Source organism: Vitis riparia, chromosome 14 (assembly GCF_004353265.1).
Source record: "Vitis riparia cultivar Riparia Gloire de Montpellier isolate 1030 chromosome 14, EGFV_Vit.rip_1.0, whole genome shotgun sequence".
Lineage (NCBI taxonomy): Eukaryota > Viridiplantae > Streptophyta > Magnoliopsida > Vitales > Vitaceae > Vitis > Vitis riparia.
Window position 1 is genome coordinate 11231080 of NC_048444.1, and position 144179 is coordinate 11375258.

At 36.2% G+C, this 144179-nt stretch overlaps 3 protein-coding genes across 13 annotated transcripts in view; all 3 read right to left on the reverse strand.

The window, feature by feature from the left end:
* LOC117929724 (histone chaperone ASF1B-like) overlaps positions 1-2202 on the reverse strand; it is a 5924-nt gene extending 3722 nt beyond the window's left edge. The window contains exon 1 of the mRNA XM_034850110.1: positions 1852-2202. Within this exon, the coding sequence (XP_034706001.1) occupies positions 1852-1960 (109 nt within the window). The 5' untranslated portion in view covers positions 1961-2202. The remainder of the gene's footprint in view (positions 1-1851) is intronic.
* Positions 2203-24283: 22081 nt separating this feature from the next.
* LOC117930410 (DNA ligase 6) lies at positions 24284-82561 on the reverse strand. Of its 11 annotated transcripts, none has more exons than XM_034851056.1 (19): positions 80106-82561; positions 79871-79988; positions 79638-79719; positions 75460-75553; positions 75252-75348; positions 74397-74499; positions 55032-55160; positions 54692-54739; positions 49409-49506; positions 49246-49311; positions 40967-41126; positions 35213-35320; positions 29444-29493; positions 26657-26691; positions 26512-26573; positions 26282-26440; positions 26094-26182; positions 25506-25605; positions 24284-24821 (listed from the first exon to the last, which is right to left on the reverse strand). In XM_034851056.1, exons 1-19 carry the CDS (start codon positions 82447-82449, stop codon positions 24513-24515), a joined length of 4251 nt encoding a protein of 1416 aa, XP_034706947.1. In that variant the 5' UTR covers positions 82450-82561; the 3' UTR covers positions 24284-24512. The 11 variants fall into 11 exon arrangements, 10 of the variants coding, with proteins under 10 accessions (XP_034706947.1, XP_034706946.1, XP_034706948.1 ...); XM_034851055.1 differs by having other exon boundaries at positions 75451-75553; XM_034851057.1 differs by lacking the exon at positions 24284-24821 and adding an exon at positions 25032-25351 and having other exon boundaries at positions 75451-75553.
* A 31425-nt stretch (positions 82562-113986) lies between these two features.
* LOC117929731 (loganic acid O-methyltransferase-like) lies at positions 113987-117770 on the reverse strand. Its single transcript, XM_034850118.1, has 5 exons — positions 117504-117770; positions 117241-117356; positions 115563-115705; positions 114783-115448; positions 113987-114667 (listed from the first exon to the last, which is right to left on the reverse strand). The coding sequence occupies exons 3-5, from the start codon at positions 115650-115652 to the stop codon at positions 114302-114304; spliced, it is 1122 nt and encodes a 373-aa protein (XP_034706009.1). The 5' UTR covers positions 115653-115705; positions 117241-117356; positions 117504-117770; the 3' UTR covers positions 113987-114301.
* Between the last annotated feature and the right edge of the window lie 26409 nt (positions 117771-144179).

The following is a 144179-nucleotide window of genomic DNA, read 5'->3' on the forward strand; positions in this document are numbered from 1 at the left end:
GCAGAGGGTCCAAGCTCTCTATACTCCTCTTCTCCACCATTTCCGCTCCAACATTACCATTTTTTCCACCACCCATCACCCGAATAGATCAATATTGGCATAATCTTGGAGTAGTCTCAAAGTTTCTGTGTGATTCGCTTCAAGATGGCTGATTTATCTTCAATTCAAGCAAGTCTATTTGCAAGTCAACCAAATATTGAACTCGGGTATCAGTCCGATACTGGCCATGGCTGAGGTGGATATGACTCAGCCAAGATTTTGAGCCCTACATTGAGTGCATTAACTTCACATGCCTACACAATCCAGAAAGAAGTCGCAATCACTTGAGATTCTTTGCAGCATGTTCTTGATCCAAACTCAAACTTTGTTTTATTCAATCACAGTAGAGTACCAAATCCTAGTGCATGAAGGGCTCTTATGTCTTCAAATACTACAACTCATCACTTTTTATTGTTAGATACCTTTAGTTTAAATATAGAACTCCCCTTTTTCATTAAGATTTCTCCTTAAGGCTTTGTTTGGAAAGAATTGGACAAATGCTTAAGTAATACCAATTTTAAGCATTTTTCTTTTTTTTCCTCTCATTTCTTCCCCAATAACTAAGAGTAAGGCGCCCTTTGACATTTGGGAAATAGATCTTGAAAATCATATCACAGTAGAGTAGCAAATCCTAGTGCAGGGCTCTCCTGTTTTCAAATACTAAAACTCATTACTTTTTACTGTAAGGTACCTTCACTTTGAATATAGTAACTCCCCTTCTTTATCAAGATTTTCCCTTGAGGCTTTCTCTCTTTCTTGGAAAGAATGAGACAAATGCTCAAAGAGTACCAGTTTTAAGCATTTGTCTGCTCTTTCATCTCAGTTTTTCCCCAAGAATTTGACATTTGGGAAAGAGATCTTAGAAATCATACAGAGAAACTCCTACTTTTGTTTATAACAATCATTAATTTCTGCCAATTTCCAGGGAATTGGCAGCTCCATCCAGCTCATTTGATGTAAATTCTTCAATATCATAGCTCACTGTCCCATGATCTCAATGAAGAGCAGCTAACCCAAGCATAGTCTATTTTTTGTTTCATACATTCTCTGCATCAACTAATCCATCCTTTTAATCCTCAAAAGTTTTTTCCTCTACCCCCAAAGTAGAAGACCCCCATAACATAGAGATATGGTTTTCTTTGTTTACGGGCATAGAGGACCCCCATAACATAGAGATATAGTTTTCTCTGTTTACGGTCCATTCACTTGATCTCTTTATTATCCATAGAAGAATCAACCCTATAATGGACATTAATATATCAACAATCTAAACACTTAAAAGGTATTCTCCTCTGTGGCTAATTTTCTTTCCTAAGATTAGCTTAAACCGTTCCAGACCATGTTCAGCCAAAATTCCTTCAAAATGATCTAAATCTCAAAATCTACTCATGCAATAAAACAATATTGATTAAATATATCCTATCATCTCAACAACAATCTTGCGCGCCTCCATTTCCATTCAGAAGACGATCACAACACTACAAACCCTACCGGCTGCCCGGCGTAACAATTTTGATCATAATGCGCTGTTTGCTTGGCAAGAAAATGCAAGCAACCGATTTGACATTCTTTACCTTCTGAAAAAAGATATTTAAAGTACCACTATAAAACCTAAAATCTCATCTACCCAGCGTAATACAACTAGAAGACCTAATTGAGCCAAATTATGCAATCTTCCACAAAGTTCCCGTGTTTTTTTTTCCTCAACAAACAAATAGACCACAAATTAAACCCAACCCAAAGAAACGCACCCGAAAATAAAAAACAATAAAAGAAAAGGGAAAGAGATAGAAGGAGAGAGAGAGGAACTACCGTCTGCGAGAGGAGTCAAACACTCGTAAGTGATTTCGAACTGAAAGGGTTTCAAGAAGGAGGCGGGATTGTCCAAAACGGCGACGTTTGTGATGTTCACAGCACTCATTCTGCCAAGATCCAAACCCTAGCTTCCACAACCTTCATCGAAGCACCTGATGGCGTTGACGCCTCTAGTGTCGCTGCTCCACCGTTTTATATTGGGACAGCCTACTGGGAGAGGGTGACTGGTCACCGGAGCTAGCCGGTTTGCACAGCCAATCCAAATTTTGGCGGGAGAATTGGGAGTTTAAAAACGGTTGAGCCGGTTGACTGCAGCTACCCTGTGGCGGGAAGGCTTTTGTGGTTTAGGGCTCAATGGGGAAAGTGGAGAAAGCTAGCCTGCAGGGGAGACCACGTGCCACCCACGTGTCCTTAGCTTCCATTTGCCCTTCCTTTTTCTTTTTCATTTTAAATGAATACCTTTTTTTTTTTTCTTTTTGTGAATGATTTTTTTTTTTTTTTTTTTTTTTAGTGTTTTATTATATTACCATAATTTATCAATTTTGAAAAAAAAAAATGGCAGAAGTAATTTTATGTAAAAAGCATGAAAAGGAAATTTATGAAATTTAAAGATTTGATTTAATGGATTCATGTTCGAATAGGTGGGTTAATAAGCATTATAAAAGATTAACATTTATTTTTCTAAATATTTTATGAATTAACTTATATTTAATAAAGTTATACTTTCAATATATTATTAATTTTATATTAAAAAAGTTTATTTATTTTATTAATTTGAATTTATGATTTTTAATATTAAATTAAAATTTTTATAATCATTATAAATTGACATAACCACAAAGAAAAAAAAAATCATGCCACAACAAAAGAAAGAGTACACTAAACAAATCTATGCGTACATAAGTAGCTTTATTAGAAAGTGATAACATGAAAATAGTTTTTTTCAAGTATTATGCAAAAACTCTCAACCTACTTAGATGATATCCATGTTTTTTTTTCTTAAAATAAAATAGGGAAAATTACTTGACATCCCTTGAGATATCTAATAATTATGTTTTATTTCTTCAAATTTCTAAAATTATATTGGGATTATTTGACAACCTTTGTCAATGATTATAGTGAAATCTCCTAAATACTGGCAATACTTTACATTAGGAGAGCTTTAAATGCAACATTTTGACCACAAAATATTTTTTTAAAAATGGGACAAACATGAAGTCCCAATGTAAAACATCACATTTTGAGGAAAAAATAATAATCTAATTTTGCTATTGTAACATCTCATCCCTAACATGAATTGTCAAATCCAATTGCTTGGGATCAAAACTTTACAATTGCAACATAGGGTGTACGAATACCAAAATCTGAAGCTCAAAATTAAGTTATCCTAAGTCAGAATTGCATTAGAAGGGGTTGTTATTTGTAGAATTGCAATGCAAAACCTTTCAAAAATCGATTTGTGAGTGCATACAAAGTTTTAAAATTAAGGTTTTGTTTCCCTTTTGCAGATAGATGGTTAGTAATTTCTTTAGTGTTTTTGTTGTATAGGTGAAAATGAGATACTACGACTTCATTTTCCATCACCATGGAAAGTGACATCAACTATATTGTTGGGAAAACCACTAGTTCACACACATCCTCTCTAAGATCCTAGGGATACTAGATCTAATTGGAGTAGAAGCATACAAATTTGCAATGAATGCAGTAGAAGCATACAAACATGCAATAAATCTTAGATCTAGGTGCTAAAAACTTTTACCTTTGTTTTGAATGTTCCTAGATTAGATTCTAGTTGATATAACGAATCCCAACAACTTATGATTTTCCACCTAATCAGTCCTTTTTTAGTCTTTGGCATTTGTGTAGAGTGGCTACACACCTTGAGAGGGAGAGAGATAGAGGTTAGGGTTTTCTAGAAGACCATAACACACTTTGTTGTGGGTTGAAGTGATTTTGGCCAAACTTGGACTTGGATCATTTAATCTATCTCACTAGTTTTAATTAGTTAATTAGGTCAATCCAGAAAAACTCAAAATAGTTAATTATAAATTCCTATGTTACCTTATGCTTTTATCAAAATATCCACATGCACATAAATGATTAATTATCTATAAATCCTCAAAACTTTGTGCCAACAAAGAATATGAATTCGTGTGCGGACCACTAAGACCTATAGATAATACTAACTCCCTTAGAATCTAATTTTGAAGTTGACTCAATAATTTATTAAAGAAAGTTGATTGCATTCCAATATTTTATATAATTGTATTGAGATGATAATTGATTAAATCTATTTTAATCAATTTCTCAAGCCCATGACTTACCATCCACTGAATGTAGGCTCCCCATGAATTGGCATTTGTAATCTTATGAGGTAAATGTTATCAACCTCTTAAGATTACCTTTATGATATTTGAGTTTCATATTCTCTTAGTTTATGACCAATGAACATATTTTTATCTGCAAAGAACATATGTTAAGTTCCACTTAAGGAATTACTACGACCACAAATTACTAGTTCATTCATCTTTGGTTTAATATCAAAATCTAAAAAGAAATTCAGCAATGAAGTTTTACAAAAATTAAACTAGATTAGTCATTGAGACTCTTAGTTCTTGAACCAAAAATAAAAAGAACTAACAGTTGTATAATAGTTAGGTCTTCTCTATAGGAAAAATTAGGTTAACTGTGCTAAAGGTATGAGGTTTTGTGGTGTGAGTGTTGGTTGAAAGAGAAAAAAAATGATTTTTAAATTGAAGAGAGGGAAAGATCCTAGAAATTGAAAGGAAAACTAACAAAAAAAGAAAAAAGAAAAAAAAAGTCCAAGAGTAGAAATTAACTTTAATTCATTTTCTCAAGCTCCACTCACTAACAAGGCTTTGAGCCTATGTTGACCTTAGGATTAGGCCTAGGGTTTATATTAAATGGGTTCTAGTTGACATGGGTAATGATCACTTCAACAAAGCTTAGCTCTGTCTAATTGCTTGTTTATGGGTTCTCGTAATAAGATGGTTTAAGTGGATTCCTCCCCCTATCAAAAGGACTATGTTTGGTTTATAAGACCATTAACCCTGGTTATTCCTTTTGGTCCTCATAACCATTGACCTAAGTTACCGATCCCTTATTTCGATCCTTGAAACCACTAAGGTCTCTTTTAACCATCCACAACTAAACCAATGGTGAACCAAATTAAGATATGGAGACCTTACCCCCTTTTACCCACTTGGAGTAGGAAAACACAAATAGAAAAATACACAATTAAAAAAAAAAAACGCAAACATTAGAACATAAAACCGAAATGAAAAATTTATTGAACTACAAAAAAAAAAAAAAAAAAAAAAAATTACATAAAGAAAAAACTAAAGACAATCTAACTTATTTCCCTATTGATCCTCTTTCTTCATTTTGTTTATTTATAGTTCTCGTATTTATATGCAAAAAATTCTCTCATTCCCTATTGCTTCGAATCTATCCCTAGTTAGATATGCCTTTTACTCATGCTAGTAGTCTAAGTGTGTCAGCACAATCATCAGTCATGGGATATCAAAATGGAGTGGGTGGCTACACATTTTTTTTTTTCAATTTGTTAGCATGGTGATGTGGATGGATCAATCAACTCTCCAGGAACACTAAGTGTTATGCATCCTTGAGTGTGCAATAATTGGAAGGTGTGGCATGAGTACAAGGTGGAGCGATCAAGGCAATGCACTAAAATGAAAGCTATTTGGGATGTGCTTTATAAATCGAGAAGAGAATAGTCCACTTATGACTTTGGGGACATGTGTTGCATTATTGAAGGAAAATTGTGCACTAAGGATTGTAGAGATGACCTTGACTTATTGATGAAATAGTGCACTTATGGCTGTTAGGATGCGATTTGTATGTGTAGGTTGGGGAAGTCAGGTGGCTTCCTTCTTAGCTCACTTCAAGAACACACCATTGTTGGAGCGCCTAAATGGAGTGTGCTATTCACCAAAGTGCACAATGTAGTTTAGGTCCCTTAAGTGTGCAATCAAAATCACTACTTAAAGGTGGGCCACTTCAAGTTCACAATTTAGATTATTGCTCCTAAGGTGTGCTACAATGGGCTCTACTTAGTGTGTAATTTGGGGATCATGTTCAATGCACTATTAGTGATCTTGTCCCTTATTTAGGTACTCTTTTGTCCATGAAGTGCTAAGAATGTACCAAACAAACCTTAATTCTACAAAAATATCACAAAACACATTAAAATGATTTTTTTTCCTAAGGCATTAACATAAAATTGAACAATTGAGGTTGTTATGAGTGCCTCAAACACACTAAAATGAGTTTTTTAAAGTCATCAAAGTGTATAATTTGAGTTTTAATCAATTACATGATCATAAGTCTTTAGGATCACCTAAGGAGACATAGTGTCTCAATTATATGAAATATCATGGTGTCTATCTTGAGAATGCCTGTTGCCACCTATCTTAATCAATAGTGACCCAATTTGTAGGGAATATATGACCACTTCAGGGTCTTACCCATAAGTTAAAGCCATTGAAGATCTCAACACTATCTCAACATTATCTCTAGTTTTAGAGCCCATGTAACATAGTGGCTTGGTGAAATCATGACTATTTGACAGCCAATGTCATAACTCACTATAAGTCCTATCTAATGTGTAAACTATACATACTCGTATACTTACCATGGAAATTGATCACAATGACTAAGATAAATTATTTCTCCAATTAGGAAGTGATACACTACAACCTTAGATAGATTACCTAATTATATGAATCGACTATGAACTACTTATCATCTTGCAAGCAATATATGAATTGGACCTTATGTGCAACTCCTAATGCACCCACTTCATGTACAATGAAAGTGATACTTGCATGAACGCTAAGATAAATAATAATGTAATCATGGATAGAAAAGTGGGAACATAAATCATAATATATAAATAAAATAATGAAAACTTATTTTGTTACATCATTTCATGCTTTTAAGGGCTATATCCTAACATACACAATATAAATCTAGATTGTTAATATATTATTGACATCTTCGAAGATTTGTTTGCTACTATTTTTAGTGATTTAGGAGAAAGTGGTGTTGTATTAATTATAACCTATTACTTGTTGGGTTGAAGTTAACATCTTGATGTGAACGTTGATGAAGTATTGTTACAAACATTTTGAGTTTATGAATGACAAAGAACAATTCACTTGATGGTGTTATGTAGAATAGCTATGTCAGTTGAGGCTATTGTCCCCACATAATCTTCCCAAAATTATGGAAAGTCACATGTGATAGAAGTTAAGCTTAATCAAGGTAGATTTGAAGATTAGGTTTGACCTTTAATGAAGCCTATTAGACATGGGTCTGTCGATGGTGGAGGCCTAAATACCATGGGTGAGACTAACCTAAGAGTTGAAAATGACATAGATTTTAAAGAAATATTAGAGGTTGGTTATGACAAATAGGAGTGTTAAAGAGGAGACGTAAATCGCAATTGAAGGGGAGAAGAATAATTTGCAAACGGGTTAATTATTTGAGAATGTGCAAACCATGCATGCTCTAACATAAATTGAATACTGATGTAAATATATATTAGAAAAATATTCAACACGAGCATCTTCTCCTTAAACCCTACCATAGGAATTAGACAAAAAGTTAAGAAAATGATTTCTACCAAAAAAGTATTTGAAGTATCAAAGAACAAAGATTAAGCAATAGATAGCAAAAACATTACACCTAAGCTCTAATACTATAATGAAGACACTAAGAAACCAACACCAACAATGTAAACTACCTCCAAGGACTTTAAGACAAAATAAGGCTTGGAATAGACAAAATAAAAAGAGTTGTAACTTACGAAATAAGAGAAGGTAAAAAATATTTGAACTTGAGAAGGATTAAACTAGAGAACTAGGGCACCAATGGGAAAAGCGATGAGATAAAGGTCTTTCAATAATTAGAAATGATAGGGGACGAATGAATTGTAACTGTACTTTAGAGATGACAATTAAATAACCTTTGAGACACTAAGGATGATGATAAGTGGAGTTATGATGCTATGATGGAGAGTAAAGGGAAGAGTTAGGTGTTGGGAATGAAATTTGTGGCTTAAAATTATTTAGGGTTGTTTGAAAAAAGATTAAGACTTTTTTAGTTATTTTTTTCTAAAAAAGATTTTATGATAAGTTCCATCAATTGGGAATGATTGATAACTAATTTGATAAAAGAAAATTAGCTCTTGGTTTTCTCAAGTATAGTCAATTAATACAATTGATCAATTAGCATTTTGATTGGACAAGATTAATCTTTGGTTTTGCTTGAAAAAAAAATTGATTGATATAGTTGAGCAAACATCATTTTGATCATATAAAATTGGTTCTTGGTTTTGCTTTAAAAGTAGTTGACCGAAATAGTCAATCAATCACCATTTTGCTCACATATTATTAGCTCTTAGTTTTGCTTTAAAAAATAGGTGATCAATACATTTGATTAATCGATTTTGATCAATTGGGCTATGCCAAAAATCAATAGAAATGAGGTAAAAATCTATACAACCTTTTGAAAGAATAGATGAGATGATAAAAAAAATTGATATGGGCTTAAAAAAAATGAAATAAAAAAAATGAGGTACACACTTTGAATCACTTAGTTTTTAGTTATCTAGATGGATAATGATTGAAAATTACTATAAAGAGACTACTTATTGCGAAAAATTAGAGCATTGAACATAAGAAACTTATTAATTTATCATATGCAAAGTAAGATATTATTAATTCTTTATGAAACAACTTCTAGCTAAAAAGAGCTCACTCATAAGTCCATAAATAACCAACAATGATAGATAACCTCCACTTATAAGATTATAGTTATCTTGAAGTAAAAATCATTTTCAAGATCACATTCACCCTAAGAGTAGCTCAAGCTTATTTCACTTAAAGTCAATTTTTACCTCTCTTGATTGGATTTTTGTTTAATATGACCATTTCACTTCTCTTCACATATACAACTTTTGAATTTTATTAATTCTTTTTTACATATTAACACACTTAGAATTTGATTACGACTTTAAGTTCACTAAGGTTGTTGCTTTAAAAAATAAGGATGTCCCATTTTTGCAATTGGGGGATTTTATCTAGGCTTTAAGAATCATTCACCAAATTTTATGAAAACAAATGACAATTTTTCAAGCTATAGTCCCTCAAAAGATACATTATTAACATCTTGCAACTTATCCAATCAAATCAAATTTGTAAGCAACTCATAAATAAGTGAGCATTAAACATAAGAAGATTTTCATATCTTAGAGCATTTTAAGATTATTATGAAACAAAATAACAATTGAAAGAAGGAAAAGAGAAACATCCTCATAGACATATTAGCCATGAATAAAATAGAGAAAGAAGGATAAGAGAAGATACTAATGAATAAAACAAAAATAAGAATCAAGATAAATAAAGAAAGCAAAACACTTCTTGAGGAAGACATCTAGGACTTAGGGATATTTGTGAAAAAGTTTTGAAGATAATTAGTTGAGAACACAATAAGCTATGTAGCTCATAAGTGGCTTAAACATAAAAAATGTTGGGAAACCTCAGATTGCTCCGTTCCTAAGCCCTAGATTCTATTCTAGGCTCTCTAAATCTATCATACAATGGAATCATAGCAATTAAAAACCAAAATAATACCATAGATTTAAAGATTAGTGCCACACCTGTGATCCAGATGTTCTCAAATTGATTATTGTCGGTGTAGAAAGCTCCAAAACTGAAGAAGATCTAGTAAACACCATGATCTTCTACTTTATAACTCTTATTTAAGCTTAGACATTGAGATAATGGATATTTCAGGGCTTGAGGTTAAGGTTCTCTCCTTGGACTATAGAAAGAGAAAGAAAAGACTAAACTTGAGAAATCCTAACCCCTAAGGAGCTTACTTATAGGCTTTCTACGAGGCTTAAGTGACTTGAGCTCACCATGGGCCTTGGTCAAGGTTGTTAATTGATTAGTTAACCCAATTAGGGTTCCAATTAATCAATTAGCCTAGTCTATAAACACTGTTCACTTACCCCTATGCAACTTTGATTAATTACCAAAATGCTTTCATACACATAAGTGAACCAAAAACCTATCCAACCCTCATAAACCATGCCATAAAGGAATATGAGCTCGAGTAGGGACTATTGAGACCCATAGGATAGTATCGACTCCCTCAAAATCCAATTTTAAAGTTAACACAACATCTCACTATAGAGAGTCAATTACACTTTAGTACCCTATGTATATTACAACGGGACACCAAGTGATTGGGTCCTTGACTTACTATCCACTACATACAATCTCCAGATAATTTGGTCATCTGTAATCTAAAAAGGTAAAAGTTATCAACCTTTCAAGACTACCTTTATAATCCCTGAGTTATAGATCCTTGTATTATTTGATTAAATGACATACTCTAGCTCACTAAGAATATATGTCAAATTCCATTAAAGGAATTATTATAGGGCTATAAATTTCATGATTACACATCCTTAGGATTACCCAATAGGACACACTATCTCGAAGCCTATGAGCTATCATGGTGCCTTTATTGATAATAACTGTTGATATCGGTTTCCATCAACAATGACCTAATCCATAGGGAATATATGATTAGCTTACAATCTCATCTGTAGGTCAAAGTCATTACTAACTTTTGCACAAATTCAATATTCTCTCAAGGTTGAGAGACAATATAGTATAACAACTTGGTGAATTCATGACTATTCGATAACTTTATATCATGACCCACCATAGGTCTTCTCTAATGTCTAATTGTACACACTAGTGTACTGACCATGGGAACCCCATCTTGATGGCCAAGACCAAGCATCCCTTCAATTAGGAGGTGGTGTACTATGACCTCAAATGGATTGTCTAATCCCATGAACCAACTGTGAACAAATTATTGACTTATAAGGAACTTATGACTTAGATTTTTCATGCAACTCCTAATGCACCCAAGTCATATACAATGCAAGAGATTTATGTCAGAATGTTAATAAAGTATAATGCATGGAATAAGGATAGATAAAAGTGAAATTATAATATCATTAAATGAATAATGAGTTCCAAATCTGTTACACCATGCCATGCTTTTAAGGGCTTTGTCCTAACATTATTCTAACATTCTCTTGGTCACTAGCTCTTAAAGCATTATGCTATTAGTGCATACTATATACTAATATGAAACCTATTCTATCTCTGTGACCAATAAAGACTCTTTTGGTTAATGTCTCGGTGAAGGGATTTGATAGGTTCTCCATAAAATGTACTTATCCAACTGTCACATCACCTCTTTAAACCATCTCAATACTCTAGAACACAAGCACATAATCCCTTGTTGTCCTACGATACTTAAGTATATGTTTGACAACTATCTAGTGTTCTTGATCTAAACTTGAGTGATATTTACTCACAATGCCTACAATAAAGAAAATATTTGGTCTAAAACATAGCATTTCATACAAGCTACCTATTGCAAAGGCATAGGGTACCGTCTTACACAATCTTTCTCATAAGATGTATAAAGACATCAATCTCAAGAAATGGTAACTCTAAACCTAAAGGGTAGCAAACCCTTCTTGTAGTTCTATATCATACACTTGACCAAATTCTTATCAATGTAGGTAACATAACACAGTTTCCTATTCTTATAGTCCTTAAGGACTTTAAACCTAAGAATATATTGCACTCCCTTTTAGATTTCCATTTAAAATTGAGTAGATGAATTGATCTTAATTGATGATAATATCTCTACATCATTCCTAATGAGTAGATTGTCATCTACCTATAAGATCTTAGAGTACTACCATGCTTCCTTATGCCTTTTTGTAAACACAAGGCTTTTTACTATGAAAAAGTCTGGTTGCATCATATAGATGCTAATATCAAGATAATCTTTAAAAAACACTATCTTGACATCCTATTGTCATATCTCATAAATGAGATATACTTTAATGGATAGGGGTACTCTGATGGATTTGAGTATGGCTACTAGTGAAAAGGTTTCCTATAGTCGAAGCAATGTTTCGAACTATAACCTTTAGTTAAACCTAGTCATATAAATCTCAACCCTTCCATCTACTTTTTTTTCTTCTCTTGTAGACCAACTTATTGTTGGGAACCCTGGATTACTCTATTCACATGCCTTGGATCATGTAGGGTGTATGCAAATCTATCCTAAACTCTCTAAATCTATCGCAATAGATAAACATGTATTCAAAAACAATATGGATACCATAGAAAACATAAATATAGATAATAAAGCCACACACCTTTGATCCGAATGTTCTCAGATCAATTCCAATCGATGTAGATAACTTCAAAGTCATAATAGATCTCGTAAACACCATGATCTTTCACCCAATGACTCTTCCTTGTGTTTAGGCATTGAGATAGTGGAGACCTCAAGAATGGTGGCTAGGGTTCTCTCTCTAGAATGAAGAAGAGAATGATAAAACTTAGAAACCCTAACCCTTAAAGGGACATTTATAAGCTTCCTAGTAGGTTGAAGTGACTTAAGCCCACAATGGGCTTGGGTCACCTAATCTAACCCAAAAATGTTGCTAATTGATGAATTAACCATATAAGGCCAAATTAATCAATTAGCCTAGTCTAGAGATACCACTCACTTATCCCTATGCAAGCTTGCGTAATTAGTAAAATGCTCTTATGCACAAAAGTGAACTAAAAACTTATTCAACCCTCATAAGCCATGACAATAAGGAATATGAGTTCAGAGTAAGGACCACTAGGACCCATAGAAGTACTAGCTTCCTAAAAAATCTATCTACTGGATTACCCAAATCCATGAACCAATTGTGGACAACTTATCTACTTATAAGGAACCCATAACTTGTATCATTTGTGCAACTCTTAATGCATCTAAGTCATGTACAAAGTAGGATACATGGGCTGAATGCTCAAATCAATATCAATACACCAAAGGGATAGCAAGGGGATAGTTAAGTCTAACTTTCTTACATCATGTCTTGCTTTTGGGGGCTTAATCCTAACATTTACACCTATGGGTTTTATTCTTTGAAGTGCTTCCATAAGAACCCAAACTACATTAGATCATAATGATTCTAACTATCCTTTCATAGCTCCTTGCCAAGTTATAGGCACTAACATGCTTATTGCTTTATCATAATATGTTGAATAGAAACCTCCTACGATGATGAAACATTGATGTACTAGAAGTAATAGGAATGATGTCTCTATATCTTTAGATCCATAGTATCTTATGTAAAAGTAAGACTATTTTTCTTATTTATTTTTTTTTGTTCTCCAATTTATATCACTTTTTTATCTTATTACTTATCATATAATTTTTATAAAAAACATGGTATTTGTACCAACAAACACCTTTAGATTATGTGAACTATAAATTAATAACCCAAAAGTCCTCCTAGATGTTCTATAAATTGGTGTCCCCTCTTATTTTGCTTCCAACTAGTCTACTTTTGTGTTTAGCATGAGTTAGACACTCCAATATGTGAATATATTGTAAACTAAATTTACAATGTGTTCACATCTCTCTGGAAGTTAAAGGTATTGACTTAGTAATGGAAGTAAGATACAATTTCCAAGGAATATCCTAAATGGATGTGGGAAGTGATGAGAAACCAATCATCAATGTCACTATGTCCATAAAAGTTCGATTTCTTCTTTCTATTATTCCATTTTGATATGGAATCCCCGATGCACACAACTAGGATATAATCTCATAATCCTATGGAAAGAAACGAACTTACTAGACATGCCACCTCGATCTAATCGAAGTATATTGATATGTTTACCTAATAGGTTATCCGAGCATCAACTTTTTTAAAAAAAAACTAACACATCAACTAGAGTGTTATTGTCCAAATAACTCCAAATTCAAATAATTTAAACGAAAAAAAATAAATTTTAACATCTAAACAATGTCCAAAATAAAGTTTGAACCAAAATCCTAATAAAGAAAAATTTCCCCAGCTTAGCCATCACTCATCGCCCGAACTGAGAGTACTTAAAAAATTATCAACGAAGGGGCATGAGCTTAAAGCTCAATAAGGAACATCAATGTAGTTTCATGGATCAAACATTTTCAATCATGTTTGCAAATAGGAGATATAACATATACTTATTTTCATAAAAAATACTTTTGAGTTCGAAATACTAATATATTCAAACTTTTCAACAAACTTTCTCATATATATTTCGAAACAATTTCTCATCAAAACCAAATCAAATGCATTCAAAATATCTTACTCTGGTTATCAAATAACAAATGGTGCCTAATTAGGTGGGACTTCACAATTGAGTGACTAGTTTCAAATTTGTTCTATTTAAGGCGAACTAAACCAAAAGTCAACAATTATAACCCGTTAACTAGGGCCATAAGGTCAACTATTATAACCCGTTGACTAGGGCCATAAGATCAACTATTATAACCTGTTGATTAGGGCCATATAATATCAACTATTATAACCCGTTGATTAGGGCCATAGAAATGTCAACAATTATAACCCGTTAACTAAGGCCATAAGTACAACCAAAGTCAAACACTTTATTTCATTAATTCAAACTTGCAAAACAAAATATCATATCTCCAATTTTTTTCACTTTTCATAAATAAAGAAAGAAGATTCTCAAATATACTTTCCATACAAAACACATATTTGATCCATGCAAAAAGATAAAAATAATATTTTTACACTTTTCAAAATACAATATAAAAAGGAAATTATTTTCTTTTATAAAAATCTGCATTAATTTCCCTTACTTTGAAGAAGAGCTCAAAAACTTGAAGTATTTAATTATTTTTACCCTTATTAAATTACTTTAATTAATTGATAATTCTAAATTATGATTTTACCCCTAAATTGGGTTTGGGGCATTACATTCACACATGCCAACATGCACTAACTCCAAAAATTTATTGGTTCTATGTCCTTTAGAAATAAAGGGATCTCCTAGTTATTTTACCATCTATACAAGATTTGTAGACTAAAAGATTCTCTGGAATAAAAAAAAAAAAAAAATCTAGACTTAACCGGTCATTGGGTCTTATTAGATTAACATGACCTAGGCATTAGAAACCAAATATTTGATTAGTGCTAGGCTTATTCTTGAGATCTAATTATTCTAATTTCTTAGCAAAGTGATAATGGAGTTAACATAAATAAATAAAAAAAAGAGTAAAACCTCCCACTCGCTTGCACAACTAACCTTGTAACTAAAGTTAAGGTAAGTACAATCTCATAATGTAACATTCTCACTTGTTGAAAACTTTGTAGAGAACTACAAATAGTGGACTTGGAATCAATTTGCCACTATTTATTCAACAACGAGAACATGATGTGTACTTTTTTTTTCCTTAGATAAATTGAACATTCCTTTTTAGGATCCTAAAAGATTACAATGGAATCACCTATTGTGGACCTGCGTTTTTCACATGTGTTTCCACTCGACGGCACGACTCGCTTTTTATTTGGTGAAAAAAATGATTTTTTGAAAAAGACTCGAAGTCACCACTTATTTTTGTTTTATTTTTTAAAGGGAAAACAAAATAAGAAATAACCCTATGTGACTCCTTATTTGGAAAAGATATGTTTGCAAAAATCAAGTTTAGATTCAGTGATCAGGTTACCTATTGGGAAAATACAATGGTGAGTCATAGCATCCCTCTAAGCCTGTATACTTATGGTCTCTACTAAACGAATTGAGGTAATTGTAGCAATTTACTAATTAATCATGGAAATGAAGATTAAAGGAACAAATCAATATATGCAAAAATGATGATACAATTTGATTACAAGAATGCACAAAATAAATGACAAGAGAATTATGCAAAATGATTTATTGAACTAAGTAAAACAATATTTCAAAAGAATTAGTTTTCAAGAAATTTCAAAGGATTTTGTTAAAAACAAATTTGAATTAATAATTTTAAATTATTTATTTACAAAAAGAGTCAATTTATTTCCTTCAAGTGATTTGATTCAATTTCAATTCTATTCAATTATCAAAAAAAATTATTTACACTTATTATATCCAACGGATTTATTAAAAAAAATTTCAATTTGGCAACAAAAATTATTTTTACTTGCTTTTACTAGAAATTAATGAATTTGTATAATTTTATTTAAAAAATGATTTCAATTTATTTTCATTTAAGAAAAATGATTTATACAAATTATTTTAAAAAATATAACTTTATTTGCAAAAGAATTTTTAATAATAATAAAAAAGACTTTTATAGCTTTATTTACAAAAATGTTAAAATTCAATCTAATTTTGTTAAGAAAATGATTTCTACAACTTTAATTTGCAAAAATAACTTTCATCCTATTCTCATTAAAAAAAAAATTAAATCCTCTATTCCTAAAAATTACTTTTAATATCATTTTAATTAAGGAAAAGAATTTATTTAAAAAATAAATTTGGAGACAACTTAATTTACAAAACAATTTTTGGACAATTATTATTATTTTGAATTTTATTAAAAACGGTTTTCTAGATTTTCCTAAAAATAATTTTCTAAATTTTTATTAAGAAAACTTACTTTTATGAAAAAGAATATTTTTTGAACCATTATTTTTATTAAACACATGTTTATTAAATTGTTCCTCTTATTGAAACAAAATTTCTGGTTTGTTCGATATTCAATTTTGTACACAATCAAATATATACAAAGAAATATTTACAAAAATCAATAAAAATAAAACCAAATAGTAGTAGGAAATAAAAACGTGTACATAAACAAGCTTACAACAAGTTCAATGCTCCCTTTGCAGTCTTCCCGAGCCTCATTTCCTTCCATGAAATTCCATTCTCCACATGTGATAAACTCGTACTCAACCAATAGAATTCCAATGCGAGTAATGGAATGGGTCCATGCAAAAACAAAAATAGTCAAATGTAAATATCTAGAAATGTACAAAATTTCAAAGAAATATTTAAACTCAAATTCAAATTTCAAATTAGTTCAATAAATTTCATCAATCAAAATTGGTCCAAATTAACATATATAACCAAACAAAAATATCTCACATGTCATAGGCCCTAATCCAAAATTTTGAAATTAATAACCAAAATATAATTTTAATTAATTAAACCGAAAACATGATAAATTAATATAAATTCCATTAGGCCTAAACTTAATATCCCATCACTCAAGCCCAATTTAATAAGCAAACTTAAATCGATAACCAAAATCAAGCTCAATTTAATTTGAAAACCCACATCCCAAATATACTGTAATTGTCTCATGTCAAATTAAATAATTAAAATGGGTAAAATCCAGATCAATTATTAATTCATCCAAAAAAATTTCCCAACAACAAATGAGCTCAAATTCCATATTAATTAACAAATCCAAAATATGATGAATCAAAATAAATTCAATTAGGCTTAAATTCAATATCTCATAATTCAAGCCTAATTTAATACATAAACATAAATTTACAACTAAAATCAAGCCAAATTTAATATGTAGAGCCCAAATATAACAAAAAAAAAAAAAAAAAAAAACCAATAAATTTAATTAAGCTCAACTAGATATCCAATATGCATACCCAAATCTCATAATGCAAAGCCCAAACACAAGGCCCACAAACAAACATAAATGCACAAGCCCCATTTCAACAACAATTACTATTAAAATCAAAGAAAGAAAAATAAATAAATAAATAAACTTACATAATTTTAAATCTTTGGAAAAATGAAAGAGCGGCATTAAAGATGCTTGGGAATGTGAGAATGGAAAATGAGAATAAAATGAAAGAAAAATAAAATAAAATAAAATGGGTGAGGTGAGAAAGAGAGAGAAAGTGAGAGAAATGGAAGAATGAAAGAGTGGAAGAGAGAGTTGTCGGTCGGCAGTGGCTCGCTGATGACTACTAGCCGATGGTCTTGCCGATGGCAATGATAGGTGATAATTTTTTGGGAAACCAAAAAAAAAAAAGGAAAAAAAAAAAGAAAGAATAACAAAAGAAATAAGAAATTGGAGCAAGAAAATGAGAGAAGAGGGAAAGGAGAGAAAGGGTCATCATGGTGTCCCTCTATGGGTTTTTCTTGGGTCCCTTGGGTAGCTCTAGAAGAGAAGGAAGTAAAGAAAAATAATAATAATAATAATAATAATAATAATAATAATAATAATAATAATAATAATAAAGTAAAAAGAGAAATTGGAAGGAGGTATGAGGAATGGGTTAGCTGTGTAGAAAAATGGAATGGGTAAGAGGGTTTGGTGGAGTGGGTAAGATGGGAAGAAAGAGAAGAGAGGAAAATGAGGGAAAATAGAAAGAAAAGAAAAAAAGAAGAAAAATGTAATAATAATAATAATAATAAATAAATAAATAAATAAATAAATAAATAAAAAGAAATTTGGACAAATTTTGGGGTTTACACCTGCCCATGAGCTTACTCTCTTATTTCGTTTCTTGAAATTTCTTTTTTTGGTGTTTTTTTTTTTTTGGCTAAAAGAGCTTGAAAAACCTTTGATTTCCTTATGAACACCATTCCAATATTTGAGAATCTTCTTACCTATTCCAAAAGAATTTGGTAAGATCTCTAAGATCACATGAATCTTGGTATTCATAATAGTCCTAAGGGCAACTTATTTAGTTGATTTGCCCTTATTGTCAAATAATCCTTACGATTTTAAAGAGAATATCATAAACCACGACAATAGACATGCATTATCCAAAGGCCCAATTAGTATGAGACATTTGGTTTTTTTATTTGTCTTATGCCACCTTTGATATGCTTCTCTTTCATTTTTTCTAGGTTTGTTGAAAGGAAATAACAAACTCTACTTAAAATAGCTTCTATGTAACTTGTACTATATCCAGATTAAATTTTAGTCTATAATTAGGTCCAATTTAAACATGAGATAAGAGGTGATTATGTTAAAAACATGATATCTATAACAAATAAAATAATTTCATGCATTAATAAACAAAAACGAGCATTCAAGGCAAGTTGGTAATTAGTTTAACAAAAATGTAGTCCTCTCAAACTACACGTTCTTTTGCAAGATATCCTAGCATCATAAGGATTAAACCTACTTCAAGTAGATCATGAGTCTTATTACTAGGCTAGAGACCATTTCTAATTAATAAACCGGTAAATAATATCTTTTGAAATTTTATTTTCAAGAAAATTTATTTCCAGTAAGAGTTACTAAAAATTTTCATTTTCATGAAAGACAAACAATATATAAAAGTTATATATTTAAGGCATAAACATGGAAAATGAAATTAACAAAATTTCTCATGACCTTATGGATCCTATTTTGGTAAATCAAAATTTACCAAAGTATCTTTATGACTAAAAATAGGGTTAGAAAGTTGAAAAAACCCTAAATTTGTTGATCTTCCACTACCAAAAGTGCTCAAGTATTCAAGAGGCCTAGCAAACCGCTTAAACCATCTTGGAGCACTTGAGCGTCCTGTTCAAGTGTTTGATGAGCACTTGAGTGCTACAGACCATTGAAGTGCTATTCTCGATGCTTGAGCATTGTTGCTTACAATTATGCACCTAATAGGTTTTCCTCCACTTTTTTTTTTTTTGGCTATTTTTCCATGAGAAAACATATCTTAGAGGACTAGTTTTTCTCCATGAACTTCCCTGAATATCTTAGAATATTGATCGATCTCCACTCTTAGGTTACAAAGATGAACAAAAATAGATTTTTTTTACATTCAAGAAAAAACCTATACTCCTCCAAAATGGACTTTACAACTTATCTAAGAATAAAACAAAGATTTTTACAATGAAGTATACAAATCTTACACTTGCTATGGAGTTTACAACCAAATCTTGAAAGTAAAAATCAAACCATTCACACATTTAAGAAATAAACACTCAACCATTATCCCTTAAGGCCATGGGATGAAAAAAAAAAACACCTTGCAAAATCATATGAGCACATTCTAGAAAGGCTCTAACATGTCTTTCCCTAACCTAGGACTCTAATACTAGTCATAGGAATATCTAGATTAATACATTCCAATCCTTGGATTATGAGGTGCAAGCTACTAATATCCTAGGGATAACTAGATCCAAGCAACAAAAGTAGTTTTTAACAAAACATTAGATCTATGTGCTTAGAAAACAATACTTGTGATTTGGATGTTTCGAGATTGATTCCAGTTGGTGAAGATGGTGATGTAAAATCTCGAAACCTGGCGATCTTCCACTTGATCGCTCATTCCTTGATCCATGACACTTGTGTAGAGTGACTACACACTTTGAGAGAAGGGAAAGGAAAGGCTAAGTATATGGAAGACTAATAGTTTGAAATGTTAAAAAGTCTAAACCTAGAACCTATGATGTTTATGTAAACTTTCTTGTGGCCTTAAATCACTTTGACTTAACTTGAGCTTAGGTCACTTAATCTAACCCACTAGGTCTTAATTAATTAATTAGATTTGGTAGGCTCCAATTAATTAATTAGTTCAATCCAAATAAACAAAAATAATTAATTATAAAATATAGTGCAACCTTGCGCTTTTACCAAAATGTCCTTATCTACATAAATAATTAATTCTTCATAAATCCTTAAACCTTTATGCCAACAAAGAATATGAGCTCGAGTAGGGGCCATTGGACCCATAAGAAAATACTAGTTATCTTAAAACCCAATTTTGAAGTTGATTCAATATTTCACTAAAAAGAGTAAACTACACTCAAGTTGATTTAATTCCATGTAATTAATTCCTTTAGTCCGTTGTTTACTATCCACTACATGCAGACTTCCCATGATCTAGCATCTATAATTTAATAAGGTAAATGTTATTAACTTCTCAAGATTGTCTCTTCAATCTTTGAGTCTTAGATCTTCTTATTATGTGATCAATTAACAAACTTTAGTTCATCAAAAGTATACGTCAAATTCTACCAAAGGAATTATTGCAACACCACAAATTTCATAATCACAAGTTCTTAGGATCATCCAAGGGGATACACTATTTCAAACCTATGAGATATCATAGTGCTTATCTTGAGAATACCCATTGTCATATGCCTTGATCAATAGTGACCTAATTTGTAGGGAATGTATTACCACCTTAGGGTTCTCACAATAAATAAAAGCTAGTGAAGACCTCAACACTAGCTCAATGTTCTCTCAAGGTTGAGAGTCCCTGCAAAATAGGTGTTTGGTGAATCATGACTACTCGATGATCAATGTCATGATTCACTATAAATCCTATCAAGTGTGTAACCATACACATTACAACACTTACCATGATAAATTTATCCCAATGACTAAGACAAGTCATCTCCCCAATTAGAAGGTGGTGTACTACAATCTCATATGGATTGCTTGAGTCTATGAATTTATTAACTTGCAAGGAATTCATAACTTGGGATCTTCTTTGCAACTCCTAATGTACCCCAGCTATGTACAATACAAGTAATGTATGCCCGAATGCTAATAATTCTAAATGCAATTAATGGTTAGAGTAGTGGAAATTTACATCTAACTTTATTACATCATGCCTTTCTTTTGAGGGCCTTGCCCCAACAATATTCCCTCACCCTATCACTCCAAAATTTTATAATGGTATACCCTTTCTCAATTTGAATCAATTTAGGATGCTAAAAGTCAATAAATTCAATTTTAAAACTTTGAGACACAAGAGAAGAGGATGAGCAAGAGTTTTGACAAACATCACACTTGTCAAAAGCTCTCAAATCTAATTATCAGACGTGGATCATTCAAGTCAAACGTCTTAGACAAATTTTATGAAAATTGGACATTGAACTCATTCTCATATGTTTAACTTATGCTTATTAAATTAGTCTTTAAACCTTTCATGATATAACCTCTTCAAGATTAGGAATGCTTGAGGCATAAATGGTGCCTATGCCTTTCATTCTAGCCACATTACCATCACCATGTGTCGTATTTTCTCCATCAAATTCCATGAATTTAGTGAAAAATGATTTTTTAGTAGTCATATGATGTGAGTAACCACTATAAAAAATATCATGAATGTGATTTACTTGCTTTAAGAGCTATATGAACAACTAAATATTTAAGATCAACTTTTTTCATCTAGATTTGTTTGACATTCGAAACATATATTTTCACATTAGAAGTGTTCTCATTCAACTCACTAAAAATGAGGGATCTTTAATCCATCCTTGGATACTCTCTTTTTACCATTCAACAACTTATTTTTCAATATATAACATTCATTTGTTAGGTTGATCAACTTGATCAACTTCCTTTTAAAAATATTAAACAATCTTGAATAAAATCAATAAAAAAAGCATCCCATTTTTCCACAATGACTAGAGTGAAATTTCAGTTTAGACCAAGTTTCTTAGAAGGTTAAGGTTCTTCATCACACGACTTGATGAAAACTATTTTACCACTAGTAGAGTAGTATTTTCATCCATAAATGTCAAGCCTATTTTATTCAAAGATCTACATTTTGAATTAATCAAATCATTAAGTCTTTTAGAGCTAGGATGTGACTTTTCATTTTTAAGACTTATTCTTAAACATTTGATTTTCAAATTTTAGCTCATTACTATTTTTCTTCATTACTCATTCTTAATCATTAGAAGCAATGTTGTGAAACAAAGATTTCTTCTCCCATAAAAACATCGATCACATTGATTGAACTCTTTTTAGAGGCATTCCATTTGACTTGTTTTTTCTTTTTAAGACTTCAACACTTATTGTACAAAATCTCAGAAGTTGTGTTGAAACGCATCTCAACCATGTAATTCATTAGACTCACTTGAAACTTCTTTTAAGAGAAGTTCTTCATTGACACTCGCTACAAAGGTGGTGAAGAGTTGATGCATTCATCACTTCCATTCGACTCATTTTCATTTGATTGACATGATTTTTCCATGTTGCTTATATGACCTTCTTACTCTTTTCTTTGAGGGACATTTAATTGCAATATGCCCCTTTCCCCCACACTCGAAGTAGTCAATCTCAAATTCCTTTTCAACACATTTTTTCCCCCAATTTTCTCTCTTCTAATTGAGTTTCTTCATTCATTTTAATGTCTTTTGATTTTTTCTCATATTTCCTAAATTTCATGTATGTCAATTTTCTAGAAAACTTAGTAAGCTTTCCACTTGACATATTTTCATCATCCTCAATTTGGGAACTTAAGGACTCTTCTTTAATAGCATTTAAAGCAACTTCTTCCCATTTCCTAGGTGATTCAAGGGTTATCTCAAATGTTTAGAAAGAGGCAACAAGTTCCTCTATTTTTAGAAAAGCCACATCCTTGGACTCCTTGTTAGTAGTACTTTTTTTATGCTAAATCTCTTGCCAAGGATAGGTTCACCAAGATTAAAGCTAGAATTAACTTTGTTCATTAACTTAGCATGAAATTTTCCTAAAGTCTCGTGTTCATTCATCCTAATGATCTCGAATGTAAAGGTTAACATTGAAAGCTGTGACACTTTAATAACATTAGTTCCCTCATAGTAATTTGAAGGACATCCTAAGCTTCCTAAGCAAAATTATGTAAAGAAATTCTTCAAAACTCTTCCATGCTAAATGCATTAAAGATGGAATACATAGCTCTAGCATTACACTTAGTAGCTTTAAGGACATCATAAAAATTTCAAAGAGTTACCATAAATATAATCTTCTCCTATTTATTTCTCAAATTTTCAACTAACACATAAGCTACATGCAAATGAAATAAACATATTCTCAACCAACATAGGAAACAAGGACTTATTTACAAATATGAAACCCATGCTCTAACCGAATTAAAACAAAAATTTAAAGGAGATTAGAGAGAGAGACAATAATATAACATGAAAAATCTCTAAATAGATAAAAACTATTTGTTAATCAGCCGCAAAATTTTCTATGAGACAAAAATTTGAGTATAAAGTTTTACCTATCCCAAGATCTCTACTCCTCTCCCAGATTACTTGTATAGGATCTTAGGAAACTCAGGTTCCTACCATCTTCTTCGGAATCCCTTCAAACACGATATCAACACAAGAAGACATTTGAGTTTTACTGCAATTGATGAAGAATAAGAATAGGGATGTACATGAAAATGAACCAGCGCTTCTTGTTGGAATTTTTTTACTCAAATATGATGTCCAACTCAAATACCCAGAAATTTTTCTCAGAAACAAACACTCCTCAATATGGGAAAAATCTCTAAAAGGTACACCCCAACTCTCTTTTTCCATTAATCCATAATCTAAAAATGAGTTTAAATGATAGAGATTCAACCCTAAAACAATGACTCAGAATGAATAAAATAAAAAAAGAAATTTAATACTATTTGACTGGAAAATGATCGATCCAATCAAAGTGGATGAAATTCATTTGGTGGTCAAAAGGTAATGGCCACAACTGAAAAATCTTTGAGATTCTTTGAAATTCTTTTCATCTGCCAAACAAAAAAAAGCAACTGAAGTAGAATTTCTTCTCTTCCATTTTCATTAACAGTTCCTTTCCTGTTGAAAGCCCGTACAGAATGTATACAACTTTACACTAAATCCATCACTACATCTGTACAGGTTTACACACAAGTGAAGAAGCAAAAGGGCTAATTAAATAACCTTTGCATTGCACTACAAAAAAAATGAAACAAAAAGTTGCATCTTAAGTACAGTGCAGGAAAACCATATTCAATTATGGTGTGTTACATCCATCTTTCTGGTCTGAGAATGAAACATATCAGCTATATCTGCAGCTGTGCTACATTCCTCTGGTCTTCTATCCATTATAGGTCGAATGAACCTTGGAAATCGTACTGAGATGCCACGGGATGGATGAACTAAACCTATGGCTGCCTGATGAACTGGTGACACAGTGAAGTCTGCCCCTCTTATTTCCCAAATAAGTTCTGGAGTAAACCACATATCGGGTAGCTCAGCTGTCTGATAATAAGGTGGCTTTTTGGATAATATCTTGTCTTCATTAAAGAACTCTTTCATCTGCAAGTCAATTTAGAAACCCCCAGTTATTCTACTGATGTGTTGCCCTGCTAGAATGATACAAACTTGTCACCAGGAAAAAAAAAGGGGGAAAAGCCCAAACAGAGAAGAAAATGTGTGAAGTCATTGTCATTATCTTTGTCGAGGTTCCATTTGTTAACAAGAAAATAGTTGCAGCAGGAGTACAATAATGTTGGGTGAGACATGTAATTACTATTGTGATGTCAGTTCAATCATTTTATTAAAATATTTGCCACAAGTGCCAAGCAGATGGCAACATAATTCCCAGAAGGTGGCCTCTCCATTAGTTAAGGGAAGGTTCATCCAATCTCCCTAGAGGATCATTCTTTTTCAGTAGGCAAATAGATAGGCTTAGAAAATGCCAAAGAGAAGGGTCCAATCCTGTACATGAGGCCAACGAACCTGAAGGATCATAAATCTCATTATAACTTACAACCAACACAAGCTTTTTGTGCCACCAATACAAAATCTAAAAAATTTTCTGGGATCGATTCTTCAATTATGTTTTCCTATAATCCAGAGAAAATGGCATTAGTGAAAACATCATGACATAACAATTGCATGCATCTTTACCCAAACTTAAAATCAAGTCGGTATACCCCTACACGCTCACATGACATGCACTTCTACACTACTGTAAATATCAGCAAGAACCGCTTTTACCTCTTTGTAGAAATTATCTGAGAACCCTGACATGACACGACATACACTTTGGAATTCCTCTGTGTCAGGGTTGTAACAAGCCATGAGGAATGGACTATACCTGAAACATGAAAGATCACATATCAAAACATGCCTAACAGCAGTACTTCAAAACAGAGGATTTCACACGGGAAACATTTGGAAGCACCTCAAATTAAAAGGACTTAATATTTCTCTAACAGAATTCAATATAAATAAAAATAATTCTATTAAACATTCACATACTTTCTGGACATAGTTTTTATGATTTTCATTTAGACATTACATCATGAAAGATACGCATCACACCAATCTAAGTGCTGGCTTGAACTTTTAACTACTGGCTCCAGGGAATTCCAGGACACCCTCTAAAGCCCAATCAAGATACAGCTCATTGGTTACCAATATATATAGATATATATATTTTGGCTACAGCACTTCTTTTTTGTAATGACTGCATAATAATGCGAGTCCATGCCTTTCCAAGTTATGGAAAACAAAATGAAAAAAATTTCAATTTCATGCAGTTTCTGAATGCACAAAGAGGAGATGAATCTGAGGTTATTCTACCAGCCTGCTTTTCTCCCATTGCCATGCCAAGCACCGATTGGGACTAAATCAAGTGAGTCATTCAATCCTTCCACATAATCTCGCTTGACCTGCAATAGAAATGTGATTCCTAATCAGAAATTTATAGTTTTATTTATTTTTGATGTATTATCATATCAAAATATCAATACTCCTGCATCATATAAAACCTTTAACCATGTGTCAGTACGCTTAGATGGAGAATATCCAGCATCAATATCTAGAGATTTAATCATAATTCCTTCACATGAGGAGCGAAATGCTTCTTCAAGAAACAAATTTATTTTAGTCAATGTGGCTTCATTGGTTGAAGCATCATCTGCTTCCACCTACAAAACAGAAAATTGTATAAGCAACCAAATATATAATGATCAATTATGGGAATATGCGATGTACTTACTGTTGTTTCCTCTGCATATTCAAAGTAACCCAATTTCTGGTCGTTAAACAAATCCTTCAAATCTGACATACAATGCTTCAAGAGTAAAGGAGCATCTTCCCAGTAAAAGAAAAAATGATTATGTTACCAGAGGAGAAATGCATACATTTTCTTCTTTGACGCAGAGGAATATCCAAAAGCCTGTAACAGAGGATTTATTACAGTAACCTATTTAAGGATTTAAAAACATGATGAATCCAGAAAACTAGAACTCTTCCACCACTGATGCCAACTAATAGCAATTATTTAACCTAACACAGAAACAAATGAGGACAAAATCCTCACTCAAAATCATAACTGATTCTTTTGCAAATTGAGACCATTAACTGACTCTTTACATTCTTAAAAAAGAACAGTGGATTTGAGAAAATTTTGGAAACTGCAATTAACTTTTAATACAAGTAGGATGAAGAATGATGCATGACTAAAATATCAGTCCTATTATCAGTTAGTAAAATAAATGTTGGCATGTGGCAAAACCGTTTTATATATCTTGATTGATCAACTGACAAATACATGTATATTTTCTGCACACATTGATAGCTGAATTTGAAAATACTTTGGATTGTGCTAGTAATGTCACTATATAAAAAGGAAGAATCTCAAGATTAATTAGGTCTCCATAAGCCATAAAACTCCACTGCATGTGACAGACTAGCCTTCATGTTTAGCTTCCGGTCACAGTTTTCTGTTAAATTTTCATTGGTATTTGACCCCACACAAGCAAAACATTACAAGAAGGAAAGTAAAGACTGAGAAAATACAGAAGCAGCAGAAGCTGATCATCACAGTCAACCAGAGGCGAGGCCAGAGGTTGTAGCAGCCTGATGATCATTAGGGAATTTCAGGATTGGGAATGAAAGATGGTCTAGTCCATGGAGAGAAATTATGGAGTTCAGGCTGATTGGGTTGGGAAGGCTGGATTCAAATGGGAGGCTTACAAAGAGGAGGATGTTTCAGCAAAAACTTCTCATGATATAATATCAGAAGAAGAATTCACCAAGTCAGAATTTGAAATTTTGCTGCTACTCCAAAGATGGCCTTTGTTTTTTGGATAGCAGCTCGGGAAGGTGTTGAGTATATTGGTGTTGCATGAGTACAATGAGTGAGGACTCAGTGAAACATCCCTTGAATCATTTCATGTTGATTGGGATTTGTGGGCTCATAGCCTTGTTGCTTGCACTTGTGGACAATGGTTTTGCACTGTTTTGGGCATTACTTGAATGCTTCTAATAACAACAACAGAGACATGTCAACTCCATTTGGATAGATATGAGGAAGGGTGGGAGGTGATATTTTTCTTATCTTTGTTCCTGTGGAACAGAGTGGAATAGGAGAAGTTTTGAGGGAATGAGACTTAGGAAAGTAAGCATAAAAAGATTGTATTAAGATCTGTTGCATGCTTAGGAGGAAGATGTTTTAATTAGGAGAAATAATTCCATTGAATTCCTCAATACCTCGGGTTGTACAAGGGGTTACAAGCTTCTGATTTTTCTTTTTGTACTCATTCCATCATTTCTATTATGTTTTGCCTTTTTTCTTAATTCCTTGTGTGTGGTCCATGAATAATTGCACAGAAATGAGAGAAAAATTTGGACACATCTATGGATTAAATGTAAGTTATACCTAACAAAAAACAAACTGCAGGCACAGCAGAAATGTGACAGTTATCCCAAAACATAACATCACAAAAAAAATATATCTACATAAAAAAACAAAAAAATCAACACAAAATTCCTCTGTTCCCCAATATGGCAGCTACGGAAGGTTTTCAATTAAGTCAAGTTCTAGAATCTAATGACCTGCAGAAGGAGCATAGCTATTTTTTCTCATTAAAAAACTATGATTTGCAGTAAAGCTTCATGGCTTGTGCAATCCTAATTAATCTTGAGATCTTCTTTGCTTTTATATCATGATACTTCAAGAATAACCAAAAATAGTTCAGATTCAGCTGAGCAAAAATAGAGAAAATATACAGAGGCTGTCAGTTGATCAGGGGAATTATCCAAATAGTTGATCTTACCAAACTTCCCTCATCATAGAAGTTCCCTGGAATGTTAAGCTGCAGCATATGGTACCATAAACTGTTTTAATAGACAAACTACTACTGAATTACTAAGGGGTTGTTTGTCTTTTTTAACTTTAAGTCTTAAAGCAAGTTGCTTTAAAATTTAAGCTAAAAGTGAAATTTTTTTACTTTCTCATTAAGACAGAATTGTATTAGAAAAAGTAGTAAGGTAAAAACAAACAATTTTAAAAATGAATTAAAGCATTAATGCAAGTTGCTTATTTGATGATTCATTTAGATTTAAGTACTATTTAAATTTAAGTTAAATTAAGGTCTATTTAGATTTAAGGCAAAAATAAAAATGCCACCTTACTGATTCATCCTCACCAATTAAGGAAGAACCATGGAGCACTGAGGCAATGTTGGAGCCTGGGAAGCTTTACACTACTAATCTGAACATTTCAAGCAGTTTATATTTAGATTTCCAGCAGCTTAAATTTACTTAACACAACAGAGAGCAGATCAGCAGTCCTGAGTTTACTCATGGTACTGGATAGGAGTATGTTAAATCCATCAGAAGCTTTTCTCTGTCACTCACTCAGTTATTCACACTCTCAGAGGTTTCATGATAGAATCCATACCTTAGTCATTCATTGTTCTCCACACTACTTTTGTACAAGATTGGTCACTATAGCTCCATTATCCCTTTTCAAATATGCCAATAACAGAGATTTATTTTCAAATACACTATTCTTTTCTGAGAATGTAAAGAGTGAAGTGATGTTTTTGATCAAAACACTTCCATTGTTCAGTTGCCTTTATTTGTCATCATATATACATTACAAAAGAAAAAATGATTTCAAGAGAAGGGTTCTAGATTCTTACTGTTTTCCATTAGCAAACATGATATCAAAGACAAAGACACAAATGTCAACCTGCAAGGACAGAAGATTTTAAAAGATAAATCTAAAAGCAGATAGAGCAGAGTTAACAGAAAGAAAACAAAAGGATTGAAAATATAATTAAAAAAGACACCAGACATCATTCGGAAATAAATAAATGCAACGCTAGCAATGGAAACAAATTTTTTTTTTTTTTAAAAAAAGCCAACTAGAGAAAATTTTGAGTGAAAGGAGCAGGTGAATATACTCAACCTATTAGAAATCAGCACAATTCCTTAATTCTAGGGATATGACTGATTGTTGTTTTGTTACCTCGTATGGTCCTAGTAATTAGCTGTTAAGAGTGGTAAGCTATTATTCATCATAGTGCAGCTGTATTATAGCTAGAAATAATTGTAAAATCATGGCCTTAGTAATAACACTGTACATCCCCAGAAATAGTTGTAGACTTGTAGTCAACTATATGTACTATTCTTATTGAAATGGGAATAATGCAGGATTAGTTCTGACCAATATGGTATCTGAGCACCATTAAGTTGATGGGCTCTCTATTCTTTTTGTGTCTTTTGCAAAACCTCTTTCACATCTTGGTCTTCATCTTCTTCCTTTTTTTTTTTTTTTTTTTTTCTCTCTATTTTTTCTTAAAATCTGTTGTATTTACATTTGGCAAATAGGGCTAATAAATCCCTTCTCAAAATTCCTCAAATTCCATTAATCTGGGAAGAGCTCAACCAACCCTTCAAATCACTATAGAAAAACTTTTTGTATAGAAGGGGAATAAGTGCTATAATACTATCTTTGAAATTTTTTTTGTTAGTATGGATGTCACATTCTTTCAAAACCAACCCTACTTTACCGAAAATACTCTTTAAGGGGAGAATAATGAGGGGAAGACCAATTTTGGAAAGTGTTGGCTTCTTTACCTTTACCTACCTCTTCTTCACTGAATCCCTCTTTGTACGATCCTAATTCTATGGGTTCGGATATTATAGAATATGAAAAATCATGGGAGAAACCTATCGAGAAAACCTTAAAGTGAACCCGGTGTTTACTCTAGAAGGAAGAATGATCAAGATAAAGAGTATCAAATGACTAAACCATGCCAAGAAACTTCTCTAGAAGAAGGCAACTCAAATAATCCAGTATTTCGGTCCCTAATTCTGCTTTGATTCCCAAGTCTAGTAGTGAGAGAATTTCCTTTGATCTTGATATTCCAATTGCACTTATGAAAGGCGCTTGTTCTTGCACAATGCATCCTATTGCAAAACATGTGTCATATCAAAGGCTATCACCTGCATGTAGACTTTTACCACTAATCTCTCTAGTGTTTCTTTTCCTAGAACCGTACAGGAAGCCTTGAACCATACTGAGTGGAAGACACTAGTTTTGGAAGAGATGTGGGCTCTTGAAAAAAAACAAAATATGAGATGGTTGATTTACCTCAAGAAAAAAAGGCCAATGGGGTGCAAATGGATGTTTACAATCAAGTATAAGTCGAATCAGAATATTTAGAGATAGAAAGAAAAACTTGTCACTAAGGGGTTCATACAGACGTATGGAATAGATTATCAAGAGACCTTTGCTCTTGTGGCAAAGATGAATTCCTTATGAGTTCTCCTTTCACTTGCTGCAAATTTGAACTAGTCATTGTAACAATTAGATGTAAAAAAGGCTTTTTTGAATGGCGATCTGAAGGAAGAAGTTTTTATAGACTTGCCATTGGGGTTTGAAGAATTTTATGAAACTAGATATATCTGCATACTGAATTGAGCACTCTATGGGCTGAAATAGTCACCTAAAGCATAGCTTAACCAATTTACAAGAGCTGTTAAAGGCCAAAGATGTCTCCAAAGCTAGATTGATCATACAATGTTTTTCAAACACTCGACTAATGGAAAGATAGTCATTCTCATTGTGTATGTAGATGACATTATCTTAACTGGAGAAGATGTGAATGAGTTGAACAAATTGAAGTCATTTCTCACACAAGAATTGGAAATTAAAGATCTCGGGCTTTGAAGTACTTCTTAGGAATAGAATTTGCAAAATCCAAGGAAGGAATATTTGTCACACAAAGGAAATATTTGTTAGACCTACCATCAAAAACTGGTTTACTTGGCTGCAAACCAGTGGAGACTCCAATGGAACCAAATGTGAAACTACAATAAAAAAGAACAGAAAGAATTGGAAATCGAGAGCAGTACCAAAGGCTAGTTGGAAATCTAATTTATCTTCCGCATGCTTGACTAGACATAACTTTTGCAGTTGGTGTAGTCAGTTAATTCATGCACTCACCAGGAGATGAACATTTTGAAGTAGTCCAACTGATTCTCAAATATCTAAAAGGGACATCGAGGAGAGGATTACTGTTTGAGAATCATGACCATTTGTAGATTGAAAGCCTACACTGATGTTAACTGGGCAAGTAGTGGAACGGATAAAAGATCCAATTTAGGGTACTGCACTTTTGTTAGAGGTAACTTAGTTAGAGAAGTAAAAAACAAATGGTGATAACAAAGGGTAGTTCTGAATCGGTGTTTCAAGTTGTTGCTCATGGGATTTGTGACATACTTTGGTTGAAAAACTACTTAAAGACTTGAAAATTCCCAGTCCATTGCCTATGAAGCTCTACCATGACAATAAAGCAGCTATCAATATCAATATAACTCATAATCCAGTTCAACACGATAAAACTAAATGTGTGGAGATTGATCAACATTTGATTAAAGAGAAATTGGAAAATGGACTGATTTGCATGCCTTACATTCTAACTGAAGAACAACTGGTCGATGTTCTTACTAAGGATTGCTGCAAGGGTGATTTGATAATCTTACATGCAATCGGGAATGCAAGATATTTTCGAGCCAGCTTGAGAAGTGCAAATCTTGTGTGGTAAATTAGGTGATTAGTTATGCAGATTAGGAGCAACAGATTAGGATAGATTGCAATAGATTAGGAGAGATTTTGGAAATTATCCCCTATAATTTTTAAATATAGCAGTTCCTATTTTTTCAGCAAATTTTTAGGCTAAATTCCCTATGCACATAGAATTACTCTATAATATGTGTTGTAAATAAATAGGATTGTAAACTCTGAAATTATTACGCATAGAAAATGCAGAAAAAATATTTTTCTCTGTAGCTCTCACACACTTTGGTGTAATTGCCAAGGATTTCTTTCTTTCCTTTTATCTTCTTTGATCTTTCATCTCGTTCTACAACAAATAAACTTCTATAGTGCTGGAAACCTAAAGATTCTGTATCTGGAAGACTTTTACTTTATCATCTTTTATGCTAGCATTAGGCCTTTCTAAAGGAAATAGTTGGCATCCTTGAATTGTCACATCATCCAACAGTGGTCTTTTATGCTAGTATTGGCCCTTCTTGTATTTGGGTCTTCCAATGAGGGGGAATCCTAGAAGGGCCACAACTCATAGAGGGAGAAAGCTTACCTGTTGTATTTGGAAGTTTTATACAACTATGAGGTGCCACAACCCATATGGGAATATACAAAAAGCAATCAGTCCTTGCTAGCCCACTCCTTTAGACCTACACACCAACATTCAAACAAGTTGGAGGAGGTAGACATCTTCTTTGAGAGGCTGTATGATCATTCTATTTCTATGGATTCTGAGGATTCAGTGGAGTGGCTCGACACAAAGAGTGGTATTTTTTTTGTTAGGTCCTTCTACTCCTCCTTGGCTAGTAGGGGAGTAGATCTTTCCCCTCACAGTATAGTCTGGAACTCCTGGGCCCCTGTTAAAGTCAGCTTCGTTGCTTGGGAGGCAACTTGGGCCAAGATTGACTCTAGATCAGCTCAAAAAGAGGAGGTGGAAGATGCCTAATAGATGCTACATGTGCAAAGAGGAAGAAGAAATGAGTGTTCATATTCTTCTTCATTGCCCGAAAGCTCGTATTTTGTGGCAGCTAATTTTGCTTTATTTGGTGTACAGTGGGTGATGCACTCTTCGGTGACAGGTTTTCTCTTGAGTTGGGGAGGCTTTCCTGTTGGTAGAAAAAGAAAAAAGGCTTGGAAGGCTGCTCCATTATGCTTTTTTTGGTCCATTTGGAGGGAAAGAAAGAGGAGAGCCTTTCAAAATTGTGAATGTTCAGATCATTCTTTAAAAAGTTCTTTTTTGTAATGGGTAAGATTGTATATTGGGGATAGCTCCTTGTCGATGCTTGATTTTGTAGATTGGTTAGGAGCTCCGTAAGGTGTGGTTGTTTTTGTGTGTCCACGCCTTTTTGTTTTTTGTTCCTTGTATGCATCATGCATACTTTTCTTTTTAATACAATTACTTTTACCTATCAAAAAAAAAAAAAGAATGTTTGGAGCCTTCTTCAAACCTCCTAGGATAGGAGTGGCTGTAGGGTCAAAGATCTTGCACTTTTTGAAGTCCTTCATCAGGCTAGACTTTTGAGTCCCAATCACCTTAGCCAAGGAAGATTCAGCTACTGTCATATCCTGAATGTTAAAGCAGAAGTACGTGAAAATATGGTGTGGTTACACCAAATAACTGATGTCGTTAGTGTTTTCCCACACTTGGGTTCCTTGCTCTATACCCAGAAAGTGGATCTTAACGATGCCTTGAGTTAGATTTCTTTGTAGGTCATTCTTAACGATGAAGAAATTTGAGGGAGAAAAAAAAAAAAAAACTTCTTTTCTCTATCTTCAAACCGATTATAGTACCGATATTGATACATGAATAGCTAAGGTCATTTACCTTAGAAGAGAAATATAATCCTTGATTTTAGGAGAGAAAGTCTCTCATAAAATCAGGGAATAAAATTAGAATAGGAAATACAACTATACCAAAGCTGTGACACAACTGTAACACAGCAGTTCATTCCAGATTTTCTCTAGATCTCCACATACCACCTTGAGTTGTAGCCACTGTGTCTGTGTGTTTGTGTTTTAGTTTCTTTTCTTCAGTCACAGATTTTATAATCATGTTTGAGGATAACTCATCCTTCTTTATAATTTCTAATTCATATCAATGAATCAATTTTTTTTCCTGATAAGAGAAAAGCAGAATAGAGCTACATTGTGCATAACTTATTTACTCAACCTGTTCTTTGAAACTTTATATTTTTGAGAAAGGCATAAAAATACATTTGCAAGACATACAGTATCAGATAATAAAGATTTCAAGTTTGACCAATCTCATGTTACTGACTGGAACCAGCTGCAGTACATGGTTTGGATCTTAGGAGGGGCTGGGGACTTTGGGCCATTACACCGTACTCAATTGTTTAAGCTGAGACTAGTCTCACCTTAGAAGGCTGAAACTTTCCTTCCATTGGTAACTGTGTTGGGGCTACTTCTGGCAGCAAATGTCCTCAAGCCCCTCACCCCAATTACCACACCCCAACCCCTCCCTTTTTCAGTCTTGCAAACAGCCAAAGACAACAATTAGATGGGTAGGGTGGATGTACCTCAATAACAATGGAAATGTAAACCGGTCAGACTTGAAACCTGACTGATTTCTTTCATCTCTATAACTTTTTGTCCCATGCATAAAGCATATTTCCATTAGTGTATGAGGATCTCCCCTATGTAAAGATTCAAAAAAATATTCCTAAAAAGGAAGGAAAATAAAATATTTTTAAAGTATTTCAGGCACCTTAGTCAGAAATAATTTCAAAAGAATTTAGGATAAAATCTAAGACTTTAAGCAGATTTTTCCATGATTCAGTAACTACGAATTGAAGCACTAGACCACAAGACCATCAGAAAAGATGATGCACAACACCTTTATGCTATCCAATGTGATCAAGGAATCTTTGCTTCCTCTCTCTCGTGAAGATAATTCCTGGAAGGACATGAGCTTGCTGCCATTCTTTCTATCAATTGCAACTACCTGAAACCACAAAGAATTACAAATTTAAGAAAGGATAACAGAATTTTCAGAAAATTCCAACTGACGACCACTGCAAGCGCGTTTTTATACCAAAGTTTGATCAAATGATAAAAATGGTTTGTTCTTAAATAAACTTGAATAATTTGGAGAACAAAAGGAAGTTGTCTGAATATTAGTCTTTATCCAATGGCACATGTGTTGTACTTAGACATTTTTCCACCACCTAGTTGAAGAATGTTTGATCCAAGATCAGGCTTCTAAGGTCTCCTCATGTTATAAGCACAGATGGAGTGTTTATTTTGACATCCCTAGGTTTGATTTTCTTAATTAAATGAAGTCGACTCCTAGATTCATTTGATTTTCTTATAAATGACTTTGACTCCTAGATTTAAGAAATATCTACCTTAATTTAAGAAATTTTCCAGGTGTGAGATTTTTTTTTCCTCCCTTTTCAACATAAATTTTATTTGACTAATTGGTTTTTTTCTTCTTCCGTTTTTTTTTTTTTTGTTATTTTGTAAGGCTTGATTTGTTATTTTCAAAATGCACAAATATTGCTTGTTAAACCTAAGAATTTTTTTTTTTTGAGTTGTCTACCATGTATCCAATATCTATGTCTATCTATCTATCTATCTATCTATATATATATATATATAGAATCATTACTCAACTTTGTGGTGTTAGCTTGTTCTAGTTAGAAAATAAAATTTTCAAATCTTTTAACTAATAACCAATTTGCCTGTGATTTGGTCACAACAAATCTTTTAGTGTCTACAAATACTACACCTTTGAGGCATAATGCAATAGGTGCTTGTGATCAGTATAGTGGGGTCTTGAAGTTTTCTTTTTTACTCTTCTATTTTCTTCCTTGAATTTCTCCTTTTTTGTTTGTATCAAGAAATGATTTCACACTAATAGGAAACTACCTTATTTTGTGCCCTATGTTTTCTTTTCTTCAAGACACCCTTTTAGGCCAATAAAGAAGGGTTTCATGCTAATAGAGAACTTTCCTATTCCAAGTCCCACCATCTTTTCCTTGAAATACATCCCTTTTTGAAATTCGACTCCCTAAAGGATGGCAATTGATGATGGATAATTAACCCTATTGCAAAGATTATTCTCCTTATTCATCAAGGCTCTTCTTTTTTTCTTTTTCCTTCTCTTTCCATTGTCTTGTTGATTGGCCCCACATTGATTGAGGTGCATTTTGATAGGTGTGAAGTGTTGACTAAAACATTATTAGTAGCAGCAAATAATGGTACTAATTGTTGAACAACCGATTTTTCTAAAAGTTTAAACTTGTAGGATTTAAGCTCACAATGTATATCATCCATTCTAACACCCTCCCTCACATGTGGCCCCCTTTGGTTTATACATGGACTTAAGAAATTGGGGAAATAAAGTAGTCTCTTCTAGGCTTAATAAATTGAGAAAATAAACATATAGTGAGGTCTAAACACATTACCTCCTGCCAAATGAGGCTCTGATACTATATTGAACAATTTCCTAAAATCTTAAGCTTGTAGGATTTGGGCCAATAATGTATATCATGAACTCTAAAACTAATTTCATGGTGGCTTAGTTTTGACATGGAGATGATGGCTAGAGACGTGGGGAGTGCTAGAGGTTCCATGAGGCAAATAAGTTGTGGGTGATGTCAACGAGCTTGGATTGGCAGAGGTTTGGCACTTCCTTCCAGTTAACGACAATGTGGTTGTAGTTTTGGTACAAATAGAAAGAAGGGAAATGAGAGGAGGAAGAAAGAAGAAAAGAAAGAAAAAGAAAGGAAAAAGGGGAGAGAGGTAATAGAAGAAAAAAAAAAGAAGAGAAAAGTAAAAATAAAATAAAAGAACAAAAAAAGGTCTTTTATAAGAGTCTCACCTAGAAGAAAAGTAATGAAGTTTGACCATTTAAAATTGCAAATAATGCAAAAAGACTTACTATTATTTATAATCAATCTATTTTACAATAATTAATCTTATTGATAAGCTTTAGGAAACATTAAAAACTAAATAAAACCATGAAAAAAAATCTAAGATTTAAACTAGCTTGTTAAGAGTCTTATTTCCTTCCTAAAATAAAAAAATAAAAAAAATAGAAAGAAAATAATAATAATAAAAAAAAACAAATAGAAACTTTATCTCTAGAATTAGAGAACTCCAACTTTACAACAATTTTTAGTGCAAAAATTTTGACATTGTTCTTGATTTAGGTGTTAACACCTAATTACATTGAGTGGCAACTTTCATTGGATGTCAACTTAATCTTTATAGAGTACCAAAGTTTTGGCATGTATTGGTCTGGTATCATACCAATGTGAACTTTTTAACAAACATCTTGGTTTAGTATCCTACCAATGAACTTTTTAACAACCAATTTGATTAAGCTTTCTAAATTTTGATGCTAGTCCTCATAAGATCTTTTTCTTTCTTGTATATATAAAACAAGAAACAAACATTTCATTGCAATGGAATAAGTATAAAGAAGGATTATAAACCTTTTCCCCACTACATAAACCAAATCAAATATAGAAAAACACTATCCACTAGTATTCATAGGATGTCAAGCCAACTTCACTGGATTTCAAGTTTGTCTTCCTTGAGTGCCAAAATTTTGAAACTAGTTGTGATTAGGTGTCATACCATTCTTCATGGATGTCAAATTTTAACACTCAACTTAATTGACTGTGAAAAGTTCAACATAGTCTTCAAGTTAGTTTGCATGGGGTGCTAAGATTTCAACATCCATCTTCTATAGGGTCAAAAGGCATAACATAGTGTTATTGTTACCTGATAAGCAAACACAAGCATGACAAGGGCTTCATGTTTGCTAAAAAGATTAACAATTTCTTATTCCATGCATCAAACAAATACAAGTTACATGTAAACATGATACTAAAAAAATGTGAAAGTAACTAAAAAATGATACTAAAAGAAAAAGGGTAATGTGAGAGAGAACATGGTAGGTGGATCTTGTTTTTCTTTTCTTCCTCCTCTTTTTCCCTCTCATCTCTTTCCTCTTTCCCCTCTCTTCCTTTCTTATTTCTCTTCCTTTCCTTCTTTCTTCCTTCTGTCCTTTTCCTTTCCCTTTCCCTTTCTTCTGCTTACTTTATCAAGACAACAACCATGCCACCACCTATTATGCTCAAACTCTCCAACTTCATCTAGCATACTCATGTCAACAAAATACAACATGAGTGTGGGTAGGGAATCTTATTAGTTACTCTTACCTTACTTCAAACATGGATCTTTGATTTTGATTGACTTATTTTTTAATTTTTGATTTCCTTAGCTGATTATTACATCAAAAAAAGAGAGATTAAGAATAGTTAGGGATAAGAAAGAAAAGAGAAAGATATAAGATTAAATAAAGAAAGTTCTTATTAAAAATAGTTTTACCTTTAATTAATTTCTGATTGTTTTTTTCCCTTTTATTATGTTGCATCCTCGTATCTATATCTAAATTTTGGATCTTTTTTAGCTAGTTTCCCCATTTCTTTATTTTGAAGTTAAAAGAATCTGACTCCTAGATATGTATCCACACTCGAGTCCAACAATCAGACCACCTTTGTTCCACAATTTCCAGCTTTAACTATCATTCCAGTTAAAGGCAAGTTCCAAGAATCGCCACATCTCCAACCATTATCTTTACGTAATCTCATAATACTATGAAATTAACATTGACATTCAAAGCAGTCACAATGTTGTATTCAACACTTGACACCTATGAGATCTCCACCATCAGACCCATAGTTAGCAACTTATACACCATTTCCATTGCTTGACTACAGCTATGGTCATATTGCCACCTCTATCATCTCTGGTTCATTGTTGGTCATTCACCATCATTCACTACTTGAAGATCATACCCACAAACTGATTTCTCTTCATTTCATAAGAAGTCGGTGCAAAAAATTAAAATAAAAAAATAAAATAATAATAATAAATAAATAAACAAACAAACAAACAAAAAATGGTATTTAGGGTTTAGGGTTTAGGGCTACCTCTTGTAATGAACATTCAAGCTTTCAAAGTATGAAAGTTTGATCAAATTATACTCACATGTTTTAGGTAAAACATATTTGAAAAACAAAATGTCAATACTCTAAGTAGTCATAATGTTTAACAAGAACACATGGGAAACATGGATGTCTAATCGGTTGTATTGAATGGTGATCAGCTAAAAGCAATTTAAGGACACCAAAAAAAAGAAAAAAGAAAAAAAAGAAAATTGTACAAAGAAATGAAGAAAAAGAGTGAGAAAATACATGCGATCAACATGGGTACATGACCATGTGACAAGACAACACCAAAAGAAAATGTGTGAAACCAAAAGGAAGACATTTCTCGACAAGGTTGATTCATTTATCATGAATGTATAGATAGAAAAAATGAAAGGAAAATCAAAAGGTGATGTGCGTGAAGAAGAAGAAAGTGGGACTTATAAATAGAAAAGTTTTTGGTGGAAGATAGAAATACGAAAGTTAAGAAAGTTTCCTATCATTTGGTTTCAAAGGAAGATCTTACACTAGAAGGTAATTAATTGTACTATTTTAAGTCATTATTTTGAAAGCAAATAATAAGAAAATTTCCCATTAGTGTAAGAGCCTTCTTTGAAACTAAATAATAGTAATACTAATAACAATAACGACGACAACAATAAAAATAAAAATTTGAAAATTTGATTTTCTAACCAAAATCCCAAGACGACAGAGCAAAGTTCAATTTGAAGATGATGAATCCAAAAATTGTTTATGTGGTAAACAACTTAAAAAATAAAATAAAAAATGCATAGCTTTAATACACAATGTTTTGGTGTTTGAAAGATCACAAATCAAGTGTTATAATTAAATTGTTGTAAAAAATGAAGAGAACAAAAGTTTAACTTTAATTAAGAAGGCAAATCTCTCAAATTAAGGAAAGCTATTTCTTAAATAAAGAAGTCTAATTCCTCAAGTCAAGAAAATCAAATTAGGAAAAGTCAAATTAAACAACCTAGTTGCAACTATAAATACAAATATCCTTCTTTAGCATAGGGATCCTTAGAAGAAAGAAAGAGGGACCTTAGAATTTTGATCAAAACCAGCATATATACATAGTTTGACTTGTCAATGAAAGAACATCAAAGCACCACACATGCGCCACCTGTCCAACTTCAAAATTTAAGATCAAAGACAATATTCAGACAATTTCTGTTTGTTCTTTTAGAACTATTCAAAGAACTGATACAATTTTATCTGGGTAGAAGTTATCCCTGGCCCTCCATTAAACTTCAATGAAAGAACATGGTTTCCTTTTGTTCTTTTAGAACTATTCAAAGAACTGATACAATTTTATCTGGGTACAAGTTATCCCTGGCCCTCCATTAAACTCCAATTCAAGGATGTGAGCTCACCAACTCTGAGATTACAATTAAGAAAGGTAATTGAATCAAAGGGCTCATATTCTCTTCTGAAGATGGACCAAAGAGGATTTGCACCAATCATTTGTTTTTAAGTAATATAAATTTTATTCTGTTCACTTCTTATCTTGTCTATTTGATTGTAGGACGCAAAATTTGTTCATACAAATTTTTTAAACTTCATGTAAATAAATATATCAAGTCAATCCTCAGAATAAAATAGCATCTCATAATGGAAGATAATACCTCAGCATCCAGTATGAAAGTCAATGCATCAGGCTTACATGATTCCCTGACCACACTAACCAAATCTGGAAACCTTGATGTCGTTTCATCCCCATTTCTTGAAAAGATACGCACCGATCCATCAACTAGTTTGTGAATTTGGGCGCGCTGACCATCATATCTGAAGATACAAGTGCCATTCAAATGCAACATGCAAGTTCAGTGGGTAACATAAAGAGATAACAAAATGAGCATAAACATCCATAAGACAGTTTTCATGTTCAACTTAAAAATACAAATAGTGTGAATCTCTCCAAGACATGAAACATGTGGAATAAATGAAAAAAACAATACATTGAATTTTACCAAATAAGAAAACAAAAATAAAATCACAAAACTCACATACGGAAACCTTCAAAATCCTACAACTGAATTATGTCAATTACAAAAAATCTGGGGGAACAAACATCAAAAGAATTCTAAGTTCAAATTTTCAACGTAAGAGCTCTATCAAAAAAAAGAAAAAAAGAATAAAAAAAAGGTATTCACAGCCCCCATGGCTTAACTTAGGTGACAATGAGGTGGGGGTGGGATGGGAGAGGTTTCACATTAGGTTCTGTAAACTTGTGAAAGAGTTATGAAAACTGATATATTTCTTAGGAAAAAAATATTATAAGATATATAAAATACACTAGTTGATCTATTGAGCTCTAAACTAGGAAAGATATCCTAACCTCCCATACATAGTAGATCCACATCAGTGGTAACAATAGAACTATAAATATACAACTAATTTATAGAAAGTAATTGCCTATTCTACCAAATTATTGTCTATTCTTTTTTTTTTTTTGATAGATAAAGAGAATAATATTAAACGGGAAGAGGAAACACCAAACTAGTGCCCTTTAGGTATACAGGGAGTATACAAAAGCAGCCCACAAACTCGAAACCAAGGGATGAGGAAATAAACAACAACCCTTGCCCTTACTTAGAGCCTAGCCACTCAAAAAAGCTAACAAGAGAAGAAGGGCTCAAAACTATAAACACCCTAATCCAAGACCAAAGATTATATACAAAAGAATATTTCAACCTTTGGAGCGAAAACACCTCATTCCCAAAAGCCAACAAATTTCTTTCCTTCCAAACTAACCAAAATATACATAAGGGGGTCATTTGCCATGCCTTTTTACGGGTTTTCCCCACAAACGCTCCATGCCACCCAAGGAGAGTTGAGGGAAACAATGGTGTAGGGGATTTGCAAACTACTTTGGTTGAGACCAAGCATGTGGAAATTGATAGACATTTTCTAACACTCCCCTTCAAGATGATGCAAAGATATTTCGCATTCCAAGCTTGCTAATTATCTGTTGAAAGTTTGTATTAGATAATCCTTTTGTGAGCACATCTACAAGCAGGTTGGAGGATGAAACATATGGAGTACAAACTTGTTCGAAGTGAAGATTTTCTTTTATAAAATGTCTATCAATTTCCACATGCTTGGTTTGGTCATGTTGAACTGAATTATGTGCTATGTTTATAGCTGCTTTATTGTCACAATAAAGCACCATTGGACTCTTTACTCTCACTTGCAAATCTAAGAGTATTATCTTCAACCAAAGTAGTTTGCAAATCCCCTACACCATTGTTTCCCTCAACTCTATCTTTGCACTAGAACGAGCCACCACTGGTTGTTTCTTGTTTCTCCAAGTAACGAAATTCCCTCTTAAGAAGGTGCAATACCCGATAGTCAATCTTCTGTCTATCATAGAATCAACCTAGTCAACATTTGTATAAGCTTCTAACTTTGGCTTGCCACCTTTCTGAAACAAGAGTCCTTTTGCTAGAGTTTCTTTCAAGTATCTAACAATTCTGTAAATAGCTTCAAGATGTGGATTCAGAGGAGCATGCACAAACTAATTTACCACACTCACGGCATAAGCTATATCCGATCTTGTGTGTGATAGGTAGATAAGCTTCCCAACCATTCTTTGATAAATACCTCAATTAGATGGTTCTTCCTTCTCTTGTTTTTCTCCTAGACAATGATTAGCCTCCATTGGAGTGTCAATAGGTTTGCAACCAGCCATGCCTGTTTCTTGACGGAGGTCTTGAGTGCATTTCTACTAGGAGATAAAAATTCCATGTTGAGATTTGGTTACTTCAATTCCTAGAAAGTATCTTAGACTTCCAAGGTCTTTCATTTCAAATTCTTTTGCCAAATAAACCTTCAATCCTAAAATCTCCGTGTTGTTATCACCAGTCACAATAATATCATCCACGTACACAATTAAGGCAATAACTCTCCCAATTGAGGATGGTTTTATGAATAAGGTGTGATCACCTTGACTTTGGGAATAGCCTCTATCAAGCATAGACTTGGTAAATTTCCCAAACCATGCTTGAGGTGATTGTTTCAACCATAGAGGGACTTTTTTAGTCTACATACCTTGCTCTTCAGTCGTCTCTCCTAGTATCCCAATGGTATGTCCATATAAACGTCTTCTTCTAAATCTCTGTGAAAGAATGCATTCTTGAGATCAAATTGATGTAGAGACCAATTCTTGATGTCAGCCAAAGACAGAAGAATTCTAATGGTATTCATCTTTGCCACTAGTGCAAACATCTCATGGTAGTTTATAACACAAGTTTGAGTGTACCCTTTGACAACAAGTCTTGCTTTGTATCTTTCCAATGATCCATCAAATTTGTATTGCATGGTGAAGATCCATTTGCAATCCATGGCTTCTTTCCTTTTGGTAAATCAACAATCTCCCAAGTCTGGTTTTTTTTCAATGCTATCATCTCCTCATTCATGGCATCTTTCCATGATTTTGAGGTTAAGGCTTCTTGAATAGAGGTGGGTATTTGTTGAGAGAAAACTTGTGAGAGGAAGGCTTGGTATTAAGGTGAAAGTTTCTGTATAGACACAAAATGAGACATGGGATGACGAGTGCAAGCTCGAACCCTTTTTTAAAAAACAATAAGCAAACCAAGATTACTAGGAGGAGAGATCTCTAAAGTAGAAGGTGGACTTACATCGTTATTTTCATTACCTATTTAAAGGTTGACAATTAGAGCTAGAGAAGTGATGATGAATCTTTCCTTCCTAGAGTACACATTGCGAATTGGAGTTTTAGGTCTTTCAGCCATGGTTTCATTATTTGTGAGAGAACTAGGAGAAGTTTCAGCAAATATTTTTGGTGAAACACTATCTAATTTATTGTAGGAAGGATTTCTAGGATTATCTCTCTGATTGGGGTGGACAACCATTCTATTCCCATCATCTTTTTTCATAATTTCAACCATTGTATCATTCCTTTTGGCAGCAATTCGTCATTCTTTTCAGAAACTATTCTGTTTGTTCCTTTTTTCAACTCCTTTTCAATAGCAATGATGTTTGTTCCTTCTTTCAATTCTTTTTTTACATCCCAATCCCACCTGTCTTCCAATCTTTGATATATTCTCCCCCTAAAGATAGGAGTCAAAGTATAGTTGATTCCCTACAAAAGTCACATCCATAGTGACATAATGCTTCTTCATGGGAGGGTGATAGCACTTGTAGCCTTTTATTATGGGAGAGTATCCTAAGAACATAGCCTTCACAGCTCTAGGATCCAACTTTCCAAGTAATTGGTCATGGATATGAACATAGGATGCACACCCGAAGACCTTTGGTGGTAAAGTGCCTACTCCTTGAAAGTTGGGAAATAGTGTCTTGAGTTTCTTCACTGGTGCTTGGTTTTCTAGGACCTTAGTTGGCATTCAATTGACAAGGTATGAAGTTGCTAGTATAGCATCACCCCAGTGGTGTTTCAACACTTTCATTTGGAATAAGAGAGCATAGGCTATCAACAAAAGATGTCTATTTTTTTTTTCAGCCACTCCATTCTGTTGTAGGGTATCAACACAAGTTGACTGATGTAGAATGTCTTTATTGCTCAAGTAACTCATCAATTCCTAATTGAAATATTCTTTGTTGTCATCAATCTCAGTGAAATGCAGAAAAAATTAAAGGCACTTCAAACTTGAACTTTATGAGATAAACCCATAATGGAACTTGCTAATGTTTATTTTCTTAAACAAGAAAGGGAACGACCTTGTCAAGAAAGGCAAGGGGGGTGTCCTAAACAGTTATGCTAAAGAAGGATTTGGTCCAAACCAGTTTTGTGGGCTGAAATCAAGCATTGAGACGCTTCGCCTCTTCTTCTCCAGTTAGTCTCTAGTTAGTAAAGTCCATTTTTCAGCTTACCATACCCAATCATCTTCCCCAAGCGATCTTGAAAATAACAACCTGTAGAAGTGAATTCAAATGAACAATTCAAATCTTATAATTTTTACAAAAGACAATAGATTATTGTTTAAATTTAGGGCATGAAGGACAGAGTGTAAGGTTAAGGTAGGTGAAACATGCACAAATCCTTAGCCAGCAATCGAGGAGAATGATCCATCAGCTACCTTGATTTTTTGTTTTCCTGGATATGGTAAATAACTGGAAAATAATTTATACATGCTAGTCATGTGGTTTCAAGCACTTGAATCAATGATCCATGTATTGAAGTTATTTTAGAGGGAAATTGAAGCCTTTGTACCTGCTTAAGCCATGAAACATGAACCTAAATTTAATGAGGGGTTTGCATTAGAATTCTCCAGCTGGTTCAATAATTGTTTCAGCCTCTCAATATAATATTTGTTGAATCCCAACTGTTCTGATTTTTCTTTAACAATGGTTGTGTGATTAGCTTGTCCCAATCTAATAGGCTGATTTCCTCCTTTGCCACTAATTTGTTTCAGGTTTTGAGGCTTTCCATGTAGCTTCCAACACATGGCTCTTGTGTGTCCACACCACATTTTATCCTTGTCCACTGGTTTCTTGTTGTCCCTTGCATTTTGATTTTGTTTGGCCACTACTACAACAGAATTTTCTGTTGTAAGACTTCTACTATTTTCAGTTTTGTTGCCCATCAATTCTTTGCATCTTTCCTCCCCATGGATGTATGAAAAAGCTTGATCAAGATCAGGAAAAAGGCCTTTTTCTAGTATTTTTTCACATGCTTGATCAAATCCAGGATTAAGTCCAAACAAAAATTGAAAGACCTGTTCCATTTCCAGCATGTCCCTCATCTTCTTTAAATTGGTAGTAGATTCCGTCTCCAAGTTTTGGTAGAGGTCTAACTCCATCAATAACCCTTTGAGAGAGTGATAGTATTGTGTGACACTTAAAGTCCCTTGCTTGGTATTCATATCTGCCACTTGATCTGAAAAAGTTGGGAGGTGATACCAACATCGAAATAGGTCTCATTAACAGCCTCCCAAATGTCTTTAGCCATGGAAGAAGTAGATATATCTTACTAATATCTGGTTGCATGGAGTGTGGTAGCCAAGACATTATCATCGAGTTTTCTACCTCCCAAATCTCATACTAAGGATCACTTTCAAATGGTGGTCTGACTATCCCAATAATGTATTTGAATTTCCTTTTGCTTCTTAGAGAAATTTTGATAAAATTGAGACCGCTCCATAAAATTCCTTCCATTCAGTTTTGGCATGGTGATTTGAAGGGTAGGATTTTCGGAGTGTATGGATGATTGGGCACTGAAAGAAGCTATTGTTGACGTGGTGTTGGCGGGCTAAGGTGTTTCAGACATGGTTAAAGGAGAGTATGATAGTAGGAACTAGATGAGAAGGAGATTTTCTTATAAGAAAGTGATCACAAAAAATAACAATAATCAAGGTTGTGAACTGAGAAATCAATAGAAAGGGTAACGAAGATGAAGGTCATGAAGTAGGACACAAAATGGTGGCTATTAACTCCACCTAAAACAGAACAATGATGAAGGCTGCCTGTAAACCCAAGAGCCTAGCCCTAAATGGCTCTGATACCATGTAAACTTGTGAAAGAGTTATGAAAGCTGATATTTTTCTTAGGAAAAAATATTACAAGATATATACAATACACTAGTTGGCCTATTAAGCTCTAAACTAGGAAAAATTTCCTAACCTCCTATACATAGCAGATCCACATCAGTGGTAACAATACAACTGTAAATATACAGCTAATTTACAGAAAATAATTGCCTATTCCAACAAATTATTTCCTATTCTAACAGGTTCCATGTACATTTAGAAAAAATTAAAAAAAGAAGTAACAAGGGAAAAAGAAAAAATGGAGCTTGCTAGAGTTTGACAATGACTTGCAAGCAGCAAAGATGGCTGTCAAGAGAGATGTACATGATTTTATACTACTTTGTTTACATTTTACCATCCAAAGAAAGCTACTGGAGACATATTGACATGCATTTCATCCTATTTTATTTCTGTTTTACCATCAGCTTGTGGTAATGTTTTTTCATTTCTGTACAAGGATTTGAACTTCATTCAGAATGGACTTTGTGGCCCCAGGAAATTGAACATGAAGAAAGCTACTGAGAGACACACAGTATCTTACTTCGATTATATTTATCATCAATTTTGTGGTTGTGTTCTTTAATATCTGTGCAAGGATTCGAACTTCATTCAGTATGGACTTGGTAGCCCCACGAAACTAGAACATTATGTTTAAGTTTTAAGAAAGTTCTAGGAAACATTAAAAACGATATTGAAAAATTCAAACATATGGTGGGAAATTTAGATAAAGATGTGATGAACAATCATTATAATCCTGTTTATCACATAACATACACACAAAGCAAAACAAAACAAAATGAGTTTGGATTAAGAATGTGAAATTTAGATTGGAATACTTGTTGAGCTCTAAAAGTTAGAAGTTAAGGGTCACACATGAATAAGAAGCCATGTTCATTATACAACTTCAATATGTCGCATCACTGTACATAGATTCTCACATTCATATAGAAGTCCCAAAATATCTGAATTAGTAGATATTCCTGGGCATCATTTGAAATATAACAGAAACTGGCTAGAGGAAATAAATGATATAATTTGGTATAAGATGATAATGGACTTAGCATGAACCGGAAGACAACACTTGTCTTCCACTAGGCTCTAAACACTATTTATTCTTCTTCTCTTGCTCTTAGTAATCTTATCTATATTTACATTATGCATACCATGTTGTAAGTACAAAACATTCTGTCATTATCTTGAAAAGTCATTTCCTTGAGTTTGAGCATTAGTTGCTATTATGTTCACAAAAATATTAACAAATGGGACAACCAATCAGCACCCTTAAGTGTGATATCCCACTTTAGATAGGGAAAAAAGTTTTTGACGCTATATATGTATAGGTTCCTCTTAACCATGTAGACACGTTTTAAAGTCGTGAGGATCCATTAGGCCCCAAAGTGAACAATATCTACAAAGTTGGAAGTAGGTTGTTACAAATGGTATCAAAGCTAATACTTCACCTTGGTGTGGGTGTTCTTTTGTCCGACCCTGTAAGGGGCTTGTCTACTTGTCCTACAATTTTGTGTTATATATGTATAGATTCCTCTTAATTATGTAGACATGTTTTAAAGTCCTAAAGGCCCTTTGAGCTTAGAGCGGATAATATCTATATAGGAGGTAGCAAGTCATTACATAAATTGTAAATATATCCAGTAAATATATAAATATTATTCAGAAATCATTCTCTACTTTCAAATAAACTCAACGAACTAATAAGAAATCTATCACATTTGACATTGTTCAAATAGTCATGAAATCATGTGTTAGGATCAACTTATGACTTACAAAGAATTGAAAACTTCTTCACGTCAAATATAATATTTTTCTTCTTCATTTCAAATATAATTATTTTTCAAGTAACTTAGTGTTCGACTTCATATTGAATGATGGGAAGTAAATATGACTTTGGAACTTTTACAAGCTTGACAACATGGTGCAAGTTGATCATAACTCAGCAGTTTTGATCACAACTCAGCCATGACTCAGCTGTACCAGCCAATTCATTGTTGCAATTGGAAAATCTAGAATTTGCTCTTAGTATCGTCTCAGCAGTTGTCCTTGATATGACTCAACCTAGTAGTATTAGACTTGGCTGATACCTTGAAACTTGGCCTATAGAGTGAGGCTGATAAAGCAAAACCTTTTTTCTTTCTTTCTCTTTGTTTTCAATTTGTTCATTTTTCGTTAAACAGATGAAAAGAACTTTACCCCAATTTTCTCAAGATTCCACAACTTAATGTCCAGTATACTTTAATCCCTAACCAAGAATACTAATATATAACCAGTTGCACATGTGCATGCTACATGATACATGCTAATTTAGTGATCTGCTGTCAGGAAATTAGACAGCATAATCCAAAAGAAAGTAAAGAATACATCTATGAAGAGGAACTTACTTATATTCACATGTAAAAGCTTTATTTTGGAAGAGCTTTAAAGCTTGAGGGACTCCATTGGTGATTCTAACACAGGGAAATGTTACAAGCAATCAGCTACAACAAGGATAAGCATCCTGAGGTAAAAGAAAATACCAAGAAATCACAAAATACATATATATACTTTGCAAGCATCGGCTTAATAGGTATTCCTGGAACCATAGACAAACTTGATGAAGAAAATCCAATGCCTTTGTCCAGGAGAGAAGGAATGAGCAAATCCTGTTTATAATGAACCAAGCAGCACAAAAATGTGATATATCAAGGTACCAGTTGTATCACAACAAAAATATTTGAGTTTATCTCAAACAATTTTGCTACATGAAAGAAGGAAACAGAAAAGGAAAAGAAACACTAAAATCAAGCATACTTGTAAAGTAAAGACATGCACACAAGACCGTTTGGGAAACAAGGAGGGGGCATCTTTAGAACATGGAACTTTATACCTACTATACAAGAGCACTCAAATTATGAGGCAAGAGCCAAGGCCCACCACAGCCACAGCATAATGGCCTAACAAAGATGACCCTTGCATTAAGTATCACCAAAAATCTGAACAGGAGTAGCCAAGACCAATGAAGAGAACCCCAAAAAGGAACTGTTTAGGTCTGGTAATTCACCCAAATAAGATACCATTTCACTTACTCATCTTGGTCAACCACCTGATAAGCTCTTTCACCAGCTTAAAAACCAAATAGATTCGAACAAGGAAAACAGGCAACCCAAATCTCCTGTGCTAGTAAAAAATGGATCAAGAAATGGGCCCACTAACACTTTCTGTCATCCCATCCATGACACCTACTCTTACTGTCATCCACACTAAAAAGAGCCACTTAAAATGCTCTCAAAGACATGTACAACCAGCTCAACCTCCATCTCCTGATCTTGAACCTTCTCATGAACATTGGATTTTCTGAAATCCTCTACACACCTACTCAACATATTTTACCACCGATACCTCCTTATCAACCCCAATGGGCAACAAATTAAAAAAGTCCTTTTTCAAAGTTGAATTACCACATCAGATGTCTTTCCAAAACCTAACACTCATTCCAGCTCCTGCCTTTAACCCTCCAGCAAATTCATCACATGCTTTCCCACTAGACTTCAGAAACCCAACCATATACTGACCATAACCTCTTCATACCAACAATCCCTAACCTCATACTCATACTTGCAACTTACTGCCCCATTCCATGAAACTTTATCTCAAACCCAAAACTTCAAAGCCATTTTCCCGAAAAAACTCAATTCATGATTCCTAGTGGTCTAATCATGTGACCCCCTTCTTGTTTGTGCTATAACTAATAATAGGCGACACTTGATTTCATCCCCAACCACAGCCTCTTTGCATTTTCTGCAATCTAGATATAATAAAAATCAAATGTCAAAGAGCAACATAAAGCATGTCAGTATGACTGCAAGCCTACTACCAATTAAAGTTATTTTCCTGCCTTTAGAATGATAAATCTCTTCCAACTACATGACCTATGCAAGCATAAAATTCTTATCATCTCATATTTCTAGCTTATAAGACCTTGAGGTCAGGCTTAAGTGGTAAGGGGTTGGTGCAACGATGTGGGAGGTTCCAAGTTCAAGTTCTATTAGGAACAGACAGGAAAAAAAAATACCTATAAAAAAAAAGTTAATAAAAAAGGTTTAAGCTAATAAGAACAGTAACATACGTGCCATTCATAACTTACATATTCATCTTCATTTAAAATAATAAAGACCACAATGCAAATAAAATAAACCAGAAACAAAAGAAAATAAGTCTATACGTAAATGCAGTATATTCCTTAAGAGCTTCTTTTCATAAGTGAGAAACAATATTGGAAAAAGAACAAAGTAAAAAAACATATGTGACAACAAATGTTTACCCCAAATGAAATAGAAAACTTTTAGATTTTATTATTTGCTATATTATATTAGGAGTATTATTGCAATCTTCTCTTTTTAAACTCAATAATAAAAATTGGTGGAAAGATATAGGAAAATTAATTACATAAAAATCAATTAGATAAAAACCAAAACTTCTTCCAGGATTTCTTTCTTCTCTTTTTCCTCCTTCAAAACCCTAAAATCACAAGTTTGTAATCACAACTTGATATCATAGCACAATCCCAGTATTTTCCCAAAAATAAATAAATAATAAAATCAGAACACTCACATCATGATGATGTCATGAAGATTTTATAACCTTACAAGGTTCAATCAAACAAGCATTTTGCTAATTATAGTTTTTGAAGTTGTTTGATTGGATTTTTCCATAGTTTTTTAGTGTTTTTTTTTTTTTTTTTTTTTTTCCTGATAGGCAAAGAAGGATATGTACATATAAATAGAAAAAGAAAATAGTACACTAAAGTACATGGGATGCATACATCAGACACTGAAAGGTAAGGGTGGCAATTCGTGTTGGTGGGTCATGTTCAAGTAAGGTCAAAGGTCAAATACTTGGCTAACTAGTTCAAACCAAACATTATGTGAATGATAATCGGATTAAAAACAATAAACCTAAACATGACCTAATTATCAAACAAGTAACACATTATAACTTATTTAACTCATTTAATAACCAAGAGCTATTTAATAATCAAATCAAGTTAGAAATTATATGAGTTTATATGATTAATTTCCCAACTTGACATGTATATGACTCAATTTTGACCTATTTATTCAAAATCAAATTTTACATGAACCAAATATGGGTCAAATAGGTTAGATTAGAGTTATAATAAGGTTAATTAATGTGATTATTAAATAGGTTAATCTAAGTCAAATTCGCAAAAAACAACCTATTTAATAAAAGGGTTATGCAAATTGGCAAGAGTTTGACCCAAACACGATTATACTCAACCCCAACTCGTAAAAAATGCATTAGGTTTGAGTCGTGTTGACAAATTGTATCAAATTTTGCCACCTCTACTAAAAGTTTAGGCCTCAAAAGATATGCCACAAAAAGAATCAACCTCTCTCTCGACAAGAACCCAACCAATCTACAAAATCAAAGGCATTGAGCCTGTCTCTTATGCACATGCTAATCCAAGCTGAAAGGTTACAAAGAAACAAATGTTAGTTTATTAGCTTGTTGTTGTTAGATGAGGAGTCTTTATTGTTATTTTGTTTTTGGCTGCTATTTGTTACACCAAAGTCTTGACATTTCTCATTCTATGATTCCAAGTGGAGTTCACAAGTTGTTGGATGCTATCTTTTATTCTGAAGTTTTGAAATTTCTCCTAATTGATGATAAATTACACCATCTCAAGGATGATGGAATACCAAAAATTAGTTATATGGAAAAAATTGAATGGCATTAATACCTTGTCCATTTTTTCACATTTTTCATGGATGGAGGAAATTGAAATACTTGATTGATAATCTCCATTGTCATATCAAAGCTAGATCATATGAACATTGGATGTATGAGAATTTTGTTGGTATGAGATGGGTATGGCATAGTATGGAACCCCACATGACTACTAAAGTTGAATTTTGCTATTCTTCCAAGATGATTTGGAACTCAATTGCAAAGTCATTTTCATAACAGAGCAATGCTCCTCAAGTCTATGAATTGCATGAAGATATTTTTACTACTAAGCACTCTCAAAAGCTTGTGGCATTAGTTACTGAAGCATTGGTCTTGCACTGCTAACTTAAAGCAAAAGAAGCAGCATTAATGTTCTTTTATTTTTCTCCTACAACCAAGCAATACATAAAGGATCTACCCACCAAGCCTTCCTTCCTCTCCCCATAAGCTTACCCACTAGACCAATTATTGTTGACTGCCTTCAAATATCAATAATCAATCCTAAAATAGAGATAAACAAAACCATACCAACCAAGCAAACACATAATAAACCGAAAGATGGCCCACACACTTTCTTGATCTATAATCACCTTGTTGCCTTCCCTAAAACACTCATAGTTTTACCTGCCAAGCTATTAAGATCTTATCCCTTTTATCCATAGAACACCAATATGGCCTCTTCTCACTAACTAGTTAATAGTGAGGATTTTAGCCCAAGGTGGTGTTCTCACAAGGAAAGCTACTTTCAAGATAACACTAGGACCCCAAATTTCTTTGTTGGAAGCAAAACAATCTATTCTTGCCAGCTCCTTATCGTATGATTTTTTTAATTAAATCTTTTCTACGAGGGCCCTTAAGGCTCAATTCAAGTGACAAGGTATTAAGGTGAGGAAAGGGAGGCCTTAGGTTTGGTTTCATCTAACATGTACATATTTATTCATACATGTATACATACATATCTATATCTTTTAGGTAGGGACCTCATGCCACCAAACAAAAAATCATATCCATACCTACTTTGACAATGAATATGAGCCAAAAAGGATACAACCTCCTAAATCTCCCAATCATGGAACTGTAATAAATTTTCACTGTCAATGCCTAGATATGGTTTCCTAGAACTGATAATCCACCATCCTGTCACCTTATCTTTGACAACCTGGGAAAACATGTGAACCACTCACTAAGGTTTTTTCCCCACCCCAAGCATTGTGTCAAAAGGATAGTTGCCTTTATATCCCACTTTGAAGCCACATTGAGTGCTAAACTAATCTCGCCCCAGTATACGTTTCCACAACTCAACTCTAAAGACTCTTTAACTCCTTAGAAACCCAAGACCCATTCTTTAATCCATACTCATTTTTCTTTTCTTTTCTTCTTTTTCTTTTTCCAATGGGCAAAAGAGAAGTTTATCAAAAGGGAGGCTCAACCCAAGTAGATTGGATGGTAAGAAAGAGTACCCAAGGAGACACAAGCAAAAGAAGAAAAGAAAGGCCCTAAAACAACTTAAATTTAACCTAAACAGCCTAAGAACTCTAGAAAGGAAACAACATCAAAACCAACAAATCCTTCAACCAACATAGAGACACTTTTACCAACACATTTGATCTCTTCATGCCCTCAAAACATTTAATCTTTGCTCTTTCTAAATGGGCTAAAACAAAAAGAGTGACGTAAGCCTCCACAACCTCTTCTATCTCCTCTCAACAAAACTACCATGCCAACCCAGCAAAAGATCCTTGACTAACCTAGGAAGCATCGAAGTAATCCTAAACAAAGAGAATAACAAAATGAGCCATCCCACAGTGAATGAGAATATGATCTTTAAAAATTTTTAATTTATAAATCATAAAAAGCATCAGTTCCATCCCAGAAATTCTCAGGGATGGCTAACAGCCCACAAATATGTTTTGTAGATATTCCCTCACAAGAATAGAATACACTTTCTGTCAGTACAACATATTTTCTTCCAATGATAAGTCAAAAAAGGAAAAACTAGATGTCAGTGTTGCATGTAGCTGATGAAGTTCAAAAGTTTTACTCTCTAAAGAAGTAGAAGAAGATGCAATGAACTTTAAACTCTAAGAGACAGAAACTTACCAAATTGGGAAGTATATTATATGCTTCAACAACTGCTGCAGAAAGACACTAAGAAGTGACAGAAAAATGAAATTAGCAACAGAATTGGATCACGAGCAACAACTCTATAAAGATAAGCATGCCTGCCTGAATACCTAAAAGAAGTTCAAGATAAGTTGCTCATAACATCGAAAGGATAATTTAAATCACAACCACATTCATGGAATGGTTGAAATTAGCCCAAATTTATTTTTTATTTTTTCATGGATTCAATCCATAGCACCCAGCAAGATAATCTACTGGGACACCAATCTCTTGATAACCAATGTGCAGCTCTCTCTGCTAGGAGTATAAATCAAACCTGAAGCTTCTCCTTTATGTTTTCTGTTGTTCCTTTATGATAAAAGTTTGGAGAGGAATGCAGGACAACAGCTTGAGCCAATGCAGGAAGAACAGTTCTCATCATTGCCCCAATTCGTAAATTCCTAACCTGTAAGGGGAAATGATATTCAGAAGCCAATCACATATCTGAGACCAACATCAATTACATGAAACCACAAAAAGAATAAAACAGTCATATATTGTAACATAACACATTTATGAATCCTGTGACAACCATTCTATCTTTAATTATCAATGTTTTAAAAGGCTAAAGGCCTTCATGAAGCGTTTTATCCAAATGAGGTAAAGCATAAGCCTCAATTACCCTCTACTGAGGCCATAGCCTGAAGGCTAATTTGCATAGCCTCTCCTGGAGGCTCACCTCAAGGCGTAAGCATAAATAGCTTTTTAAAACACTGTTCATTATAGATATTCAAAATGTGGAAATTTAGAACAAAAGACCTAGAATGAAGACAAGAAAGTCCACCGGAGATGAACACTTTGTTTCTTTGAAATCAGACACAAAAATAATAGCTTCTTATAAATAGAATTATATATAGAGGGGCAAATAAACCACATTCACATCAGTCAGTCAGTTATCAAGCTACATGAACTATGTTGGAACTTATCGGATTACATGAACCAAGTTGGAACCCGTAATATTGCCACTGGCATGTTAAAAATGTGGGGAGAACCAAAAGAATTAAGACTTCCAAGGCATCATGGATATAATTGTCTTTAGGTAACACCCACTGTTTTGAAAACTGGACCGGACCGGACTGGCCGGTCCCAACCGGTTCAACCATCGACCGGTCACGAACCGCCTAAACCAGCGGTTGGACCGCTAACCCGGTGGAACCGGGCCGTTCTAAACGAACCGAACGGTTCAAGTCTCCCTCTCTTTTTATAAGCATGGAAGGCTCCACTGTACATAAATTTTTGGCAAAAGCCCATCACTTGGACCCATTATTTTATAACAAAGCCCAGCCCCCCACCTTAGCCATTTTGTGGGCTGAGTCTTGAGCCCACAAGATGTGGTGATGCTTGCATCTTCTATGAGGATAGTTTTTATAGGTGTCCTTATTCTCTCAGAATCCGATGTGGGATTGCTAACATTAATCAATGAAAAATAATTAACAAATCCACCCAAGAGAGTTTGAACCTTGGACTCCAGGTTGAGTAACCGACCTAGGACACAAATCGGTTATAGGCCTTTTGATATCTAATATGCCAAACAAAACAAAATATATTCCATTTTAAAAAAAATTATAATATTAAATAAAAATAATATAATATTTTTAAAAATTATAAAATTAGTTTTGTTGAATATGATGTATTTATAGTGTATAACCTTTCCTTGTTAATATAGGACACATATATGGTAGGACACATGTATGGTAGTTAGGACTCTTAGCCTTGTATATATATATATTTCTCAATTGTAAGTAGATCATTCACATTAATGAGAATCAAGGTCTTTCTTCTTCCTCTCTCTCTCAACATGGTATCAGAGCCAAGGAAGAAAACCTAATTCTTTCCTGTTTCCCGTGTAATCAACTCCGGGAAACCTTCCGGTAACCGTGTTTCATTCCGGTCACCTTCCCCATCTCCCAATACTTTCCGGTCATTCGGATCGTCGACAGAAACCACTCACCGCCGGCGAACTTTTCCGGCGAACTTTCCGGCGAACTTTCCGGCGACGTCTTTTTCCGACACCGACCATACCAGAAGGAGCGCCTGGAGGAGATCTCCACCTTTTGTGAAGGCACCGGCACCAAAAGAGCCTCCACGCGCCGTCCACGCGCAGCTTTCAGGCCGGCGGCTGCATCTCACGCGCCGGCGCGTGAGGGCGCGTGAGGACTTCTCCGGCGACGCGCCTCCTCCTCCAGCTTCGCCTGACGCCGACCAGCCTCCCTACCTCCCTGGTTCTCCCATCCGAGCCCTGCACGTACCTCTTTTGGGGATTTTTGTCTCCGTCGGCCCTCCAAACAGTCTTTCCGGCGAAGGTCCGACTACTTTTTCTCCACTCCAATCCCTGCACGTGCCTTGGGAAGTGTTCTTCTCCCTTTTTCGGTGGTGCCACGCCGCAATCTGAAGCCGTATTAGGGCTCTCTTCAATCCAAACATACTTCATTCTTCAGATAAGTAGATATGACTACTAAAAATTCCATTTTTTCCGCTGTTATATCTGGATCTCCTATGATTACTTCGGAGAAATTGGTTGGCAATGACAATTATCTTTCCTGGTCTGCCTCTGTTGAACTTTGGTTTATGGGTCAAGGATATGAGGATCACTTGATTACACAGGAGGCAGATATCCCTGAGGTTGACCATGTACAGTGGAGGAAGATAGATGCACAGTTATGTAGTGTATTATGGCAATCGGTTGATCCCAAGATTCTTCTTCATCTTCGGGCCTACAAAACTTGTTTTAAATTTTGGACTCAGGCCAAAGGATTATATACGAATGATATCCAGCGTCTTTATAAGGTGGCTTCTGCTATTGTCCATCTCAGCCAACAGGACTTGGATCTATCTACTTATATTGGCCAGATTGCCTCTCTTAAGGAGGAATTCTTGACCATGATGCATCTTACTACTGATGTTGGGGATCAACGAACACAGCTTGACCAGTTCTTCATGGTTCTTACTCTTATTGGCCTCCGTCCGGATCTTGAGCCTGTCCGCGATCAGATTCTTGGTAGTTCATCAGTTTCGTCCTTGGATGATGTGTTTGCTCGCCTCCTCCGTATCTCCTCCACTCAGACTTTGCCATCTGATAGCACTTCAGATTCTTCTGTGTTAGTTTCTCAAACTAGCTCTCGAGGAGGCCGCAGTGGTACCCGAGGTAGAGGTCAACGTCCTCATTGCACCTATTGCAATAAACTTGGCCACACTCGCGATCGTTGCTATCAGTTACATGGAAGACCTCCTCGCACTGCCCATGTGGCCCAGTCCTCTGATTCTCCGCTGCCTCAGCCTCCGAGCTCTTCCGCATCTCAGGCTTCTGTTGCCTCTGTTGCCCAGCCTGGTAATGCCTCTGCCTGCCTTACCCACACATCTTCTCTTGGACCCTGGATTCTAGATTCTGGAGCTTCTGATCACTTATCTGGTAATAAGGATCTTTTCTCCTCTATTACTACTACCTCTGCTTTACCTACTGTTACCTTAGCTAATGGTTCTCAAACTGTGGCTAAAGGCATTGGTTTGGCACATCCTCTCCCTTCTCTACCTCTCACTTCTGTCCTTTATACTCCTGAATGTCCTTTTAATCTTATTTCCATCAGTAAAATCACTCGTACTCTTAATTGCTCTATTACCTTTTCTGATAAATTTGTGACCTTGCAGGACCGGAGTACGGGGAAGACGATTGGCATAGGACGTGAGTCTCAAGGCCTCTATCACCTCACCTCGGATTCATCTCCTGCAGTTTGCATTTCCACTGATGCTCCTCTCCTCATTCACAATCGTCTGGGCCACCCTAGTCTCTCCAAGTTCCAGAAGATGGTCCCTCGTTTTTCCACTTTATCGTCGCTTCCGTGTGAGTCATGTCAGCTTGGGAAACATACTCGTGTCTCGTTCCCAAAGCGTTTGAATAATCGGGCAAAGTCTCCTTTTGAGCTTGTCCACACTGATGTTTGGGGTCCTTGTCGGACTGCGTCTACTTTAGGATTTCAGTATTTTGTCACTTTCATTGATGACTATTCTCGATGTACTTGGTTATTTTTAATGAAAAATCGAGCTGAGTTATTCTCTATTTTCCAGAAATTTTATGCTGAAATCCAAACCCAGTTCAATATTTCTATTCGTGTGTTACGCAGTGACAATGCCAGGGAATATTTTTCAGCACCATTTACTTCGTTTATGTCCCATCATGGGATTCTTCATCAGTCTTCTTGTGCTCATACTCCTCAACAAAATGGGGTAGCTGAACGCAAGAATTGACATCTTGTTGAGACAGCTCGTACTCTCCTCCTCCATAGTAATGTTCCTTTTCGTTTTTGGGGGACGCTGTTCTTACAGCATGTTATTTGATTAATCGTATGCCCTCATCTGTATTACATGATCAGATTCCTCATTCCCTTCTCTTCCCTGACCAACCACTTTATTTCCTTCCTCCTCGTGTCTTTGGTTGTACTTGCTTTGTTCATATTCTCACTCCTGGACAGGACAAGCTTTCCGCCAAAGCCATGAAGTGTCTCTTCTTGGGATACTCCAGACTTCAGAAGGGTTATCGTTGTTATTCCCTTGAGACTCATCGATACTTTATCTCCGCTGATGTCACCTTCTTTGAGGACTCACCATTCTTTTCCACCACTTCTGAGTCTCTTCCTGTTTCTGAAGTCTTGCCTATTCCCATTGTCTCCCCACCTGATGCTATGCCTCCTCGACCACTTCAGGTTTATCATCGTCGCCCTCGTGTTGTTGCTCCTCTCCCTTTTGCTGAGGCTCCTGCTGACTCACTTCCTATCCCTTCGGCTTCACCTACCCCGGTTCTGCCTTCTCCTAATGACTTACCCATTGTTGTTCGGAAAGGTACTCGCTCTACTCGTAATCCTCATCCTATTTACAATTTTTTGAGTTATCATCGATTATCTTCACCCTATTCTGCTTTTGTTTCTGCTATATCCTCTGTTTCTCTTCCAAAGAGCACCCATGAAGCTCTTTCCCATCCAGGCTGGCGACAGGCAATGGTGGATGAAATGGCTGCTCTGCACTCTAATGGCACTTGGGACCTTGTTGTTTTACCCTCGGGTAAATCTACCGTTGGCTGTCGTTGGGTCTACGCAGTTAAGGTTGGTCCTGATGGTCAGGTTGATCGCCTTAAGGCCCGCTTAGTTGCTAAAGGCTATACTCAGGTTTATGGTTCTGATTATGGTGACACATTCTCTCCTGTTGCCAAGATTGCTTCTGTCCGTCTGCTTCTCTCTATGGCTGCCATGTGTTCTTGGCCTCTTTATCAATTGGATATTAAAAATGCTTTCCTTCATGGGGATCTTGCTGAGGAAGTTTATATGGAGCAACCACCTGGTTTTGTTGCTCAGGGGGAGTCTGGTTTAGTGTGCAGGTTACGCCGTTCTCTATATGGCTTGAAACAATCTCCTCGAGCATGGTTTGGCCGTTTTAGTTCTGTTGTTCAAGAGTTTGGCATGCTTCGCAGTACAGCAGACCATTCAGTTTTCTATCATCATAACTCTTTGGGGCAGTGTATTTATCTGGTTGTTTATGTGGACGACATCGTCATTACAGGCAGTGATCAGAATGGTATTCAGAAACTAAAGCAACACCTTTTTACCCACTTTCAGACCAAAGACTTGGGGAAACTCAAGTATTTCTTGGGAATTGAGATAGCTCAATCCAGTTCTGCTGTGGTCCTTTCCCAAAGGAAGTATGCTTTAGACATCTTGGAAGAAACCGGTATGTTAGACTGTAAACCGGTAGACACACCTATGGATCCGAATGTCAAACTTGTACCAGGACAGGGGGAGCCTTTAGGAGACCCCGGGAGATATCGACGGCTTGTAGGTAAATTGAACTATCTCACCATTACTCGTCCAGACATTTCTTTTCCTGTGAGTGTTGTTAGTCAATTCCTACAGTCACCATGTGATAGCCATTGGGATGCTGTAATCCGCATTCTTCGATATATCAAAAGTACACCAGGCCAAGGTGTGTTGTACGAGAACAGAGGTCATACTCAGGTTGTTGGTTACACAGATGCAGATTGGGCTGGCTCACCCACAGATAGACGTTCCACTTCAGGGTACTGTGTTTTTATTGGAGGTAATCTAATATCTTGGAAGAGTAAGAAACAAGATGTAGTGGCCAGATCTAGCGCTGAAGCCGAGTATCGAGCTATGGCTTTGGCAACATGTGAACTCATATGGTTGAGACATCTTCTTCGAGAGTTGAGATTTGGAAAGGATGAACAGATGAAACTCATATGTGATAACCAGGCCGCATTACATATTGCATCCAATCCAGTCTTTCATGAAAGGACCAAACATATTGAAGTTGACTGTCATTTCATTAGAGAGAAGATCGCATCAGGATGTGTTGCTACAAGTTTTGTTAATTCAAATGATCAACTAGCTGACATCTTCACTAAATCTCTCAGAGGTCCTAGGATTAAATATATTTGTAACAAGCTTGGTGCATATGACGTATATGCTCCAGCTTGAGGGGGAGTGTTGAATATGATGTATTTATAGTGTATAACCTTTCCTTGTTAATATAGGACACATATATGGTAGGACACATGTATGGTAGTTAGGACTCTTAGCCTTGTATATATATATATTTCTCAATTGTAAGTAGATCATTCACATTAATGAGAATCAAGGTCTTTCTTCTTCCTCTCTCTCTCAACAAGTTTAAATTAAATAATTGAATTTTCGTTCATTTTTAATATACTCACATTTAAATATTATACATATTTTATTTAATAAAATTTAAAATATTGATATGATTTAATTTAATAATATCAAAGATATAAAATAATATTATTGATTTTTAATTTATGCATATATATTTTAAATTTTTTATAATTATTTTTAATTTTAATAATGTATAAATTACATATTTATAACGTCACCAGTTCGGCCACGGTTCAACCACCGATCTGACCAATGAACCGTGAACCCATAACTTTTCCGGTTCAATGACCGGTCCGGCTCTGAAAACATTGGTAACACTAGATGCAGGCAAGAAGGATAGAAAAACCATGCTTCAGCAGATGCTGGAACAAAATCCCTTGGTTTGCATTCATATTAGTTAATTGGGCACTTACAAAACCAGCTTACAAAAAAGAAAGCATGCAACTAAATGAATAAAAAATAGGAAATCAATCTGGATCCATCATCATGACCCAAAATTCAGAATACGGTAGCAAATTTAAAGAATGATAAGCATTAAACTAGAATCCTTTGTTTTTTTATTTTGATCAATAAGTATAAGATTGTATTGCAAAGAGGCGTTAAAATAGCGACCCACAGAATTACAATATAAAGGAACTCACCCCCTTACATAAGGGCCCATACAACAAAGAAAAAAACAAAAACCTTATCCCTTATCGCAAACGCGACCAATCTATAAAATCTATTAAGGTCGAAGGACCATCTTTTATCCACAAATTGGTTTCCGACCATAGTAAATACACAAAAGAAGCTTTCAGCCTTTGAATGGACAACACGCAATCCTCAAAAGCAATTGAATTTCTAGCCTTCCATATGACCCAAAACAAACATAACGGTCCCACTTGCCACGCCACCTTCCTCTTCTTACCCACAAAAGAGCCCCTCCATCCTAAAAGGGTTTCCTTCGCCGAAAAAGGAAAAACCCAAGAAACTCCAAAAAAAGAAAAGAGCAACATCCACACTTCCCTTGTTTTTTCACAATGAATGAGGAGGTGGTCAATTGACTCCTCACACGTATGGCACAAAAAGCATCTATTTGCCAAAACCCAACCTCTCTTTTGCAAACGATCCAAGGTTAGAACTCTTCCCCATGAAGCCTCCCACGTAAAGAAGCTTAATTTGGGCTGCACACAAGAGTTCCAAATAATCTTCGAAGGGAAAGAAACAAGAGACACCGGCTGCATAGTCCTATACAAAGATTTTACCAAGAAAACCCCATCCTTTGAGTCCATCCACCTCACCCTATCCTCCTCATCCACCCTAACCTTCTTCCCCTCCAAACAACAAAACAACCTTTCCACTTCTTCCAACTCCCAATCATTGAAAGGTCTATTGAAACAAGGATTCCAACTTCCCCCCCTTTCCCCCTTGGCTGTCTAAACTTCATTTATCCAAGCCTCTTTGTAAGATGCTAAAGCATATAATGAAGGAAAAGCCTCACACAAAGGGATGGTTCCACACCACTTGTCTTTCCAAAACCTCACCTTCTTAGCATCACCCACCACAAAACCAAAAGAAGGGGTTACTAGATGTCCCATCTTACTTATTGCTTTCCACAACCCAACTCCATAGGCCTCCTTAGTCTCACAAGATCTCCACCCTCCTCTTTCCTCCCCGTATTTCCCTCTAATCACTTGGTTCCAAAGGGCCTTTCTTTCATTTGCAAAGCGTCAAACCCACTTGCCAAGGAAAGCCCTATTGAAAGACCCAAGACTCTTAACTCCCAACCCTCCTTTTCTTTTGTCTAAACACACTATCGGCCACCTTACTAAGTGCAGTTTTTTGCTTAAGAGCCCCACCAACCCATAGGAAGTCCCTTTGAATTTGCTCCAATCTCATTCTAACCACCCTAGGCAGCTAGGAAATAGACATAAAATAGATCAGCAAATTAGACAAGGTACTTTGCATTAAGGTAATCCTCCCCCCTTTGGAAATTTACTGACATTTTCACATAGCCAATCTCTTTCGGAATCTTTCTTCTATTCCATCCCAAGCTACAACACATTTAAAAGGAGCACCCAACAACATTCCTAGGTAGGTGGAGGCCAATTTTCCCACCTTATAACCGAACTCATCAGCCAACTCTTCCACATTCTCAACTCTACCAATCGGAATCAGCTCACTTTTCTCCAAATTTGCTCTTAACCCTGAAATTGCCTCAAACCACATTAACAACCAGCACAAGTACATCAACTGTTCCTCCTTCGCCTCACAAAAAATCAAAAGAGTCTCCAAAATGAACCAGAAAACTAAAAAGTAATACAAAGTACAAACACCAGTAGTCCAAGCATTATAATACAACCCATCTAGCAAATCATGCAATTAGTCGTTACTCTAGCTACACAAAAGCATTCATAAATAAACCATTAAATTTTTTTCGATGGTTACAAATTTGACTGGAGCAAAATGATTTATTACTTTTATCAATGATTCTAGGGTTTGTTGGGCATACCTTTTGAAAGAAAAAAGTGAAGCCAAAGCCACCTTTAAAAATCATTTTTCCATGATACAAAATCAATTCCAAACCACCATTAAAATTTTTAGATTAGCTAATAGGCTAGAGTAATCTGAAAATTTTAATGGTGTTTTGGAATTGATTTTGTATCATGGCAAAAAAAATTTTAAAGATTAGATAATAGGCGAGAGTAAGATAACTATCTAGGGTTCTTAAGACTCGTGAATGGTTCCCCATCAATGCTTTCCAACTTAAAAACTTTGTGAATTGAGAACCACATAGAATCAATACACACAATGTATCAAACAATGAAAGTAATTGGTAAAAGTGAATATACTAACCACAATCAGAAAAACAATGAGTTTTTTTAATGTATGGTAAAAACCCTTGAAATGAGGACACAAAGGTTCTCTGTGGAAATGAAGACTTTTCAGGTCAAGTTTGAAGGTGAGTCCGGAGGTACTTGGTGTTCACTTTCAGAGCATGGTAAAGGCTTTGTTTTCTCTTTAGGCTTTGAGAAGGAAAAGGTTGGTTGGTTGATTGAGCATTAGGCGAAGGTTGTTGAGTTGAAGAGTTACATGGGTTTCAACATAAAATACAAAGGAAAGTCCAAAGCTCACTTAATGGAGGTATGCTTCAACAACTATGGTAGGTTTATCAGGCTTTCGGGGTTTGCCTTCAAAAGAAAGTCAACTTTTTTGGTAATCCCCAAAGGCAAGAAAGGCAAGGGTTGGGAGTGACTAAAAAATGCTATTTCTTCAATGTTGGTGGTCCTCTCCTTGAATATAACTGAAACGGAAAGGCAGTGCAGGGATGAAAGTATAAAATACAAAAATGTGGGTCTTATGTACCGGTCCTTTCTGAGTGTAACCAAAGAGTAAGGACCAAGGAGAGGATGTTTTGTTCTAGTTGGGAGATGAATGAGAGCAATGGTTTGCGAGTGTCCCATATCTTTTGTTGATTGAGCCAAGGTTGTTCGTGCTCTGGCAAGATTCTTGAGGCAGAAAGGCGTGGTGACTATCGTCCCTTTCTCTATTGGAAAAATGTTTATTTTTTGTAGACATAGTTGAGAAAGCCTCATTTCTTCAGGAGTTAAGGTTTTTCCTGGTTAAGGGAAGGTACACAGTCCAATTGAGATGGTGGTCTCCTAGGGAAAACACAGAAGTTTTGTGGAAGTTTAGAGGAGGATGGATTGAATTGCAGGGTTTGCCCTTTCATTTATAGTCTAAGGAACATCTGAAGAAAATTGTGGAGCAATGGGGAACGGTGGTAAAGATCAATTGGCGAACTGTAAAATTGTTTGATCTTTCTAAGGCAAGGGTGAGAATATCAATGAAGGAATGTACAGTTCTTCCTGCTTTGATTGAAGTGAAAGATGGGGAATGGGTTTTTACAATCTTAGTTGCAATGGCTGAAACTGAAGACGAAAGGTGGGTTAGAGGAATGTGTGAGTCGACTCGAGGGAGGTTTGAGTCTCACTCACGGATAGATGGCAAAAGGATGGTTGAGAAGGCTAATCCAATGGCTAAGGGTTGGTCTTTTAATGGGGATTTTGGCAAAATTCAAGGTGGAGTAGAAAGTCAAAAGGGTGAAAATGCTTTTGAGAGGACACATGGCAAGAAGAGTGCATCAGTGGGGAATAACTGTCTCACCCTCCCCTCTCTTTAATTTGAATTCAAATAAAGAGAGCAATGGGATATTTGGGCTAAGGTTGTTTAGTGAAGATATGGTTAGAGGGGGTAAGGCCAATTCAAGCATTGAGGAATGGTACCAAGCTTCAAATATTGTGCAGAAGGGAAGGGCCCATTTTTCTCAAGAACCTAGGCCCTTGGTGGAAGCAAAAGTGGGTCGGGATAAGGGAAATAAATTAAAAGAAAGCCTGTTTACAATTTTAGGCCAAGAGATGGATGGAGTTCAGCCCAAAGCTAGGAAGGGCTCTTTATGCAAAGAAGACTCCTCTCTGCCTGTTTCAATCGCAAAGAGGATGATAGTCTCAAAGGCCTTTTCTTCTCAACTAGGGGGTTCCACGCCAAAAATTGGTTTGAAGAAGCTACGGACAAGACTTAGTCCTCCAATTTCTAGTTGCCAACAAGAGCTTCGAAGACAAAGCGGGCCTCTATCACAGGAAGTTCTAACTTCAGCACAAGATGTTCAGCCATGGGATGTTGCTTTCAAAGTGGGATCACAGAAGGCGCAAAGGTTCAGCGCAAGTCCTGTCACTTCTAAACGTCAATTAGGGCTCCAAAGAAGATGTTCTAGGGAAGGCCTTCGTCGACAGGTGGCGATGTAGGTAATAATGAATGCCCTGTCCAACAAAGGTCTTCACTTAAGGCAACTATTTAGCTAGAGGGGAAAGCGAAATTTTGCTTAACTTGTAACATTGCAAACAGAGGAGACTGGGGATTTAGGGGTTTTGCTCATTGTGGCTATTCAATCTTGGTTTTTCCTTCTAGTCTAGTAACCAAAGAAAAAGGGTGGTCCTCAATGGGGACTTGCGATTTGATGGTAAAGAAAAACAAAGTGGGATCTTCCCCTTTCCTCTATCTTGGCACATCCACCCTTGTTTTTTTTTTTTTTTTTTTTATTTGGCTCTTCCCTACTCAGTACATCTGTCTCAGTCCCCTATAGATCAAGTGTCTGAGGGTATTAACACCCTTAAGACTCTGCCCAGCATGCCTAGTGAGGGCCCTAACCTCTTTATAGAATGCCCGGTTGAAGCTGGGTTTTCCTCTTCGGGTGGGTTTCAAATAGAGGGTCTTTCTCCCAACAAAATGGCTAGAGTTCATTTGGTCTTAAGTTCTATGGACATCAAGGTGTATTCTAGGCAGAAGAACAAACCTTCCACAAGTCTTTGAGATCTACAGGAACTGGCTTGGAGGATTAGGGGTAGAGGTGGTTTTGTCATAAGATCTACAATTGGAATATACGGGGATTGAGTTCTAAGAAAAAACGAAGGGTGGTTAAAGATTTCTTGCTACATAAGAACCCGAATGTTGTAATGTTTCAGGAAACAAAAAGGGAGGTGTGTGACAAGAGGTTTGTTGGTAGCATTTAGACAACTAGGAATAAGGACTGGGCTTTTATTCTAGCTTGTGGGGCTTTGGGAGGGGTTTTGATTATTTGGGACTCAAAGAAACTAAGCAGTGAGGAGGTTGTTAGATAATGTACAGTTATTTCAGTTATTTACTTTTCCTTTTTTTTTTCTTATTGTATTGTGGATCCCACTAGCATGTATATATATACCCAAGTCCAATGTGTATTATTAATAGTTTTTAATAACAAAAATTAAGGATTCTCCCTTTTCGTCCTTTTCACATGGTATCAGAGCCTAGGGAGAAAAAAAAACCTAATTATTTCCGGTTTATTCGTGAATCAATTATGAGAAACCTTTCAGTGACCGTGTTTCATTCCAGTCACCTTTCCCATCTCCTAAAGCTTTCCGGTCAACCGTATTGCCGTCAGAAAACCCTCATCGCCGGCGACTTTTTCCGGCGAAATCCTTTTCTGACACCGACCATACCATCAGGTGCGCAAGAAGGAGATCTTCAAGTTTTGTCAAAGCACCAGAGGGAGATTCTCAACCACGCGCCGGCCACGCGCGTTTCTTCTCCGGCGGCCTGAACCTCACGCGCTGGCCCGTGAGGGCTCGTGGAGCACTTTCCGGCCACGCGCTTCCACCTCCAGCCTCGCCTGACGTCGTCTAGCCACCCTCCATCTGTGTTTGTGCCATCCGAGCCCTGCAAGTGCATTTTTTGGGGTTTTTTGTCTCCGCCAGCCCTCTAAACAGCCTTTCCGACGACCTCTGGTGACTTCCTCTCCACCCCGAGCCCTGCACATGTCTTAGGAAGTGTTCTTCTACCCTTCCAGTAGTGCCACATTTGTTTTTCTTTACTATTTGGTCTCTCACAGCCGCGGATCCTCGGTTTTTCTTCTTTCAGTCGCGATCTGAAGCCGTATTAGGGCTTTCTTCGATCCAAACATATTTCGTTCTCCAGATAAGTAGATATGGCTACTAAAAGTTCCATTTTTTCCTCTATCATATCTGGATCTCCTATGATTACTTCGGAGAAATTGGTTGGCGGTGAAAATTATTTGTCCTGGTCTGCCTCTATGGAGCTTAGGTTTATAGGTCAGGGTTATGAGGATCACCTTGTTACACAGGAGGCGGATATCCCTGAGGTTGACAGAGTACAATGGAGGAAGATAGATGCACAGTTATGTAGTGTGTTATGGCAATCAGTTGATCCTAAGATTCTGCTTCATCTTCGGGCCTACAAAACATGCTTTAAATTTTGGAATCAGGCGAAAGGGCTACACACGAATGATATCCAACGTCTTTGTAAGGTGGCTTCTTCTATTGTCAATGTTAGACAACAAGACATGGATTTATCTACTTATATTGACCAGATTGCCTCTCTTAAGGAGGAATTCTTGACCATGATGCATCTTACTACTGATGTTGGGGATCAACGAACACAGATTGACAAGTTCTTCATGGTTCTTACGCTTATTGGCCTCTGTCTAGATCTTGAGACCGTCCATAATCAAATTCTTGGCAAATCCTCCATTCCATCCTTGGATGATGTGTTTGCTCGCCTCCTCCGTATCTCCTCCACTCAGACTTTGCCATCTGATAACACTTCAGATTCTTCTGTGTTAGTTTCTCAAACTAACTCTCGAGGAGGACACAGTGGTAACCGAGGTAGAGGCCAACGTCCTCATTGCACCTATTACAATAAGCTTGGCCACACTTGTGATCGGTGTTATCAATTTACATGGGCGGCCTCCCCGCACTGCCCACGTGGCCCAGTCATCTGATCCTCAGCCTCCAAGCTTCTCCACATCTCAGGGTATTTCCCTCACTGACAGTGAGTATGATGACTATTTCCGCTATCAGGCCACCAAGTCAGCTTCTGTTATCCAAACTGGTAATGCTTCTGCTTGTCTTACCCACACATCTTCTCTTGGACCTTGGATTCTAGGTTTTGGCGCTTCTGATCACATATCTAGTAATAAAGATCTTTTCTCTTCTATTACTACTACCTCTACCTTACCTATTATTACCTTAGCTAATGGTTCTCAAACTGTGGCTAAAGGCATTGGTTTGGCACATCCTCTCCCTTCTCTACCTCTCACTTCTGTCCTTTATACTCCTGAGTGTTCCTTTAATCTTATCTCCATTAGCAAAATCACTTGTACTCTTAACTGCTCTATTACTTTTTCTGATAAATTTGTGACCTTGCAGGACCAAAGTACGGGGAAGACAATTGGCATAGGACGTGAGTCTCAAGGCCTCTATCACCTCACCTCGCCTTCAACTCCTGCAGTTTGCATTTCCACTAATGCTCCCCTCCTCATCCACTGTTGTTTGGGCCACCCTAGTCTATCCAAGTTCCAGAAAATGGTCCCTCGTTTTTCATCTTTGTCGTCGCTTGCGTGTGAGTCCTGTCAGCTTGGGAAACATACTCGTGTCTCGTTCCCAAAGCGTTTGAATAATCGGGCAAAGTCTCCTTTTGAACTTGTCCACACTGATGTTTGGGGTTCTTGTCGGACCGCGTCTACTTTAGGATTTTAGTATTTTGTCACTTTCATTGATGACTATTCTCGCTGTACTTGGTTATTTTTAATGAAAAATCGAGCTGAGTTATTCTCTATTTTCCAGAAATTTTATGCTGAAATTCAAACCCAGTTCAATATTTCTATTCGTGTGTTACGCAGTGACAATGTCAGAGAATATTTTTCTGCACCATTTACTTCATTTATGTCCCAACATGGGATCTTTCACCAGTCTTCTTGTACTCATACTCCTCAACAAAATAGGGTAGTTGAACGTAAGAATCGACATCTTGTTGAGACAGCTCGTACTCTCCTTTTCCATAGTAATGTTCCTTTTCATTTTTGGGGGGACGTTGTTCTTACAGCATGTTATTTGATTAATCGTATGCCCTCATCTATATTACACGATCAGATTCCTCATTCCCTTCTTTTCCCTAACCAACCACTTTATTTCCTTCCTCCTCGTGTTTTTTGTTGTACTTGCTTTGTTCATATTCTCACTCCTGGACAGGACAAACTTTTTGCCAAAGCCACAAAATGCATCTTCTTGGGATACTCCAGACTTCAAAAGGGTTATCGTTGTTATTCCTCTGAGACTCATCGCTAATTTCTCTCCGCTGATGTCACCTTCTTTGAGGACTTACCATTCTTCTCCACCTCTGAGTCTCTTAAGGCCCGCTTAGTTGCTAAAGGCTATACTCAGGTTTATGGTTCTGATTATGGTGACACGTTCTCTCTTGTTGCCAAGATAGCTTCTGTTTGTCTATTGCTCTCTATGGCTGCTATGCGTTCTTGGCCTCTTTATCAGTTAGATATTAAAAATGCTTTCCTTCATGGGGATCTTGCTGAGGAAGTTTATATGGAGCAACCACCTGGTTTTGTTGCTCAGGGGGAGTCTGGTTTAGTGTGCAGGTTACGCCGTTCTTTATATGGCTTGAAACAATCTCATCGAGTATGGTTTAGCCGTTTTAGTTTTGTTGTTCAGGAGTTTGGCATGTTCCGCAGTACAGCAGACCATTCCGTTTTCTATCATCATAACTCTTCGGGGTAGTGTATTTATCTAGTAGTTTATGTGGACGACATTGTCATTACAGGCAATGATCAGAATGGTATTCAGAAACTAAAGCAACACCTTTTCACCCACTTTTAGACTAAAGACTTGGGGAAACTCGAGTATTTCTTAGGGATTGAGATAGCTCAATCCAGTTCTGGTGTGGCTCTTTCCCAAAGGAAGTATGCTTTAGACATCTTAGAAGAAACCGGTATGTTAGACTGTAAACCGGTAGACACTCCTATGGATCCAAATGTCAAACTTATACCAGGATAGGGGGAGCCTTTAGGAGATCCTAGGAGATATCGGCGACTTGTAGGTAAACTGAACTACCTCACCATTACTCGTCCAGACATTTTTTTTCCTGTAAGTGTTGTTAGTCAATTCCTACAGTCACCATGTGATAACCATTGGGATGCTGTAATCCGCATTCTTCGATATATCAAAAGCACACCATGCCAAAGTGTGTTGTACGAGAATAGAGGTCATACCCAGGTTGTTGGTTACACAGATGCAGATTGGGTTGGCTCACCCATAGATAGATGTTCCACTTCCGGGTATTGTGTTTTTATTGGAGGTAAACCTAATACCTGGAAGAGTAAGAAACAAGATGTAGTGGCCAGATCTAGTGCTGAAGCCAAGTATCAAGGTATGACTCTGGCAACATGTGAACTCATATGTCTGAAACATCTTCTTCGGAAGTTGAGATTTGGAAAGGATGAACAGATGAAGCTCATCTGTGACAACCAAGCCGCTTTGCATATTGCATCCAAAACAGTCTTCCATGAAAGGATCAAACACATTGAAGTTGACTGTCACTTCATTAAAGAGAAGATCGCATCAGGATGTGTGGCGACTAGTTTTGTCAATTCAAATGATCAACTAGTAAATATTTTTACTAAATCTCTCAGATGTCCTAGAATTAAATACATTTGTAACAAGTTTGGTGCATATAATATATATGTTCCACCTTGAGGGGGAGTGTTAGATAGTGTAAAGTTATTTCAGTTATTTACTTTTCCTTTTCTTTCCTTATTGTATTGTGGGTCCCACTAATATGTATATATATACTCAAGTCCAATGTGTATTATTAACAGTTTTTAATATAACAAAAATTAGGGATTCTCCCTTTTCTCTCTTTTCACACTAACAAAGGAGTCATGCCAACTAAAAATGGTTTCCTTGATAGAATTGGGCATAATCGACTAAACACCAAAAAGTGCAAAAATAAGTTGCCAAATCATGGCTACCTTGGGACAGTGAAGAAGCAAATGATTTGCCGATTCCTTTTCTACTTTACACTAAAAGCACCTGCTTGATAAAAGTCAACCCCTCCTTTTTAGTTGATCCATAGTTAGAATTCTTCCCCAAATAGTTTTTCCAAGCAAAAAAGTTGACCCTCTTCGGTACCCAAGGGTTCCAAACTATGCTTGAAAGGAACTCTCTACCGTTGCAAGGAACTAGGGAGGAGTAAAAGGACTTCACAATAAAGAGGCCTTTCTTTGAAACCCACCAGGACATGACATCCTCATTGTCCCTTCTAAGCACATGTCTGTGTAACTTTTTGAAAAGAGCTTCCACCTCTTCCAACTCCTAGTCATTGTCAAGTCTTGTGAATACAGTGTTCCAGTAACCCACTTCCCCAATTTGATCCCACAACTAAGCTACCCAAGCATCTCTAGACTAGACAAGAGAATGCACGCTTGGAAAAGCGTCTTCCAAGGAATCCTCTCCACACCACCTATCCTTCCAAAACCGCACTCTTCTACCATCCCCCACCTTAAAAACCACACTTTGACTAAACTCCATCCACCCATTCCTAATCGCCTTCCAAAGCCCCACTTCATAACCTTCCCTTGAAGCACTATAACACTATCCTCCATCTTCCTCTCCATATTTCCCTACAATCACCTATTTCCAAAAAAACTCATTCTCAAAAGCAAATCTCCAACACCATTTTCCAAGAAGAGCCTTATTCAGCATAGAAAGATTTCTAATACTTAAGCCCCCATCCTTTTTCTCCATGCAGACAATAGACAAATTCACCAAATGCGGCCTACTTTAGGAATCTCCTCCCTTCCCAAAGAAAATCTCTTTAAATCTTTTCGAACCTTAAGCTCACCTTGCCAGGGAAGTAGCTCCTAAAGGAAGGCCCACTAGATAAGGAATGTTATCAACGACTAGTAGGTAAACTTCTTTTTTTTTTTTTTGGATAGGCAACTAGTAGTAGGTAAATTTACCTATCCATCACACAAGGCCTAATATAGCATTTGCAGTGACTTGCTATACACTCACCCCATGAAGAACAAATGGAAGTTGTAAAATACTCAAGTATTTAAAAAGAACACCTAGGAAAGGTGGTCTACTCTTTAAAAAGGGTGAACATGTAAAAGTTGAGGCATGCACTAATGTTGACTAGGTTTGAGCTATTAATGAAGAAGGTCAACCTTAGGTTTCTCTACCATGGTAGGTGGAAATCTAGTCACGTGGAGAAGCAAGAAGCAACCGGTTGTGGCGAGAAGCAATGCTAAAGAAGAACATATGGTTGTTACTCAAGGAATGTGTGAGCTTCAATGGTTAAAGAGGTTGCTAGAAGAATTGAGGGTGAATTAAAACTCTAATGAAGCTTTATTGTGACAATAAAGATGTCATAAATATAGCTAACAATCCAATGCAGCATGATCAAACCAAACATGTGAAGGTTGATCGACACTTCATCAAAGAAAAATTGGAAAATGGACTTATTTGTATGTCATTTATTCCAATGAATGAATAACTTGCTGATATACTTACTAAGGGGCTGTTGAAACCTACATTTGACTACTTAACTAGCAAGCTAGGCATGATTGACATCTATGAGCCAACTTAAGGGGGAGTGTTGAGAATTGCACTATTTTAGTAGACTTGATTTAGTTAATTTCATTGTTAAGGGAACTAAATTCATTATTTTAGGGAGCTAAATTTGGGATTATGATTTGCTATTCAAATTTAATTCATATTCTAGATTAAGGTGACAATTGTATAGTTTCCTGTTTGAATATGTCTTGTATAGGTTATAAATATTAGATTGTATTCTTCAGATACTATACAAAAAAAAAAAAATACAGATTCAATCCATATCTGCTTACAACATATGCATCGAGAGATCCACCAGTAGGGACCATTTGAAATACACCAACATGAACATCATTAAGGCTTGCAAAGGTGGCGCACAAGTTAGGGACATAAACCAACAAATGCATAGAAGCATGGCATTAAGTTTTATTTTGGCCCAAGAAGATCCTATGAGGCACCAATTTGAATACAACCAAGTAAAAAATCATAAGAAATTTGTGCACAAAGCACAAAGAACAAATTTGTATTTAGGTTTTGGGACCTCACCAAAGTCCATACCATAAGAAGATCCTTATTTTGTTTGGCAGGTCAACATGAACATTAAAAGAAGGGGAATTAGAACTTTCCAAACAGACACATTTGACTCAAACAAACTCATTAACTATAGTGGGGTCCATTGACAATCTCAGAAATGGAAGTTTCCAATAACTTCTTCACTCTTTCTTGGTATCATCTTGTTAGCAAAATGAGGAACATAGTTTTTGAAAGGATGCAAAAGGGAAACAATAATATAAAATATTAAATATACAGTTTAACTACATTCTGAGGATCCTGATTACTATTGCACAGACCAAGTGACACTATGTTCTGATTTATCCAGCAAGTCAATTCCACTTTTAGCAAATCCAACATAAAATAACTTTTTGTTTAGTGATTATATTCTATGAGAGTAGAAAAGACTATCTTTTGGACGAAAGTAAAAGCATCTGTACAAAACTATATCAAGAACCAAACAATTCGGAAATATCTTACCAAAGTTCTAACAAGAAACTTTATTTCCTTCTCTCTACAGGACCGCATGAGATTCAAAATAAGGCTTTTCTTTCGAACAATACTTCCACTGCCTGTTTGTACACTGATGATTTCTATTGTAAGAAAAATTGAGAATGATTCTAGTAATTGCATTACAATCTTAGGTTTTATCCAAAGAAAATTTTCTTAAGATAGTTCAAGTTGATAATGAAGAAAATCAGAACATATTTTTCTTTATAACCAAAAACTCCTATATTAACAATTTTATCAAAAAATCCTTAAACATAATAAAATTCAATGAAGGCCAAGTATATAATGGTCCAAAGGTTATAATAAGAGCCAAGTAAAGATTCTGTATCATGGCTAAGAGGATGAGATCTCAAAGGTGTGAGGTATTCAATGATTCAAATTTGAAAAGATTCCCCATCATAATGAAAAAGATGAAATCACAGAGGACTTAACCCTTTACTTATCACCCACCGAATGAATCAAATGTTATCCTTAATTAAGAACAAGTGGGGCTCAGAAATTATCCCAAAGAGTACAAGTTTATGACCTTGAGAAAGAAATAGAGAGAACCAAAAAATTAGATGGGCACAAGCTTCTTCTGTTTACAATTCTTCAAACAGTACTAGATTTTGTATAATGTGAGAAGGAATTGCAAATCCTGCCCAATTTTCCTGCTTCTTAAACCTAAGCACCACTTTTCACAGATGTCAGACAGTCATCTGCTCACAGTTTAAATGCCTTGCATCCTATATGATATATTCTTTATTACTGCTAGTCATGGCATCAACATGTTTCTTGAGTCCATAGATATATCATGAACCAAAAGCCAGATTTAACAGTTCATACCTTATATTTCGGAGCATGGAAAACACATCTTTAATTAGTAGCGGTGAAGGAGGGGCAAGGAATGACTGTGTTTGTCGGCATACTTGAGCAACATCACCTTTCATCAGGATAGAATGTTAATTAGATTATAAAAACTTATCAAAAGAGAACAGTTTAGCATAACAATTCAAAATTTATGACAGCAATCATCTCTTCCTACCAAGATCACCTAAGCTATTGTACATGGCCCTTATTTTAGACCTGCTTGTCCCACATGCCTCTTCCATTGCAGATGTGACTATACTTCCACCAATATTTAGTTCCTGTACCATTAATATAACACATTTACACATTCTTGTCTATAGTCCAAGAAAATTACACGAAAGACACAGCCTTAGTCCATAGTCACCATCAGGGCAGAAAATTTTAAATGAAATAAGCTTGTTTTCAGATTGCAGTCATCAGTAAGGATATGCAGGTAAAAAGAAAATGGAGTAAAAAACTACTTCAGCACCTCAATCACAAGTTTCTCCATCAGTAAAAATTTTAACTCTTCCAGAAAATGGCATGATCCAATTCAATGCAAAAGACAAATTTCTCCATCTACGAATGGGGTTGAGTACATAAACAATGGCCTACCTCAAAGCTCTAACAAAAGAGTAAAACCTCAAATCAAACCACCATGTCAAAATAGGGATTGCCGAATAGAAGAACAGACATATTCAATAATAAGATTCATATCATTTACCCCAAAAAAATTTATTGTCTCTGCATCTATTAACTGATAGAGTTCACCACCAGGTCAGTCTAGTATCATTGCATTCACCATCATCCTTTACCTATTTCCACAGGATTATCTCTACCTTGTGTACTACTGTATTTCAACTTCCTTCTTTGGAGCACAGAAAATCAACCTTAAGGCCTTGAATTGCATCTTTCTTATCCACGTACCTACTCATAATAAATATAACTACTACCACCCAACTAAATGTTGGTTTCTATGGATGTTGGATTAGCAAAATGATGCCTCTATAAAGCAAGAGCAATTAGATGTCATGTTCCACTCCTTTTCTAATACTTCCCATTCTATTAGATATCTTACTTCTACTTTTGTTTTATATTAACTTGTACTAGTTGAACTTGAGACATGTAGGAAAGCATCAGTCGATGACATGATCCTCTAGGAGACATGCTCAGCTACAAGTGATGATTTTGCAAGGTGTTTTTCTCTGTACCCAACATCTCACAGTCAAAAATGATTCTTCTTGCTCTTTATCTTTGTCATGTGATGCTTGATGCATTTCCCTTTTTCCCTTACCTTGTCCATATTTACTTGACAATTCAAAGGTTTTAAACCTTACTTCATTCAAAAGGAATTGAGCTAGGCCCAAGGTCATAAGAATTCTTAAAAGAAAGATAGAGATGGTAATTAATGAACTCCAGACGAATAGACCCACAGGGATGCAATTCAGGACTTAACCCAGTACATCACTGACTGATCTATTAACAGGCATAAGAGAGACTTGAAGCCAAGAGCAGTTTTCAAACTTATCAAATATATTATCAAGAGGCATTGGCACCTAGCCGAGATGAACTAGATTCTAATCCTATTGCCACTTTATCCTATAGACTTGAAAAAAGCTATGTCAAGGAAATTACAGCTTCCAAAAAAGAAGATATATAGGATTGATTGCTCTTCTAAAAATGAAGAAATGTTGTAAAGGATAGCAAAATTAAGAATATCATATTACTATACTTTCTGCATTTTGAGGTAACTTGATCAAGAAACTTTTATAGCTCAAAAGAAACAAGTGTATCATTGAAAAAGATTGTCATGCTTGCTTCCAAGTTGATAATCCTATTGAATTAAACTGGAAGTTTAGTATCCTTTAAAAGTAAAACCTCCCAGACCATTTATTGGGTCTTACAATTGGCCTACATAACAGGCCATACTAGAGTTTCAACATTTTAATGGCCTTCTCTACAACCTAGCTCATAATTTTTATTTACTAGGTTTGAAAGGTTTCTTGATTGTGGACTATCAAAAAAAGAAAAATCTCTCAATTGTGAGCATCACAGGATCCACATGGACTCACAATCCTAACTGAATATATGATATAAACTTTTTTTTATAGGCATCCTAACCACATATTTCATTTTTTTTTTCCCCTGAGTAATGCTCTTTTACCACCTTTTTACCATTGTTCTGACAGCACATGGTGACCAGAAAAAGGAAAAAGTGAAAAGAAGAAAATAATATGAAAAAAAATTTAGCTAATCACCATTCACAATCTAGTAAAGTGGTAAAAAGGTGTGAAATGAAGCATTTTCCTTTTTACTTTGATAGCAAGTTAATTTTCTCTTATAAGTATAATTAATTGGCTAGTAAGTTAAATATTCTAGAATTTTTGGAACATTTCCTATTCTTATAGTAATTTTTGGAATAAGTAGGAAACCTTTAAATCCATGTCAAGAAAATATTTTAATATCTTATATATGTATTTTAGAGTCTAGAAGGGAAGATGTTTGAGTTGAGAAAAAGCTGTTTCCTGACTAATTTCCTTGGAACGGAAGTCAAATTCCTTTTATTTTATTGCTTGTGATGCACTCCTAAGACCCTTGAAGGATTCCTAGAGAAGACTAGGCAATTCCAACATTTTTCCCATATTCTTAACTTCATCTACTTCCTTTAATTGTAGGGTGTTTTGTTGGCTAACAAGAATATGAGTTGTTCTGAGAATTCTGGCATTAAACAGCTAGAGAGGACCCATGCTTCAGAGGTAGGTGATCTGATGGTGCTTGGGCACAAAGGGTGTGATAAAACTAGCAAATAGGATGGCCAAGAGAATGGGTTGGGGTCTAACTCAAGAAGTGAGGTTGAAAGTGTTTAGGTGGGCTAGTTAGGTGGAAGTTGCCCAATCAAGAAGTTTGGACTTCCCCTTGGAAAGCCTAGCATTAATACTTTAGGCCTAAAAAAGGAAGGAAGGATCTCTAAAGGATGAGGGGCAAAAAAGGCATATTGGAAGAAATGAAGGCCCATGGGGCTAAGAGGAGCAAGGTGGGACTAGGCCTTGTGTCCCTTAAAGGCGATATGGGCCAAAAAAAGGCTAAAGCCTTGCATCCTTTAAGGGGGACAAATGATGGCACATTGGAATGAAAGGAATTAAATGTCATTTGATGGTGAAGACCCTAAGTCCCTTGAGTCTCTGTTACCTGAGAAAGAGGTTTTTTCATTCCTTTCTAGTTTGTGTGGGGATAAAGCCTTTAGACCAGATGGATTCTCCATAGATTTTTGGTAGTTCAATTGAAAGTTTGTCAAAAGTGAGGTGGTAGGATTCTTTGCAGAGTTCTTTCAGTGAGAATCTTTCAAAAGAAACCTTAATTCTATTTTTATTGTGTTAGTCCCAAAAAAAGGGGTTTCAAACACTTAAAAGACTTCAAACCAATAAGTTTGGTTGAAGGACTTACAAGCTTCTAGCAAAAGTCTTGACTGACAAAGTAAAGGAAGTGCTTGGAAAGTGAGTTTTAGCAACTCAACATGCTTTTGTAAAGAGTACACAAATCCTAGATGCAATCCTCATAACAAGTGGAGTAATTGATTCAAGGCTAAAGAGCTTTGAAAGTGGAATCATATGTAAGTTGGATGTTAAGAAGGTGTGGAAGATTGAAATTAGGAAAGATGTGATTCTAAATAGAGAATTAGGCAATCCTGTAATCAAAGGGATTTTGTTGTAATTGAGTTAGGAAAGTCCCTAATTTGGTTTCTAGGATTTTTGTATATATATGTGTGTGTGCACATGTCTCCTGTAAAGCTGGAACACCAAAAATATCATGAAACCATAAACTAATAAGAAAACAAGTCTTCTTTCTTGGTATTGTGCTTTTTTCAAATTTTCTATTAGTACATCAATTATAAATTGAATAATTTAAAAATAAATAAATAAGTAAATAAGATTAATAAACTTGAATTGGTTGACACTCACAGACTATAGAGATATAAGTGATAGAAATTTCCATTCCACAAAAAAGAGTCCTGCATTAGTTAAAACCTGAAGAGTGTGCTTATGAGTTGAAAATGCAGAGAGGAGCCAAGGAATAATAGAACTCGCCCCTTGAGGTAATTATTAGTCTAGAGAAGCAAAGTAAGAACAACCTCATAATGGAAGATACAAGATAAAAACAACTAACTGGGATTCTGCATATATGTGAAGCAAAAAAAGGAGTTTAGTGATTAATTTAAAAGACAAGCCAAAATAACTAGTCTTTCAAGAATAATTTATTTAGCTGCTGCTAATTGATACTTACTCATTGGGTGGTTTAGAATAAAAAACTGTTTAACATGAGAAGAGTGACACTCCCTTGAGAATAGAAAAGGGACATGCAATTTAAGAATGGAAGTACACAAACCATATTTTCATGGTCAGCAGCAATCTTATTTGTGCAGAGATATACAGCAGGTATCACATCCTCAGGAGACAAGGCCAACAAACTGTGCCATGAGAAACATTGCAAGCAAACAGCATGCCCCAATAAGTCCAGGTATAATACAGTGCATCCTCTTCTAAAAACAAGTTTTCATAGCAAGGAAATATTTTTCTTTTAAAGGATGAAACAAAAAAGTGCAATCAACATCAACAAACCTTCTAAACATATTGCACAGCATAGAAGCTGCTTTTATCTTGCCCTTCTCACCCTCAACCAGATCAAAAGTCCGAGCAAGATGTAAATATGGGGCAGGCTGCCCAAGCTTCCAGCATGCTGCACATGTATCTCAGCATGATTTAACATTTAGATTTGGATAAAATTCAAAATTGAGATATGCATTCTTGGAAGATATGCTACTTAATTAACTTTTTCCAAACTAAGTACACCGACCGTGCTCTATTGGAGAATATTTTTCCGGCGGTAATGATACAAGAGTTGCAGCTATAGTCTCTCTTGATAGCCCCTTAGCTTCAACTATATTTCCTGATTCCTTCTCTGATACTTTTTTCTCTAGCTCAGAACTGCAACTTTGGATACAGCATTCAGGTTGAATCGATTTGCTACTGACCACCAACCTCTCTTCATTCTCACCAAGGTTACCCTCAGGTTTACTATAGTATATGTCCAGAGCCATATTAATATCTCCTTTTGTCTTCTTCAGGATGGAGGAAACATAGTATCTTGATGATTCATCAACATTTACTATCTTAATGAACTGCTCAACCTGTTCTTCATAAGATGTGATAACCTCACTTGGAAATGAATTTTCATCATCAGAAAGTTGTTCAGACATACCATCCCCACTTTGAGAATCATTACTCACTATCTTACTGAAGAACCTTGTTATTGTAGATTGTTTCGAGCCACCAGATTCTGGTTTTGAGCCAACTTTTCCTTTCTTAATTGACTTTTTGTCAAGGTTTTTCTTCCTTTTCCCAGAAGAGAGACTGCTGCTCTTCATGGAACTCCTAATGTTGAGTAAACTGTAGCTTTGGCTACCATGAATATCCTCCATTTTCTGAGGGCTGCTTCCCACAGAACCCAGTTTAGATAGTGACACAGAATCATTGAGTGAGCTTGTCTGAGATGTACATACAGAATTTGTATGCCCAATGACCTGCTCACGAAATTCAGTTTCACGCTCATAGAAATTAGAAACTGCTTCAATGACATTTCCATCTGAGCAGCTAAGGAGATCTAACATCTGGTTTTGAGTGACCCAGATGGGCAAGCAATCACGAAGTTCTTGTATGACTTCCTCTGATCCCTTATCATTCAGCAAAGTTGAATCTTGTGAACCAGGTTCTTGCATAGAAGATGAAGATACTGCAAGAAATCCTGATTCTGTACTTTCTTTGGTTTTCCTTTTGGAAAAAGTCACATGTTTCTCTGCATCCAGCTCCTTGTTCAGGACAGTTCTCGTATTATTTTCAACATTTTCATCTGCTTCCAGGCACCCGCGTTGAAAACCCTTCAAGAATTCATGCTTGATGGCCATTTCATCAACCAAACCAGCAAAATGCTTTCTCATGGCATTAGCATGTTTACTGTCAAGTTTCTCAATGTCCAATCCTACTGTAGGAATAACACGCTTTGGTCTCAAAAATTTAACATATTCTCTGAGCTCATCATAGTTTGAATGTTCACTGTATGGTACAAGATGGATCTCAAATGAATCCTTAGTCCTCATGGCAAACTTGTTGCGCTTTACTTCATACGTCCACCCCGTAGGAACAAAGCCCACAACTTTTGAGTACCCTCTTTCAATCATAATCTCCTTCATCTTCACAAAATTGGGTCTAAAATAAGGCCAAGTCTCACCCAACACATTCCATCCAACGACATGAACATCACTCTTAGATTCATCCTCTGTAAATACCCCACCATCCTCATACCCTAAAACTCGCAACACCGACATTTTTCTACCATCTACATGTATTTTACAGTTACGCCTTCTTGATATTTCAAGCAATATCCTCTCTTTTCCAATAACATAAGTAGCTACAAGAAACAAAACAGACTTCATCAAACCCTTGTTCTCAAGGCCAATTCTCTCTATCGCCTCAACTATATAATCAACAGATTCATCTTGAGACGGAAATACAAACTTTGGATTACAATAGGTCGTATCCAAAAAAACCGCTTCAGAACCAACAAATTCACCCAAACAAGGCTCCAATTTCATCGATTCACAAAACCTAAAATCACCAGTATGAACATACCTTTCAAACCTACCATCTACACCAGGAACCTTGAACAAAAATTGCACCGCTCCGGGGCAGTGATTTGCATCGAGAAGCGCCACTTCACATCCATCAATCAAAACGGGTTGGGACACCGCCAAAGGATAAACAAACAAAGAAGAGACTCCAAGCACTTCAACGAGAAGGCGTGCAGTTGTATTTGAACAGAATATAATACCATTGGACCACTTAGGGCTGAGCCCGGAATAGTGATCGGAGTGGAAGTGAGAGAGGAAGTAGGTGACGGAGTAGTCGCCGGAGCACCGAAACCCATCGACAACGAACCGGGATTTGGGAATGAGCTTGGACTGAGGAAAATTGGTGGGGATTGGGGGGAGAGGGGAGTGATTGGAGAGAAAAGAGAGGGAGGGAGGTGGAGGTGGAGGGGGTTGGGGAGATTGGTGTTGAGAGAGTAATTTGTGGGAGTTGAGAAAAAGGTGAGTGGAATCTAACGTCATGGTTTCGGAGGAGGAAGATTGGGGAGCCGCCATTGGGGTTTCTGGCAGTTGAAGCGGTGGTGGGTGCTTACAGAGGGTCGGAGTGGGGAGGTTGGATGGCGCCAAAGCGTCGCCCACTGTCCGTACTATCACATTTGAAGTTCATTGTTCGGTTGGTCACATCTTTTCATTCTTTGAGCTTTTTCGTGTATATATATATTGGTATGTCTGGTTATCGAAAACTTAACGGCATGTTTGGTTCGAAAATTTTGTGGGTTACTGAAAATTTAACGCCATGTTTGGTCCAAAAAATTTGTGGGAAAATGTAAATAAAAGAAAACAAAGAAAAAAATAGATTTAAAGTCAATAAATTATTTTTTATATAATATTTGAAACTTTTTTCATTTATTTCAACTTATCGATATAAAGATAAAACAATTTGAAAATGCATAAGTTTTTAATTAGTTTAAATTATATTTGATTTTCTTAAATATTTTTTATACAACAGTCAAATATAAAGAAAATTATTTTCTTTAATATTTTTTTCTTTTTTTAGTATTTTCTAAGAACCAAACATAGTATAAAGGAAAATGTAAGAAAAATTGAAAGAAAAAAAATAAAAAATAAAAACCTAAAATAAAACAAAAATAAAGTTACATTGAGATGGGTGTGGACTTGGGTGTAATCGAGCCCACATGATTGGGCTTAACTAAAAAGCTTGCAATAATGAAATGGTGTCTTTTCCAAACATCTTTTCTATTAAGATACACCTTATTTGATATATGGAAATTCTCTACATCTATAAAAGGGACCTCTTCCATGACACTTAAGTTTGTAGTAATCTAACTTAAAGGTATTTTGAATATTTGAAATGGCATGGATTCTAAGCATTTATCTTCAATTAACTTTATTAACTTGCTTTACTATTGCATAAATTGCCTTATTAAGTTTTCCAAGCTTGAGTTTGATGATGAGGATTAGTTTGATAATGAAAGTTCTAAGGAGGCATCCTTGAGGTGTAAACCTACTAACCACTACCTTGATTTCTTTAGAATTGATTACCTTACTGCTAAAATTAGTCATTATTGTTTCCTCTCTATAACAAATTTTGGTGGTTTCTCCAATTTGGACTATAAGTTCAAGAGAAAGAAAAGTCATTCTCAAATTGTTTGTAATTACCAACATGTAAGAAAAAATATCTTGTTTTTTGAACTTGCTAGCATTTGCTTCAAACTTTCTATCCCATGATTGCTTGCCCTCTACTTCACTCTATAACATTCATTGTTCATTCACAAGTTCCAAATATCTCATATGTTAATATTTAACTCCTTACTCCACCATGGTTGAAAATAACTCTTGTAATTTACATTATTTTCCTCCTTTAAACTTGAGATTAATCTCAAAATAGAAGTTAAATCAATAGTTAGGATCTTAACATCAATTTTTCTTAAATTGGGTGATTTAAATTTATAATATTCCATAATTCTTATCTTTTATGTGCCATCGGAGCACATATTTAAGCTATAATCAATTATTTTAACTACCATTTCTAGTTAGAGACTATTATACATGACATGTATTATTATAACTCTTATTAGTTAAAGTTATTTTGGACTCATTTGCTAATTTGGAGATTATTATATATGGGCTCCTTTGTCAGTGATGTATATATTTTGATTATTAAGTTAATGTTGATTGATGCTTATTGTTATTAATTATTAATGGATGATGAAATAGAGAACTTATTAATGTATTTAGATAAGTTGTTGTCTTGAAAAGAAATTCTACTGATATCGTGTTTTGAAAATATAATTTTAGTATTTTACATTTGTGAAACCAATGTTTGGTTAATCTCGATTGTGATGATAACAAAACAAGGTTTGAAACTAATGATTATATTTCAAGTGTGATTAGGCAAGAAGATTTCCAAAGTGGCAATCACCAAGACAAAATCAAGCCAAAGAGAAATTAATAAGAAGAAGAAGACCTCACAGAAAAGTGTTTTTCAAGACCTAAGCTTTAAAGAATTTCTTTGTAAAGTTTTTGGTGTATTAGGTCTTTCATGCATTACATTATTAATTTATGCACCAAAATCATTCAAAATTAATTTTGTTTTAAATCCTTTTTAAATTGGATGATTTCATGTTTTCAACCAACACCTTGTGTCAAATGTTTTCTAAACTTGTTTAAAAGGTTTTAAGTTGAAAATGATGGTTGTTGAGCCAAAAACGGCTCAATTGGTTGAACTAGATGAGGAAATGGTTGACCTATTCAACTCAATTGGTCGAAGGATGCAAAAACCTTTTCTCTATTCCAACATTTGTTCAACCAATCGAGGTTTGGTCAAGGGACGGTCGAGGTCCAATGGTCACCTTCCAAGTATTAAATGCTAACAGCTGTCCAATGGTCACCTACTAAGTATTAAATGTTAACAGCTAGCCAATCAGTTGACCCCCAACTTGACCAATTGAACCCTCAATGACTAATTTGACATTTTTTCTCTATAAAAAGGCTTTAATATTCATTGTTTCATAAACTTAACCTTTCTAAACCTTTCTTGAATATATTTGAGCTTTGGGAGAGTGTTTTTTAGTACATCATTGTTCTAAAACTTGCATATTATTAGTGAACCATTCAATCATAGTTTTATTGTATCATTTGAGCCTTAAAGTTTTGTACTAGGATTTTGTAAGATCATTTATTATCTTTCATTTGTAAATATTTGAGAGGAAAATTCTAAGTGTGAGGTATCACTCAGGAATTCTCAAGTATGGGGTATCACTTGAGGGGCTATTCAAGAGTGAGGTATCTCTTGAGGTTTGTAAAGGGTTCTTGGAGTCAAAAGTCCAAGAGGGTGGATTGAAACCATAATCCAATTGTATTGCTTGAAGGCTTAGTTTGGAAGCCTTAAATTAGTGAAACTTCAAGCTTAGGATTAAAGTTAGAGGATAGTGGACGTAGGGCAGATTGTATCGAACCACTATAAAAATCTTATGTTTGCATTATCTCTTCTCTACTCTTTTACTTTATATGTAATTATCTTTATATTGCTTTATTATATATTTGCATATAATTATCTCTTGCATTCACATAATTTAAATTTGCAAAAAGAGATCATCACCTTATTCACCCCCCTCTAGGATGATTACTATAGGTTGGATTAGCCCAATTTTTTCTAACAACATTGAATTCTTATATTTATAACATGAATATATGAAAATAAATTAGAAAGTGTCTCTTAAGAAAATATGTTTGAAAATTGTATATTTTTTTTTAAAAAAAATCTCTTTGAAATGGCCCGAACTATTAAGCATCATTTCTTACTATTTTTATTATTTCCTTGAATTTAAAAAAAAAGGACAATCAGAACGGTAGCTATAGAGGATTACACTGCAGAAGATCGATCTCATACTTCCTTAGTCAATAGAGGGACGTAGGACTAGGAGCTCCAAATCTCCTGTGATTTAGTGGCGTGGTGATCACTCGTTGTCCCTCACTTGGAGACAAACGACCTAAACACCATATCTTCATCAACTCCTCCTTATAAATCCCTTTTCAAGTCCACTCCTCCCCTCATAGTTACTTAACACTCTGTTTTTCAATGCAAAACTACCAAAAGAAACACACAAATATACAAATATACATATTGAAATCCCCAAAATGATTATGGACTAAAACAATAAAAAATTATTGCAAAACGCTAACCGTTCCACTTTCCAATGGCTTCTTAGAAGCTCCTGTCCATGTTGCTCTAGTCATTGGTGCGTTGCGGTTATGTGCCCAGATCCTCCAGTGCAATCGTAAGGTTGACACCATCGTCTCTTAGGGGTTTCCTCCTTAACGAAGTGGTTAATTGCTCTGTCATTGGGGCTTCGACAGCTATGGTGCCTTTGTTATAGGCCAAAGCAATGGGCAATTCACATGACAGTAAGATTACTGATGAGTTCACCGGGCTTGGTGCCATAGGGAGCAAGTGTCAGGTGATTGGTGCGGTCGTGGATGTTTAATTCGATGAAAGTTTGCCTTTGATCTTAACGGCTTTGGAGATTTTGGACAATTCAACTCAATTGGTTCTTGAGGTTACTCAGCATTTGGGGAAAAAAACATGGTGAGAACCATTGCTATGTGAAAAGGAAATGTGTTTGGTAATTAAGAAAAGGAAAGAGAAGAAAATGATGGAGCTAAGAAACGAATATTTGATTAATTGAATTTTTATTTATCATCTTTTGAGCAGAGGTTGTATATTTTTAATAAACATAGAAAACATAGTGTTTTGTTTTTTATTTGTTAACTAATATGTTGATGCTAGCTAATCAAGAATTTGTTTGATACTAACAGATTTCCAATTAATCTAGGCTTTAAGAATGGTTGGCATAATAGAACCTTATGGAGGGGATGGCATGGTTGAAGCTTTTAGATTTTTTGCAATTATGCTTTTTAGAGAGACCTATGTACTATTTGTCTTTACATGCCTCTTCAAACAAAAGGGGGATTCTTTCACCTAAAGTTTGGCCATAAGCTTCAAGAATTGAGTGATTGAAAGTGGTTGTGTAAACAAATCAACTACTTGATCAATTGAAGGTACAAATCATAAATCCAACTCTTTTTGAAATACTTTATCACAAATAAAATGCATATCAATTTCGATATACCTTGTTCTAGCATGATAAATGGGATTAGCATCCAGTGAGGTAGATCCTTGATTATCACACTAGATTATTGGTCTTAATATCAATTGAAGGCCCAACTTTATTGCCAAGGACTTGAGCCAAATCAACTCAACTGTTACATGAGTTAAGACTCAGTATTCTGATTCGATGTTGGATCGAACTCTAAGAAATAAGATTGCCTCATAGATACATACAATAGCCACTTGTTGATCTTTTGTCATTCGGACAACTAGCCCAGTCTACATCGTGAATCCCACAAGTTTTAAGTATTGGAAATGCAAACCATGAATGATGGTGCCTTTCAAATATCATAATACTCTTTTACAAGCTTTCCAATGTATTTTTGTTGGACTCTGTAGGAACTGACTCAACTCACTAACCATGTATGATATATCAGGTATTGTGATTGTAACATATTGCAAGGCTCTACCTTTGCTTCTATACGTAGTTGGATTATCCATAGGATCACCATCTAATTTGGAGAGTACTTTTCTAAAAATAGTTGGTGTCGATAAGGGCTTTGTTGCATCCATATTTTTCTTCTGAAGCAAGTCGACAATATACTTGGACTTAGTTAAATAGATACCCATTTCATCTTAAAAGACTTCAATTCCTAGGAAGCAATGTAACTTATAAAAAAAAAAAATTCCTAGGAAGTAATGTAATGAATCAAGATCTTTTAGAAAAAAACTCTTATTGAAGTCATGAACCAAATTAGAAATTGTTGTGCTATTATTTCCAGTAATTAGGATGTCGTCTACATATACCAATAGCATCAGGATGATTCCTTTGGTCTTATAGAGGAACAAAGATACATCAAACTTTGAGTCTTGAAAACCCCACTGCAATAATATATCTTAAGTCAATCAAACTAGGCCTTTGGAGTTTGTTTCAAGTCATACAGAGCTTTTCTTAGTTTGCAAATATGATTAAGTTTGGTAGATGAATGAAACCTTTAGGTTGATACATAAACACATCTTTTTGTAGTTATCCATTGAGAAAGGCATTATTGATGTCTAATTGCCCAATTTCACATCCTTGAGCTATTGCTAGAGTTAATATAATTCTAATTGTGGCATGTTTAATCATAAGACAATAAGTTTTTGAGAAATCCATACTTAGGGTTTGATGGAAGCCCTTGGGAATTGGCAACTAACCTAGCTTTGTGTTTATTAAGGGTGCCATCTAGGTGAAATTTCATTTTAAACACCCACTTATTACCCATTACATTATATTGGGGCTGATACGGTACGAAGTCCCATGTGTGATTCCGCATTAGAGCCTTGTATTCTTTTTCCATTACTATCTTCTAATTTGGATCAATAAGAGCTTTCTTTACACATATAGGTTCAATAGGACCAAGTGAGATACTCAAGGGATGTGTGAGGGCAGAATACACTTTTGACTTAAAAATGTCAGCTTTGGCTTGGGTAATCATGGGGTGACATGGAATTGGAGCATGGGAAAATAAAAATGTAGATGGTTATGAGGTAGGTGAGGCATGAACTTTTGAGAGTGGGGTTTGAGTTGGTTGTGGTAACCCATATTGGATGTTAGAAACTATGGCAAAGGTTATAGGAAGTGATGTTGCACTAGGCCTTATCATGTTCCTCACTATAGCTGTATCACTCAAACAAAATGTTATGGACAATGATGAAGACTCTTGAAGAGATATGGGGTGAGAAACATCAGATTTGAGACCAAATAGTTTAGAATAAGGGAATTTAAGCTCATTGAATATTACATTATGAGAAATGTAGATTTTTTCAGAAGGATGTAGACAAAGATAACCTTTATGAGTTGAATTGTAGTCCAAAAAGAGGCATTTGGAATAGAAAAACTACAACTTGTAAGAGTTATAAGGTCTCAAATGAGGAAAGTAGGTACATCCAAATATTTTGAGGAAGAGATAATCTGGTGTATAACCAAACAATTTCTGAAATGGTGAATCATTTGAAAGAATAGGATTGGGAAGTATATTAATCTAGTAAATAGAGGCTGAAAATACTTTCCACCAAAAAAAAAAGAGGCATAAATGCTTAAGCTAGTAAGGTAAGACCAAGTTCTATAATATGACGATGTTTTCTTTTTGCTTTACCGTTTTGTTAATGAGTGTAGGGGTAAGGATGATGAAACTGGATTCCATGTTGAGCAAGAAAATTTTGAAAGGGCCTATATTCTCCACCCCAATCTATTTGGACATACTTGATGGATTTATTCAAAGAATTTTCTATTAGAACTTTGAACTATTTAAAGATTGAAAAGACTTCATATTTAAATTTAAGGGGATAGATCCATGTGTACCTCTTATAATCATCCAAGAAGTGGATGTAGTACCTATCACAAATAATGAAATTTATGAGTGTTGTTCCCTATATATATGAGTGAATGAGCTCAAGAGGGGTAACAGTTTTGGTTTCTAAACTTGAAAAGGGAAACATATGACTTTTACCATATTGGAATGTTGAACATAAATATGGAGTTTTATTTATTGAAGAGCTACAAGTCTTTAACACTTGACTCAAAATTTTGGTAGAAGGATGACCGAGCCTTTTATGTCATACAATGGGATCAACGTTGGAAACAATCACTAAGCAACAAACTAAATTGCTAGATTTGTTTGGATGATAATTGCTAATAGACTTGTTAGAGATTGAAACAAAAAAAAAAATTGAAGTTTTTCTGTTTTGGGATGTAGTAGTAGGTTGAGGTTCAGTCAGTAGATATAGGTCATCTTTTAAGTCTCCTTTGCAACAACATATTCTTTGTAGTTTTGTCCTTTACAAGGAAAAAGTCAGAAAGAAATTCTATGAATATATGATTATCAGTAGTAAGTTTGGAGATGCTACTTAAGTTTTTGATAATTTTAGGCACTTTAAATGTGTTTTTGATGTGTAACTATTTAACATGAGGTATTGGTAGATATAAGTGACCTATGTGTGTAATGTGAAGACTTATACCATTTCCAATCATTAGCTTTATTTGTCCTTCATACAGGTTCTTCAAGCTCAGATTATTCATCTCAATTATAACATGATTTGTAGCACCACTATCAACATACCAACTTGGATCAATCACTGCTTTTGGTGTGGCCATGTAGATTGTTGTCTTATAGCTGTTGTTGTTGTTAGTAGGGGATGTAGCCTGAAAGTTTTCATCCATTCTATGCCAACAAATGAGGGCTACATGTCCTTGTTTCCCACAAATTTGACAAATAGGTTTATCGTCATTGCTTCTTCTAGAAAAACCTCCATTCATTCATCTGCCTTGTCCTTGAGGGTTCAAATTTCCTTTTCCATGACCACGATTTCCTCCACTTTTATGAGCAGCAAAAGTGGCAGATAAATGGTGATAATCTGAAGTGGTTGCATACAATTGCTCAATTCTACTTTCTTGATTGAGTAGTAGAGCATGAATCTCCTTTAGAGAAAGATGATCAACACTATTATGAGTAGTAATACTGCATACAATTGGATCATACTTTGATCCAAGACTTGCTAAAATGTAAAGTACCAAATCTTCTTCATTGAACAAAAAGTTAGCCATTGCACATTGATTTGCAATATTTTCCATCTTAACAAAGTAATCACTCATTGTTATAGATTCTTTTCTTAATGACTGTAATTGCATCTTGAGTTGTAACAATTTTGCCTTTGATTTTGAGGTAAACAAGTGCTCCAAGGTCATCTAGAGTTCATGTGAAGTAGTGTGGAGAACAACTTGGCTTGGGATTACAATTGATAAAGACAAAAACAACCAACTCAATAGTAATTGTTGTTCTCTGTTCCATTGTTCGAATTCAAGATTGATAATCCTAACATTATTTCCATCTCCATCTTGAGATTCCAAAAATTCTGATGGTCGTGACTTTGTGCCAAATAGGTAGCCTTTAATGCCATGACCTTTAGCTGCAGGTGATACTTGAGATTTCTATAAGAGAAAATTATCTCAATCGAGTTTGATTGACAGTGTTGTGCTAAGAGTGGTTGTGAATGGAGAAGACGCATTTGTCTTTTACAACACGTTCAAACTTGATGTAGTAGAAGTAATGCCTGACTGTGATTAAGATGTTCTCTTGCTTGAAAAGAGAAAAATGAAGGCTCTGATACCATGAAAAAGAAATGTGTTTGGTAATTAAAAAAGGAAAGAGAAGAAAATGATGGAGCCAAGAAATAAATATTTGATGAACTGAATTTTTATTTCTCATCTTTTGAATAGATGTTGTATCCTTTTTATATGCATAGAGAACAAAGTGTTCTATTTTTATTTACTAACTAATCTATTGATGTTAGCTGATCAAGAACAAAATGTTTGTTTGATATTAACAAATTTCTAACTAATCTAGGCTTCAAGAACGACTGACATGGTAGAAGCTTTTGGATGGGATGATATGGTTGAAGCTTCTGGATTTGTTGCAATTCTTCTCTTTAGAGAGACCTGTGCATTGTTTGTCTTTACACTATAGATGGGACAAAGGGTCTTGTCCAAGGACAGTGAGTTCTCAACACTAGTTCTCCTATTACTATAAGATTTTTTTTTTTTTGATAGTCTGATTTTGTTTTTCATATAAATATGTAATATCTTCACCACAACGTCATCATTATAATTTGCGCATTGCTAGTGATCATTTTGATTTTATTTATCAGATGGTTGATAAGCTTTTGTATTGAGCTCTGATACTAAATGGAAAAATTTGTACCAAGTAAGGTGGATGAAGGATTGAATTTAATTATGGTTTTGTGAGGTCCCAAACAATGTTTTGAAAGGCTAAACACAATCTTAGGCAATTTAGCCAAGCAAGGGGAAACTTAAGCTTGGTCGGAATGAGAAATAAATAAATAAAAGGGTTATTTGATTAAAAGAGATGAAATAATCTACAATTTGGAAATCTAACTCTCTCCACGTTTTATAGGCCTAAAAGATACCCATTTTTGACAAAAACACCCTTATTTTTTCCTTGTAAAAATAACTTTTCTTTTTTAAAGTTTACATATAAATAATCCAAATATCAAAGGACATTTATATTAAAAATAAGTTATTTTTAAAGTAAAAAAATCAGAGAGATTATATTTACAATTTTGGGATCTTTTCATCCTGTTTAATCAATTAATTTTAAATAAAACTAATGGACAAGAAAAAAAAACTCAAAAATTAAGGAATATGCTAAAATAAACATATGAAAATTGATTAATAAGAAAACCATAAAATTCATAATAATCAAACTAATTGTTTGTCATTTAGTTTTTCTATCTCTTATAATTTTTTTTGGTAGGATTATAAAATTAAACTCTTTCATGACTTTGTCAAATAATCTCAAGCATTTCCATCACTATTACTAGTAGTATCTTTTGAGGAATCATAGTCATATTTAATTGCTCTATTATCCTTATCCTTTTTCGTCCATCATTTGAGGTGATATTTTTCTTTTATCTATCAATAATATAATAATGATTTTATGTGATTTCATGTAACAATGTTTTTATTTCTTCTATTTAATATCTCTTTTTCCCTCATTTTTTTATGGTTTTATTGGAAGGCAATTAAACTTTTAGTCAAGGTTTAAGGGTTTTATTAGTAGCCAATTAAGCTCTTACTCTATGTTTAACCCAAGCTTTGGATGTTGACAAAACTTATCAAATCTATACAAAACCCCACAAAAGCACAAAACCTATTCAAACCCATTGAATATTGAAACTTAAACCTTTTATAAAACATATACCAAAAGCTCACAAAAGCCTTAATAGCGGGAGCCTTAAGCCTTGATTTCCCTGTACTGAGGTCATAACTTCAAGGGTTATTTGCAGCATAAGCTTCAACAACATTTCAGAACATAGAGTCTTAAAATGAAAATACTTCTTGAAACTAAATAAAGGCCATAGAATTGGAGAAGGCATGGATTGTTAAAATGCTTGGGATCATGAAGATAAGTTGTTGCATGGATAGGTTTCACCCTTTTTGGTTTTATTCCCTTGTACATATTTATTTTTCCTATTTTATATACTTTGTAAATGGCAATATATAGAAGAAACACTCACCACAATAATGTGTGGTGTTTTTATGCAAACCTTCACATGGTATCAGAGCCATTTCGGACTAGCCTCCATTGATCCTCCTTGTTTCAATGGTTGTCGAAAACACCTTCTCCACCATTCTCCCTTTCAACACCATGATTCACATGGTGACCATCAAACTCTCCTCTTCCAATTATCTCCTATGGAAGAGTCAACTTCTTCCTCTCCTTGAAAGCCAAGAACTTCTTGGCCATGTGGATGGAACTCTTGTACCTTCTCCACTGTTTGCTCCTGCTGACTCTCAGACGCCAAACATCAAGCACTTGGTGTGGAAAAAAACTGACCAACGTCTCTTGATTCTTTTGCTCTCTTCCCTCACGGAGGAAGCCATGGCTGAGGTCGTGGGTCTCTCCACCTCACACGAGGTTTGGTTAGCACTCGAAAATACATTCAGTCACCGATCAAAAGCCAGAGAAATTCTGCTTAAGGATGACCTTCAATTGATGAGATGTGGAACACGATCGGTAACCGAATATGCTTGGGCGTTCAAGGCCCTTTTTGATCAACTCCACGGCATTGGAAGACCAATCGATGACACCGATAAAGTCCACTGGTTCTTCCGTGGTCTTGGTTCGGATTTCACCAGTTTCTCCACCGCCCAAATGGCCCAAACGCCACTTCCCTCTTTTCTCGATTTGGTCTCTAAGGCTGAAAGCTTTGAGTTTTTCCAGAAATCCCTTGATAATCACAATCTACCCACAGCTGCTTTCACAGCCACCAATCACTGTCAACCTCGCTTGGCTTTCAGAAACCAGTCTCGCCATCAATTAGGTCGCCACTCATCTCCCCTACCGTGGCAATGGCCGTTCCAACTCCGGGTAGGGTCGTCGTCCACCACGCTGCCATATCTGCCGCCAGGAAGGACATTATGCTGATAAGTGCAACCAGCGATATGCACGAGGTGGAGAACCTGTTGGCACCATAGCTAACCTTGCTAAGGCCTTTAAGGCCTTCTACTCTCTTAATGGGCCCGAGCCCAGTGACTGGTACCTGGACACAGGGGCTTCGGCCCACATGACACCATACCTCTCCCACTTGGATCAAGCAAGTAATTACACGGGTAAGGATCGTGTAATTGTCAGGAATGGTGTTTCCCTTCCCATTACCCACACCGGTACCATCTTTCCTATCCCATCTTGAGTTATTGGATGTATTAGTTGTTCCTCGCTTAACGAAAAATCTCTTGTCCATTAGTAAATTAACATTTGATTTTCCTCTTGTTGTTACATTTACTAATAATTTTTTTTCTATCCAGAATCGTCAAACAGGAAGGGTGGTGGCAACCGGTAAAAGAGATGGTGGCCTATATGTGCTGGAGCGCGGAAATTCTGCTTTCATTTATGTTCTTAAAAATAAGGCTCTTCATGCTGATTACTACTCAAAAAGTGCTATTTGATAGCCTTTTAATTAATCCTTTTAAACACTTTTGAGTAGTAGTTGGTGCCTTTTAACCCAATTAGCATGTTAAGGCTCCTTGCAATCAATTATAATCAAATTGCCTTAAGTTTTGGTGTTTTGATAGCATTTTGACCACCAAAGCATTACGAGATTGAGGAGAGTGATATGGAATCATTGGCAAGCAATAGGAAGCTCAGAGGCATGAAGAATCAGAGCCTTGAAGCTCTTATGCCATAAGCAAAGTGGAAATGCAAAGGGGAAGCAAAGAGGATTCAGCCATGGAACACTCTTGATGACAGTCACTGCGGCTAATTTTGGAGCCCTTCCCGAAGTCCATTTCCTGCATACAATATGTCATTTGAAAGCTTGGGAAGTCAACAATCCAATGCCTCAAACCGTGTGCAATTTGGATCTGAAATGAGGAAGCTACAGCCGTTGGAAGATAACTGCTCCAAGCTGAAAGGAGAAAGACTTCAGTAAAGTGCTGCGAAATCAGCACTTTTGTTGCGGAATGGTTTCGCAGCCTTTTTGTACAGTGCTATGGAGTTCCCCTGAAGCTTCACGCCGCGATGGAAGCCAAACACCTCAAGTTGGAAGTTCGCTTTGCAAAGGTGTTGAAGCAGCTGGCTGCTATGAAGGAATTTCGCAGCTCCTCTTGTGCACCTGCGAAATTTCGCAGACCTCATCTTTCACCTGCGAAGTGGTTCTCAGTGCTTCCTGATATTTGTAACCGACTCTTGGAGATATTTTTCATTAGTTTTTGTTGCCTAAATGCCTAAATTCTCCTTGTAATTCACCAATGATAGGTTTCCTTAGTTTTTAAGTTAGGAATTTGGCAAAATATCAGGGGATAGCTGTAATTGGGATTTTTGGTATAAAAGAGAGCCCGAGGAGCCTGTTCTAAGGGTGTTCTGGTTGTTGAACCTTTTGTAAGTTCCAAAGAAAGAAATACAAAGAGCTTTAGCTCTTCACTACCTTACCTTCTCTCTTTGTATTTTAATATTTTTACTAAGTTATGCACTCTCTGAGGAATCTTCCCCAGAGAATGAGTAGCTAAACCTCTTAGTTCCTTGGAGTTAAGGTTGCCGGGAAAGGTTCCAAGTGCATCAATCAGAAGCTTTGTGGTTTCAGCTATGAATGAAGAGTAAGTGTGTCCCGTGAATGGTTTCTAATGTTTTTAGTTAACTTAAAACACCTTGGAGTCACCTGGGCCAACACTTGGTAAGGCAAGTGATCTCTAACCATGGAGATGCACTAGTTTACCCCTTGCGAGCCTTTGGTAGGTGACTTGAAGGTAGGTTTTTCTAGAATAGCCAACACTTGGTAAGCTTTTGGACTCTTAGGAGACATCCATTAGTTACCTCTTGCGAGCTTTTGACGGATAATCCAAGGTTAAAGATCACCTTGAATGGTAAAGGCTAGTGAGAGGCTCAAACCATTGCAAGTTGTATCAGTGAGAGAATTAAAGCTGAAATCCAATTAAGGGATGCATTTATGCAGCACCTGTTAGGGAATTGACTTTATGTTAATTCTCTAATGTGAGGAATGGAACCAAGTGACCGGAGCTATGCTTTTGCATGAGAAACCTCCCCTGTATACCTGAATCTCCAAGGAATGCTTTTCTTCTTAAGTTATTTTCATCACTTGTTGTGTTGTTAATCTAAGTCCAAACCTTTTTCAACCAAAGCTTGTGTTTTATTTCTTAAACTAATCTTGAAATGAAACAACACCAATTCACTTTGAATTGGTATCATTTTTAACTTGAGTATCCTTCCCAGTGGAACGATCCTAGAGCCACTATGCTATAGTAGCTTTGTATTTGCTACCCTAGTTCATGGTGTTATAGGTTATAAATATTGTTGATTACACCGCCATCAAGGAGCACCAGCTGGACACTAATCAGCTGAGACACCAATTAGGCATGAATCAAATGGCGCCGTTGCCGGGGAAGGTGTCAAGAATCAGTGATACCATTTCAGTGTACTTGTGATTTTCATCACAAGTGTGGTAAAGTTTCTTTAGCTTTATTAATTCTCATCATTTTCGTCTTACTAACTCATAATTTAAATTTAGCTTTTAAATTCAGCTTAGTTTTATTTTGTTTTGGTAGCTTTGTTCTATTTTTGTTGTCCTCTGTTTTCATTTTAGTTTCAAATAGTTGCTAGTTGTGTATGCCAAAGTGGATACGAGGTAGTAGAGGAAGGCTTGTTAGAATTGAATCACCTCATACTGAGGAATTGGAATTGAGCTTGAATATCATGGAGACTACCCCTGAAGATCAGCATAGTCACCAAGTTCGTCAAGACAATCTCAATGAATTTAGATCAATGAGGGACCGTATGCATCCACCTCGTATGAGTGCACCATCATGTATAATTCCTCCTACAGAGCAGCTAGTGATCAGACCATATATTGTTCCACTTCTACCAACTTTCCATGGAATGGAAAGTGAGAATCCCTATGCACATATTAAGGAATTTGAGGAAGTTTGTAATACATTCCAAGAGGGAGGAGCCTCAATTGATTTGATGAGGCTTAAGTTATTTCCTTTTACTTTAAAGGACAAAGCCAAAATTTGGCTTAATTCTTTAAGGCCAAGGAGTATCCGTACTTGGACTGACTTACAAGCTGAATTCCTTAAGAAATTTTTCCCACTCATAGAAACAAATGGCTTGAAAAGGCAAATTTCAAATTTCTCAGCTAAAGAAAATGAGAAATTCTATGAGTGTTGGGAAAGATATATGGAAGCTATAAATGCATGTCCTCACCATGGCTTTGATACTTGGCTGTTGGTGAGTTATTTTTATGATGGGATGTCATCCTCAATGAAGCAACTCCTGGAGACAATGTGTGGAGGAGATTTCATGAGCAAAAATCCGGAGGAAGCTATGGATTTCCTGAATTATGTAGCTGAAGTTTCAAGGGGATGGGATGAGCCAACCAAAGGAGAAGTGGGAAAGATGAAGTCTCAACTGAATGTTTTCAATGCGAAGGCTGGAATGTATGCTTTGAAAGAAGAGGATGATACAAAAGCAAAGTTTGCAGCTGTGACAAGAAGATTGAGGAGCTGGAATGAAAAAATGCATGAAGTGCAAAGCTGTGCTGAATCATCAGTGCAAGTGAAGCTTTGTCCTAAGTGTCAATCCTATGAACACTTGGTGGAGGAATGCCCTATAATTTCAGCTGAAAGGGAAATGTTTGGAGATCAAGCAAATGTTGTTGGACAATTAAGCCCAATAACAATGCACCCTATGGAAATACTTACAACTCAAGTTGGAGGAATCATCCAAATTTTTCATGGAAGCCTAGAGTACCTCCAGTACCAACAGCCGGATCAAGCCATCTCAGCAATCTTCAAGTCTTGAACAAGCCATTGGGAATCTCAGCAAGGTAGTGGGAGACTTTGTTGGAGAACAAAAAGCCATCAATAATCAGCTTAATCAAAGAATTGACAGAGTGGAGAATATTCTGAACAAAAGGATGGATGGAATGCAAAATGATATGACTCAAAGATTTGATAATCTCCAGTACTCAATATCAAGGCTCACAAATTTGAATACAGTGCAAGAAAAGGGAAGATTTCCTTCCCAACCCCACCAAAACCCCAAGGGTGTCCAAGAAGTGGAAAGCCATGAGGGGGAATCATCACAGATGAAAGATGTCAAAGCCTTGATCACTCTGAGGAGTGGTAAGAAAATTGAGCAGCCACCACCTAAGCCACCTGTTGAAGAAGAAGAGACAAAGTTGGAGGAGGAAATGAAAGACAAAGAAGGAGAGATCAGTGATAAGAAAGAGGACTCTGAGTCAACAATGAATGCAAATCCAGAGAAGGAACTTCTGAAGGAAGAAAAGCTGAAGAAATCAACTTCTCCACCTTTTCCTCAAGCATTGCATGGGAAGAAGGGGGTTAGAAATGCAGCTGAGATCCTTGAAGTATTGAGACAAGTTAAAGTCAATATCCCATTGTTGGATATGATTAAGCAAGTCCCAACATATGCAAAATTCCTAAAGGACCTGTGTACCATCAAAAGAGGGTTGACTGTAACTAAGAAAGCCTTCTTGACTGAGCAAGTAAGTGCAATCTTACAGTGTAAATCTCCTTTGAAGTACAAAGATCCGGGAAGTCCTACCATTTCAGTCATGATTGGAGGAAAGGTAGTGGAAAAAGCTTTATTGGACTTGGGAGCAAGTGTGAATTTGCTTCCATATACTGTCTATAAGCAATTGGGGCTTGGTGAGTTGAAGCCAACAGCAATTACTCTATCTCTAGCAGATAGGTCAGTAAAAATTCCTAGAGGAGTAATTGAGGATGTCTTGGTTCAAGTTGATAATTTCTACTATCCAGTGGATTTTATTGTTCTTGATACGGATCCTACTGTTAAGGAAGCTAATTTAGTTCCTATCATCCTGGGAAGGCCATTCCTAGCTACCTCAAATGCAATCATCAATTGTAGGAATGGGCTCATGCAACTCACTTTTGGTAATATGACACTTGATCTCAATATCTTTTATATGTCTAAAAAGCAAATCATTCCGGAAGAAGAAGAAGGTCCAGAAGAGGTGTGTATTATTGATACTCTGGTTGAGGAACACTGTAATCAGAATGTACAAGACAAGCTGAATGAAAGTTTTGAGGATTGTGAGGAAGGTTTGTCTGAACTTCCTAAGGACCTTGCTACTTTACAAAGTTGGAGGAGGATAGAAGAAATTCTACCTTTGTTCAATAAAGAAGAGGGAGCAGATGCTGAAAAAGAAATCCCAAAACTCAATTTGAAGCCTCTACCTGTGGAGCTGAAGTACACATATCTTGAAGAAGATAACCAGTGCCCTGTTGTAATATCTTCATCTCTGACCAATCATCAAGAGAAGTGTTTAATGGAAGTTCTCAAGAAGTGTAAGAAAGCAATAGGATGGCAAATATCTGATTTGAAAGGCATTAGTCCTTTAGTTTGCACACATCATATATATATGGAGGAGGAGCTAAGCCAATTCGTCAATTTCAAAGAAGATTGAACCCATTTACAAGAGGTTGTGCGAGCTGAGGTGCTGAAGCTACTTCAAGCAGGTATTATCTACCCTATATCTGACAGCTCTTGGGTGAGTCCTACTCAAGTGGTACCAAAGAAGTCAGGGATCACTGTAGTTCAGAATGAAGAGGGGGAAGAAATCACTACACGTCTCACTTCAGGGTGGAGGGTGTGTATTGATTATAGAAAGTTGAATGCAGTAACCAGAAAAGATCATTTCCATTGCCATTTATTGATCAAGTTTTGGAGAGAGTCTCTGGCCACCCTTTCTATTGTTTTTTGGATGGGTATTCAGGGTATTTCAGATTGAAATTGCTGTGGAAGATCAGGAAAAGACTACTTTTACATGTCCATTTTGGAACCTATGCTTATAGGAGAATGCCTTTGGTTTATGTAATGCACCTGCTACTTTCCAAAGATGTATGTTGAGTATCTTCAGTGATATGGTGGAGCGAATTATGGAGGTTTTCATGGATGACATCACCGTATATGGAGGTACATTTGAGGAGTGTTTAGTCAATTTGGAAGCAGTTCTTCACAGATGCATTGAAAAAGACTTGGTGCTCAATTGGGAAAAATGCCATTTCATGGTACAGCAAGGAATTGTCCTTGGTCATATCATATCTGAGAAGGGTATTGAAGTTGATAAAGCAAAGGTGGAGCTTATTTCCAAATTGCCATCCCCAACAACTGTAAAAGGAGTAAGGCAGTTCCTTGGCCATGCAGGTTTTATATAGGAGGTTTATAAAAGACTTTTCAAGCTTTCCAACCTCTTTGCGAGCTTTTAGCTAAGGATGCTAAGTTTGTATGGGATGAAAGATGTCAAGATAGCTTTGATCAACTGAAGAAATTTTTGACAACAACTCCAATAGTGAGGGCCCCTAACTGGCAATTACCTTTTGAACTAATGTGTGATGCCAGTGACTTTGCTATAGGAGCTGTGCTTGGTCAAAGAGAAGATGGGAAGCCATATGTATCTACTATGCAAGCAAAACATTGAATGAAGCCCAAAGGAATACACAACTACAGAAAAAGAATTGTTAGCTGTGGTATTTGCCTTGGACAAATTTCGTGCTTATTTGGTAGGGTCTTTCATCATTGTTTTTACTGACCATGTCAGCCTTGAAGTATCTATTGACAAAGCAAGATGCAAAGCAAGGTTGATAAGATGGATTCTTTGTTACAAGAATTCGATCTTCAAATCAAAGATAAGAAGGAGTTGAGAATGTGGTGGCTGACCACCTCTCAAGGTTAGCTATAGCACATAATTCTCATTCCTTACCTATTAATGATGATTTTCCTGAGGAATCATTATGTTCCTAGTCAAAACTCCTTGGTATGCTCATATGGCTAATTATTAGTCACTGGTGAAGTTCCAAGTGAGTGGAATGCACAGGACAGGAAGCACTTCTTTGCAAAAATCCATACTTATTATTGGGAAGAGCCTTTCCTTTTTAAATATTGTGCAGATCAGATTATAAGGAAGTGTGTGCCTGAGGAAGAGCAACAAGGAATTCTAATCCATTGTCATGAGAATGCATGTGGAGGTCACTTTGCCTCTCAGAAAACAGCTATGAAGGTGTTGCAATCAGGCTTTACTTGGCCATCTTTGTTCAAAGATGCCCACATCATGTGTAGAAATTGTGATAGATGCCAAAGGCTTGGCAAGTGACAAAAAGAAATCAAATGCCCATGAACCTATACTGATAGTTGAATATTTGATGTGTGGGGATTGACTTTATGGGACCTTTTCCAATGTCTTTTGGTAATTCTTACATCTGGTGGGGGTAGATTATGTTTCTAAGTGGGTTGAGGCAGTCCCCTGTAAGCAAATGATCATAAAGTGGTTCTCAAGTTTTGAAAGAGAACATTTTTGCAAGATTGGGGTGCCAAAAGCTATAATCAGTGATGGAGGTTCTCATTTTTGCAATAAGCCTTTTGAAAGTTTGTTGCCAAGTATGGAGTGAAGCATAAGGTAGCTACACCTTATCATCCTCAGACTTCTGGCCAAGTTGAGCTAGCAAACAGGGAGATAAAGAACATACTGATGAAAGTGGTGAGTACAAGCAGGAAGGATTGGTCTGTTAAGCTTCATGACTCATTATGGGCCTATAGAACAGCTTATAAGACTATTCTTGGCATGTCCCCTTATCGTCTTGTCTATGGTAAAGCTTGTCATCTCCCTGTAGGAAGTGAATACAAAGCTTGGTGGGCAATCAAAAAGCTGAATATGGATTTGATAAGGGCTGGGGCAAAAAAGGTCTTAGACCTTAATGAGATGGAGGAATTGAGAAATGATGCTTATATCAACTCCAAAGTTGCAAAACAAAGGATGAAAAAGTGGCATGACCAACTGATTTCTACCAAGGAATTTCAAAAAGGCCAAAGAGTTTTACTCTATGACACAAGACTCCATATTTTTCCTGGAAAGCTTAAGTCCAGGTGATTGGACCATTCATTATCCATCAAGTACTCAATCATGGAGTAGTGGAATTATTGAATTCTGATGGCAAGGAAACCTTTAAAGTTAATGGATATCGTCTCAAGCCATATATGGAGCTGTTCAAATCAGACAAGGAGGAGATTAACCTCCTTGAGCCTCAAAAAGCCTAAACAAAGAAGGGTTTGATGGACTTGGTTTTACCAAAGTCCAAAATTTTTGTAAATTTTGTAAATTTTAAAGTAATATTTCTACTTTTGATCTTAGTTTTTGATCTTAAATTGTATGTTTTTGTGTAATTTCATCTGTTTGAATGATTTCAGATGGGAGAAATTGCAAAGAAAAAAATCGGGAAGAAATTGGAGCCGAAACAGAGCAAAAACAGAGCAAAAACAGGGGAGAATAAGAGCTCTGCGAGATTTCGCAGCCAAAGAGGATTTCTCTGCGAAAAGGGTTTTTTGTTGCGAAACCACTTCGCAACGCTTTTGAGCCCTCTGCGAAAATTTTCGCAGCTGCGAAACGACCTTTTGGCACACGAGTGCCACTTCGCAGCACAGGAACCCATTTCGCAGCTGCGAAGTGCTCTGCGAACCACTAAGGCTTAAAAAACGCCATTCCGCAGCACTTTCTCAGCGATTTCTCTCTTGCGAAGGATGTTCCGCAATTGCGAAACAGGTGTTTGGCACACGAGCGCCATTTCGCAGCACAGTGACTTCAATTTCGCAGCTGCGAAGTGAGCTGCGAAAGCGATTTTTGAATCCGAAGCGCCCAAATTTGCTGCGGAGCCGTTTTTCTTCTGCGAAACCCCAAATGACCTTTCATATTCTTATAACCGTTATAAATACCGGTCATTTGGGTTGCGAATCCATTTCAGAAAAGGGCAAAAATCGCAGCGACAGACCGTTCGTCTCTCTCCATAGTCCGACGCCGTTAGCAGCTCCAATCGCCCTCCGTTCATCGCCGCCGTGCCTAACCCTCGTCACCTCGCAATGGCACGAACCAGGGGCGCGAAGTCTTCATCCCCTTCCACCCGAAAGCGAACGCCGCGCGAAATGCCACTGCAAGCTTCAAGTCTGAGCCGCCGCGGCCAGAAACCGTGCCGCCGCGGGCAAAGCCCTCGCCAAAGAAGAAGCAGGCCAAACCACCATTGCAAACCCCTCCGGCGAACGTACCTTACCAGGTCAGGGGGCCGGCCCTCCAAAAACGAGCTAGGGTACAAAGCTCGGAGCCTATCGATTTAACAGGGCAATCCCCTGTTCCATCCCCTGTTTCTTCCCCTGTGTTGTCGCCTGCTGCGTCTCCTGCCCGTCTCCAATTCCATCTCCGGTGCCATCTCCGGCACCGCCTGCGAAGCTTCAGCAATCCAGCCGCCGCCTGTTGTGCCTCAAATTCCATCGAACCAGCTCCGGAAGCGGTGATTAGGCGGCCAATACTAGCTCAGCCTCCAATTGAAGGCAATTTGGATTGCCGAGACCGGCCATTCCATTCGGAGCTATGCTTTGACATAGCTGCTTTCAGCTGCGCCCGGAGCTTGAGGAAACATTCCAATTGCTGCGAAGATACCGAATGGAGCAATTCTGACACCACGCGAGACTTCTTCTACCTCAGAATAGCAATGGATTCTATCAATCCATGACTACTCGACAGGTCAGGGGATCCTACCTCAATTCATTTTGTTATTGATGGTAGGCATGGTATCTTGGGGCTCGGCAAATAGCTGAAGCTTTGGGCATTCCATATGAGCCCAGTCATTTCGATGATTTCAGAGCTTGGGCCAATCCATCTCAGCTAGAGATGGTGCATGTTTTGTCTGGAGGAGCATCCAGAAACCCGTACCTGCTGAGGGGGGAACTACCCCCAAAGATGTTCCTTATTGATGCCCTGTTGAGGCATAGTATCTTCCCTTCAACATTGGACTCAGAGAAGGGGAATTATGTTGGAGACCCTGTTTAAAATGTCTGAGGGCTATTATTTGCCCTCACCACCTGATCCTGGCAGCCCTTCTTTATTTGAAGAGAAGGTGCATAGAAAAAAATTGCAAAGGGCTGATTCCATCCCCCTTCTCTTCCCACGACTGTTGTGCCAAATTCTTGAGCACTTGGGATTCCCAGCAGAGCCTCAGCAGGAGAAAAGAGGATCTGTAGAGAGATTTTACTTTTGAAAAATGGAGCAACATGACAGCTTACAAGGTGGAGCAACAAGAGCTTCCACAGCCAGTTCAGGCTCTACCTGCCAGGAGAGTATCCCCACGCTTATACCTGAGGGTATGCCTGCAGCCTCTCCCTCCATGGCCAGTGCATCTCCAGTTCCTCCAGCAGCCCTGCTTCAGACAGCCTTCCACATCAGCCGAGCCTAGGATGGCCATCCCTATTCTGAGTATAGGGATCTATGCCAGGCATTGAGACATTGACAGCCTCTCAGAGCAGACTTGCTCAAGAGATGGCACTTTGAGATCTCACACAGCAGCAGATGATGGCTACTCAGGCTCACCATACTTTCATTCTGAGGCAGCTTCAGCAGCATCTTGGCCTCCCATCAGCTGAGGAGGAGGCCACTCCTACCACCATAGAGCCAAATGCCCCTCATCAGTCAGCAGCTCCAGCTTCAGCAGAGCCATCTCCATAGGCTATCAGCTTTAGCATTTCTTCCTCTGAACATTTCTATATCTTTAATATATTATCTTTTTGTGTATTTTGTTTTGGTTAGTCTTTGTGAAATCTCCTATTTTGATAATATATTTGTGGAGATTCTTTGGATTGTTGTATTACTCCCTTTTATAGCTGTTCACAAATGAGTAAAGTAATACAAAATCTAATTTTTGTTGTTAATTCTTAGCATCAATTTACTCTTTCTCCCTTTGCTCACATTGTTTATTCTTTTGAAACATGTGGTTTCTCCATTCAATATTCGAAATTGAAATCGATCAGGAGGTACCACTTCCTCCCTCTATTTTAATCGCTTTGTCACATTGGGGACAATGCTCAGCTCGGTTGGGGGGAGATGAAATGAGGAAGGAAGTTTGCTAAGTTGAAGGAAGTATGCTAAGTTATTTGATATTTTAGCTTTGTCTAGTAAAATAATTATGTTATTTTGGATAATTCAGTTGTGCCTAGTAATTTAATTGTAGTTTTTGCTTATTACTATAATCTCCATGGATTTTGAGGAAAAATTTTCGAATTAAAATAGGAGAAACTGAACTTTTGCTTTGCATCTAACTTAGAGTTTGGATTATGCTTGCTAAAGTGGTTCAATTGTTGAAACTTCTATTGAAATCAAATTTAGTCCTTTCCACTTTAAGCTATCCACATACTCTGCACAATAGATTCCTTTTATAAAATGAGAAACTATTTCCCCCTTGACTTAGAAAATTTTGGGACTTGGTACCTTTGACCTCATTTTAATGATATTGAGACACCTTATGAAAGGCCAATGAGCCTTTGAAAAAAAGAAGAGAAGAAAAAGAAAGAAAGCAAAATGTTTGCTTGCCTTGAAACCCGAGCAAGGTCTGAAAGGGTATATGGTGAAAACCTTTGAAACCTGATGCCCTAGCCTTCATTGGTTGGGAGTCACCGCCTAATGCTCGTTACAAGGGTGAATAGGTGGAGTTAGCATATGGTAGGCAAAAAGGGTATATGAAAAAGTCCGGGGTGAAATCCGAGGAGTTAGTGGTTGAAAGATCCTTAAAGCTTGATGCCCTAAACCTTAATTGGTTGGGAGTCATCGATGGACCCCCGTTACATGGACAAAACAGAAAAGAATGCCCCTTTAGCTCTTCACTAAAAAAAAAAAAAAAAAAAAAAAAAAAAAAAAAAAGTGTGTTCTCTGTTATTGAATTTGGTCAAGCTTGCTAAAGTGTTGAAAAGAGATAGGTTGGGGGGAGAAATTAGTTTAGCATGCTATATTTGGAATCTATCATATTACACTTAGATTTTTGTGGAAGATTAAAGTTTGGTTCTTTGAAAGTGAAAATGGTTTTAAAACTTCAATTTGCATAATGCATTCCCTTGATCAGTGGTATTTAGCAAGGTTGCTGATTTCTCTTGTTGAAATATTGAAGTTATAGTTCTTTAATGTTCCATGAGAGAGTTTTCAGTCATGCCTCTTAAATATTTTTTGGAAGTGATTAGCATGATTTGTAAATTATGGTAATTTGTTGTTTTGTTTTCTCTCCTTCATTGCTAAGGGACTAGCAATATGTCGGTTGGGGGAGTGATTACTACTCAAAAAGTGCTATTTGATAGCCTTTAATTAATCCTTTTAAACACTTTTGAGTAGTAGTTGGTGCCTTTTAACCCAATTAGCATGTTAAGGCTCCTTGCAATCAATTATAATCAAATTGCCTTAAGTTTTGGTGTTTTGATAGCATTTTGACCACCAAAGCATTACGAGATTGAGGAGAGTGATATGGAATCATTGGCAAGCAATAGGAAGCTCAGAGGCATGAAGAATCAGAGCCTTGAAGCTCTTATGCCATAAGCAAAGTGGAAATGCAAAGGGAAGCAAAGAGGATTCAGCCATGGAACACTCTTGATGACAGTCACTGCGGCTAATTTTGGAGCCCTTCCGAAGTCCATTTCCTGCATACAATATGTCATTTGAAAGCTTGGGAAGTCAACAATCCAATGCCTCAAACCGTGTGCAATTTGGATCTGAAATGAGGAAGCTACAGCCGTTGGAAGATAACTGCTCCAAGCTGAAAGGAGAAAGACTTCAGTAAAGTGCTGCGAAATCAGCACTTTTGTTGCGGAATGGTTTCGCAGCCTTTTTGTACAGTGCTATGGAGTTCCCCTGAAGCTTCACGCCGCGATGGAAGCCAAACACCTCAAGTTGGAAGTTCGCTTTGCAAAGGTGTTGAAGCAGCTGGCTGCTATGAAGGAATTTCGCAGCTCCTCTTGTGCACCTGCGAAATTTCGCAGACCTCATCTTTCACCTGCGAAGTGGTTCTCAGTGCTTCCTGATATTTGTAACCGACTCTTGGAGATATTTTTCATTAGTTTTTGTTGCCTAAATGCCTAAATTCTCCTTGTAATTCACCAATGATAGGTTTCCTTAGTTTTTAAGTTAGGAATTTGGCAAAATATCAGGGGATAGCTGTATTTGGGATTTTTGGTATAAAAGAGAGCCCGAGGAGCCTGTTCTAAGGGTGTTCTGGTTGTTGAACCTTTTGTAAGTTCCAAAGAAAGAAATACAAAGAGCTTTAGCTCTTCACTACCTTACCTTCTCTCTTTGTATTTTAATATTTTTACTAAGTTATGCACTCTCTGAGGAATCTTCCCCAGAGAATGAGTAGCTAAACCTCTTAGTTCCTTGGAGTTAAGGTTGCCGGGAAAGGTTCCAAGTGCATCAATCAGAAGCTTTGTGGTTTCAGCTATGAATGAAGAGTAAGTGTGTCCCGTGAATGGTTTCTAATGTTTTTAGTTAACTTAAAACACCTTGGAGTCACCTGGGCCAACACTTGGTAAGGCAAGTGATCTCTAACCATGGAGATGCACTAGTTTACCCCTTGCGAGCCTTTGGTAGGTGACTTGAAGGTAGGTTTTTCTAGAATAGCCAACACTTGGTAAGCTTTTGGACTCTTAGGAGACATCCATTAGTTACCTCTTGCGAGCTTTTGACGGATAATCCAAGGTTAAAGATCACCTTGAATGGTAAAGGCTAGTGAGAGGCTCAAACCATTGCAAGTTGTATCAGTGAGAGAATTAAAGCTGAAATCCAATTAAGGGATGCATTTATGCAGCACCTGTTAGGGAATTGACTTTATGTTAATTCTCTAATGTGAGGAATGGAACCAAGTGACCGGAGCTATGCTTTTGCATGAGAAACCTCCCCTGTATACCTGAATCTCCAAGGAATGCTTTTCTTCTTAAGTTATTTTCATCACTTGTTGTGTTGTTAATCTAAGTCCAAACCTTTTTCAACCAAAGCTTGTGTTTTATTTCTTAAACTAATCTTGAAATGAAACAACACCAATTCACTTTGAATTGGTATCATTTTTAACTTGAGTATCCTTCCCAGTGGAACGATCCTAGAGCCACTATGCTATAGTAGCTTTGTATTTGCTACCCTAGTTCATGGTGTTATAGGTTATAAATATTGTTGATTACACCCGCCATCAAGGAGCACCAGCTGGACACTAATCAGCTGAGACACCAATTAGGCATGAATCACATGCCTCGTATGATTTATGGCATGCTCGTCTTGGACATGTTAGCCATTCTGTTATTTCTTTATTAAATAAAAATGGCCATATTTCTTTTACCTCATTGTTGCCTTCTCCTTCATTATGTGACATGTGTCAAATTGCAAAAAACCATCGCTTGCCTTATTCTCGTAATGAACGACGCTCGTCTCATGTGTTGGATCTTATTCATTGCGATATTTGGGGTCCCTCCCCCATTAAATCAACTTCAGGATTTATTTATTATGTGTTATTCATTGATGATTATTCCCGCTTTACTTGGCTTTACCCTATGAAATTAAAATCTGAATTTTATGACGTCTTTATTCACTTTCAAAATCTTGTTGAAAACCAACATTCCACTCGCATCAAAATTTTTCACAGTGATGGTGGTGCTGAGTTTACAAGCAATCGTTTCAAAGCCCACCTTAGCACCTCGGGTATTCATTATCAACTCTCTTGCCCCTATACCCCCGCCCAAAATGGCCGCGCTGAAAGAAAACACCGACATGTGATAGAAATCGGTCTGGCCCTCATTTTCCATTCTCATCTTTCTCATCGCTTTTGGGTTGACGCCTTCAGCACTGCAGCCTACATCATCAACCATTTGCCCACACCGCTTCTCGAAGGTATGTCTCCCTTTGAGCTTCTCTATGGTTCCTCACCTAATTATGAGAATTTTCATCCTTTTGGTTGTCGTGTTTATCCTTGTCTGTGTGATTATATGTCTCACAAATTTTCCCCTCGCAGCATTCCTTGCATCTTTCTAGGGTATAGCCATTCCCACAAAGGTTTTCGTTGTCTTGATCCCACCACCTCTAAGCTTTATATCACCCGCCATGCTCAATTTGATGAACACCACTTTCCCTCTAGAGATGGCTCCCAGGCCCAACCCCCATCTTCTCTCCATTTTTTGCATTTCCTTGAACCAAGCATGCCTCATATTGACCCCCCTCCGATGTCTCATTTGCACCATTCTCCGCCTATTACACCGTCCAAATCTAACCCGTGTGTTATTTGTCTTGACCTAGTGGACAAGTCTTTGCAGGTTACTGACTCTTTTGTAGGTCCCTCTTCCCCGTCTCTAGGGCCTCGCCCACCTCCTGTTGCTTCTGATGTTGCTCATACTCTAGCTCCTCCGTTGGGTTCTCATCCCATGCTTACTCGAGCTAAAGCTGGCATCTTCAAGACCCGTCATCTGGCGAATCTCAGTGTCTTAAGCTCCTCTGGGCTTCTCTTTGCTCTTCTTGCCTCCACCTAGCCTAAATGATTCAAGTTTGCTGCTAAGAATTCTGCATGGCTTGCTGCCATGGATGAAGAAGTTCAAGCTCTGCAACATAATCGCACCTGGGTTCTAGTTCCTCGACCTGCCCACACAAATATTGTCGGTTCCAAATGGGTGTTCCGGACAAAATATTTGCCTAATGGGTCCATTGAGTGCCTCAAGGCTCGTCTTGTGGCCAAAGGCTATACTCAGGTACCTGGTCTTGATTACACTAACACTTTCAATCCTGTTATTAAGGTTACTACTGTTCGTGTTGTGCTCTCTCTTGCTGTTACCAACAGATGGCCTCTCTGCCAACTTGATGTGAAGAAGGCATTCCTCAATGACACTCTCACTGAAAATGTCTATATGGAACAGCCTCCTGGGTACATTGATCCCCGGTACCCGAATCATGTATGTTAGTTGAAGAAAGCTCTCTATGGCCTCAAACAAGGTCCTCGTGCCTGGTTTCAATGTTTCAGCTATTTTATTCTCACCCTTGGGTTTTCTTGTAGTCGTGCAGACACCTCTCTTTTTGTCTTTCATCAGCAGCCTGACATTATTTATCTCCTCTTGTATGTTGATGATATTATCATTACTGGCAACAACTCTTTTCTTCTTGATAGCTTTGCTCACAAGCTCAATTCTGAGTTTGCCACCAAGGATTTGGGCTCTCTTAGCTACTTTCTTGGTCTGGAAGCCACCTCTACTACTGATGGTCTTTTTATCAGTCAACTGACATATGCTCGGGATATTTTGACTCGTGCCTAGTTACTTGATAGCAAGCCTGTTCACACTCCTATGATTGTCTCTCACCATCTGACTAGTGATGGTCCTGCCTTCTTAGACCCCACTCTCTATCGATCCCTAGTTGGTGCCCTTCAGTACTTAACCATCACTCGCCCTGACATTGCTCATGCTGTCAACTCTGTTAGTCAGTTTCTGCATGCCCCTACTGCGGATCACTTTCTTGCGATCAAGCACATCTTACGTTATGTTAAGGGCACACTTCACTTTGGTCTTACTTTTCGCCCTTCTGCTGCTCCTGGTGCCCTCGTTGCTTACTCTGACGCTGATTGGGCCGGTTGTCTCGATACTCGCCGTTCCACCTCTGGCTACTCTATTTATCTTGGCGATAATCTGGTTTCTTGGAGTGCTAAAAAGCAACCCACTGTCTCTCATTCTAGTTGTGAATCTGAGTATCGTGCCCTTGCCACTACTACAGCTGAACTCCTTTGGCTCACCCATCTACTTTATGATCTTAAGGTCTCCATTTCACCAAAGCCTATTCTCCTGTGTGACAACAAAAGTGCGATCTTCTTAAGCTCCAACCCTGTTTCCCACAAACGGGCCAAACATGTTGAATTAGACTATCATTTTCTTCAGGAACTTGTTGTTGCTGGTAAACTTCGCACTCAATATGTGCCCTCTCATCTACAGGTTGTTGACCTCTTCACCAAAAGTGTTTCTCGCCCTCTCTGTGACTTCTTTCATACCAAGCTTCATGTCTGCTCAAATCCGACGCTCAGCTTGCGGGAGGGTGTCAAGGATACGGATACGTTACCTTAATTAGCGGCTCAATATCTTGTCCACAATTGGCTATTCCCTTGTACATATTTATTCCCTTGTACATATTTATTCTTTCTATTTTATGTACTTTGTAAATGGCAATATATAGAAGAAACACTCACCACAATAATGTGTGGTGTTTTTCTGCAAACCTTCACACTCTCATACTGGTAAGAGCTCTGCAGTTGATTTCTTTTTCATTTTCATCTTCTTTTTTTTTTTCTTTCCAAGAATTGCTTCCCTTCTTTTATCAATGCATCTTTTGCAGAAAAGAGGTCATTTGTTTTGTGTTTTTTGAAGTCTCTAAACCCTGGAAGAGAAGCCTAGAGTTTCCTTCTCTTCTATAAATTTGTTTATGAAAGCAAAAACTACTGTTATTGTTAATTTCTAAAAGCATACTTAGGAACCGTAAAGAACAACAGTTGAAGCTTGCTATGATTTCAACTATCACTTTATGCATGGGACCTACCCTCTATTCAATATTGTTATAGCTTATATTCCTATGGGCATTTTGGTTTTTTTTTTTTCTTTTGTTGTCTTTATTTTGTTATGTTTTATCAAGGAGCAGGAACTGTTCACATTTCATTTCTTGGAATTCCATCTTCAAAGTGATGAGGTTGTAAACACTCAGTTTTCTTTTCGCCCTTGGCTTACATGCTTAATTGGATCCAGTGAATTTCAAATGTTATCTGCCTAGCAGTTGAAAATGAGATATAGCCTATTTTGGGTGAGATGGGAAAGACATGGCACTAACTCTATTGGTTTCAATTTGGGGTGTTTGATAGAGAGACTAATGCAAATTAAGACGAGTCTAGAGGTGTATATCTAGGGATTGTTTGCATGGTCATCTCAAATTCTCAATCTGGTTCATCGATAAATAGAGTGGGTTCCATGGTTTGCGGACAACAGAATAAGGCACAAAGTACCTTATGGTAACCTCTTGCTGAGCTGATTCTATTGTGCCTATATATATGTTTGTTCTGTTTCTACATAGCTTATTTCCGTCTTTAGAGAATACTGACTTTTAGTGTCAATTTAATTTGATGTTTTGAAAAATATTAACAATAGTTTTGACAATGTGTTTCAGTCACATGTTTAGAACCTATATATTAAAGAAACATCTAACTGTTGGAATATTTGTTATTTGATACGGTGCGGTCGGTAACTTTGGGCAAATTTTTGTTCATGTACTTTTGTGATCTCTTTCACGCCAATGCGGATTGGCGTGAGAGCAATAGATCCAGCTGATGCTGGCCTAGGCTGGGTCTAGGCCTCTCTGCTCTTACTCTTCACCTCCTTTCGTATCCCATGGTTTTAGTCCCTAGTCTTTGCCTAAATCCTTAAGTTTAGGTTTTTCCCAAGAAGGCGCAGAAATCATGCTGAAGTCTTTGAAAAGAATGTCTTTGAAAATAATAATAATAATAAAAATGAAATGCAGAATGGTAATTTGGCTTACGCTTTTAGTTTATTTCCATGTTTTCTTTTATTTTTATTTTTATTTTTATTTTGTAGTTCAATTCTCCTTCCTTAAGAATTTATGGAACCAAAGCGATGGTCTAAATTGGGCGTCTATTAGATGCATTTCTGTTTTTATTTTATTTATTTTTTTAAATAAACATATTATTTTTAAAATTATGTTTGTAATGTCCATTAACAATAAACAGTTGATCTAATGTTGCAATAGCTGTGCCAATGTTGCTTATGCCATATCAAGGTATTTAAAAAACCATTTAAATTAATAAATAGGTAATATAATGGTCTAATATATTAAGAGGATACAATGAAAGCCATTTCACTAATTTCTAATTATATTTTACGTAAAGTCATCAATACTATATGTATTATTTATTGAAGCAAGTTAAAACCAATTAAAAAATTAAGGTATTAATTTTTTGTTTTACAATTTTAAATAGTGAAAACTACCTAAACAATTATCAATAAATGACTAATAACTTTTCTTCTCTAATCTTTTATTACATACTTCGGGAAAACATTAAGATACGAATTGTGGAGGGTATTGAACTTTGTGTCTTGGTTGTTGAAGGTGTATAATAAAGATATAGGTTATTAGATGATGGTGTAAACAATCGGACCAAGATATAAAATAACGAGATCATGTCCAAACAATGAGATTAAAGTATAGAATAATTGAATAAAAGTACAAAATAATGAGACCAAATTTGATATAAAGCAATGAAGTTGAAGGATACAAATGATATTCATGCTTTATCATTTTTACCGATCCTATTCTAGACCTTATATTTAAACATATTTGTATTTGTATTTTGTCATTAAAATAAAACACAAAAGTAAAACTAACCGTTCACAAAGAATCTTGAACTATTTTAAATTGGTGGCATCTAGAGGTCTCTTTTGGAAAGCATGAAGATGGGGTTCCTCACCTAGGCTTTGGACCATCTCCTAGGAGATGCTCTCCTGAGTCCAAACACCTAACGTAAAGGGGTCGTCGGTGCATGTTTTTTTCCTGCATCTTTTACTTTGAACTATTGAAGAAAGTGCTTCTTCATGTTGAGTGCAGAGTGCATTAGCTTAATTAAGATGCATTCTCTTCAGTAAAATTTGGTGGTCAGAAGGGAACATTTCTTAGGGTCTTTTCCATGGAAAAGTGGCTTTACTTGCCCCCTTGTCATTATTTAATAACGTTTGTTTCTTGTACTTGTCTCCTAGGGGATATGGGGTTGAGTAGTGGTAGGGACCTGCTTAAGAGGTAAGCTGAATTACAAGCACTCTTATCTGGTTTTTTAAAAAACTAGCTACTGCAAGTGGATGCTTGTCTTCTATTAAACAAGTGGGCTGAATTCTTCCAGCCCACTTGTTAAAATGGTGCCTGTGGAAATATATACATTTGTTTCTGCTTTAGATATGGTTTTTAGTTTTTAAGTTAGTTTTGAATCACTTGCTTGAATGCTGATTAAGACTGATTTGAAGGTAAAAATATAAGAGCTCTTATATATTTTACACAAAGAGACACCTTCTTGTTTTTGTTTTTATTTTATTTTTCTGCACAACCCATTCAAAGAAAAACCACAACCAGCCACTCCCTTAAGAATCATACACAACTCTTCTCAAGCTGCATTCTCCAGGAGTGGGGGTTTCTTGGACAAGAAAGAGCACTCCACTGTTAGAGATGGAAACTTCTCCTCACAGAAAATATCCCAAATAAAATCGATCCTTCCTATCACAAATTTCGCAATCAACTTGAAATGTCACACTAGAAGACCCACGCTTGTGGAAATCACAAACTTAAACACCAAGTCTGCATGGTGGCTCAACTCGACCACACCTCGTAATCAGTTACTCTGTGTTTAAGAGAGACGAAAATTTCTGTCTCTTTAATGTATTGCTGGTCATAAATGATGTGAGAATTCTCTCCAATTTTGTTGGTAAAGCGTTCGAACAACTCATCCATAATCTCATTTCCAAAGTGTTCCTCCAAAGCTCCCTCGAATGTAGCTCTTAAATGCGAAGCTAACATTTGGAAATCAGGCGGATCCCCTCTCACCGGATTAATCAGCTCTTCCATCTTCTCAATTTTGAAATGCCCATTTTTCTCTATAAATGCCTCCAACTCACCTGGGCATGTGCGATAGATAGGCAAGTTGAATGAATCCACATTGTCTTCACTGATTATCCCCTGCAATAAAGCGTTATTGTGCAGATTTGTCATATGAAATTCTGTTCTATAATGATGGTAGTATGTTTGAGAGGGAGAGTATAGCACAACATATTACATAGTGTGTGATCTTTACCATTTTAGCCATGTCAATGAGGCATGATCCCAGAAGATCCAACACTATCGCACTATTAGTTTGAGAAGAATGGAACTCATTGGGGAGAGCGCTCACTAGAAGTAGCATCAGACCTCCTCCCACAAGCTCCAGTGCTCTAGCATTCAGAAAGGCCTGCAAGTCCTTACTGAACTGAGCTGAAAAGGCCTCCCGAACTTCTTTTGATGTAGCCCCTAAGCCATGGATTCTCCCTTTGTTCCAAGCAGGAGAGTTTCTGTCTGCAAGTTGGGTGGGCACCTGGGACAGCCAGTGCAGTGCATAAGAGGAGTGTATGATGTGGAGAGTAGACTTGGGAAATAATCGATCATGGAATGAACCAGGCACGCCGGCAGCAAAGTATCGGTGGGAGAAAGGGAGGGATCTGAAGAGGGTGTTGAAGTCATTGAGGACATGATCATTGAAGAACACATGGAATTCTGGGATTTCAGGGTTGTGTCGCTTAGAACGGTACAGGAGCTCTAGGGCTTCGATGATGTTTTGCACTACAACGAAGGTGTTGGGGCCAACAGAACAGCCAAAATCTGCAACACGTAATGTTCTCGAAGAATTAAACCAAGGGTTTGTGATATCCACCTTCTCTACAATAGCTTCAGTGATCACATCCTTAGCAGCATGCAGCAAAGCTCTCTTCAACAAAGATAAAACCCATCTATCATTATCCTCATCATCTAATATATATCACTTGAGAAGAAAAAAAAACTAATGAGGCAAATATGAATGGAAATTAGGCATAGTAAAGACCTGAATGTGGGAATTTTTAACATAGCTGTGACAGCCAATTCCACCATTCATAGGGTATGAATTAGGAGTTGATTCACCGTCATTTGCCATCTCTGGTTGCTGCTGCTGTTGCTTTGTGTGAAACGTGCGACGCTTGTGTTCCTCTTATACACAGCATAGAGTATTAAATGTTAATGAAATCAAAGCATGATATGAATATCTTACTAACCATAACATTCGTTTCTCATGATGTTAAATTGCAAATAGAAAATTCTTTGCAAAATCTGAAAAGACAGTTCAAGATGCTTATAAATATAAACATCTACATGACTCTAATGCATCATAGTTTGCAGGGATGTGCCAGAACACACTTTAAAATGACCGTGCGTGTGACGTGACAAAGACTAGAAGTGTAGGGTTCCCTCAATACAGATTGAGTAGTTAATCAGTATTATTGGAGAAATTTGGGAGAAGTTTCTCTGTGATTTAATCTTAACCTGGTTACTGTTTGTTCCCTACACACGACATGTACAATCCTCACCAATAGTTATTGTTGTAGTATGTGACTTATATTTAAGCGAAAGACATGGAGAAAAAGGGGCAAATGCTGGAGCTAGCGACCACGTTTACCATTCAAGTTTGTATTTTTATTGTTGTGGGTGAACGATAGATTTGAGGGTGTTCAGGGGTATTTTTGGAATTTTATTTTTAAGGGTAAGTATAAATATCTTTTTATATAACCCTAATTTTATATATAGTAAAAGTCTTTTTTCTTGTTCCCATGGACGTAGGCAATTTGCCAAATCACGTTAAATCTGCGTGTTCTTTCTTTCTCGTTTTTCTTATTTTTCACCATAAATCGTTGCACAGATTCCAACAATTATTATTAATTGAGAGAAGCCTCGTGAAAAACAATCAGTTCCAAAAGCAACAGTATTACTATTTTGAAAGAAAAAACAAGGGAACATCAACCTCATAAACAGTTCAGAAAAATCATATTTTTTGGCAATTGGAGGAAATGATGAAATAATAAATTCCAGACTTTTGTGGTCAAGTAAAATGGCTAAAGAGAACAGATTCCAGACCAAAAGAGAAGGCCTAATTACCTATTTTTAAATTTTAATATTATGAGGTCCAGTCCAAAATACAAGACAAGCATTGCCAGAATCAGCCAAAGCCATCTAGTATGGTAGCTAGCCCTACCACATATAATAATTAGTCATGGATGACAGGGGCCTTTTTGTTGTTAATGCAGCAACATCTCGTAACAAAAACAATATTGCATCTATAGCTTTTCAAAGGTTGCTCACTAACAACTGAATGGCAGAACTTGACTTTTTCAATGAGAAAACACTTGGCCTAAATAACTGTTCTCTTACATTCATCACAAAGATCAAATTAACTAAAATAAATACACAAAACTGATATTCAATAAAAGCAGAAACCCACATAAAATCACCGGCAAAAACCTTGATTTCACAAACATTCAGACTAAATTCCATTGAATAACATGCACCCAAACCCAAAAACAACATATCAGCCGAATAACACTCACTCAAACCCAAATTCAATGAATGAAGGAAAAAGATGGAAGAGGTTGGAAAACCGGAATCAGAGGAGTTGGTGAAGTAATGATAATCAAACGACAGAGGAAACAAAATTACACATAGGAAGAAAAAACGGAGGGAGAGAGACAAACCTTGCAGCCCGAAGAAGAGAACCTGAAAAAGTCGAGGAGGCCTCAACAACAAATCTCTTGGCAAAAACAAGAACTCCCCACCTTCAATCTTCTCAAACCCTCACAGCTCCAAAAACCTTAACATGCAAAGCTTCAAAAACTCAATCTCGCACAACTCTAAAAACTCTTAGGAGAAGAATAATGCAATGTAATCAACAGAAATGATTCCAAAATTTTGGACAAAGATATTTTCATGGATAAATTAGAGGTTCAGAGGATCAAACCACAATGATGGTTTTTGCTCTCGTCAGTGAACTCTCCATTTCTGTCCCTGGTAGTGGCGTTAGCTTATGGAGAGCCAATGATTGAAACCGAGGAAGGTGGTAGCCGATGATGGAGTTTCCGGTGGTTACTCGTCGGATTCTTCCCAGTTTAATTTTTGGTATATGGGATTCAAGACAACAAGGGTTTCAGAGTTTCTCGAGGATGATGTCTGAAGATGATGCTGGTGCAAGCTGGATGGAGTTGTTAGTGTTCACGGTGAAAAAACGGTTGTAGCTTGTCGCTTATTTATATGGGAGTGTGTATGGGTATCGGGTTGAGGGTGGGGTTTGTGGCCTGTGGGTGTTAATTAATGGGGGAAAAATGGATTTAATAGATAATGAAGGGAAGATGGCGCTAGCTCCTTGTAAGCACCTGGGCTGACGACACTTGCTACAATGACATTTCAAAACAGGCCATTATTTAGAAACGCATCATCTCTCTCCACAAAATGCCAGAAATATGCCTCCACCCGCAAGCTCCAATATTAACCACTTTTATTGATAAACAATGACAATTTTTAAAGCCCCATCAAATCAAGCTTCATTAATTTAATTTTAGGTAGCAATCTAAACAAAAGAAAACTAACAAGAAGAAAATGAACTATGATCCTTTTGGATGGTTGAGGGATAAGCTAGAAGAGCTTCGTTATGAAGAAATTGATCGAAAACCTTCAATATGCAAGAAAAAATCAATTCTAATAAACAAAGTAGAAGGTCTTCATATTGGGTAGAATTTGTAAAATCAAAAAATTTTAATAGTTGTGTTTTTTTCAAAAATAATTTTGTTGTTAATGTTTATTGAATCTCTTTGTAGATGATGAGGATGAAAGTGGTGTAGCATTAGAAGGGGTTCATATAGAAAACTTTGGTGATCGATGTGCTACGATGGAATCTTCATATTTTAATATTCAAGATGAATAACATGATATATATATATATATATATATATATATATATATATATATATTGACATGTTATCTTTTAAGCAATTATTTAAGCATTATGGTGGGTATTTGTATTAAGAATGATGCATTAAAAAGTTCTTGAGAATTTGGTTATTATTCACTACAAGGAAAAAGATATATGGTGACATTTATAACGAGTCACCATAAACATAGGGTGTCACTGCAATAGTGTCACCATCTCCACTGACACCATAGAGGGTACCAATTGGTGACATATTTGGAAGTGACACCAAAGTAGATAAATGGTGACGCATTCAGAAGTGACACCTTATATTTTAAGCTAGTGGAATTCTCACTCGATTAGGGGATTGAAGAGAGTGGGCGTAGGCAAGGAAGTGCCGAACCACTATAAAATCCAAGTTCGAATTCTCTAACTCTATATATTTATTTTTTGATTATATTGTACTTGAATTTGTAGTGTTGAAAAAGTTTTGAAAAACCCAATTCACCCCGTCTTGGGTGTTTTTTTCATTTAAGCATAGCATTTATTTTCTCAATTGGTATTAGAGTAAAACCTCTTGTTTAAGACTTAATCGTCTAAAAGGAAATGACTATTCCATCAAACTTATCTCAAACTAAAAATTTTACAGAACATAGAGCTTCATTTTTTACAAGAACCAACTATCCCTATTGGAAAACTAGAATGACTTGGTATTTACAATAAACTGATTTAGACGTATGGGACATCATTGAAGATGACCCAACTTTTCTTACAAAACTAGTTGATGGAGTCTTGGTTCCAAAACCCAAGTAAGAATGAAATGAGCTTGATAGAAGAAATTTTCAATTAAATGCTAAGGCCATTTTCACTTTGCAATGTGCTATGGATAGAAATGAATATAATAGAATATGCCAATGTAAATCGACTAAAGAAATTTGGAGATTACTTGAAATAACTCATGAAGGAACAAATCAAGTGAAAGAGTAAAAAATAAATATACTTGTTCATAATTATTTGTGATGAAAGAAAATGAGACTATTGTTGAGATGATTACTAGGTTCACTGACATTGTCAATGGTCTTGAAGCTTTGGGAAAAACCTACAAGGAATCCGAAAAGGTGAGGAAGATATTGAGGTCACTCCCATCAACGTGGCATACAAAGGTCACCACAATTCAAGAAGCAAAAGACTTGACCAAGTTACCTATGGAGGAGCTCATAGGGTCATTAATGACATATGAGATCAATTTAGCAAAGAAGTTACAAGAGGGTGAAGACAAAAAGAAGAAGAGCATAACTCTCAAAGCTACAATTAAGGAAGAAGAAGATGTTGAAGAAGAAAAACCAAGTGAAGAAAATGATGATTTAGCCCTCATCACAAGAAAGCTCAACAAATACATGAGGGGTGGAAGGTTTAGAGGAAGAAAGTTCACCTTTAGAAGAGACCTTTCTAAAAAGGAATCTTCATCTCATGGTGACAAGGACAAATGGGAAGAGAAAAGAGATTGGTGTGTTTCAAATGCAAAAAACTGGGACACATTAAATATGATTGTCCTCTCTATAAAAGTGAAGCCAAGAAAAGAATGAAGAAGGCAATGATGACCACTTGGAGTGAAAGTGAAGAATTCTCTGAAGAAGAAAAGGAGAAAGAAGTGGCAAACATGAGCTTCATGGTAATAGATGAACTTGATGAGGTAAACTCTAATTTTAGTGATGAAGATATGCATGATGTTTTTGAAAAACTTTGTTTGAAAAATAATTCTCTCAAAAAGAAAATTCAAGAACTTGAAAAAGAACTTGAAGAAGTGAAAGAAAAATTTTCAATTGTTGAAATTTCTAAAACCCATATTGAAAAAGAAAATGAGTTTTTGAGAAATGAAAATGAGATTTTGAAAAAGCAAAATGAATGGTTGAGCTCCTCTCTTTCAATTTTTCTTGTGGACAAAAATCTTTTGAAATGATTTTAGCTAGCCAAAAATGTGTTTTTGAAAAACAAGGGCTATGATTCAAATTTTCAAAAAATCAAAAGTATTTTAAAAACTACTTTGTAAAAGAATCCTCAAGTGCAAGTCCTTCTACCACTTGCAATTTTTGTGGAAGGGGAAGACACATTAGTAGTGCATATTCCTTAAGAAATGGTTCTCAAAAGAATTCAAATCCAAAAAGGTTTGGATTGAAAAATCCAAGGTCACTAACCCTCAAGGACCTAAAAGGATATGGGTACCTAAATCTACTTGAATTTTATTTTGTAGGGTTCAAAGCAGGATAAGTGGTTCTTGGATAGTGGATGCTCAAGACACATGAACGGGGATGAATCCAAGTTTGCGTTCCTTATAAAGAGAAAGAGAGGATACGTTACTTTTAGACACAATGCAAAAGGAATGATCATTGGTCAAGGCAACATTGGTAATGACACATCCTCTCTTATTGAAAGTGTTTTATTAGTGAATGGTTTAAAACATAATCTTTTAAGCATTAGTCAACTTTGTGACAAAGGTTTCAAAGTGATTTTTGAAGCATCTCATTGCATCATCAAGGATATTCAAAATGATAAAACCATCTTCATGGGCCATAGATGCGATAATGTTTATGCTATAAATATTTCAAAATATGATGACCATGATAGATGCTTTCAAGCATGCATGATCAAAGTTGGTTGTGGCATAGAAGGTTGGGACATGCTAACATGAACCTCATTTCCCAACTCAACAAGGATGAACTTGTTAGAGGCCTTTCCAAAATAAATTTTCAAAAAGACAAAGTTTGTGAAGCATGTCAAATGGGAAAGCAAACCAAAAACTTTTTTTTTTAAAAAAAATTTCATTTCAACAACTAGGCCTCTTGAGTTGTTGCATATGGACTTATTTGGTCCCTCTAGGACACCAAGTCTTGGACGAAAATCTTACGCATATGTTATTGTGGATGACTTTTCTAGATACACTTGGGTCTTATTTTTAAGTTAAAAGAATAAAGCCTTTTATGAGTTTTCAAAGTTTTGCAATAAAGTTCAAAATGAAAAAGGTTTTACAATTACTTGTATAAGAAGTGATCATGGGAGAGACTTGAAAATATTGATTTTAAAGACTATTGTAATGAGTATGGTATTAACCACAATTTTTCAGCTCCTAGAACTCCTCAACAAAATGGGGCAATTTAAAGGAAAAATAGAACTCTTCAAGAAATGTCTAGAACCATGCTAAATGAAAACAATTTGCCAAAATATTTTTAGGCCGAAGCGGTTAACACCTCTTGTTATGTTTTAAATAGAATATTACCGAGGCCTATTCTTAAGAAAACTCCTTATGAGCTTTGGAAAAACAAGAAACTCAACATTAGCTATTTCAAAGTCTTTGGGTGCAAATGTTTTATATCAAACACCAAAGACAATCTTGAAAAATTTGATGCAAAATCGGATGTTGGAATTTTCCTTGGTTACTCAACTTCAAGTAAATCCTTTAGAGTTTTTAACAAAAGAACCATGGTTGTAGAGGAGTCCATCCATGTTATTTATGATGAATGTAACAATTCTCTCCAAGAAAGAAAGAGTTTTGATGATGATTTAGGGTTGGAGACCTCTATGGGAAAATTGCAAATTGAAGATAAAAGGCAACAAGAAGAAATTGGAGAGAATCCTAAGAAAGAAGTATCACCTTTGGCACTACTTCCTCCTCAACAAGTGCAAGGTGAATCAATCCAAGACCTTCCTAAAGATTGGAAGTTTGTCATCAACCACCCACGAGATCAAATTATAGGTAGTCCATCTAATGGGGTAAGAACTAGATCATCTCTTAGAAATATTTGCAATAATCTTGCTTTTATATCTCAAATTAAGCCTAAAAATATAAATGACGCTATAGTTGATGAAAATTGGATGATTGCTATGCAAGAAGAGTTAAATCAATTTGAAAGAAGTGAAGTATGGGAATTAGTGCCAAGACCTTCAAATCAAAGTGTTATTGGAATTAGATGGGTCTTTAGAAATAAAATGGATGAAAATGGAATAATTGTTAGAAATAAAGCAAGATTGGTAGCCCAAGGTTATAATCAAGAAGAAGGGATAGATTATGAAGAAACTTTTGCTCCTGTAGCTAGATTGGAAGCCATTAGGATGTTACTTGCCTTTGCATGTTTTAAAGACTTTATTTTATATCAAATGGATGTGAAAAGTGCTTTCCTAAATGGCTTTATAAATGAAGAAGTATATGTTGAACAACCACCTAGTTTTCAAAGTTTTAACTTTCCTAACCATGTTTTTAAACTTAAAAAGGCACTTTATGGTTTGAAACAAGCACCTAGAGCATGGTATGAAAGATTGAGTAAATTTCTTTTGAAAAAGGGTTTTAAAATGGGAAAAATTGACACAACTCTTTTCATAAAGACCAAAGAAAATGACATGCTCTTAGTTCAAATATATGTTGATGATATTATTTTTGGAGCTACTAATGTCTCTCTTTATGAAGAATTTTCTAAGTGCATGCATAGTGAGTTTGAAATGAGCATGATGGGAGAACTCAACTTCTTCCTTAGACTTCAAATCAAACAACTAAAGGAAGGAACCTTCATCAATCAAGCAAAATATATAAGAGATCTTCTAAAAAGGTTCAACATGGAAGACGCCAAAACAATGAAGACTCCAATGAGCTCATCCATCAAGCTTGATAAGGATGAGAAAGGTAAATCCATTGACTCAACTATGTATAGAGGCATGATAGGTTCTTTGCTATATTTGACCGCTAGTAGACCCGACATCATGTATAGTGTATGCTTGTGTGCTAGATTTCAATCTTGTCCTAAAGAATCTCACTTAAGTTCCATAAAATGAACCCTTAGATATTTAAAAGGGACAATGGACATAGGCTTATGGTATCCTAAGGGTGATAACTTTGAATTAATTGGATTCTCGGATGCCGATTTTGTCGGTTGTAAAGTTGAAAGAAAAAACACTAGTGGCACTTGTCATTTCCTAGGACACTCACTTGTTTCATGGCATAATAAAAAACAAAATTTGGTAGCTTTGTCAATGGCGGAAGCCGAATACATAGCAACCAATTTACGTTGTGCACAAATTCTTTGGATGAAACAATCACTTAGTGATTTCAATTTGTCTTTTGAGCATGTTTCTATTAAATGTAATAACACAAGTGCCATAAATATTTCAAAAAATCCTGTGCAACACTCTAGGACTAAGCATATAGAAATTAGACATCATTTTCTTAGAGACAATGCACAAAAGGGTGACATTACACTTGAGTTTGTAAGCACAAAAGATCAACTTGCCGATATATTTACAAAACCTCTAAGTGAAGAACAATTTGTTGATATTAGAAGACAACTAAGGGTGATTTCTTTATGATCTAATGATTTTTTAATGAATTCTTGTTGAATATACCCTCTGATTGCATGAATTTCATGTCATAGGTATCATATAAACATATACTTAGGAAAAATGGTTAAATTTTGACCAAAAAATCAAAATTCCCTTGCCATTGGACATAAAAAATTTGGGGATTTCAACTGAAAAGGCGAGAGGAGGATTACGAGACGAGAAAATGCACAACAATCGAAGCGTTGCCGCGTTGACCGTTGACCAGGCGGTCGACCGGATCAGGACCGGTCTACCGATTTGTCGAGGTGTCGTTTTAAATACCCCTCCTGCGCCTCATTTTTTCACTTGTTTTCTTTGGTTTTTCAAGGGCTAAGCCGTTTCAGCTGCCCAGAAGAGATTTTTGATGCCATTGCAGCATTTTGAGGGGTTTCAAATTGATTTTTGGGACCTAAGGCTTCGTTTTTGGGACAACTCCTCTTTCAGCGCGTGTCACAACTGATTTTAGCTATGTTCCCACGCGCCTAGGGCTTTTGTTTGGGTTTGTTTTCTCTTGGTTGTGCTCAGTTCTTTCTCTACTAACCTTGTCCTTCTTTTTGACTTTCTGATGGTGCCTAGGAGAGAGACGATTGCTTCTAGGGCATAGAGCAAGCGCCTTGCAGAGCTATCTCAACCTGTTCGGACGGAGGCTCGCCAAAAGGCGAGGTTCGACACGACCCTCTTCAGCACTATGGAGGATTATTAGAGATACAAGAATAAGTTCGCTCAGAGGAAGGTGGTTCTAGGGAGAAATATTAATTTCTCTTAACTTCAGCATTTCGGGTTTGAAGGACTTTTCAGATGGTTGGAATGGATGCTAGTAGTGACGATTTCTGAGCCGATTTTCCTGACTCTGGTGCAAGCTTTCTATTCGAGAGTGACATATGGACTAGGTGGATCGATCATTTCCACTATTAGAGGTGTTGAGATCCAGCTGGACCCGGAGAGCATCTGTCGTATTTTCAACATTGCTTTAGTTGGACTTAGGGTATATAAGTCCAAGGCTTGGCCCACTGTGTCGGGTTTTGAGCTTAGAGAGGCTATTAAGAGGATGTGTGACCTTGCAGATGCCTAGGGGATGGGCAAACCATCGGCACATAGCCTGACCGTGAGTAGCCGAGTGATTCGTTCCCAATTGGTATCTCAACTGATTCATGTCCTCTCAATAGTCCCTGATAGTGGTGCCATTTGATACGTGTCCAGCTGGTGTCCCTTGATTTTGGTCCTCAGGGAGTAATCAACAAAATTTATAACCTATTACACCATGTACTAGGATAGCCTTAGCTAACATAGCATAGTGGCTTTAGGGTCGTTCACTGGGATGGGTTTTCACTTCACAATTGATATTAATTCAAAGATGAATTGGTGCCTTTTCATTTCAAGGTTAGCTTTAAAAGAAAACATAAACTTTGGTTGAAAAGGTTTGGTTTTAAGCTAACCAAAATAGTAACTGATTTTAATTACAAAGAAAAGTGTTTCTTGGAGTTTAGATCACTAAGCTCAGGTTCCTCATACAAAAAGGAGAGTTCCGATCACTTGTTTCTTTTCCTCGCATTAGAGAATTAACATATAGTTAATTCTCTATCTGGTGTGGTACAGATGCTTCCCCTTTAATGGGTTCAAACACTAAATCCCTCTCACTGATGCATCTTGCAATGGCTTGTGCCTCTCACCTAATATTTGCCATTCAAGGTGATCCTTAACCTTGGATTACCCGTCAAAAGCTCGCAAGAGATAACTAATGGATGTTTCCTTAGAGTCCAAAAACTTGCCAAGTGTTGGCTATTCTAGAAAATCCTACCTTCAAACCACCTCCCAAAGGCTCACAAGAGATAAACTAGTGCATCTCCATGGACAGAGATCACTTGCCTTACCAAGTGTTGGCCTAGGTGATTGAAAGGCATTTTAAGTTAACTAAAAAGATAAAAACCATTAACGGGTCACACTTTCTCTTCATTAAAAACTAAAACAACAAAACTTCCAATTTATGCATGAGGAAACTTACCCAGATTTCTTCACTCAAAGAGACCAAAGAGCCTAGCCACTCATCCTCTGAGGAAAAATCCTCAGAGTTTGATTGGCTAGAAATAAAAAGAACGAGAAAACAAAAATATGAAGGAAAAAATAGAGCAAGTGCTCTGTTCGTCGATTACATATATATTCTTCTATGAAAAAAATTACAAAACTATATATAAGGGGTTATTCACCCTTTGTTCTTACTTAAAGACTAAGGAATCCTATTATAGGTGGGTTACAAGGAGAGTTTGGGGATTTAGACATCAAATATCTAAAGAAAAATATCTCAAAATGTCGATCGGGAAGCTTCAGGAGAACACCGCGGCACTGTGCAAAATGGTTGCGAAATTTTCGCAGCAAAATGACAACATTTTCGCAGCCAAAGGTTGATTTCGCAGCCGTGCACCATTCTGCCTTCAGCTTGGAGTGATCTTCTTGCAATGAATGTAACTCATTCATTTCAACTTCGAATTGCGCACCGTTTGAAGCATTGGATTGTTAACTTCCTGAGCTTTGAAACGAAATATAGCATGCATAAATTAGACTTCAGGAAGTGCTTCAAAAGTGGCTGAAATGATTGTAATCAAGAATGCTTCATGGCATATTTCTCTTTGCTTCCCCTCCTTGCATTCCGGATTTGCTTATGGAAAAGGACTTTAAAGCTTCTGTTCTTCATGTTTCTGAGCTTTCCATTGCTTTTCCATGGATTCCAAAGAACTCTCCTCAATCTTGGATTGCTTTGGTGATAAAAAAGCTATCAAAACACCAAAACTTAACACAATTTGATTAGAATTGATTGTAGGGGTCCTTAACATGCCAATTGAGTTAAAAGGTAATAACTACTACTCAAAAGTGTTTAAAAGAGTTAATTACAAGCTACAAAATAACACTTTTTGAGTAGTAATCACCGAGTCATTCACCACTTAATCTGCTCCATCTTATTGACACGAGGCGGGCACCAAGACGAGGTCTCTTACCTTGAGGCATTTCTCATAGACTCGATTCTGACGGGGAGACGGATTCAAGTGGGGTATCTGATGATGATGTACATGATATCATGCTACGAGAGCACGACTCGAGTACTCCCCTATAGTCGCTTTCTTACTAGAGTATTCAAGGATGTCGGGGTTGATTTGAGCAGAGAGACAAACTTTGAGGCCCCTAGTATTTATGATACATACGATGAGTAGTCATTGGGACGGATGAAGTTTGAGAAGGCCCCCGATGGCTCTTGGATTAGGAGAGCTGAGAGACCACCAACATAAGCCTAGATATAGGGGTAGGTGTAGTTGCAAGTGCATCCCGGAGTAGAGGAGAAGGCTGAGATTCGAGAGATGGAAGATGGGTTAGACTCTTAGAGAGGCTTTGAGTAGAGAGAGCCCGAGCTTGACATCCATCCACTTTAGTCCGAGGGTGTTCAGTTTGAGGCACCATTTCCTGAGCCGATGATGTTTGAGTTGGATTACACAGCGGGACCGTCTTCTTAGCCATCATTCACTAAGCCTCCTCACACCGAGTCATCACCTCATCAGGCACCTCACGCTCCTAATCATGCACCTTAGATGGATTTATTAGCTCAGATTAGCTCACTTGGGACTCGCATGGAGGAGCTTTCCGTAGTCAGTGATGCTTGATTCTACTCCATGGATAATCACATGGATCAGTATCAGACTGACTTCATTTCTCAGTTTGAGTATCTACAACAAAGATTTGAGCGTATGAAGGGTCGCATGGATTAGCAACAGGCTGCATTTGATCATCTCCAGCAGAGGATTGTGCGTATTGAGAGTCGCCAGGAGAGTCAGCATGGGGAGATAATGGCTTACCTCCGCTCCGTGTTTCCACCTTCACCTCTTTAGCCTTGATTTTATTGAGACCCCCTTCGTTTATTTTTTATGTTGCCAAAGGGGGAGAGATATTTAGGATCTAGGACATTTACATGCATATCATTGTCATATCTGTTTCATATGTTTATGTCTCGTGTACATTTGACTTTACTATATATATTATGATATGCTATTTTCATGATTTACATTGTTTCCTATTGAAAATTCGCATGTCAATTCATAAATTTCGAATTGATTGATCCATGATTGGTTTGAGGGGGAGATTTCTTTTTCTCCTAGATAACCAAGGTTTGTCATCATCAAAAAGGGGGAGATTGTTAGCCCAAGGGTTCTCCCAATCGGGTTTTGATGATAACAAACCATGGTTAAGTGACTAATTGGTTTGAATGATAAAGAATCTCAAGTATAAATTTGGAAATTCATCAAAGGACCAAAATGATACAAGATTAAGACTATTAGAAGACTTTTGATCATAGGAAATGAATGTAAGATGAATGCATGGGTGCACTTAGGTTTTTCATACCTTTTCATGTATTTTTGAAAACTTTGTTTATTCTTTAAAATTTCAATTTCATTAAAACCCGAGTTTTATCAAATGTACCTTAGGCAAAACGTTTCAAAATTGGCATATTAATTTACTTAAAGACCTTGCCTGAGTGTTAGAAAAGAAAGGAATTGAAAATGATAGGTTTTTGGGGCCAAAAGGCTGAACCGGTCGAGGCTCTGGCCAACCGGCTCAACCGGTTGAGGAACCGGTCGATCGGTTGCCCTTGTCCGGTCGAGGTCTGGTCGAGGTGTGTCAAAAACACACTCTCTCATCTAGTAGCTTCCTCTTCTCGGTTGAGGTTCCATTCTTTCCGATCAACCTCTAGTCGAGGTCCGGTCGAGGTCCGATCGAGGCAACGGTAACCTGCCAAAACATTAAATGCTCCAACGGTTAGTGAACCTGTTGACCCCCAGCTTGACCGGTCGAGGCTGCCTTTTGTTTTTCTTGGCTCCCGAGCTTAAAAACTTGTAAATTGAGAGCTCCACTTCATTTATGATGGAGAGAACACTTGTAATCAATTGTCTACCTACCTGTTCTTAGCTTAAAAGCTCTCATTTCTTTCTTAGTGCATTAAACCATCACTTGCATATCTTTTAGTGCACCCTTGTGAGTTATCCTAGCTTTGTTTTGTATTTGAGCTATCTTTGAGCTAGGTTGAGGGATTCTTTCTTGTAAAACTTGAGTGTTAAAGCCTTCAAGAGGTTTGAATCTTGAAGAGATTATGTAAAGCCCATTGGAGTCGGAATCCAAGTGTAAAAAATTGGAAGCTTGGTTGAAGCTTCAAGCTAGTGGAACCCTTACTCGGTTAGGAGATTGAGGAGAGTGGACGTAGGCAAGGAAGTGCTGAACCACTATAAAATCCGAGTTGAATTCTCTAACTCTATCTCTTTATTTCTTGATTATACTGTGCTTGAATTTGTTGTGTTGAAAAACCCAATTCAACACCCTCTTGGGTGTTTTTCTCATTTAAGCATAGCCTTTATTTTCTTACTATCGAATTTCCAAAAATGAAAGCTTTCAATATGATCACACAATCAAAATACATGAATAATAACAAGAAGATCTAAAACCTAAGAACTTGAAATATGAAACTAAAACGAAGAAGATCAAATATTTAAAATTATCAAACTTTGCATTATGAGACTTTTAATAGCATGGGAAATAATCTAATGACATGAAACTAAATCAAGAAGATTAAAAACCTAAGAGTTAATGAACTTTCTAGGATAGGACTTTTAAAGGCATGCAAATAATCTAAATAACATGAAACTAACTAATATCAATCAAATAATGAAAAATCATCATGAAACTAAATTATTGACATTCAAGAAAAATTATTTAACAGAAAATTGTCATGACTAATAATAAGAAAATTTAACACCCTAGAACTATCAAATTTTCAAAGATTAGAACTTTCATAGCATGAAAAATGATCTAATAACACTCAGATGACATGGATTATCAAGATAAATCACAATCACTATTTAAAAGAAATTCTAGAGAATACATGGTCATAAAGTTTTAAAGCCAGCAACAAATAAATAAATAAATAAAGTAAAATAAAAATAAATAAAAATATCAACCAATAGAGGATTAATAGAAACTGAACCTAAAAAAATATAAATAAAATATATACTAATAATTCTAATTCATCAAACTACCAACAATAAATTTTAAGGATCATGGAATAGCAAGACCAATGGAATCTAAGTATAGAGATGTTAAGAACATGCATTGATAATCGATTATTGAAAATTAGTAACTAGGATACATTGAAACATGAGAGATTAAATTAGTGGAAACTAATCCTAAAAACATTAATAATATATACTAACATGAAATATTGAAAATTGGCAACTAGAATATCAAGACTTGAGAAAATTGATTAACAAAAATTAACCATAAAATTATTATGAATACATACGAAATATTTAAAATATCTAAGTTTAGCTGCATTTCCCTCGAATTTTAACCATGTATTCAATTCCATAATATGCTCCATTCTGATCATTTTTCACATTTCTCCACTCAAACGCACACCAATATGCAGCTCATATTGTGCTTCTTAAATTTATCCATAAAAAGCACACTAATCAACCATAATTTAGCTCATAAAGATCTATCAATTTGGATGCATTTTTTTCATTAATTCTTAGCCACTCAACCACCGTACATGCAGCCACTTTCAACTTATTTCTTCACTTGAGTTTCAGCACAATTCAGCCATAAAAATATCCACTAAACTTCACTTGAATTTTGATCATTCGATCACCATATATGCAACTACCAAATCTACTAGAATTTAGTTGTATTTCTACTTGAATTAAAAGAATTTTCAGCCATGAACAAATCCTATACATGAACAAATCTCCACCAAATGGCTAGCAAAATGCAGCCATGAAACTTCATTACGTGGCTAAAATTTAGCTATTCCAATTCCATTGATTTTCAGCTGGGAATTAACACTTTTCCACTTGAATTTCATCCACTAGCAGCCACAAATTCCATAATTCTCCATAAAAAGAAATTCAACTGCCAAAGATCAAATATAGGCCACTAAATTCATGAAATTCACATGCATTTTTCCATTAAAAAAATTCATCAATTCAAATATTTAACAGCCACCACTTTCACTCATTCTTACCATTAAAAAAATAATAATTCAAGCCTCCAAAGTCTCACCATGTTGCTGCCACTTTCTCCATTAAAACTCACCAATGCAGCATGGACTTCTACCCCAAATCTCCATGTCCAACCTTGAATTTTAGCCAATTACATCATTTAAAACTTTAGCAAATCTCTACTTGAATTTCAGCCATGATTTTCATTAAAAATTCAGCAAATAATCACTTGAATTTCAGTCATGGTCTTCATTAAAATTTCAACATTTCTCTACTTAAACTTCCATAAAATTTAGCCACTTTATTTAGCAAACACAACCACTAAAATTTAATTGTGAATATCCATTAATGCGACCACTTTTCTCCATCTTTTCTCTAAAAAATTTAGCCATAGAAATTCACACACACAAAGCCACTATTTCCATAATTTTCCACAAAAATTCAGTCATGACAATTCACCCATTCATGCCCACTATTTCATGCAGAATTAATATAAGATAAATATATAATATTGCATAAAGAGGGAGATTGATTGTACAAATACGTCCAGAAATGGGAGCAGAAAGAGATTGCACGCAGTTAGTAAGCATAAGAAGCCTAACTGGTAGCTCCATGACAAGTAGAGTGACTGAGAAATGGTCATCTCAATCAACTAAGAGCTTAACAGGCTCTACAGCCGACACAAGTGGCTTTGCATGTAAAACATGCGCATGGAAAGGAGAGTGCAATAATGGCATTCTACTAACAAAACGGATACAAGATTGCTTGATGCATGGACATAAGTCACCCTTAACTCAAACTCTCAGTAGAACCAAAGTGGGTCTCTAAGAGAACCTAGAGCTTTGCAGACTTCTATTTCTTTTGTTTTAAGGACACCAAGACAGTTTTGACAGTTAGGTATGACATTGAGTCAAGCTCTTTGGAAGCTCACAGATATTGGGTTACTAACAACTCTTGCTCCTAGGTTGTTCCCTTAACCTATCCTACCACAGTTCAGGATGGATTTACATTATGCATATCATTAGGGGCCAAAACATGAGACTGACTGTTGTACTGCTTTGATACACGCCATCAAGGACTTGATTAATTAGGGTTTGGTTCACTTGGGTTAGCCAAGTGTAACCACTAACCCATTACCAACTCATACTACACACACAGTTCTCCCTCCAGCAGATGACATACATTTCATGGACTTTGTTGAGCTTGATGATCCTATTCACATGCTAAGTTGGGACAAGTCTGAGATAGAGCCCATAGTAGTAGATGGGATTTATGAGGTAGATGGAGTGACCTTGGGCCCACGAATGCCCACACCATTTAGATTGGTTCCCGATGTGACATCAATACAATCGACCACTATTAGGCCATTGACTTTCCCATGTTACTGTGTTTAGAATCCATTTGTTTTGATCCTAGATATTGATGAGGTTCATACTCCAAATGTTAATGAGGTTCATACTCCAGATGTACAGTACGTTATGCATAGGGTAGGATAGTACGACAACAGACCCCCATAAGTGCTAGACTTTTGGAGGGTGCGGCCTTTAATGAGAAGGTTAGAAGAAAAGACGATGAGATTCTGAGACAGTTGCAGAGCACCCAGGCCCATATATCTATTTAAAGCCTATTGGCATCTTCCAACACTCACAAAGAGGCTTTGATTCGAGCCTGGACTCAAATCAAGGTTGAGACTACCACTACTCTAGAGGGGTTAATTCACATGATGACGGTTAGCAGAGCCACTTGCATTATGCTTTGGGATGATGACTTGCCACCTGATGATTCAGACCATACATACCCTTTATACATCTCAATTGGTTGTTCAGGCCACCTAGTCTCATCTGTTTTTTTAGACAATGGCTTAACTCTGAATGTCTACCCCTTAGCTACTACTATTGCTCTCGATTATATATGCACCTTCAAACTTTGGTCATTCTACTCAAACAGTCAGAGCGTATGATAACATTAAGAGGGAGGTTATGGGCACTTTGGAGATTGGGTTATCGATAGGTCTAACCACATTTCCTACTATGTTCTAAGTTTTGAAGATTCCTTCATCTTTTAACCTATTATTAGACCGACCTTAGATTCATAAGGCTGGAGCCATTCCTTTTTCCCTTCATCAGAAGGTAAAGTTCATTCATGATGGGCAAGTCATCATGGTACAATCCATTGGAGATATGTTTGCCTCTTCTGAGCCAATGTTTTAGATTAGTCACAATAAGGATGACCTATTTTTCATTAGGTTCACATTTGATGAGGTGCAGACTCTTGAGATAGAGGATTTTTGCAGAGACTTCATGGCTATGTCATTTGATCAACACAACAGTACAGTGGTACTTTACATGATGAGGGGTATGTCTTTTTTTCCTGGCATAGGGTTAGAGCAACGTCAACACGAGCTTAGTGAGTTTATAGTTGTCATTGATCATGATCTACCATTTGGACATGGGTTCATTCCTATTGAATCTTATTACGATAGAAAACGCGAATGCACAAGGAGAAGGTGAGGGCCTGATTGTCTCACACACCATTTGACTATCCTGTTCGCCTATACAGGATAAGCTTGGCTAACTACTTTCTGAGGGCACCTGAGCTACAAACACATTCAAATGGGGGATTGTTAGTGGACTCAGTGTTGTTCAAGAAACCAAGCTTTAGCATCTTGTCCATCAACTATAATTAAGTGATGGAGCTCCTAGCAATTTCATGTCTGCATTGGCCATCCCGTCCTTTCCAGATTATATGAGCCTTTTGATGTTCTATTTCCTAAAAGAGGTCGATGAGTATGGGAGATTCATTGAGATTGGAGACATGGTAGATGGAGTTATTCCACATGACAAGTACGTTGATGAGATGCTCGCGATGGGTATGAGTCAGATTGATGGGACAGTTCAACTTAAGCTTGCTTAGCCATTTGATCTCTTTGGGGTGCTCTTGCTCTAGAGTTTTCAGACGATGTTATAGTTGTTGATGATTTATTTGAGGACACTATTGCCTCAATTAAAGAAGCTTTTGACTTTGTGGACCCACCTCTTTTATTTGATGTTCAGGATTTGTCTCCTATTCTAACTATGTTCACGATTCTTCATTTATGGATTTGAGCATTTTTCAAGTATTTGTCTATCTCTTGTGACATCACTTTACCTGCACTCCATTCACCCGCATCATAGGTATTTGATATAGATGATAAGATTGCATAGCATGATTCAAATCAGGACTCATCTTCTGATTCTGATTCAGGCCCCATTTATTAGAGAGTTTCACATACTATAGGAGACACCAAGATCGTTGATTTCGGTACAGCAGACCAACCTAGGGAGCTGAGGATTGGATTGGATTTATCCACAAATGAGAGAGATGGCCTTGTCTAGTTACTCAGATCATATTTGGATGTTTTTGCATGGTCTTATGAGGACATGCTAGGTTTTGATCTATCCATAGTCCAACATCGTTTACCACTTCTACCTTATGACAGACCAATTAAGCAAAAGTTGAGACACTTACACCCTCATTGGAGTTTGTAGGTAAAAGACGAGATTCAAAAGCAGACCAGCGTGGGATTTTTATCAATGGTCAAGTATCCCGAGTAGCTGACGAATGTCCTCCCTATTCCAAACAAGACGGCAAGGTGAGAGTTTGTGTTGATTTTCGAGATCTCAACAAAGCCAATCTTAAAGATGATTTTCCCCTTCTACACATTGACATGCTAGTTGATAGTACAACAAGTCATTCGTTGTTATCCTTTATGGATGGATTTTTCGAATATAATCAGATCCTAATGGCTCTAGAGGACATGGAAAAGACATCCTTCATTACTGAGTGAGGTACTTACCACTATAGAGTGATTCCATTTGGGATGAAGAATGCAGAAGCTACCTATCAGAGAGCAGCGACCACCATTTCCCATGATATGATGCATCGTGATGTCAAGGTTTATGTAGATGACATGACAATAAAGTCCCAAGATAGAGCAGATCACCTGGTAGCTTTGGAGGGATTTTTTTAGAGGATCAGATAGTTTCGATTGAGATTGAATCCAAGAAGTGCACTTTTGAAGTGACTTCTAGGAAACTACTAGGATACATGGTCAGTGAGAGAGGCATAGAGGCAGATCCAAATAAGATCAGAGCCATCCTTGACATGCTTGAGCTGAAGAGTGAGAGAAAGATTAGGGGTTTCTTGGGTAGACTACAGTACATCAATTGATTCATTGCTAGATTAACAAACATCTACAAGCCCATTTTTCAACTCTTGAGGAAAAGTCAGCCTACTATTTGGGATTATTAGTGCTAGCACGCATTTGAGAAGATAAGGGAGTACTTGTTGTCACCTCCAGTCTTGGTGCCTCCTACACCAAGTCGTCATCTGCTCCTATACTTGTCAGTTTCAGACATAGCCTTGGGATGCATGTTAGCTCAGCTCAATGATTCGGGAAAAGAGCGAGGTATTTATTATTTGAGTAAGAGGATGCTAGATTATGAGACGAGATATGTCATGATTGAGTGCTTTTGTTTGACATTGGTTTGGGCTACTTAGAGACTGAGACATTACATAATAGAGTATTCAGTGCACTTGATATCCTGTCTAGATCCCTTGAGATATTTGTTTGATAGGCCTGCTTTGATTGGTTGACTTATGAGATGGTTAGTTATCTTGACTAAGTTTGATATTCATTATGTTACTTAAAAGTCTATCAGATGGAGCATTGTTGCAGGTCACTTAGCCTCATTACCAATTTCTAATGGTAGAGCAATTGATGATGACTTCCTAGATGAGGATATCACTACAATGACTAGTTTGTTGGGTTAATGCATGTGCTTTGATGGTGTAGCCAACCATTTTGGTTATGAATAGGTGTTTTGTTGATATCCCCTCATGGTGACCACATCCCTAGATTTGTTCATTTGGCATTCTCTGATCAATTCCCTACCATAAACAATATTGTTGAGTATGAGGCTTATATCTTGGGGTTAAAGATAGCTCTTGAGCTCATGATTAAACAAATGGAGGTGTTTGGTGACTCCAATCTGGTATTGAGACAGATTCAAGGCGACTGAAAGACTAGAGATGTGAAGCTTAGGCCTTACCATGCATACTTGGAGCTAATGGTTGGGAGATTTGATGATTTAAGATATACACATTTATCTAAAGCACAGAACCAGTTTGGTGATGTCTTAGCTACTCTAACTTCCATGACTGATATTCCCATTGATACCATTGTTTGTTTTTTATTGATTGAGTCGAGATTTGTTCCTGTCTACTGTTACTTGATTGACGAGACAGAGTTAGATGATGGCTTGCCTTGGTATCATGACATATACCAGTTTTTTAGATTTAGCACATATTTTGAGGTCACCACGACCAAGGATAAGAGAACATTGAGATAGTTAGCCACCTGATTTTGATTTGTGGGGAGACATTGTATAGACGATCAGTTGATGGGATGTTATTATTGTGCTTAGACCGTGCCTCTATTGATTGAATGATGAGAGAGGTTCATGTGGGAGTATGTGGACCACATATGGGAGGGCATATGTTAGCCTGTAAAATCATGAGGACTAGTTATTTTTGGTTGACCATGGAGACAGACTATTGCCAATTTGTTTAGAGATGTACTGAGTGCCAGATGCATGCGGGCCTTATTCATGTACCGCCTTCAAAGTTACATGCACTAACTTCACCATGGCCATTCTCAGTAGGTATAGACATTATTGGGAAGATTTCGCCAAAGTCTTCCAATGGTCATGAGTTCATCTTGGTTGCCATTGATTACTTCACCAAGTGGGTGGAAACTACTTCATATGCGATATTGACATCCTCTAGGGTAGATAGTTTCATCATATCACACATTATCTATCACTATGAAGTCCCTAATGAGATAATTTCAGATAGAGGAGTACATTTTAGGGTAGAGGTCAACCCCTTATTATAGAGATATGGTATCCAACATCATAGGTCATATATAGGTCATAAACTAATGGGGCAGTGGAGGCTGTAAATAAGAATATTAAAAGGATCTTACAAAGGATGGTTGGGACTTCCTGGGATTAGTCAGAGAAGCTTTCTTTTGCATTGTGGGCTTATCAGACTTCTTTTTATACCTCTACAGGAAAAACACCCTATTCCTTGGTGTATGGTATGGAGGTAATGCTACCAGTTGAGATAGAGATGGGTTCATTGAGGGTAGCATTGGAACAGTAGATTTTAGAGGCAGGTTAGGCTTGGGCTTGATTAAACCAATTTAATATCTTAGATGAGAGGAGATTGAGGGTAACAGACCATGTTCATGCATATTAGAGGAAGATGGTCCATGCTTTTAAGAAGTGGGTCAAGCCTAAACCATTATAGAAAAGTGACTTAGTCTTGAGGGTCATCAGAGGATTGATCAAAGATCCTAGAGGGAAGTTTAGACCCAGTTGGCGTGGACCTTATTTCATCAGGGAGTTGATCCCAAAGGACGCTGCATGGTTGATAGATCTAAACGGAAACCAATTCTCAAAGCCGACCAACGTAGATCAACTAAAGAGGTACTATGTTTAAGACCATGGTCACATGATGGGTGGCCATCATTTCAGTTAGCCATATACCCTGTTATCCCTTTTTTGACATATAAACCATTGCTAGCCCATTGAACTTTGCATGTGCATTATAACCTTTCTTTCTTATTGCCTTGATTATACTTCTACACCGAGCCTTTCTTATACTTCTACACCAAAATAGGGGCCCTTTAGTGTATGCATGCTTTGTTTAGGAGTTTCATGAGCCTTGAGCCTATGGGTGCATTCTTCTCATTATTTTTATATCATCACATATTACCTTGTTGTGTTCTTCATCTCTTTTTTTCTTTGTTTTATTTGCTACTTATTCTACTTTCTCTTTTTTCCACCCTGAGTGGTGATCATCCTCAGTTCATTACAGAGAGGATGGTCACATCATTTCCATTATCTATACCATGGACATTGATCCGAAGACCCTTAGTTTGGGAAGGTCATCTCATTGGAGAGAGTTAAGGGTATTTTAGCACTTGAGAGCACATCCATCCATTATTGATCTTATCTCTTTGGGGCTCATTCATTTGTGTTCAGGGTATGTGCATTTGTATATACATAATAAAAAAAATGGAAAAAGAAAAAAATGAAAGAAAAGAAAAATAGGCTCATGTGTGTATGTGCATAGTATTCTCCATCATTGAGCATGTATATTGATATCTAAGGGTCACTTTATCATGTATGTTTGTTGTTGAGAGTTCATATGTGAACTCTCAAAGAACCCTTCTTCTTTGTATTCACTTTGTCATATCTTTTTAAGAATGAGATGAGTGACCTTCTCTTAAGGGCTCTAATGATGTGACTTCACTCCATGTTCAAATTTGAGTTGATCATCATTCATCTTTGTATGTTCATTGTTTTGTTATCATTCTTGTTATTGTTTTTTATTCATCCCCTTTTTTTACCCCTTTGTTCTTTTCTTATAGTGACTATAAACCCTCCATTTTGTCCTCTTAAGAGATGTGACACTAGGTGTCTTCCCATACTTCTCTCTTGACTCGTTGTCATCCCTTGGTGGTCCGTTGACACTTATATATAGTTTCATTTTCTAAGCCACCTTCAGGGACCCTTTGTTGAGGGACTCATTCGAACCCAGATTGTGACCTTAGCCACCCTTCATCCTTAGGTTAGATCTCACTTAGGTTCATCTAGACCCACTCTGGTTCACATAGGCCTATTTAGACTCACTTAGACACGCTTGACCCACTTAGGCCTAGTTAGCTTTACTTGGCCCGCCTAGGTCACATTTTGGGCACGTCTTGCATGACTTCCATGACTTATGTTCGAATGGTTGCATCACTTTTATTTTTTATTATTTTATTTTATTTGATTCATTTATTTATTTGTTTATTTATTATTATTATTTTTTAATTATTACTTACTATTTTCTATAATATATATATATATATATATATATAATTTTTATTTTTTTCTTACTCATGTAATCAATTTAATAATTTGGTGAAATGCTCCCATTTGATTTAATAATTTATGTGGTAAATATTTTTGTTTAATTTAAAAATTTTATAAAAGATTTTTATTTAATCCAATGGTTTTGTAAAATTCTTTGATTCAATTTAGTAATTTTGTAAAGTGCTCATTTTTAGTCTAAATAATTTCATAAATTACTTTTCTTTAATTAGAATACTTTTAAAAAATAAAAATAAATAAAATAAATACTTTTATTCAATTTAATAATATTAAAAAAATAATATTTTTGTTATTATTTTATTTTATTATTGAAACTAATGCTTTTGAAAAAAAACTTTTATTTATTTAATAGTTTTGTAACACATTTCAACTTATTTCAATACGTGGGGAAGAGGAATTTTGAGAACGTGGGAACAACAGCCCACATTGAGAATGAAAGAGGCTGTATTTTTTATTTGGAAAATAAAAGTCTTGGTGGGAAGTAGAGCAAGACGATTGAAAATGAGAGAGAGCAAAAAGAAGAGAGGTAGTTGGCTAGGGATTTGAAGGAATAACATAGGAAAAGAGGGAAGGTTGGGTTTTCAAAGAGTTTTTGCATGGGAAAAGAAAAGGGTTTTGAAAAAAAAAAAAAAAAAAGGAGAGGCTATTTTTAGAGAAAAAGTTTTTGATATAAGGAGCATGGGAAAAGAAAAGAAGGTGGTGGATGATCTTGAGGGATTTTTTTTCAGAAAGATTGAGAGGTTCTATAAATAAAAAAAATAAAAAAAATAAAAAAAAATCAGAAGAAGATTTTGGTTAAATCTGGAGATATAGTAGAAAGTTCGAGGGCCAAGAAAACCTGCTAAAAATGAGCGTCTTTAGAGAAAAAGGAAAAACAGAGAAGGAGCTCGCCAATTTTTTTCCAAGTATAGTTCATTGACAGTCCATGAAGTAGAGTTAAGAATTCATTAATATTTAGTTTATTGTTCGTTTATACTCTGCCCATGTTTTTTTTTTCTTGAATTCTTTTGTTTTTGGATGAGGACACAAATTCGTATAGTTTAGATACATCCAGTGTTCATCACTCTCCAGTTAGCATGTTGGAAAAATATTGTATTAGGCCAACATGACATGGTCAGAAATTTCCAACTTTGGAGTGTTATCTTTGTATTAGGAATTTGATCACATGAGTGTCATACTAGTTGCAAAATTGAAGAGAAAGGAAATTTGTGATCAAAATTACACTTGACTGGTATACATGCTTGTAAACAATACGCCTACCAACTGACTCCATCAGGATGGTTCTTTATCTTTAATAAGTCAATCAAATTTGGTAGGGGTATCATGTTCCACTAGAGATCAGGGTTATGATATGAAGCTTGACGTCTCACTACAACCTGTGCTATGTAGCATGGTTGTACTGGGGTAGGATATGAAGTAGGAGGTCTCTCTGTACCTTGTGTAGCATAATAAGGCAATGCTAGTATGGGAGACAAATAAGCCTAATCATACGATTGAAGAGGTGCCTATGGCTTATACCGGTGAGATGGATAAGAAGGGTAAGTCCCAGTATACTGTGGAACTAGCTGATGACACTTGGGAAGCCTCTGATTAGTAGAAGTAATAGAACTCACATCAACTAATCTCTATCCTCTGGATGGCTTCTTCCCCTTAGCATCAATAGGGGAAGAATCTATCCATGATCATCTCAAAATGCCATCCTTAACATTATACAAGGCTAAAACCAAAGATCCAAAGTCTGTAAAAGGTACTCTGACCACATGTCTAACAATCTTGGGCTGCAGACTTCTGAAAATCATCTATATTTGATCTCTCTCTGATAGTTTATAAAAAATCTATGCTATCTTCCCCCACTAGTGGGAGATGAATGAATAAATGGACTCGTCTGATCTCTATCTCAAAGCCTCAAGCTTTCTTCTTGATACATCTATGATAATATTAAATGAAATTGTCGCAAAAACTCCTGACCTAGGTCATCCCATGTCCTGTGTCGTGAGGACTCCAAAGATGCGAACAAATACTGGGTCGCACCACTCAAAGATAATGGGAATAAACTAATCATCTATGACTCGTCTAACCCATGGGCTCTCATCACAATACTGTAGAGTCGAAGATGAATGCGGGGATAACCAACGCCCGTGTACCTCTTAATGTCAAGCATCCTAAACTTGGCTGATAAACTGGCCACTAGTATACCCTCAAGATCATCCAAAATAGTTGAACTGTCAGATACCTCCAACCGCTTGATATGTTGCATAATATAATCCATGTGTGCATGAGTATCCTCAAGGATTGTGGTCTGTACTACCGCAGGTGGGGCGACCTCAAAATGACCTGGTAATAGATAGGGTAAGGCTTGTGGCATTGTCTGACTAAGTGGTGGTGGTGGTGGTGGTGGTGGTAGTGAATCATAAGGCCTCTCATCTTGAACTATGTGTTGTCTATTCTACTGATTGCCTATCTTATGTCTGAGATTGGCTAAGGCCTCTTGGATAGAAGCCATGACGGTTGTGAACTGGTTAACTATGATGGATTGCTGATCCATGTCTAATATATCGGAAATACGAACTAATCTTCCCTCTACTCTAACCCAAGATGGTAAATCTAGACTGAAAACAAAGAGTCAATCCTACAAAGCATGAAGAATGAAATAAGGTATGGCATGAGGAAACATGGAAGAAATGCTAATCTGAATTGAAATGAGTAAGCCATCAAAGTGTAGAAGGACTATCTGACTGTAACTCAAACTCGCACTGATCTCTATGCGCTCTCAATTGGAGACCAAAAGAAGAAGTATTAGGTCTAAACTGTAACTAAAGAGACTCTAAAGGCCCTTAGATGCACCCACGTGTAGAAAATGAGTCCTAGTCGAGGATCTAAGGCTCAACTTACAAGATTAAGGTAGCTCTAAAAGAATAAGGGTAGACTTTAAAAGATCCCTAGCAGAAGTGATCATATCCTTTGGTGGTATGCAACCCTCTACACGCCCCTAAAGAGACGAGGTGCTTCCATGCAAGGTGGTCATCACTTCCACACATGCACTAACTCAACATCACAGGGGGTTTCCTATAGTGAAAGCTCTCTTGACTCTTCACACTCAGTAGTCAACTAAAGTGCACGGTGAGTGATGTGGGTGTATTTGACAGTCTTATGAAGTTAAAGCAGAAAAGAAATACACTAGTCACACAAATATCTATGAAACCTAGCTTTGGGCTATAGAGGTCTTCAAAGATCGGACTTCAATCAACATCAATATGTCCACCTCATCTAAAATGCTCCCAAACATCGATATATCTTGTCACTAGACCCTACTCCTAACCACTAGCTCGGCCACAGAAACAAGTATAGACAAGGCTTAGCACTTATAAATGTAAGAACTGAAAAAAAAAAGGAATGATTGAAACTAGAGGGTTGGAGGTAAGGGGATAAATGTGCGACCCACATAGATAAGCAACATGCAATCACACAGGAGAAGACAGGTCATGCAACAAGCAGTCAAGCAAAATGCAAGTATATCATCCATGTCCACACATAAGCTAAATGAGAACATGACAATTAAGATGAATAGCAACAAAGATAGCATGCTCAAGGATGATCAAAAGAATATACAAGCAATAGAATCAACACTAAGACAAACAAGATATACAACAATGTGAACATACATGTCAAAGTGAGCATGATAATCATGGCTAGAGCAAAATCAATATGCTAAGACAAGCAAGAGAATCAATCAATATTATCAGTATGTCAATGTCTCAAATGGATATAACAATAAAGTATAGAAAATCACTGCATCAAAACACTCAATGTACTATGATCACTCAAGCATAGAAAGACACAAAGAGAAGGTATCCATCAATCGACTAATCAAACACCGTATTTGCCTCAACTTAAGTTCAAGCTTGATCCTCTAGAGTTCCCTAGTGGAGTCACCATTTTGTGGACCCTATATTTTGCATGATGCGTTCCCACTCGATGGCACAACTCATTTTTTTTATTTGGGAAAATCTTTTTTTTTTTAGAAAAGACTTGGAGTCGTCACTTATTTTTGTTTTATTTTTAAATGGAAAACAAAATAAAAAAAAAACCTTAAGTGTGGCTTCTTCTTTGGAAAAGACAGTCTATGGAAAACCAAAGTCGGGTCTGGGGATCAGGTTACTTATTAGGAAGGTACAATAAAAGACCATAGCACCCCTCTAAGTCCCTAAAAATAGGTCTCTACTAAATAAGGTGAGGTAAGTGTAGCAATTGGTAAATAAATCAATGGATACTAATGGAATAGTCATACAATGGAAACAAATCATGCATGGAGAATAAACAAAGTGGGAGCGAGATTATACGTTAGCAGCATGTAATAATGCGCTATCATGAAACGGGGTTAGTGCACAATATTGAATACAAAATATATCACATGTGTCACAAAACAAAGCAAGAAGCCATCAATGTCAATTATGCACTTCTCTCAAAACATTTTTAAAGAAGATATCATGAATGTTGGGTCCCCACCAAAATCCAATTTATTTTAACATGAATTAATCGCATAAATTCCATTATTTTGGAATTATGAAAATTTATTCATTTTTATTTAAAAAGAAAAGAGAAAGTCGGAAAATTATTTGAAAATCAAAGAGAATTTGTAAAAGCGCATGCCAAAAGGAGAATGGTAGCAAATTTATTAAAATCAAGATTTTTGGTAACCCAAAACCCTAATGAAGAATGAAAAGTTGTGGAATTAAAATTATTTGAAAAACTGGAGTTTTGAAATTTGGATTTTTGAAAACTAAATTTTGACATGTGAGGATGAAACATTGAAGAGAATGAAATGTGGCCTTTAGGGTAGTGCACCAGAGGGTGGCCATGCATTACCATGCACACGTGCGGTCTAGGGGTGAAAAAGAGTTGACGTTGGAGTGGATACAATTTGTGTAGATGAGGTCCCTATTATTCCTATTGATTCACCCTCACTAAGCATGATAACAAAAAACCATATTTTGTAGTTGTGTTCTCCACCAGTGCAGTTCCATCCTTCAAGGCCCATCCATTATGAAACAATAAAGCTCATGTTCAGAAATGAGTTCCAAAATGTCTTTCTACACATTCTCTGACTCCACATGCAATTTCTCTGCTTTCACCTCTACTCGCCTACAAATGAGAAGGTGCTCGCTCGAGAATCTGGTGCATGTCTCGCCTCTCAAGATCTTGGTATGCTTTGACTACCTACTTCTTTAGTTTGTTGACATGAAACATCCCACCTATTATAGAGATTATTTGGGCTAGCTGACATACTTGGACTATATATACCAATTATGTTGCCTCCAAAGTTCTGTAATGCCCACACTGGATTCAATTTACATTCC

Excerpts from the sequence above, each read along its gene's own strand:
- LOC117930410 (XM_034851055.1), bottom strand. The coding sequence starts at position 82,449 with ATGGCGGCTCCCCAATCTTCCTCCTCCGAAACCATGACGTTAGATTCC. Across the intron at positions 35,321-40,966 it reads CTTTCATACTGGATGCTGAG|GTAGTTGCAATTGATAGAAA; the intron begins GTATTATCTTCC and ends TTGTGGTTTCAG. Across the intron at positions 26,692-29,443 it reads ATGTTTGCTAATGGAAAACA|GCTTTTGGATATTCCTCTGC; the intron begins GTAAGAATCTAG and ends CCTCTGTTACAG.
- LOC117929731 (XM_034850118.1), bottom strand. The coding sequence starts at position 115,652 with ATGGCAAATGACGGTGAATCAACTCCTAATTCATACCCTATGAATGGT. Across the intron at positions 115,449-115,562 it reads TTAAAAATTCCCACATTCAG|AGAGCTTTGCTGCATGCTGC; the intron begins GTCTTTACTATG and ends TCTTTGTTGAAG. Across the intron at positions 114,668-114,782 it reads TCATTGACATGGCTAAAATG|GGGATAATCAGTGAAGACAA; the intron begins GTAAAGATCACA and ends GCTTTATTGCAG.